Source organism: Sebastes fasciatus, chromosome 21 (genome assembly GCF_043250625.1).
Source record: "Sebastes fasciatus isolate fSebFas1 chromosome 21, fSebFas1.pri, whole genome shotgun sequence".
In the NCBI taxonomy this organism is placed as follows: domain Eukaryota; kingdom Metazoa; phylum Chordata; class Actinopteri; order Perciformes; family Sebastidae; genus Sebastes; species Sebastes fasciatus.
In genome coordinates, this window is record NC_133815.1 from 20,305,307 (window position 1) to 20,449,485 (window position 144,179).

General features: G+C 41.2%; 1 long non-coding RNA gene across 1 annotated transcript; it reads left to right on the forward strand.

Moving 5' to 3' along the window:
- The first annotated feature begins 26,456 nt into the window (after window positions 1–26,456).
- Window positions 26,457–106,938, forward strand: LOC141759916 (uncharacterized). The gene is made up of 4 exons (XR_012592229.1): window positions 26,457–26,653; window positions 26,872–27,066; window positions 103,745–103,830; window positions 106,088–106,938. It is a non-coding gene; the product is annotated as an uncharacterized LOC141759916 (long non-coding RNA).
- The last annotated feature ends 37,241 nt before the right edge of the window (window positions 106,939–144,179 follow it).

A 144,179-nucleotide genomic window follows, 5' to 3' on the forward strand; every position in this document is an offset into this window, starting at 1 on the left:
ACTGTTTTTCTTGCTGTTTATTCTCTTCCAGAGCCTTTGAAGCAGGACAGGAATGTGATTGGTTGCATTACATACTATAGGCAGCGCCATAGGGACGGCTTACGGGCCTTAAAAGGGGACATCATTAAAAACTCACTTTTTCAGTGCTTGTGCACATACATTTGGGCAATCTCAGAACCAACTGGCTATTGCTCTGATGACTGATAAGCCTCTGGGGGCAAGGGGCTATATTTCTGGGGTACCAGTGGTAGTCAGCGGATTTTCGAGCCAAGACTTCCTTTTCCGTGTACCGCTCATTGTTTATAGTCCGATTAGCAACTCGATGCCAAACCGGTAGAGCCAGAGCAACACGACTTCCTCTCCACGCCAACCAGATAGAGCCTGAGCAACACAACCTCCTCTCCACGCCTGATAGATAGAGCCAGAGCAACTCGACCTCCTGTCCACGCTGAATAGATAGAGCCAGAGCCTGAGCAACACAACCTCCTCTCAACCATGAACCTAGAGAGAGGACCATATTTTTGTTTTTAATTCACATTCCTGTATTCAGGGTGAATACATGTATATTCAGACAGACAGTATGAGAACAATAATGTATTTTTGAACATTAAAGCATGTCAAGATGTTCTTGCAGAAACCCAAAATACAGGTAGGGACCTGGAAATGAGCATGATAGGCCCCCTTTAAGTCCAGAATCTTTACTCATCACATATGGCATTGCTTCTTTTAAACCCAGATCATAGTTGCATAGGAGACAATGTGTTCTTAACAGAATGGTAGGAGCGAAACGCATACAGAACAGGAAATCAGAGCTCTGAGACTGGCATGTATTGATGGAGGCCGAAACAGGTGACACCATATTCGGGTAACTACCCTCCCTGACTGCAGGCTCCTGAAGGAGAAGACGAGTTAGTCACTGCAGGCAGAAAAAGGAGGAGTCGTAACATATGTTAGAAAACAAGTCCTGAATGTCCTTGCTAATGATGATAATTATGATACTGAAAAACAAGTTGTTTGTGCCTGATACAGCAAATATCATAAACACATTTGCACTTGTGGTGGTACACGTTCCTTCACTGCAATGAGCACAAATAGTTCTGTCTAACCTCTGTGGCTGTGCTATCGATCTCTTGAGGAGCAGTGTTTTGTGTGGACACAAGCTCAGCCATGCAGCGCCTTGTGTACGGAGCTGAGAGGAAAAACAACGACACTAGCAGTGCTAATTGCAGCAGTATGGCTCTTTCATGTGCTTCAATTGATGAAGGATGGCAGTTGAATTTCTACGGCAGAGCAGGGGTATTCAATTAAAATTCAAAGACACTAAAATTTCCTCCCAGCAAAGGCCTGAACCTATCCTATAGCCTATTCCTCCGTCTATCACATAAAGTATCTCACAGTTGTAAGTCGATCCAAACGCGGTCAAGGTTTGTAGTGCTACTTTGGTTCGACCAGGAGAACACAGACACAGTCTGTATAACTAGAAAGTAGCAGGTCGGTTGTGTCATGTTGACTCCCATCTCTCTTACACTGTTGTTCTCTCTGTCTATGCAACAAACAAGTGACCAGGAGAGCCACAGTATGGATGGACATCGTGTAGCCATTAGCATCTAGATAAACCTATGTGTCTTATATTCCTTTATCAATGTGATTTTACCTGGAAGGCAGGGTTCTTCTCACCTGAGAAACAACAAAATAAACAGAAGGGTGACTGCTCAAAGCTTCATACTTCTCTGCAACTTTTATGGAAAAGATTCCAGGACTGAGGAATGCTTTGTCTGTCATTGGGTTCAAAGGGGACACTTCAACCCAGAATTGAAAATGCCTCCCTGCCCAGCTCTCAGCCCCCCGCAAGAAGCTGCGGGGGGCTGAGAGCTGTTTTTGAGTTCCAAAAAGGGCAGATTACTTCAAACAGATAATGTTCCACAGCAGTTGCACTGTGGGTCCACTTTCAAACCACTGGCTGCTGTTCAGCTATCTGATTGAGTAACGTGTTGTCTTTAAGTGCTCCTCTTGGCACCCTGTGGGAGTACAGGAGATTTAAATACAACTGGTGGTATGTTTGCATATAGTATTTTTACTGACCACTTTCTAATAGAGACTATACAGTGTTTGAAGTATTTTTAATTCATACAGCAAGTGGTTTGCCAACTCTTTTCCAATTAAAGTAGCTAGCAGCACTTGCTCGAAAAGTCCTCAAATCTAGAGAGAAAGTCGCCAAGTCAGCAACACTGACAGTCCGTCCCTTCAGGACTCCCTCCAAAGCCACTCCCCCAAAATTATCATCATGATCATAAACAACAAACATTGCTTTTGTTAGTACTCACAGCTGTCATGCTAGCAGCTTGTGGAAGACTCCGGTGACACGCAATGAGTGCACGGCAGAGTGTACATAGGTAGACAGGCAGCAAGCCCGCCCATCCATTTAATTCGGGTCAAATTAAATGATTAGACGGGTTTATTCCAGTCCTGCGACAGCCACAGATACCAGATTTTTCAGTTTTTTTTGTCAGAGCATTTGATTTATTGATTGCTGTCAGGATGTAAATTTCATCAAATATAACAAAACAATATTTTAAAGAAGATTTATCAACCCTAGCTTTAAAGAAATGACTGAAAAATATTAAAAAGGTATGAAGTATAAACACATAAGACAGTATGGCAACTGGCCAGCATAAAAAAAAGAAACTGCCTCCTCTTTCACTGGACCGCAGAGGGCCAGCCCTACAAAAGTAAGTCTGTCACTGAGTGACTGACTGAGTGATAAAGTTATACAATTGGTCGGCCGAGTTTGGAGTTTCCTCATTGGCCGTTGCTCTTCCAAAATGAAAAGGAACAGTCCTTTATGCACTAGCGATTTAGACCATAAACTGTTTACAATGTTTACTGAGGTAATAAATCTTTGAGAAATAGGCTCATTTCCTCATAGACTTCTATACAATCACACTTCTTTTTGAATCAGAGGAGCTGACTATTAGATAGAAGGCAAGTTTGGGACATTTCCGCATTGGCCTCACTTCTCAGACCCGGGAGTTGTGAACTGACTTAATCGCTTTAGAGTAGCCTTGTATCCCTCGGAGTTATGTTAGTATTAGATGATTCTGCAGCGCACAATTTTTCATAAGTTTTGTAGGTATTTGGTAATAAAGTATTGGGGAGATTAAAATGTTGACTTGATGATGCGCTAGATGGAAAAGTCAGATCACCAGACTAATCACATTTCATTCTGAGGGAAGCATGAATATGTGTACCACATTTCATGGCAATCAATCAAATAATTGTGGAGACATTTCCACTAAAAACTAAAATGTCAACATCATGGAGGCGCTTAATGAAATGTCATGGGATCACTAAAGTCATTAGGATATATCATCTGGGAACCATGAATGTCTGTATCAAAGTTTTTGCCAATCCACGTCCGACAGACAAACCAACATTGCCATCCCTAGAACACACTGCTAGCATACCACCAATCTTTCCCTTACCTTAACCAAAAGTGTTTTCGAAGCCTTAATCTAGCCAGACACAAGATATAAACCCAGATGTGTGCTATTTAAGTCCTGCTGCAAAACCATTGCCAGTGAACATCATCCACACAGAAAGATATTGTAGAAAGAATACAAAAAATACTGTGACACTGAATTGTATCAATGTTCACTCAAAAAAAGTCTTAAACTGCCCTTTTTGCAATGTGCAGAATTCAGAGGAAAAAGAATATATTTTTGATTCTTTTCTCATGAATATTTCCACTAATTTCATTTTTTTTCTTACAGTTTTTGAATGGGGAAAACATCATCAAGTTTCTTGAATAATTTCACCATTTCAGACAAATACATAATTATGATTCCACACAGAACTAAATCATCACGCCATCCTGTTTCAGTGGACTCTTACCGACTCCTTACATGTAAATCAATTCAAGGAGAGCTTTTGTACTTTGTTTTCATTTGTCTTTGAGAAAAAAAAAAGCATCCGGCTGTCTCTTTTTTCGGCAAGCAGTCAGGTGCTCATCTGCCAAAATTAATTAATATGGATCTCACTTATCTGTCAGCTCAAATTACCTCTCCAATTTCTAAATAATTAACTGTGACAAAGCAAAATATATGCAGGGGTCTCGAAATGTGCAGAACAAAATAAAAAATGCCAATACTGTGTAATTGCTTTGAGAAAAAAGGAAGACATCTAATATAAAAAAAGATTTTGTTCTCGTCAACATTTTATAAATGTATAGGGATATTCAGGCATCAGTTTAGTGCTACATTACCTGGCAGATTTTAGCCAAACACTTAATGTTAATGTTGATCCAAGTTTTTGTTCAGGGAAGATGACTACGCCAAAGCCAATGCCTATATATGTATACATATATTTGATCCAGTTTACTGCTCAGCCCCCACGCTGGTGTGAATAATAAAGTAAGAAGCAGCACCTACCAGCCCTGCACACCATAATCCATCTGCTCTGAGCCCACTGCTGACTGTCCCATTGTTTATGTGTATGTCTGTGACTGTATACAACATTATTTCCCATTTGTACCATACAGAGGATATTAAACTATCTACACACCCTTTCAAATCTTAGTTGCCTTGAGGCCTGGCATGAAGTCCCATTAAATCACACTCTGTTTCATTTAAATATAGCGGCGTCGCAGCAAATCAAAGTGGAACAAAATGCTATTTCTGACTCTATAAAAATGGATTTTAAATAAGATTCACAGATTTCGGTGTCATAGTGTGTCTTTGTGTTTGAGTTGCTTTCAACTAACTGCATTGTTTCAGTCAGATGGCCAAGTTCAGTTAAATGTGAGCCATCCTCAATGGAAAAAAACATTATTTATAGGTTGTCTGTGCAACAGCTTATTAGCTTATAGTTAGGTGGCAACTCTAGTGGCTGTAGGGAGGAGGTCATGGCAGATGGATGGGTCAAACAAAAACAGGACTTTCACGCAGCAGACCATTGTTTGTGTCCCGCCTGAAACCACAAGTTAGCACGTTGAGTTATTTTAAGTTAAGTACGTAACTACGTTAGTATGTAACGTAACTGCGTTAGTACGTAACCACGTCAAGTATATTCTCTATGTACACCCATGAGTTTCTCTTTATACATTCATGATTTTAACCCAAACCATGATCTTTTCATAAACATAACCAAGTAGTTTTGTTGCCTAAACCTAAACTAAGTAGTTCCATTTCACAATGTTAACCATGTGTTTAAAACTGCGACCGTTTCACAACGTTAAATAGAACATTGATGGTCATTTATTATGGTCCCATTTAGAGTCAAATAGACCATAAAGCAGGGTATATGCTTTAGGGTAAATGGACTTGCATTTATATAGCGCTTTTCTAGTCTTCCGACCACTTTACACTACATGTCAGCATAGGTCGCTTAAAAATTGTCTTATTCAGCGTTTGGTTGTACTTAGCTCCACCCTCTCGTGTCACTTCTGGTTGCAAAAAAGCAAGATGGAGACTGCCAAAATGCCGAACTCGAGGCTTCTAAACCGTAGACCACAAACCAACGTGTGACAGTGACTACATTCACTTCTTATAGACGCAGTTTTTTTTCCCCCTATCCAAGATTACTAATTTTATCAAGCGGCATTTCCATCAGAAAGCAACTGCTCTTGATAGTTTGTTTGTGTTACAGCCTCCTGGTAAAGGACCTTTCAATCAGGTGTAAAGAAGCAGAATAATTAAGGTCTTAAAAATTCATTTTTGCTAGTTTGAAGGTCATATATATATATATATATTTTGTGCTTCAACAATTTTTATATTTTATACTAACAATTTCTTTAAATAACAGAATATTTTACTTTTTTTGAAAGAGGATGTTTTTTTTTCACACAGCATCCTTCTTTTCAGTCTGAGGAATTTGTCTGACTAATTCCTCCTTTTCACCGATGTATTATTATGGATGGGCTGTGCATAATGCTTTGGCATCAATACTCGCCTCGTGCATGTTTTTCAGTGAATACACATAGATTTCTGAGCCCGTTGAAAAGGTTCCTGTCGCAGGTAATCAATACAAAACCATGTTTGCTCTAACTCATGCCTGAGCCTCTGAATGCAGACGCTTTCTTTGTCTCTGGGAGAGGTGAGCATTGTGCATGATCCGCTGACTAAGCTCCATCTGTAACAAAGTAACGCGATAGGAAACCAATGGAGTGAAAGCTCTGAGAAACTTTATGCAAACTAGCACCTCGCTTTGTTGGATCTGAATTGAGCCTTTGATAAACAAAGGCTGTGGAGCATAATACAGTCAGTGTGTGGGTGTCCTTTCTGGTCAAAGTGAAACTTACAACTGGAGAACCGGAGGACTATAATCACTAGGCGTGTTCACTTAAGTCAATATTCGTATCTCTGTCTGGATTTGTTAAGATAGAAACATTACTTGTACTTGGATTGCGATACAACTTGCTGTTTTTTGTCAAGAACATTGCTGTAGTTGTGATATTGATGCATTGTCGTCACTGTTTTATAGTCTCCTATAATGACTTATAACAATGATTGGCTTCTGAACACAATATAATGTAAGGAGCTGTAACATTCACATGCTCCTTTTCACAATGGTGTGTCTTTGGGTTTGATTGCCTTATCACGGTTCTGCTGCCAACTATAATATTTTAGACTTTGGAGCTTGTCAAAAGCACATGAACACATCGGAATGCAGACTTTTCAAACAACTATGCTAACTTTAAATTAATCCCCAACCCAAGCAAGTTTCAAGTCTCCAATGGAAGCCAGTGGCAGCCTGGAAGAAAAGACAATTCTTCTACAATATCTAGAAAAAAAAAGAAAAAAAATGTTCAAATGCCTAAAACGACCTATGTTTGCAGTTGGCTGATAAGAAAAAGCTGTAGCTGTATTAATTATGACTTTAGAAGCAAAAGAGAAAGTAGCGAGTAGGCTTGGTCGTGTTGCTCTGGCTCTATCTATCTGGTGTGGAGAGGAGGTTGTGTTGCTCAGGCTCTACCTGTTTGGCGTGGAGAGGAGGTCGTGTTGCTCTGGCTCTATCTATCTGGCGTGGAGAGGAGGTTGTGTTGCTCAGGCTCTACCTGTTTGGCGTGGAGAGGAGGTCGTGTTGCTCTGGATCTATCTATCTGGCGTGGAGAGGAGGTCGTGTTGCTCTGGCTCTATCTATCTGGCGTGGAGAGGAGGTCGTGTTGCTCTGGCTCTTTCTGTTTGGCAACACCGGGAAGCTGCTTGACATCCTCCTGGATCCACCTTCTCACATATGTTCACATTACATGTATTTTTTTTTGTCATATGGATTGTCTATGTTGTATTTTCATTATGTTGGTACTCTGTACAGCCGACATCTGTTGCACGTCTGTCCATCCTGGAAGGGGGATCCCTCCTCTGTTGCCCTAAGCTTTCTTCCATTTTTTCCCTGTTAAAAGTTTTTTTTTCATGGGGAGTTTTTCCTTATCCGATGAGATGGTCATACTGTAAAGGACAGAGGGTGTCGTATCCTGTACAGATTGTAAAGCCCCCTGAGGCAAATTTGTGATTTGTGATTTTGGGCTATACAAATGAAATTGACCTGACTTGATTTGACTAGTGTATACCCCGATGAAATATCAGGAAGGTATGAGAAAACAGATATCACCCAAGCCTAGTAGCAAGACCTTGGAATAATGTCACAAAACATTTTAGGAAGCAGTTTTGGGATTGAGGTGGATGGATGGGTCAGTAGGCTAAACGATTATAGGCATAAGGGAATGCACTGACAAACAAATTCAGACTTGTTTCATTTGTATAGCCCAAAAAATAAAATGAATACAATATTAACAACTTAGATCAATGATTTAGACACTAAAAAAAAAAATTTCCACAATATCTGCATAGGCTGTGTAGTGAAAGGAGCATTTCAGTCGATCAGCAGCTCAGTGCTCCATCTGTCTACACAGGATACACACAGAGGTGTACAGCGATGTCCGTATCTGTATCTGTTCAATCAACAAAATGATCTGTGTCTCTCTCTGTATTCGGATACACCAGAAGTGGGATTAATTGATAAGTAAACCTAACTAATCTCACTCCTCATACCTAAACCTAACCAACCCAACCAACAAAGGCAACGAGTAATAATAGACTGAGTGGTGAGGTCATGCCTTCACCATGCAAAGAACACGGTCTTCCATCTCCAACACTACTAATATGTTTTGAGCATTCATGTCAAGTATGGTTAAAAAGTACAAAATCACCAGTTTGGTCAGGCAAGACTCAACTGTCACTTCCCATTACAAATACTATACAAACAGTATTTCAAAAAGAGCATTTCTTTAAAATGTGTTATTGCTTTGCCGAATATCACATTAAGATTCAGGGACATCCCTAATGATAAGTGTACAATAACAACTTCTTGACTTCAAATTTGATGCCGGTTGCAATACATTTCCACCACCTCTCTTCCCTCCTCCCTCCGCCCTCCCTGCCTCCCTCCTTCCTTACACAGCAGTTTGTTTGTTGTCTCCCTTCTATTCATTCCATGTAAAAAAAAATGGCACTACAGGAAGGACATGAGAAAACTAATGAGACTATTAATTTTTCTTTTTTTCCTGCCGCAATGCAGAGAAACGGCGTGATTATGGTGGGTGGAGGGGGGGATCAAGAAGTTTGGGGCAGCAGGGGGTGTGGGACGGAGGGTGGTTGGTGTGTCCAGCAGGGAACCTGGATGGAGCTCGTAATGATGCTGTAATTATATTTGGCATGAGAAGGTGGCCGAGGGGCTACCGTTAATGTAGCGTTGGGGGAACCTCATTAGGCTTTCACATGGCCTGACAGTTTCATTAAAGCCCAGTCGTCCCAGTCTGGCAGCGCAAGTCCAAAGTATTTATAAAATAAATCTTTAAGCCACCCCCCCCCCTCCCTCCCATTCTCATCCTCTCCCCTTTCCCTGACTGCTTCTTCTTATTCAGTTTGTCTATATGCATATAAGGCGGAACGTCGGTTCCGGCTAATCGATGGAGAAGGCAAAACAGCTCACTGTCTTGTCTCCGCCTATCTCTCTCATTAGTGTTAAGGTCTCTTTTAATTTCAGCCCCTTATCTATCAGTGTAATGGTTTGGCTGCTATCGATTGCCTCTTTATGTATTGCCCGCTGGGGGCTAGCAGAAATGCGATGGTCCAAACTTTTGGGGAGTGCTGTTCGGCGCCTCGTTTCTGCTCATTTTAAACAAGCGTCAGTGATGTATCAGGAATGTCTCGACATGCCACTGAGGACGCGAGGCAGAACCGAGACTTGTAGAGGATGTAAGCCAGGTGATCAAGTATTTAACACACACTACCCTACAGAGGAGCTGACGAAGAGTCACATCTTGGAGCAATTCGAGAGGAGGCAATCAGCTCCGGCACAGCTTTGCTCTCTCTCTCTCTCACTCTCTCTGTGGACACACTCACATCTGACTCGCTTTGAGCACCTGAATCGATCACACACACACACACACACACACACACACACACACACACACACACACACACACACACACACACCTACATCAGTACCTCTCCCCTCGCAGTTTGGCTCCTTGGATGTGAGAAGAGAGAATACACCAGTCATACCTGGCTCTGCAATATGAAATGTGTGGCCAACCTGAAAGGAACAGAGTCAGATGTTCAGCCAAGTAGATGTTCAAGTTTTTTTTTTTTTCTTTTTGTAAAATTACTTCATGCCCTGCTAGTGATGGGGCCAAAGGGCACTCCACACCAACAATAGCACTACAGCAAAGCAATGCAAGACGCTGCGTAGGTGTGAGCATGCTGCTATGGGGTAAACGATAAAGAAGATTTATCAAACACTAAGACACTCCACTGTGGATTACTCCTTTGAGGCTGGATTGTATTACTTTGGAAACTTCCGAAGCTGGTGAGAAGCTTTGGAGGATCTGTTTCTGCACCCCTGGTTCCCGGAAGTAAAAGTCCCATTCATTTTTTCCTCATAGACAATGTCAGTCCGCTGTTTGATGTCCGTGTCAAGGTCCTTGCGCCAGGTGTTCTTGGGCAGGTCATTCTTTCTTTTGTCTTTTGGGTTCCTTCTAAGGGCCTGTCTGGTGATGCTGGTACCGGGTTTCCGGAGTGTGTGGCCGATCCATCCCCATCTCCTTCTGCCGATCTCTTCTTCTACCGGTTTTTGACCTTGTTCTCTGCCAGAGATCGTTGTTGCTGATGATATCTGGCCAGTAGAAGTTTAAGATCCGCCTCAGGCAGTTGTTTATAATTGTTTGTACTTTTGTTATTGTGGTCTTGGTTGTTCTCCACATCTCTGAACCGTAGAGGAGTATTGGTTTGATGTTGGAATTGAAGAGTCTGAGCTTTGTCCGCCGGGTGATTTCTTTGGAGCTCCTGGTTGAATCATCAGTATGAAAGATGAACAACGGCGTGCTTTTTTAAAAATAAAAATTCAAACGATACAAGCCTGGGAAGTATCGTTTGAATTTTTGGGGGAAACTCTCGCAAGATTCTTAAGATTAGGCATTGACCTTGAATAATTAAGGTTAGGCATTGACCTTGAATAGTTAAGGTTAGGCATTGACTTCGAATAGTTAACGTTAGGCATTGACCTTGAATAGTTAACATTAGGCATTGACCTTGAATAGTTCAAGTTAGGCATTGACTTCGAATAGTTAAGGTTAGGCATTGATTTTGAATAGTCAAGCTTAGGCATGGACCTCGAATGGTTAAGATTAGGATAGGTCGTCGGGCAGCAAGTATCACGAGAAGTCTTTGCAGATCTTAGATCAGATTTCACAATTTGCCGGCTCCCTTCTGCCAAACTTATGTCCACAATCCTGTGGACATAAGTTTTTGGGGAAGAAGGTGCATTTCAGCACGAAACATTCAAGTAGGTAGCTTAAAAGCGTCTGACGTGCACCGTTAACGGCACATAAAAGCTAAACATTGGTTTTCGGAAAACAGACACTTTTGGATTTTGGGTTAGTTTTGGATAAATTCAGTGACTATAGTGACACGTAATGCAACGTTGATGGCTTTGAATTTGCCACAGCTCTGATCTGACTGGCCTCCTCCACAGCAACGGTGGCCGACACCAACACTTGTGTCTCATTAAAATGACTGAACTGTCTCTGTTCAAAGATGGTCTCTGGTGTCAAATGTGAATGTACCCCTTTTTGCTTTCTTCAGTCATTCACTGACTCCTGGTCAAGGGGTCCCAGATGATGTTGTGGGTGGTTTCGGTCTGGTTTTCACAGACAGCTGATGTTGTGTGTTTCGGGTGTTCACAGAGTCTCTTGTTCATGTTTCTTGTTGTTTCATGTGTCATTGAAAACTCTGGCAACAGCTGTGTTTAAGCTAAGTTGTGAACCTACCTTGAGGTCTTATTGATAACATTTTTATGTAGAGACATTTTTTTAAATTATAATACATCCACAGAACTACTTGGTTAAGGTTAGAAAAAAAGATCATGGTTTGTGTTAAAATAGCCTAATAACATAACAACGTAATGTAACAACCGTAACTACAACAAATAAGTAACAACCACCCTTAGCAGCCTTTCTTACGTTACGTTAATTCTCTCTAGGTTCATCACCAGAAAGTGGAATTGCGAGGTTCATCCACAAGAATAAATCATTTTCTCTCATAGACTGATAGAACTCTCTGTATCTCCAACAGAGTTCAATCTGGCTTTAGGGCCAATCCATCAGAGACTGAAGAGCTGTACGCCGCTAGAACTGATCCTGCGTCGTATCCTCTTCATCCTCAAACTATCTGCTGCCTTTGATACTGTCAACCAGCAGATGCTCCTCATCATCCATGCTGACCTGGGGATCTCTCAGGGATTTGCCTCCCACCTGTCGCACCACACTTATCAGATATAATTGAGGGGAGCTCTCCACGGTGCACCGTCTCCTCCGGGTTCCCTCCGGGCCCAGTCTGGATCCACCTCCCCCTCTTTCTCTAATCCGCACTGCTCGGCCCTGCGCTGAACTCTCTGAGTTCCTCTTCAAGACCATTTCCTGCCCAGACGGCTGAGAATCTTGGTGAAACTCAAAAGGCTCACTGTGTGACTTGGTCCTGCAGGTTTGCTCTGTACACATACATGTAACCAGGCGCAACCTCAGCATTGACTCAGAGAAGCTCTTTGTTCCTTCATGTGAGTATTGCAACCATATCTTTTTTCATTTGTTGTACTTTCTGTTGAAAAAGAAACCTTTTTGAGGATACCCTTTCTTTATGCAGGGTTCTAGGTAGCAGCCTGGTCTTTAGTGAGTTGTGAAAAGGAATGTTTTATATTTGCTGTAGTTGTAATTGGTAGGCTCACTGCAACATAACACTTAACAAAGCTGACATGTCAAGGTAACTTTGGGGGGAAAAAAAGGTCCTTCATCTCTGTTCATCAAACAAACAGCCTCTTTCACCATGACCGCCACAGCTGTGTGTCCTCGATTCACCTCAGACAATGCTTTTGTTCTGCTTTGTATCATCAATCACTCTGTAATTTGAATGCTATGTTTTTGGAGTGTTACAATACCTACCAGCATATTTGAAGGTCCCATATCGTAAAGTGAGATTTTCATGTCTTTTATATTATAAAGCCGATTTAAGTGATATATAAATACTGTGAAATATTCAAAACACTCAATCCATGGAGAAATACACACGGCCTGTATTCAGAAACTGTGTATTTGAAACAAGCCGATTTCTGTCCATTTGTGATGTCACAAATCTACAATATTTAGACCATTTCAAAGTATTAAACATAAACATACTAAATGTGTCCCAGTTTATTTCCTGTTGCAGTGTGAATGACATCAGCAGACAGGATGTAAACATGGATGCCAGCTGTTTCCTAGCAACGCAATTCCTTTGCCATTCCGTTGAAATGTGCTAAAACGGAGTGTTTCAGACAGAGGGTAAATACAGGCATATTCAGACAGACAGTATGAAAAGAAATAATGTGTTGTTTTAACATTAAAGCATGTAAACATGTTCTAGTAGAACCCAAAATTAAAACATGAACCTGAAAATGAGCATGATAGATCCCCTTTAAAACCAGTTTATTCAATTTTGATTGATCCATTTTAAAAACTCCAATAATTAAAAAAAAAAAATAATAAAAAAGTAGAAAAAAGTGTTGTATTGTGTTTGTGTAACAAATATGAACATAAACATTTTTTATTAGTTTTTTCTTTAGAGCATCAATGTTAACTGCCAGAAGTCCCTTTTTTAATGTGATATCATCATGCGTCATGTAATCCCATGAGGAGCATTTCAATGGAATGACAAAAAAAAGAATAAAAAGCATTCATTTATATAAAGATAGCATAGACCTGGCTAAACACAGAACAGTATTATTTGCCATATGGCAAATAATTTTGTCATCTTCCTTAACCACTTGAGGGATGAAGCTAATTTCAAAGAAAACAGTCGAAATATTGAGAAAAATAAAAACGTTTTACATTTTAGTTCAGTCAATATTTACGTTTAAGATGCAACATGCTGTATGTATCAGCCATAGGTTTCATGGGATTTAGGAATTAGACTAATATGTACACCAATAGTACTTACTGCAGGGAGATTATTATTATCTGATTGCTTGTGTTTCTTGCTCCGTCTGACTTTAGCAATGTTCCCAGATCTCAGCAATTCCTATCGTCAATAGAATATCATCATAACCATTAGAAATGATGGAAAAATGATCCAGTAGTAATAAAACTGAATTATTCTTGTTGTCAAGTTGTCAATGCTTTTGTTTTGAAACACGCAAGAACAAATGACCTATTTCAAGTAGAAACAGCTCACTCTGTTACCATGTGTTGATATTAATTACTGGTTGATGTGCAGTGTGCAGCAGAGCATCTCTCCAGTATGATCGCTGCTTTGTAGTGTATAGTGTTTATGTTGGACCGTGCATAGAGTTTTATCTCCTCATCGAGTTTCAATGAGGTGTCAAACTGACGGCTTTGAATGGAAAATGCAACATTAATTTAGCCATATCAGGGACTCGTTTTCCGCATTTGATTCAGTCTCAGCGTGAGGATGTGGTCAGTTTAATTAAATCTCACGTGTCTCTTTTCTCAGATGTGCCGACTTGGACGCATGTATTGCAACATGATCTTGATCAATGAAACAACATGTGTACAGAGTGAATCCCGTTAAGCGCCTCCGTCTGCAAAAACAAGTAAATTACATGCTGGAGAACGGCATTGCAGAGTCTTGCTGTAGTTCACCTCCTGCCTGCTTGCTGATAAATCTGATGGCTCAGACCGGTTTTGCACTGATTGCCGTAAAGTGAAAGGGGTCACGAAACCAGACTGTTTTCCTCTTCCTCGAGTTGAGGACTGCGTTGATCATGTTGGTGGTGCAGAGTATCTAACAAAACTTGACCTGTTAAAGGGATACTGGCAGGTGCCGCTAACTCCTGGTGCAAGAGAGATCTCTGCCTTCGTGACTCCTGATGCCTTCTTGCAATATACGTTGATGCCGTCTGGCGTGCGTAACGCCCCTGCTACATTTCAGCGTTTAGTAAACACCGTCTTGTCAGGCTGTGAAGCTTACTTGGATGACATTGTGGTGTATTCAAGTTTGTGGGGGGAACACTAATCAAAGACTTATGCGCTGGGCACTTTTCCTACAACCCTTCAACGTGGAGGTGAAGCACGTGAAGTGTAAGGAAAATGCCCCGGCCGACACGTTGACCCGTTGTTGATTTGCGATTAACGTTCATTGCACTTCCGTTATTCGCCATCTTAGGGTGGGGGTGTTACGCGTGGGCCTTAATGTGCCACAGGGCAAACTGTTGTGGGTGTGTTTTTTTGTTTCTCTGTCTCCCCTCCCTTCTGACATACTTTTTTTTCAGGAGGAGCACACCTGAGATGGTGCGCTGATTACGAGAGGGAAGAAAAAGGGCGGAGGGATGGTGCGTAGAGGCGCATATTAACTGCTCGGGAGACTCCCGTCTCAATTGTTTAGTTGTTTTGATCTTAGATGACCTTTTTTCCCAGCATTTAGTTTGTGACTTTGTTTTTGGGCTGAAGATCTCCGGTAGTTAAGTTTTCGTGCTTTTTGGTTTAAGTTAGATACTTTTGAGTTTAGAGGGATGAGCTTGGTGCGACGGACCTCTGTGTGGCTGGCCCAGCGACTTCCTCTTCTTTTGTTCATTTAACCGGGATCTTCAACCTTTTGTTTACTAAGCTACATTTTTGATAGTTACTTTTGTCCTGATTTAAAATAAATTGATTGTATTATTTTCACAGAACTGTCCCATTGCGTCCTTTCATATGCTTTGGTCTCTTCAGAGCCTTTGTTTGTTTGAGAGGCCGTAACAATAATCATTAGAAATGATGGAAAAAAATTATTCAATTGTAATAAAACTGAATTATTCTTGTTGTCAAGTTGTCAATGCTTTTGTTTTGAGACACACGCGAGAACAAATGACCTATTTCAAGTAGAGACAACTCACTCTGTTACCATGTGTTGATATTAATTACTGGTTGATGTGCAGTGTGCAGCAGAGCATCTCTACAGTATGATCGCTGCTTTAATGATCACAAAGTGTACAGTGTGTGTGTGTTGGACCAGTTTTATCTCCTCGTCGAGTTTCAATGAGGTGTCAAACTGATGGCTTTGAGTGGAAACATTAATTTAGCCATATCAGAGACAAAAACACAGGCAGACAAACGTGGTAGTGAGTGAAGCCATTTTCACACGACACGACTTTCAAAGTCGTCAGATCGCTGTACTGTTCACACTACACAACTCGCTGTCTTGTAATTGGGAGTCTTGAAGTTGTTGCGGTTTTCACACTACAGTACATGACTAACCAGCGACAGGGGAACACGCACTACAAGATCTTTCACCGGGATGAATCCTCGATGAGTGTGTCTGGTTTCCACAATACATTTTGTCACGAAAACTCAAGAAGTGACGTGAGTTATAGTCGTGCTGGTTGATGTTGCAGTTGGCACACATGTTCACAAAATAGCCTGTTTCCACATGCCTTTACTATTTATAGCCTGTCTCCTCTTCTAGGTGCAACAACAACTTTGGCCCATGTTGCAAATGCAACACATAGTAGACACAGTTACAAGCAACCCCTCCCCGAGGTTTTGCCTCAATCCGTGTCTTGTGCTCTCATTTGCTGTAGCTCCACGACAGATTCCCCAACAGGTGCAGCAGATGGGGCCAGGAAAACAGGAGACGGCTGAAGCTCAGCCACAAGAGACTGCTGAAACCCAGGAGAAACGGGTGCCGGCCGGACTGCCAACAGGGGACCACGACCGGATTGCAGACAGCCGACTCAGGAACTGACTTGACGTCAACTGGGATCCCCGACGCAGGAACTGGCTTGACGTCAGCTGGGATCCCCGACACAAGAACTGGTTTGACGTCGGTTGTGACCCAGACGCAGGAACTGGCTTAATGTCAGCTGGGACCCCTGACACAGGAACTGACAAGATGTCGATTGGGATCCCACCGACTCACAAGCTGGTTCAGGGTCCGGCTGGGCATTGAACGTGCTGCTGGGCTGCTGAGACTCTGGGTTGCCGGAAAGCTTAGTCTCTGGAGGCTAGCAAACTGATGGCTAGCCCGCTGGTGACTAGCAGACAGGGGGGCTAGCAGGCTGCAAGATCAGGATCCCAAGGTTAATTGACCGGAGTGGAGGCTGGCTGCTGACTAGCAGGTGGAGAAGCAGGCTAGAACCTAGTAGATTGGGAACCAGGGGTGTTTACAAAATCCTTAAGCCACCCAGGTAAGGAGCTCCTCAGCCATGGCTTAGTGGTTACTTTACAGCATGCCAAGTTCAGAGCTGCGTCTTGGATCTCCCTACAAGAGGCTCTCTTCTTTCCCCATACAGGCATGTCATGAGGTAATGAGTCAAATCATATAATACGTCTCGGAAGGTGTCTGCTGAGTCTATACTGGCCAGTTTGTACTGTATCATCTTTAACCAGTAGGCTATATGACTTTTGACCATCATGTTACTAACTTGTCCAGTCCTGTTTTTTTGTCCAGCTGAGAAATATTGCAAAAATCTGCTTGTTTGTGTGTCTGTGTGTGTTTCAGCTCGTCTCTCTCGTTCTCTGTTTAAATACGACTGAGGCGGTATGTTTTTTGTGAACAGCACAATTAACCCCTCAACCCTCTGGAATCATCTCCCCCAAACTATCAGAGCTGCTGAGTCTTTGGACTGTTTTAAACAGCTTCTAAAAACCCATTAGGCGTGCCTTTCTGTAGATCTCATCCCTGTCGTATGTTTACTCACTTACTTACTGCAACTTCAGGTGAAACCACAAGTAACCGGACTCAAACACATGACACAGAGAGAGGAGTGAGATCCAAAAAAAACACAGTCTTTACTCACCAGAAACAGGTACGGTACGGTACACATGAAGTCAGTCCAGAAACAGGTAAAGGTATCCAAAAAAATGCTAGGGCAAAGAAAGAGTCTAAAAATTAACTGAAGAAATGTCTAAATCCCACTAGGAATACTCGAGGAGAGGAGGCAGGAAAGCTAAGCTCAGATGAACTGGCACAGACAAAGGAGAGCACACAGACTAATAGTCAATGAAAGGAGGTCGATAACGAGGGACAGGTGACAGCAGGGCTAATGAGGGACAGGTGAAAACAATCAGGACGAAGGCAAACAATCACACGGGCGGGAAACACACGAGGACAGTGAGCGAAGTATCTGAAACGAGAGACAGAGGTGAGTATACCAATATAAAACAGGAAATAATAACTAAAAAGTGGGAAAAAGGAAAACATAACCTTAGAGGGGAGAGGGACATGACACAGTGTTACTTGAGTGCTGAAGTACTGTCGGGTATATAATTAAAAAAAAAAAGCAACAAGAGCGTATGTGCTGCTCGGGGTCTCACTTCAGGGGCTTGTTCCCCAGACGCTACATGCTTGTTTGTCGAAACTATCTCATCCAACACCTCACACTGCTCTTTCAATTTCTCTGCACTGTGCGCACTGTGTTTGTCTTTCATATGTTGCAGAAGCAAGCAGCTCACTTCAGGGAATAGCCCCTTCCCTCCCGCAGACTACCTCCTAATTTATGGGCAGCCTTAGGGGTAACAGAGAAGCTACTTTTGAGAGATTCTTTGCATTCGATTACATGAAAATAAAAGTATTAAGAAATTGTTTTCTTGTGGTTGTCTTTTTTTTTATTATAAGTAAATCAAATATTAAACGTGTAATCTTTAAAATTACTATGACAATCCTTTAACTGGCTATGAAACAGTCTCAATTTAATACTGATGCCTCTTTATGACCTATGTAAGATAAGAGACCATCAGCAAGAAGATTGACTATTTCTAGTTATTCTTAATGCTCGTCATCGGTGCCACCTGGTCGGATTCTGGCGAAATCAGACGATATCACGCAGGTTCATCAGAAACTCCTCCAGCTCCTCCAGCAGGGCCTCCGGCCCACTATGGACAGACCCAGATCTGGCTTCTCTGCCGCCTTTGACCTTCAGTTGGAGCTCCGGTGGGAGGTGGAGGGCTCTACACCCGGCTGCAGCGTATCCTCCTATGGCCAGGAGCAGAGCTTCAACTCGCTGCCCCGCTGGGAGCCAACACAGACACCACGCTGCCGGAGGCCGTATTGCTGGGCCCGCTGGAGGGAAGGGATGCACAGAAAAAAAACCAGAACCAGGACTGTGTGGAGCAGACTGTCAGACCCTTTTGTCCTAAGGGACCACCAAAATCAACACAAAATGAAAGTTCCTCGTAGGAATATTCAACGCATTCTCATCCCAACTCGATGATACTGACGCTTTGTCAGACCCTCTTGGCGTCACTCTTCTGCGTGTGCTTAATGTTGTGAAGTAAACAAAAACACTTGCTTAGGTTCAGGCAATGAAACCACTTTGGTTTAGGAAAAAACATACATGTTTGGGCTTAAAGCTGCTACGTTTTTACAGTGAAAATGAAACTGAACGTTGTGAACACGAGACACGAATGAACAGCTGATTGCAACATGACGCACGGGACACGGACAGCTGGATGAAAGCCTTGTGTTTTTTAAACCCATCTACCTCCCCTGTGTCTTTTCACTCTTAAAGCTATGTCACCACACTCCCGGCGCACTTTCCCTGAGTGTTTAATATTGACTTGGATGGGTTTACGCTGTAGTTAATGGAACGCCCGGTGCGTCTCATACTGGTGTTAAAGGGTGCTTTAAGTGTCGTATCTATTGACGATGGCCGTGACAAAGCGTCGGTATTTGACGCCCTGGTAATGAGCACAGGCTGAAATATTAAGCTTTCATTCCTGGTTGATTTAGCGACACACATGGTAACTGTTGCAAACAATAAGTGTGGTTTAACACTATGGCGAACACTCTTTGAGGAGCTGGTGTAACAGTCACAGCCACACAAACTATTTTCCCTCACTGCTGCACACGGCGTGAGAAGTTTTCCACTCAAATAGTAGGGCACAGTAAAACAATTTGCTGAGGTGTACACCCTGGTCCACTGTCCTTTTAAAACTGGTCTGCTGCCAAAAACTGCCCTAAATGACTGTTGTCTTGTTTCAGCCCTGTCTCCTAAAAATGATGCTCCCATACAACGAAACTGCATTGTGAATTAGGTGTTGAGGGAAAGGTATTTTGTCATGGATTACGTTTGTTTTTCACGTATTATTGTGGTGGATGGGTGGGTCAAAATACGCAGGACTTCCGCCCAGGAGATCGCTGCTCATCTCCCGTGTGAAAGTTTAATTTATGTCCGTAGCTTAATAACGTAACAAATAGAGTTTTAAGCCAAAGTTTTATTTTACTAAACCTAACCAAGTACTTTTGTTGCATTTTTTTTGTATGGCTTTCAATCGAGTAAAATATTTAATTGCGATTAATTGCATGATTGTCCATGCTTAATCACAATTAATCACAAATGAATCACACATTTTTTATGTGTTCAAAATGTACCTTAAAGGGAGATTTGTCAAGTATTTAATGCTCTTATCAACATGGGAGTGGGCAAATATGCTGCTTTATGCAAATGTATGGATATATGTATTATTGGAAATCAATTAACAAGACAAAACAATGACAAATGTTGTCCAGAAACCCTCACAGGTACTGCATTTAGCATAAAACAATATGCCCAAATCATAACATGGCAAACTGCAGCCCAATAGGCAACAACAGCTGTCAGTGTGTCAGTGTGCTGACTTGACTATGACTTGCCCCAAACTGCATGTGATTATCATAAAGTGGGCATGTCTGTAAAGGGGAGACTTGTGGGTACCCATAGAGCCCATTTACATTCACATTTCTTGAGGTCAAAGGTCAAGGGACCTCTTTGAAAATGGCCATGACAGTTTTTCCTCGCAAAAATTTAGCGTAAGTTTGGAGCGTTATTCAGCCTCCTTCAGGACGAGCTAGTATGACATGGTTGGTACCGATGGACCTTTAACAGCCCTAGTTTTTCTGTTTTGTTTCAATTTATAATGTTAACCACACGTTTAAAACTGAAATATGTTTCCGTTGAAACATAATTGAGATATTTGTAAGGTGAATGTAATTGTGTAGGTGACAGGGTTGCAAAATTGGGCTTTCGGCAGGATATTTGTTTTTCTTGTAAATCTTTTTTTTTTTTTTTTTATAATCTCAGTTCATGTGTCCTACTTTGGTTTTTTCCAATCCTGTGCCATGATGCTGTCTTGGATTTGAGGATACTAATATAGGCTTACAAAATAACCAACTCAAAGTTAGGGAGATAATCACATACATGTGTTGAGCTACAGTTAAATACTACTGTGCTCTTAAGCAACCCAGTGCTTTGGCGTTTGACGCTTATCACCCAGAGACAGGTCTGCTTGAGGCGCTATCATATCTGGGAGCGCAGCCCCTGCCTGCCTGCCTGCCTGCCTGCCTGCCTGGTCCTTTTTTCTCTTTTTTTTAATTTTTCTTTTCCCCTAACACCTAACATCTGAGGCACTGAACCCATCAGGCCCAAGTCAATACCCAGCTTCCTGTCTTCATGTAGCCTCGGTGCATGGCTTTGATTTGAATGTGAATCACACTGCGGGGAACAGGAACTTCTCCTCAAATGCCACTTTTACTGTCTGATTAAACAGCTGCTGTTTCTCTTTCGGCTTGCATAATGTTCTCTCGGCGTTGGACACACTTTTATTTTCTTCTCTGAGCAGGTAATTACAACACGTGGGAGGTCAGAGTAATGATATAGAGCGAGTCGATTACACCAGTTGCTAGGTAAACGTCCACTGATTAGACGATATATATATAGTCGCTGCAAAATGCAAGTAGTGCTGGTCACACAAATGTTTCTTTGTGTAAATAGTGCTACATTGCAAATACAACGTTATACAACACATTCTCGCTCCCAACTCAAATACTGCCACTTGGTTAGTGCCCCTCCAGGAACAGTTGGTAATGACATTTAATGCCAAACTCAGTAGATACACAGAACACAGAGCACAGAACAGTTCAACAATCCAGCAATGAATCTCCACAGTCTCCGACTACCCGGTTGGTTCGGCGGTCAGAACCGGACCGTGAAACAGATGACTGGGCGGTAACGTTTGCCCTATAACACACACGCACACACAGTACAGTTCAGGTAAAGGCAACGGTACCGTAGAAGAAAAAGGCAGGAGACGTAGTCGGGGAGGTAGAGGATCCGGAACACCAAACAGTCCAAGCAGACAAACCAGCATGGGACAGGCAGAAGGTAAGTCGAAGCCAGGCAGAGGACCGGGAAGCCAGCAGGTGGGCATACTCACAGAACACACCCATGATGACGAGTGCGGTGACACGGTGAGAGTTTCTGGACCACCGGAGACCAACAGGTAAGTAGACTGGAACACTCGCACTGTAGCGTCGTCGTCGGACGGAAACAACAAGTTACTGTTGTGTGAGAGTAACGTAGTCTGTTTATTTCTCTGAACTGGAAGTGTGCACACATAGTAGGGTTCTGTATAACATCCTCTGCTGTAACCTCACTTTAGTTCCACTTACAACTTTTAGTTGAACTTTTAATATATTCAACTCCGCTGTAATAACACCCCTTTTACAGGTATCTTAGCAATGAACTAAGACATTGACCTCTGAAACAACTTGAATGTCTTATCACGTTTTTCTACCATTCATAAACAGAGAAAATAGAAAACATTTATCTCCAACAATTTTCCCTTTTATTTTATTTTTTTTTTTCTCTTTCTCCCAGTAACTCACTTACAAGACCATACGCACAGGTGGGCGTGACACACGGCCTGAGTTAGTCACGTATGGTGTGTTTGTCACATCCGTATGTCTGTGGTTGTTTGTGTCTTGAGTGTGTGTCTCTGAGGGTGTGACAGGTGTATCAGGTGGTGTTGACTGCACTTGTGGATGGTTTACTGTGCGAACCTGTGAGCGGTTTCTCCTGACCTTCCTTCATCAATGTCAATAATGTAAGATATGGGTGTTGTGGCATGTTGAACAGCTGTCCCTGAATTTTTTCTCTTTTGCCAGCCACACATTTTGGCCAGCCTGCAGTGGTGGCAGAGGGCGGGCTCTGTGCCGCAGGTTGTAGTTGCGTCGTTGGTTCTCCTTTAGCCGCTTCTCTGACTTCCTGAACCCTCTGATATTCGGCCAGCGGGGATGAAGACTCGCTGGGAGCTGGGAGCTGGGACCTGTGTGCTGTAACCTCACTATAGTTCCGCTTTACAGAACAACAAGCAGCCAAACAGGAACCAAGAACGCACAAGCAGATCTCAGAGTCGGGAACAGAAGGCCGGTGGGTTTACCGGGAATCAGACGAGAGTAGATTTTAGTTTGTCTTAGGTTGATTATTTGTTAAGGGATATGCAGGTTTAGGGGGTGTGCTTTTGTTTTCTTTGTCTCACATTTTCGCGCCTCCCGAAGCCCTGGCTTTTTGTTATTTAAGTACCAATCATCAGTGATTGTAACGTTTATTTCATTTATTTTCAACAACAGCAATAAAACAAGTGGATGTCTGAGAACACCGACTGTTATGTTGCTTCCCTCACCCCTAGACCACCTCTGGGTTGTAACAATAAGTAATAATAAAAACAAAATATCTTAAAATGTAGTCTTGAATACTGAGTGAAAATGGATATTATATATTGAAAGTATTTAAAAGGATAATAAGTTGATTGGCAATGTGTTTCTGAGAAGTATCTCCTTCCTCAGGGCACACAAAGCATGAACAAACACAGCCTGTGCGACGGGGCAATCTTTAAAGGATATGTACAGATCTCACAATATTTCTCATATGCCCAAAAGGAGTTATTTTCTGTAAACGTTGCTCCTCTGAAAACCGACTGTGAAGAAACCCCTTCTTAACATGTCTCCAATTTAAGTGGGACAAAATCCACTGTCCCGTTTTCTTGCAAAAAGGTGTTCTATAGTTCAGCTGAAGCTAATATGAGGCTTCAGCAGTTTGAGTTCAAATGGATATCTTCCGAATTTGGAGCCTTTTAACACAAAACTCCCCCTTTATGTATCCCAGACAGTGTGTCCTTGCTGAAGTGCACAAGAGAGATACTGCCATAAAGAGGACATTTTGCACTAAAAAGACTAACTTTGGAAAATACTTTTCTTCTTTTGTCTGATTCAGACATGCTGAATATTAGATGACTATTGGAGGGTACTTTTGCACAGAATGAGGACTGTAGATTGTGACCTGCATCACTTACATTGGAGATGCATTATGAAGGGATATCTTTATGACCCGTGTGAATAACAGGAACATGGACATGTGCATTGTTTTAGGACAGACAATGTGTATGGAGGACGGAACCTGCCAACATCCAACATAAATAAATAAATTACTCGATAAATAAATAAATATGTTATTAAATATAGCAAAAATGTTAAAAATAAATGTAGCCATGAATTAATTGATTTAATGTGACATAAATAGATATGTGTGTTTGAATTTGCACATTTCATTTATTTATCCTTGTATTAATTCCCTTATTTATTCACTCTTCTGTTTAATGTTCCCTTTTATTTATTTATGTATTTATTTTTATTTACTTTTAAATGTATACATTTATTTTTGCATTTATTTGTATTTATTCATTTATTATTTTTCGTTTTTTTCACTTATTTTTTATAAGTTCCAGTGTTTATTTTATATTTATTTTTTAATTCCATTATGTATTTATTTATGCATTTATATTTATTTCTGCATGACTTTTCCTTTGTATTTCAACCCTTATTTATTTCTCCAAACTTATTTATATCTGTGTTCTTTCCTTTATTTTTCGTGATCAGGATTTTTTTTGGCGGGCCTGAAACGGCCTGAAATCATGGCACAATGACGCACTGGAGCGATTCTTAGTATAAACCCTCTCCTAACACTATATCAGCACAGAGCATCAGTGATTCTCCCACTTAATCGTGAGTTACAACACTTACTTACCACAGCCTACAGTTCGCTAGTAGTGGTGCAGTGACCATGTGGCATACCGGGACAAATCCCAGTGGGACGTCAAAAAATCCATTAAGTTAAGTTAAAATAAGTAATTTTGGAGAGGAAAAACTTGCATGGCCATTTTCAAAGGGGTCTCTTGACCTCTGACCTCAAGATATGTGAATGACAATGGGTTCTATGGGTACCCACGAGTCTCCCCTTTACAGACATGCCCACTTTATGATAATCACATGCAGTTTGGAGCAAGTCATAGTCATCCTCTTCAATTTGTTCTGTTGTTGTTGTTGTTATCAAGCTATATATATGAACCTAATTTGTGGATGAAATTATCACCCAAAGTTCTTTATTTGGCTAAATCTCAAACATCAGCCTTCATAAGCCCACGACACACAAAGAAGAACACCCTGGCACTACTAATTGAGCTGCTGGAGAGTTAACTTATTTGCCCAAATGAAATTCTCGTGTCAGTTAGGGTCGCTGGTGGAAAATCTCCACAGAGGAGGATAATTGAGTCTGAAGAGCCCGAATTCAGCAGTGTCTCCTAAACACCGGCCTAGAGGCAGCTCTTCATCCAGGGAAAACCACAATCAACCAACATTCAATCATTTCCCTCCCCCATCCCTTTGGTATCCTTTCGGCATAAAGCAATCACACAGCTGCCAAGGCTATGGCAGTGCACTTACATCACCTTTCAGGATTCTCCGGTATTAAAGTTCACATTTTTCAAACGGTGATCTCTTGCAGCCATTTGAAGTCACAGAGCTGAAAAATTAACCGGTCCAAGCTTCAGAATACATAACACGTGGTATTGGAATTTCAGTGTGAGTGCAACAGTGACCTAATTCAGCTGCAATGTTATGAATGAGTGCACTTTATTATCTGTGTTTCATGTTCTACTAGCACAAAAAAGAATAACGGGGGTTTAAAAGGTGAGTGTGATATAGAGTACATTGAAAAGAAAAAAAAAACAGGACATTATCACCTCCAGAATCTCTCCTGATAGATTGTTTGGACAGGTTCTGCACTTTCAGAGTTGTGTGTGTGTGTGTGTGTGTGTGTGTGTGTGCACGCGAGTGTGTGTCTGCCAACATGGACTCTATGGACTGTTTCTATTTTGAGAGTAATGGCTGCTGGATTCAGGAGGGCCTGTTTCCATCTAATCTCCTTGACTTCTAGACAGGCAATTTGGGACACAGAGATGTGTTATCAGAGGGCCACCTTGATGGCGTGCTCTGATACATGCTTACATCCTCGCTGCATTTCAGAGACGTCCCCACACACTCACCACCACTACTACAGTCACATAATCATTAGCAGAAGTGGTGAAAGAAAGATAAATGAAAGCAAATTTCAATACATTTATTCATGTAGCGGAAGGTATAAGCTACCACCAGTGGTGGAAAGTAACATTTACTCTATTATAACTTAGTACAATTCTGAGTAACTTGTACTTTTCTTCATAATTACTGATCATTTTATGGTACTTTATATTAGCTGCGTAGCTGTGGGTGGGCCTAGGTGGGCCTGGGTCCACCCACTTGGCACTCAGGCCCAGCCAATCAGAAGGCTTCCTTTTTTTTGCTGGATCATCCAGTGAATAGCAGTCAGCGCTGTTTCAATTATCTGACTACGACCATAAAGTGGTAGTGCATCTCACAGCAGCCCCTAGAATTTTACTTTATCCATGTTTAAATAAATACTCCTCTGTGTTTATTGTCTACGTCATCCAGTTACATAAAAGTTACTACGAGTATGCATATACATTTGGCTGAATGTCACCAGATAACGCTGTCACTTGTTAAACGGAAACACCTGTACACCGAGGAACAGAAGTCTGAGGAGCAAGAGGAAGTCGTTCTCAACCGTATATTGAAATGTGAGTGTCTGTCCGTCTTGTGAGGATCTTTGTGTGGCTGTGTTTTTGTGTGAGAGTGAGTGTCTTTTGTCTGGTGAGGATCTTTGTTTCCCCATCTAGGTGCTCTCTCTCTGATTGGCTGGAGGTGTGGGTTCGGTCTGGGGTGTGCCGGCTGCTGATTGGTCCATCCATCATCCCTGCAGTTTAAAAATGATCAGTCTGACAGCAGTCTTGTTCTGTCCTCGGCCTCCAAACCTTTGTGTTAAAGCTGTGGTCTACAGTTGAATTAGTAGCCTTGGTGCCCTAGTTGGCTTCGTAATTGTGTAACTTGTTGTAGGTTTTCTTTGTTGCTAGAGATAGCACTTCAGTGGACCTGGTAAACTAAAATCTTTTCTCCTGTTTATCTGCTGTATCCTAGGAAGCCAGGTTTAGTAACTGTCATTGTGTTTGCTTTTTTATTTTGTTCAGGGTTAGTCAGATAATTTGGCCTTTGTTCACCCTGAGTTATATTGTTTCATTTTATTATTTGTTAACTTGATTTTTAGTAATAAATCTTTTTTACTAAACTTAAAATTTAGTCCTGTGACTGTAATTTGGGGACAGGGGTGGGAACGTAATTTATACTTTTATTTTGTGCCCCCTAGCACTCTAGATGGGAGCGTAACAGGCCCTTGTCACCCTACTGTACTCATAACAAGGCCTACTGGTGAAAGACTCTGGCATCAGGGCATCACATCAGATTGAACTGTTTGTCCCTGCTCACCTTTGAAAGGGACTATGAAGTCATTTCAGTGTTCAACACCAAGAAGCTCCGTCGTCTCCCACTGGAATCATCAAAAGTAAGATCATTTACAATTATGGACTAATGGCCTATTTCATTATTATTATTGTTTATTGGGTATAGTTTATGTTCGGTGTACATAATTGGATTTTATGCTGATGTTGCTGCCAGCTGTGTGTGTGAATATGTGGCCACCGTGCCAGGCTATGTTAAATTGTATTTTGTAACGTTAATGCAGGTGATCTGTCTATACGCTTGATTAAACTGTGTGTGTGAATATGTGGCCGCCGTGCCAGGCTATGCTATTTCTGTTTGTCTCGTTGGATCAGAATCAGCTTGATTGTCCAGATATGAGTAGTAGACCTACACACATAGGCTACCAGGGATCTGACTCTGGTTATTTTGCTCTGATTGTAGGACGGAAATAGAAATGCAGCTAAAAACAAGGTCGACAAAGCTGAACAAGAGTGAAGAGAGAAGATAAATATACATGTCAGGTGCCTGTAAAATCACCTCTGATGATGATGTAGAAGGCTGGTAGGATTAAACTGCGGTGCACGGCTCCTATTTTGGTTCACGTATGCCTTTCAGAGTCTTATAAGTGGATGTTTGGTCTTGGACGGGACAGGCCCACCTGATTTTCTCTGTGCCCACCCTCACTGTGATTTATGCCCACGCCACTGCTCATTATACAGTATGTCCGCTTGATGTCAAGGCAGGCCGCTTCCAATAGAAGAAAGAGCAGAAGACAGAATAAGCAGGAATGCTCTGTTCCTACAGAAAAAGGCCTCATATTTTCATAGAATCCTTGTGAAAACTACTTAAAGGACCGATATCGTGCTCATTTTCAGGTTCATACTTGTATTTTGTGTTTCTACTAGAACATGTTTACATACTTTAATGTTTAAAAAAAACTTTATTTTCCTCATACTGTCTGCCTGAATATTCCTGTATATATCCTCTGTCTGAAACGCTCCGTTTCGGTGCATTTCAACGGAATTTTAATGGAATTTTAATGGAATTGCGTTGCTAGGCATTATTTTGGGTCCATGTTTACTTCCTGTCAGCTGATGTCATTCACATACACTGCAACCGGAAATAAACTGGGACACATTTAGAATATTTACGTTTAAAAGCGTGTAATAGTCTAAATATTGTATATATGTGACATCACAAATGGACAGAAATCCAAACAGCTTGTTTCAAACGCACAATTTCTGAATACGGGCTGTTTGTATTTCTCCATATATTATGCATTTTGATAATTTAATAGTATTTATAAAGCACTTAAACCTGCTTTATATTATAAAAGACATGAAAATCTCACTTTTTACAATATGGGAGCTTTTGAAGGTATAATATGCAGCATTTCCTTAAAAGTATAGACTCATACATAAATAGTCCTTTCCAATCATCACTTCTGCCCCACTAGCAGTGTGTTGTGGTGTCAGAGACCCTGTACCCCCTCTGTTTCTCTCTTTTCTTCTTATTTTGCTGTGTTTTTGACATTTCTGGGCGTCAGCAAATAGCATTTGGGCCCTGTGGGAGTGTGACCCCCAAAACAATAACAGTGAGCAGGGTGTGTCATTTAATATTTTGCTACTAATGTAATCCAGCAATTTGATTATTGAGTGAGCACATACAAATCCCTTCCATTTCTACTGAGTCCAAGGAGAATACTGGTGTCACCTTAATTTAACTATAGGCTCGGGCTTGAATGTTAAACCTTTAGCCAAAGAGAATATTGTCATGCAGCACTTAAAGTAAAACTTCCCGCTCATGAATGCAGAGGACATTTTTCCCAATCAGACGCTCACTTGTCTCACCTCTCTGTTGTTTCTCTCCCCGAGGAAACTTAATAAAGGTGATCAGTCTTAACTAATGGACCATTTGGAAGTGATGTGAGCAATTCTAGTAAAACGCAGTGGTTTTCCTCAGGCACATTTATAAAGCGAGGAGGGGCTGACAGCATTCGCAGCAGAAAATCAAGCTGCGGGAGACATGTTGTTGTAGACCAATTAATTGTGTCAAATTCAAGGAATGTCTGCACAACATCTCTGATGTTTCCCACTATCAGCCGTAGAATCCTGGCGGTAAACAGCAAAGAATAATACTTACGACTGGTTATCAACAGTTGGCCAGCGGTGGCGTAGAACTCAAATTTAGAAGATAACATTAAAATGCACAGGCATGCTCATAGAAACAGTGCATATGCCATTGCATCATTCGTCTCCACCAGATGCTGATTGAACTGAGAACACCCCTTGAAATGTATATTATGCAAAACAGAAAGCCTCAGCCGGGTGTGTATCCGCTTACTAAGTCTACAATGTCATTCTTCCCCACCATTTCCACTTCCTCCTCCCTGTGGATGGTACTCACGCTACTGCTTTCAAGCTAGTGTGCTTTTCTCCCCTCGCATATTGTCAAGAGCCATGTGGCAGACTGCAAAATGCATTGTAGAGGGCTGTTGTATAATATCAACCGCTATACAGTGACCAAACTTCCTACTGCATGAAAGAGAGTAATGGAAATGTAATGTTAATAGCTCATTATCCTAAACACCTGATGCAGCATGGGGGCATGGGGATGTGTTTTAAGTTTGAATATCTTAGTGGAACAGAATCCCTCAGGGGATTTTAAGAAAGAAACACCTCCCCGACGACTTGGAGACCGAGTGTTCCTTAATTATTATATAAACTGCACAGGGCCTTGGTAAATTCTACAGTAGAATAATTTCACCTCGCAATTGAACCAGTTGAATAATATCAGGTACATTTGCCAAATATGGACGACGCCTCAGGCCCTTCATGGTGAAATATTGGGATGGGTTTGATTTGCAAATTAGAACAGTTGGACAGTGAATTTAAACCGGTTAAGCTGGCACACTCATCTGGCAGTTTATTACCTACTTAAAACTAATGCAGTCTAATTCAACAGTTTTATCTGTAACACTTTATTTGGATAGTCCGCCTGCAAATAGTTTACAGAGAATTTGTAATATTTCAACAGCTTTTTAAATGACATTCAACAATTCAACTGTTTTGCTTTGTCTGTAGAGGATGAACAGATTATCTATAGAGTAAATATTACAATTCATGAACATGCCTACATATTCTCAGAATAATTGAGATCAATGGTTCCCAACCTGGGGTCCGGGCCTCCCTTATAGGGGGGCGTCAAAGATCACAGCGGGTGCACCAGGATTGGTCTGCTCTGAGTTTTTCTCAAAATTAGATTTGCCACATGTATAACTAAATCATGAAAATACACTTATTGGATAATTTATGCAGTCCATACATGAAATTTATACGAAACTTTATTTGTTTGCTACTAAGTAAGCCACATTCTGTTTAAATCCGGTATTTGTGCACAGTTGCAGATAAAGATTAGGCTACACTAATATTATTAGTCTTATAGGCTACTATTTGTACAATTGTTGATGCATAGGATTGTTTCAGACTTGTGTGATCCAAACATTTTCAATAACGCCTTGTAAAGTCCAAAAATCAAAAGTTGTTGAAAAAACTAGATATAATATGTTTTTTATCTGAGGACATATTTGTTGGCGTTTAGCCTTTCAAAAACTGATTTTTTTTTGTTTTACTGCGGTCAAAAAAATGCTTGCTCTCCCGCTTGCCACCCACAAATGGAGGCAAGCACTGATAAGTTATATTAATTAAAGAAAGTACTTGATTTGATAAAAAAAAATACTAACTCGGGTGATGATGTCAGAAAAGTTGGTGGGGCAGCTCAGCTTTTCTTAGCTGATTTTAGATGAACTACTGGTTCAAGATAATCTGTTAGTTCAAGATAATCTGTTAAAGGTGCTAAGTGTGTGATCTGTGGTTTAACAAAGTTCTAACCCCATCCCAATATACTTGTGTTTACATCAGAATAAACGCTAATATTAAAGCAAATATAACCGTGGGTTATCATACTAAAATATTCTAACATCAGGAGAATAAAACTTATTTTGAAAGCAATCTTATTTTATTGGTGTCAGGGGGTCGCCATCATGTTTTATAGTGTGCGGGTGTGGAATGTATCTGCGTAGGCAAACCCTGATTGCAGTATGAATAAAAGCAAGATTGGGGTGAAGGATGTTCTTGCCACTTTGATTCACCTAGACGAACAGTTAACTAATTGATAACTCTATATTTATATATAAAATAGCCAGTAATTAATTTTTCTTTGCTTTACAGCATACCAGTGTTACAGTGAGGTCGAATAGGCTGTTTTGAATGTATCTTGGCTGAAAGGCCTTTGTTGCTGGGCCTGTGCATATGGGGCAAATCAAGAGCATGCATTTGTTTGACTGTTGAAACTTTTTACGCTTGGGTGATTACACAAGTAACACAAGTCAGTCTTTAAAATCCACTAACACTCAACGAACAACTTTGAAGACTTCAAGAGTTGCAGAAGTGACTGCTAGTTACTGGAGCGTTCACAATGTATGAGCTCTAACAAGCAACACAGGCACAGCAGCATGCATTCGGAAAATAACTGTACATTACAAACAGGCCTACACTGATACATGGCCACATACAGCCCAATTGCTCTCAAGTAAAACCAGTGCATTATAACCATAGACTGTATATGACGTAGTCACCGTGACGTCACCCATTGGTTTGTGGATTACGGTGTTGAAGCCTTGAGTTCGGCATTTTGGCAGTTGCCATCTTTATTTGTGGCTGTCGCCATCTTGGTTTTTGGCCGTCACCATCTGTATTTTTTGGAACCAGAAGTGACACGAGAGGGTGGAGCTAAGTAAAACCGAATGCTAAATAAGACATTTTTAGGTAGTATCCTGTTAATCACAAGGTAGCCACGCCCTAAAGCATCCCCTGCTTTATGGTCTATTTGACTCTAAATTGGGACCATAATTTACTATATGAACATCATGCTGTATTGGAGAAGACTTGAATGTAGCGATTGAGACCGTAAACTCATGTTTACAATGTTTACCTCCATGCAACCAAAGGAATCGCCCCCTGCTGGCCATTAGAAAATAATGTAGGTTTAAGGCACTTCTGCATTGGCTTCACTTTTCAGAACAGGAAGTTGCCGCCTGATAATGACCTATGAATAACAACGCCTCCAAATGGTTCCCTTTCTTTTACTGTAAAGAAGTACAAGAACATTCTGAAAAATTTTCACCTTTTAATGAACAATCCATTTACAAAACAGATGAACAGCCTGAGATGTCTCATTGATGTCTTGGCTATGACTAAAAACAGAATCTATTGTCAGTTGTCCTTGCAAGTGCTTGTATTTTTCACCATGATGAGTCTGATAGTGACACCGAATATTATATTCTTTGAGCACTTACCTCTGTGAAAAAATACAAACTTGCCCATTTTTTATCTTGGAAAACCTGACGCTGTGTCCACTTTTCTCCTTTTCGACAAAGACATTTTCCAAGAGTGTCAGCAAATTCTTGTCAGCTTATGATTTCTATTTGGTTTAATGCATTTGAGATCTGATTTGTTGGCTTTCTCTGTGGCTTAACAAAGTTCTAACCCCATCCCCATATACTTGTGTTTACATCTGAATAAACACTAATACAAAAGCAAATATAACAGAGGGTTATCATACTAATATATTCTAACATAAGACTCACTTGTTCCTCATCCACATTCACCGCTGCTCTCTCTCTATCTTGCTTCACCACTCACTTCCCACATACGCACACACTCTACACGCTGGCCCTTCTATTCTCCAATGGACCTGCGCTTCTCTTACAACAACTGGCTCTAGATTGGGCCATTTGTGTTTTTGCGTCGTCCACAGTAGTTCTCCATACGCGCTCGGCACACAGGAGAAGTTTCCATTGGTTGCAATCTGCAACCACGCTGCTAGATGTCGCCAAATCCTGGATACTGGATACCAGTGATATGTGGAAATGTTAAACTACAGTCTACATCATAATCTACATATTATGCAAAGTTTTTTGTAGATGTATTTTTTTTGTTTGACCTCTCGAACAACTAACCTCTGCCCTCTTCCTATTAGAGGAAGAAGAGGTGAGCTAGAGGCCTGGTTTCAGTATCGATGTCTCTGGACTCGCTGCTCACAGTCCCAAGGGAACAACCCTACACTGCTGCTCCAGATGGCCAGTGCAGCTGCACCAAATATAATATTCTATTTTGCCCTTATATGGTCCATTTGCACAAGGACCTTCACTTTAATGTGATTAACTCTAATCCATGCAGGTAGAGGCGAGCTGCTGGTAGAACGGATGCTGCATCTATATTGCAAACAAAGCTGCTGTAAATCAGTTCTCTCTGCCTTACATCTGTGTGGTGCCAGTCACGTCTAATGTAGCTCTGGCTGAGCCTCGCAGTTTTGCTCCACGGTTGTTTATGGCTGTTGGTGTCAACGGAACTGTGGTCTGACTGTTTGTTAAATAAAACATACTGCTCAGGAGGGAACTCGTTAGTGCCAGCCTCTCTCTCTCTCTCTCACTCTCACTCTCTCACACACACACTCACACACAATCTAACTGTCAGATATATGTATGAACACAGACACATTCACACCAGATTAGTGCCATGGGAAATGTTGAGTTGACCATTAGCATGAAAACCGGGGTTGAGAGCTGAATAAAACTCCGCCTGAGGTTAAAGTTCTGAGTTTATTCATGTGTCATCTGCCACATTGAACACGGAGTGTGAACATAAACAGGACATTCCTATGTGCAAAGGCTTGGCCTGAGTCACTTCCTATGGGCCTGCATTAGCATAGGACATTGCATGAGAAACATTAAACTTATAGCATCCCTGCGAACGTCATTGAGGAAGCCCGAGATCGGCTCTTCTTCTGCTCTGATGGTTGACTTCCGTGCTCATTCTCTGACAAGTCAAAGAGCAGTGATTTAACCCCTTTAATCCCTTTAACGCCGGCTGCTATTCTGTCTTTCAGAGGCTGTAGCGGGCGTACACATGTATATGAAACTACAAAACCTAAGGAATCCATTTGTACCCATCATGTCATGCCAGCTTGTCCAGAAGAACACTAAATAATGCTATGAAGTTACGCTAAATTTTGGCGAGGAAATACAGGCTTGGCGATATTCAAGGTTGTCCCTTGACCTCTGACCTCAAGATGTGTGACTGAAAATGGGTTCTATGGGTACCCATAAGTCTGCCCTTTACAGACATGCCTGCAAAAACCATGCAGGTTTTTGAATGCAGTATAAATGTTTTATTTTCACCTATTCTAAAAGGGTGTGTTTGAATATTTCTGCATACTGGGTTTCCTAAACAATCTTGGATTACATAAATTGGGTATGACTGTAAAGCTAAGACTCTTGTGGATCCAGTGAGTCCATCTTCTCAATCAGAGCATTTAGAGCACTTTTTAGAAGCTCAAACTTATTTGTAAAAACCTCCAGGAGCTTCGAATTAAAGTCACCTCAGCTTCTGTGAGAGTACACATCTAAATATGACCACGCACATAACCACTTTGTCCAAGATGGACATGCCTTTTACATCACTTAAAGCTGCAGTGGGTAGAAATGACAGTAGTGCATGAGACAGGTAATCGTTAAAAAATAATTTGTCTTCTGTGAGGAAAACAACCAATCAGAGCTGATCTGGAGTCTGCCATCCAGCTGCCATCTATGAGTGCCGGCTCTCATTCACTTGCAAACTCGGATCAAACTAGTCAGCGCTGATCAAATATGAATCAATATACTGGTACTGTAATGCCTATTTCTCTCCTCAAATGTTTTCAGAAAGATCTTGTAGTGCACGGTTTAGCTGTAAAATGAGACATTTTGTGACTCTGCAGCCCTGTTGAGAACAGTTGTGGAAATACCAAGCACCGCCCACTAGCCGGAGCACAGCCAATAGGAACGCTCTCTCTCTCTGAAATGACCTGTGATTGGCCAAAGTCTCCTGTCACGGGCTAGATTTGTTAAAGCCTTAAAACAGAGCCATGAGGAGGTGCAGAAGTCTAGTTATCTCTCTCTCAAAGCACTTGAATTACAAAATGCTGAAAGGTTATTATGGAATGTTTACCCAATGATGCCACAAATAGACTGCCTACCCCCACTTTAAAGCTAGAGTTGTTCTTCAAAAACATTTTTTGTTATATTTATTGAAAAGCTATCTGTGGCTTCCGTGGCACTGTAATAAACTACCTAACTACCTACCTACCCTTGACAACTGCGAGTACTAACAATAGCCATGTTTGTTGTTTACGTTCATAATGGTAATTTTGGGGGAGTGGCTTTGGAGGGAACCTTGAAGGGACGGACCATCAGTGTACCAACTTTTGGAACTAGTGCTGCAGGCTACTTTCATTGGAAAAGAGTTGGCAACACTGGGCTGGCTTTTTAGGTTGGATAACTTTTAAAATCTAATGTACTCCTGTTAGTTTCTCAACATTACCAACCCTGGCTTTAAGCTCTGTCTACAAAATGCTGCATGAGGCTTGCCCCAAACTGAATCGTCAGCTTGCGTGTCAGGAACACAAAGTACCACATATCCCAACAGAATAACAAACATTGAATACAGACAAGCTGTGTGAAAGATGTGCTTGTCTAGCATGCCTGTATCCAAATGAAAAAGTTATTACTACATGCTGCTGACACTCAATTTAAGAAGTTTTTTCTGCCCATGCAGCCAGAGAGGTACTGTGCTCATAAATGTAATTCACAAACAGACCAAAAGATTGCATCTACATCTGGACAATACCTGACTTTTTCACAATGGTAAAAGCTAGAAGAAAAAAGTACAAGTACTGGAAGAGACTTCTTTATGGGAGCAGCGTTGGCTAGATACTGAGTCCAACAACTATTGAATATTACCACAGAACTAAGACATGCATAAAACAGCTCAGGGATATGTGTAGACAATGTAGACACTCTTCTTCTTGCCTCCCTTCTGCATGAACTGTGTATCATACTTTTCCTGAACTTTTAAAGTGCACTGGTGTAATGAAATTTTACAGTACAGGCAACCAAAGTTTCATACGAAAAAGGAGCAAGTGCAAGAACAATTTTGCTACACTAAGGTGTTATCGTCCTGCCCACAGTCAGCAAACTGCCACTGTCAAAACCCTTCTTAATTAAACTCAACAAAAACCTCAGCATTCAACTCACTAACAAAGGACTCAACTGCAAATGACAAGGGAAACGAAAGAATAAAAGAAAAGCCAAACTATACTAACAACTCCTTCTAACCCGCCTTCCAAACCAGCGCACTTGCTTGAGTCCCACGAGTCCAATTAGCCACAGCATTTTCATATGTTGCAGGATGATTACACTGCCACTCAGCCCGGCCTCAATCAGAAAAGTGAAGCTCAAAGGAAAAGACCTGGGTTGAAACAAGTACAACCGTACAAAAAGAGAAACCACAGTGCTGTCAATCTGAATAAGGCAATAATGTTGCTTAACTGAGCTCTGAAATGTGTCCAGCAGAGAATGACTTACATCCAAATGGTAGTATATTCATATTAACACGTTGTCATACCTAAATGGCAAATTCAAATTCAAACGAACAGATTCAAATGAGCATTTTTGGATCTGTCACCACTATGGTCGAGGCAACTAAAACTAGTTGGATAAGATAGGGGGAAATGAAGACATGCTGCAGAAGGTGGTTTCCCTCGTTAAAATGTTGACGTAGAGGTGGCTGATGCAAAAATACTCATATGAAATGTATTTGTAATGGTCATTTGGTGATGTTTTGGAGGGCAATGATAAAGGATGTCATCATGCCGATTGGCAACACATTCTCACTCCCAACTCGTCGAATACCGCCGCTTGGTCAGTGGCACTCAACATCAGAGACCGACGCATGTGGTACCCCTCTTGCGTTACTTTTGGACGGATCAGGGACAGCGTGTCAATATACATTTGTTACATGCATAGTGTGCTTTCAAAATAAACGTATGTTTTCACAGGAAGTTAGGTTTAGGCAACACAACTACATAGCGACTCACGGGACAGAGGATACCGACGAGTCACGCGACTGAAGACAAAATAAGTCAACGTTACTTTTAATTTCACACGGGACACGAACAGCGGAAATTCTTGTGTTTGTTTGACCCATCCACTGCAACCTCCCGCCCGAACCTTAGCAGACACTCACGCTATTAATACTACGTCACTTGCTCTGACCGTCGATTAACGTCGTGGGTGGGTTTACATTGGAGTTAGTTGCAAACTCGGTTCGTCACATACTGTCGCTGAAGGGTGCTTTTGTGCGTCGGTTTCCGATGCCGAGGGGCGCTTACCAAACGGCCGTATTTGACGAGTTGGGAGTGAGAACGGGTTGCGATAAGTGGATGCCCAAACATTCACTGTGACCTCCTGCAAAGGAATTTTTGCAATCCGTGGATTTGCTTGAGTAGAAGAAGAGAGCAAGCAGCGAAGCCAACTCTAGCCCTTTTGGTGCCCTAGGCAAAATCCGGGTTTGGAGCCCCAAATTAAAATAAAAAAATATCGTTATTATTATTTTAGAGGGTGACCAGCGCCCCACAGAAGGTGGCGCCATAGGCGGCCGCCTATATTCCCCTATGCCTTAAGCTGGCCCTGATGCAGTGTTAGACATTTAACAATATTGTGTACTTTTGTTTCTGATGATGAACCGTCCTTATTCCCACAACCACAGGGGGTCTCTTGTTAGAAAATCATTAACAAAACAACAACAAAAAAAACGCTGCATTGGTGTCTCATCTCTTCCTCTTCCTCAGAGTGATGTTGGAGACTTTTGATAAACATAATTTGAAAAGTTTCCACCATCAACAGTCCAGGCTGATGGAACTGCGTCACAGTTTGGCCAATTCCCCTAAAATCCTAAATGTCCTAGACTTCAGCGCCCATCCCGGGGAGGACGTTCGGGTAGTTCATAATCCTGCCAGTACATGAATGCGTAATGAGGCCGGCACTGTTTGGGCTTGGAGGTGTTGTGCGACAATACAACCGCACTCTTTGTTTGTAACAGGTGAAAGAAACACATACATAACACATACAGGGCAGCCTATAGCCCTGCGGAGTGAACGGCATCATGCTATTAGTCTTATTTACTTTTAATGTGACAGAGACAGAGAACACCGCGCAGCAGCCTTTTATTACAGAGCCTTGAGAAATTGGGAGTCATGCATCACTTTCCTTCCCCTTTCTCCTCTCTCTCTGTCTATCTCCTCCGTTGTTTTCTCCCTCGATCCATCTATCAATTTCGCTCCTTTCAGCGCTGAGAGGATACATTATCTTAAGTTCACACATGGCACACAGAAGCCTCCTCTCCCCTCATAACCCTACCCCTTTTATCCGTCTCCATTTTCTACCATAACTCACTTAGAGGTGGCATCTCCAAGTCGACAAATGGAAGAGATTTAATTGGAAAGTGTTACAGGGGAGGTGGGGCTGTTTATTGTCTGCTATGGCGGCTGGAGGAGAGACACCCACCCGTGATGGAGTTTGGAAGGACTGACTTTGCAGAACAGACTGCAGATGCTTTGCCTGGAGGTGAAGCTGCTGCTGCAGAAGACAAGTTACTGTGAAATGCAGCCGAGGAGGTGGGAAAGGCCACCGAGCGTGGCTAATGTCTCCAACACCACCCCCCAGCCTCCACTAAACCTCGACCGGACACCGTAATAAATGTTATAATATTTTGACTCTTATATTATTCATCATATTCTCTCGGCTAAATTATTTATCAACGCATTCCCAGCTAAAGTGAGAGGAAATTGATGATCCAAAGCTTTCACGCATGCTGGATTATGGAGCCAGCAGAGCTCGAGGCTGTTCAGGAACGGGTACCCAAAGTCTACTCACGCTTTCAGCATTTCAAATCTTTCTCACCGCAAGGCGAAGATGAAATCCATAACATTATGCTTTTTTTTTTTTCTCATGTAAATTTGACTTCTGTCTTCACCAAAATCAAGGTAAGACTGTAGCACACTGATGGGCTGCAGTCGTAGGCACAACACTGAATGATGAGTGCTGTTTATGATCACACCAGATGTAAACAACCTTGATTGTATTAGTGGTATATGTATACGGAAGCCCTGAAAGGCAAGCAAGGATTTTTTTTTTTTTTTCAGGTGATCCATTTTTTAAGTCCGATCTGAATTATTTTCTCTCCTGTGTTTATGACTGAAGAACAGGTGGGGAAATGTTATTTTTTTCTGTGAAACTGGTAAAAAAAAATATTTTTTTAGGCAGATTTTTCTACTTTTTTTTTTCCTGTCTGAAAACAAGTGAAATGTGCTTGTTTTTTTTAGGCAGATTTTTCTCTTAGAGGAAAACAGTTGAAAAAAATTCAGGCTGATTCTTCTAAGTTCCTTTTCTTCCTGTGTGAAAACAAATGAAAAAAAAAATCCAGCTGAGTTTTCAAAGTTATTTTTGTGCCTCTGTGTGAAAGCAGGTGAAACAATGTCTGGTTAAATGTCTGTTTACTTCCGAACACTGTAACAAGAAATAAACTGGGACACATTTGGAATGTATATGTTTACGACTGTGAATTGGTCTATTATTGTCTTGTTTGCAAGTTATGCAACATTACTGTCATGTCTTTCTTTTGGCTAGTAATGTATTGTAATCTGCACTCATCTCAATTTAAAAAAAAAAAAAAATGTGTCCACCTGTTTTCACAGGTGTGGTAAATATGCCAAATATTTTTTCACACAGGAAAAAAAGGAGCTTAGAATTTTTTTTACCACCTGTTTCATAGAAAAAGATTATCCTGGCAAAACATTTTTTTTTCCCCTGAGTCACAAACACAGGAGAGAAAATAATTTAGATCAGACTTAGAAAATGGATCGGAGGGGCTCTGCAAACATCAGAGCTCGCAAGAGATGATACCTCCACTCAGAGCCTCGACTCAGAGCCTCGACTCCCCCGGTTCTCACCTGCCTTCTGACGACACCGGTCCAACATCCTTGTCGATCCGACCACAACTCTGATTACTCCCTCCATCCCTTCATCCCTTCATCCCTCATCCGCCCTCCGCACCCTTAGACCATCCCTCCTACAGCATCATGGCTCCCCTCCATCTTTTATATGTAATAAACTATTCTTAACCTATATCATTATAGGCGTGGTCTTTGTTAGTGAATAGTCACTTAAAAAACTAGGGTCCAGGTTGAAAAATACCAAAGTTAACCTTTAAACAAAGTGCCAGTTATATAAAATTAGGTTTCAAAATAGTGAAAAAATAAGCAGTATTCTCTGGTCGTGTTTGGTCGCTGCCCAACGAACTATCCTTACCATAATCATTTGAGATTAATGTCAAACCATAAGCATCTCGCAAGAGTTTTGCAACTTAGGGGTTACCTTCTAGGCATGACCGTATTCTCTGCTCTGAAACGCTGGGGGCGTGTCTGCTGAAGGCTCTGCAACCACGCCCAATCGCAGGTGAGGGTTGATTACATATGTACATTTACAAGATATATATATATATACAACATTTATTGTTGGCCGCACTGCTGCGCGCTACTTTTGCAGAATGTTAACATGCATGCTCTATGTGCAGAGAATGCACACCAGAGCCGGCTAACTTCCGGTTAGCCGTAATAATTCAGTCGTACGGCTCTTCTAGAAATGTTATCTGACCGAATCGATCACGTTGTGATAGTGAAATGAGTAATTTTGCCGGGTTGTGATGCTCAAAACAATTCATCCAGCTTTTTACAGCTGCAACAGGAGCGACGGAGTAGGCTACAGCGGAGTGTATGACCTAGTTTAACTATCATAATGTGACTGTCAATAATCATCTATAATGTGTTTAGACACAAATCTCTGATTTTACCCAGACTTTAAAGAGGTGAAGAAGGACTGCAAAACAATACTTTAAAAGTGATTGTATATGCATGTAGTGTCCACTCACCATCCCGCCATCCAGGCCTGCAGTTGTTTTCAGGTCAGTGCTGACCTCAGAGCAGCTTCCTGATGAGCTTCTGTCATGGTCATCCATCTCAGCATGGTGGCCTGAAGGTTCCACTGCTGCCATATTTCTGTGAAAGCTCTTCAAAATATTTCTATATCCCTATCTGTAAACCACTCAGCAGTATCATATTGAAGGTTTTTAACTTGTTGACCATGTAAAGTTTATTTTTACAATACCACAGCCATCTTTTTTCAGTGTCTTTTATGAAATTTCTTTTTAAATTGTAATTTAGTATATATGTACATTTGTCACAGTGTTAGACACGGCTTGGTATGATGTGTCCACTAAATAGCAAAAAAAAGACTGATATAATGGACCAGACAAGCAAACAAACATTGATAAAAGAAAAAAGAGATGACAATTATTTCTGTCATTTAGGCTATTTTCCAGGCATGATTAGGGTACTAGCATTTAACATGTGGTGTTATCTAATTCATAAGAGAATGCGTTTAAGCATGATTAATTGACAATTATGTCAATTAGAGCGTGTAAATGAAGATTGCAGGCGATTTAAGCTGTCAGAGCATGTCAGCGCTGAGACACTGATTTTAATTTGTGCAAAGTGCCAAATCTGGTCTGACTTGAGTTATTAGCACTGCAGGATGTGCAATCACGTACACGGACATTGAGGTGTCTGTTGTGCTTGTGTTTGTTCTGCCCTTTAAGAGTATAAGGAACGCATTTACATTTTGTCACTTTATGCATCTCATCTTAAGCAGATCGGGCAGCTGACAAATAAAGTTGAAAAGTTACAAATGTCTCTCCAGACACATGAGCATCTGTGTCCTATAATAGCAGCTTAAAATACACTGTTCAGATGCATTACCACCTCCTCCTGGACTGGAGTAGAGCTTATACCCTTATTTGCAAGTAGAAAAGAGTAATTGAAAGTGTAATAAAACGGCCATTGTATATAATTTGGGGGATCTACTGGCAGAAATTGAATATATTATTAATTAATGGTGTTTTCAGTAGTGTATAATTACAGCCCAGTCGCACAGCTGTGAAATAGTCACATAATTAAATTAATTGATTCATGTACATAGTTTTTATGATGGTCAGCACAAAATCAATTTGGATGTAATCCACATGATTGTGAACTGGGAAGTATAGAGAGCGGCGAACGTCGTGTAGGGACAAGGTCGGGGTGGAATGATGGGTCAAAAAACACTTGTGTGCAAATGTTTTCAGCTTGATGATTGTTTTTATGGAATTGTTCTCCTCTCTGAGAAGGTGCCAGCATTGCACCTGCACACGGGGAAATATTTCTTTCTTCACTAAAACTCATCTGAAGCTTCCAGAAATATCTTCAAAATTGCTTCCACTTGTGACCAGAACTTCAACTAAAGTTCTTACAAAGCTTTTTTCCCCCTCTGACCTCTCGGACCCATAGACATTTCAGCTGTTAAACGGAGTTTGTGCCTTGTTTGCGTTTCTCCTGCAGGTGATTGGTAGGCGGGGCCGTCCACTTGGGCTGACTGGGAGCACCTGGGCCCAATGCTCCCAGTCACTACATACTGTAAGCTGCCACCTAAGTCCTCCCAGAGACTCTCTTCCATGCGCTTTGTTTGCCTCCTTTATCATTTTTCCCACCAACAGCCGCACACCACACTTCCTACTCATCTGCTCACTGACACCACTCACTTAACGACCATTCACATCTCTTTTGCAGTTGAATGTAAGTTTTTGTAAATAAATCAGTTAATTTAACTGCATTTTTTGTTATTTGCCATGGCCCTCTGAGCCGGTCACGTCAGACCTATAAATAGCTACTTAAGGAATATTCCTTCATGTAAATGAAACTGGTGCAGGAGCATGGAGGATTAGAACATGCACAATTAAAAATATATAAATAAACTTACATTTACACAAGTGGATTTAAGAGACTTTTCTATGCTTTCATTGGTTTAAATTTGTCTAAATTTAAGAACTTCACTTTAGTTCAGATAATGTTGAAAGCAAATTAGCTTTGGACACACTTTAGAATGTGATTAGTTAAACCTTAAATTCCAATACAAACAGAGAGCTCATTTTTTGAGAGGTATTAAGGTTTCCATTTTTATGATAGTTAGTGTTTGATTTTTTTTTTACATGACTTTAATTTTGAAAATACATTGATGTAATTGGTTTTCATTTCAGCCCCTGAGGTAATAAATGCTTGAACATTTGAACAAAGGGAAGTACAGATTTTCTGTCTTGCCGCCCTTGAGTGTACGTGGCGGAATGTGCTGATGCAGAAGTTGTCCAGGCAAAAAGCCGACGGAATGAAATGTGGGAAAGATTACAAAAACATTTCCATTCTACAACTGTAACCCGAGAGCTCTTCACAGTGCCGACTGTATTAACAGCTTTGATAAAGAACATAATAGACAGCTTTATTGTGTGGTAGGGGAGGAAGTTTCATCGGTTTTCCTCTAAGGCACAATTAAAAAGACATCATATTGTCAAACAGAAGATTTTTAGCAAAGCTCTGCCTGGTAGGTATACAGTATATACAGCTGAACAATGCTGATTATCAGTTTTCAGTGTCAGCACTTAGGCTCTTCACACTGCTTTTGAAATACTGTAACTCTGAGTGTGTGTGTGTGTGTGTGTGTGAGTGAGTGATTTTTCTTGTGCAACCCACTTTCAATTGCTCACATTTTCAGAAAAGGCATCTTCAAAAATTTGGTGAGACAAGTGTAGTGCCCGTTCAGAGCGGGGCCGATTGCTTGGCCCCCGACAGAGAAGTGAAGGGAAAAAAATCAGAGGGGGGATGTTATTGAAACATTTTTATTCATGAAAATAAATCACAAACCACAGTTGGCCTAATATTGATTTTTCTTGCAGCTGTTAAAGTAACATTTATAGAATAATTGTGAACTTTAATAAAACAACTTAACTGCTGTATTTTTAGGAACTAGTGCAGTGCCTGTTTGGAGAGTGTGCCCGTTCAGAACAGGCTGAATGCTTATGTTTTCGAGAACCGCGGTACGGCTGCTTTTACCTGCCAAGTATGAAGTTGATTGGATGAACGGTTCTCGAGATATGTGAAGGACACACGTACACACATACAGAGATTCTTTGCTATACAGTTAGATGTCATTAGCAACATAGTACACAAAAGGAAAATATGTGGAAAGTAGTTCTGTCTCCTATTCTGTTACACAATGTAGCTATAATGGACCATAAATTGAACACAGTCAAAAGTCACTTTAGCCATCTATCTATAACATAACATATCTATCTATAAACAGCTGAAAGTACATTCTTCTTCTAAAGAAACAAACACAAAGTGACACAAAGTTGTTTTTTGAGCTGCTAATTGAGCAAAAATCTAGGATCTAATCGAGGAGCTAGCTCGCACCGCAACATAGCCAACATGGGTTTACTTACACTGAATACAAAACATCAATATGTTTCATGTAAAAGTATTGTCCTACTTAATACCTATAGCTTGAAAATGGTTTTCTTCGCTTAAAGGGATAATTTGGGTGTTCTGAAGTGGGGTTGTATGAGGTGTATTACCTACAGTAGATGGTTGTCGGCACGCCCGCAGTTTGGAGAAACAGACAGGACTAACAGCACAGCAGCAAAGCGATGTACTGTTGTGGACGGGGGGCAGCAGCAAAATGTATTTTAGACACCTAAAAGAAAGGCTTGCCTAAATAAAATCAATATCAGATTAAGTGTATGCTGTATTTAGAATATTTTCTAATAGGGAACTGAACTGAAAGTGAAATTTATCTATGCTGTTTTTGTCAATGGAGTCTGGTGGCTTTGAAGAGAGCATAGATAAGTTTCACTTTCCACGTCGGAAAATATGCTAAACATAGCGTACACTTACACAGATTTTTTAGGTGAGCATTTCTTTTAGGTGACTTCAATACGTTTTTCTGCCGCGTCACCTGGGCCCGCCTCAGCTCCACCGATGATCTTTGCCCATTTTTAGATCAGTTGGGAGTTAGGCTGTATCCTCACTGCCAAGATGGCGACTGCTGCAGCCGCCCACTTTGAGCTTCACAAACTCCTCTTCAGAAACTTTTGGGGGATGTCACGGAGACTACGTCCATATTTTATACCATCTATGATTTCTCCAATCTGGGGGGTGTGCTGACCACCATCTACTGTAGGTAATACACAGACTATGGAGAAGTATCTCATACAACACAACTTCAAAAAAACAAAACTATGCCTTTTAATTTTCAGCACAGCTGAGCTGTTGATTTCACCAAAGCTCATTTACATATTTTGCTTTAAAATCAGTAACCTCAATTAGTGGTAACAGCTGTTGCAATCTTTTCATTGTATTTTAAGCCTCGATTGCATCATTTTTGTTTTCCTTTTGTGAAATATAATTGAACTGGCAGCGTAGTGACTGATCGAATGAGCAGATGGAAATAGAACCTGTGTTTAGTCGGTATGTGTGTGGGCCGTGCAGCGCCACCGCTTGGCACATGCGCATCTCGCGCTGTGCGTAGGGCACCAAGTGCCGGAGGGGACACAAAACAGAATGGCCATTAGACTGTTGTTTGCCACTGAGGTGTCACGGACCTCGCGGTAAAGACAGCTCATCTTTGGAGCGATATTTTGCCCCTTTCTCAGTAAGCTAGAATGACATGGTATCAACGGATTCCATCATTTTCAAAGGGTTAAAAGTAGGCCAAGTAAACCAAGAACTGATGTTGAGAATAATTCCAATTTTAAGATCACGGTGATCAATGAGACAGGCAGAGTCTATTAAAATGTAACATATGGTTCTATTTTTCACTTTTACAAAAAAGGCCTACCAGTAGGCTGTGGTTTAATTATTGGCCTCTTCAAACAAGACCATTTCATTTAAAACAGAGGTCTTCAACAGGGGGACCGCGACCCCTAGGGGGTCCGCAGAGGTACTGCAGGGGGGTCGCGAAATTTTCTTCGTCTTATTATTATTATTATTTTTTTTTAAATATAATTATTATTATTATTTATTAACAGGTATGTTTATGCATGGCAGTGGCACTAATAGGCCATCACTCATTTTCATTTCCACATTTGTTTAAAATAAAAATGTCAATTTGAATAGCTTGTATGCATGATTATCATGCAATTGACAGACATTGTTGATATTGGCATTGGTATCAGTTAACAAGGTATGTTTATAAATGGCAGTGGCATGGCCACCCTACGCACTGTACCTTGCACATGTTTAAAATAAAAAACATGAATATATGAACCAGTGTATTATTTGAATAGCTTAGTATTGGATGCACAATAACAAGGTACATTTATACACGGCACTAGGCCCAGTTTAATATAAAACACAATTTTATACACTATATGTATAGTAGGGGTTCCCTGCTCCATATCTCCATCAATTTGGGGGTCCTTGGCCTGAAAAACGTTGAAGACCCCTGATTTAAAAGATATATATGTCAGTTTTTTTCAATATGATACTGTTACTGGTGCATTCTGGTCAGATTTATTTTTTTAATTTTCAAGGTCAATATGGTAGCTATATTATAGGCAGGGTTAAGACGCTATGTCAATCCTGTATGCACAAAAACAACACTGAGAACCTCCCGGCAGGGAGCGCACAAAAAAAAAAGAGGTGGAGGGGCACCAGCTGAAATCTTGCCTCGGGCACCAAACTGGGATCGTGTCTAAGTGGCCCGGTACCGCTGCCACTCTCTTACCCCTGTTTGGCAGTGACGGGGCTGTCTTCCTTTTTAAACCCAAAGTATCTGCATACTGTAGATACCACTCAAGGTAAATGAGAAAATGTGTTGTTGTTTTTTTTAAATTGTGTAAACTTGAATTAGATTTTGTCAAGGGTATCGGTTAACTTTAAGTCCAAGGGGATCTGGGTTTTGGGTTAGAAAAAGGGTTATGCAATAAAGGTTCTAAAGGTTTCCCTCAACAATAGTATAACAAATGTGTGAGTGTAGCTCTCATTTGTATGGGTGTTTGGGAGTACACTTGCAGAGCTTCCTGTCTGTATGTCCTTGAAAACTGCCTCTAAAAGATGCTTTTCACGTTCAAGCAAACAGTCCCTCACATACATTTAAGTCTTCGGGTGACAAGAACACACACACACACACACACACAGCAGCCCCCTGCACCTCCTTTAAGGCTTCTTATCGAGACCGGCGGAAATATCTTTCCTCCCAATAAATCCCCATAAATAGATAAACCAATCTCTATTAAAAGGTCTTGTTCGATGGCGAGAGTCCAGGTGATAAGGCGTCGTCTCAAGGCGTTGTCTTACAGAGGCAGCCTGTTTTATGATCAGAGGTCATTCACGTCGTCCATGTGCGGTTGCCAGATCAGGGAAACGGTGCCGCGCATGTTAAGCAGCAGACTGTTTGCTTCCACAGATTATGGTGTTTACAAGCAGGACTGGGCACCAGCGACGCTTCCAAACTGGGATTCAAGGACAACTGCCAGTGGATATGATTTGTTTTTGCATCCCTGCTGTGACGGGAAGGACTGCCACCGCCAAAATTTGAGCCAGAGTGTCGAATCATGCTGCTCTAGTTTTTCTTTTTTACACGAAAACTTTTAATTTGACAATCAGCAAAAAGCTGAATTTACACATTCCTGCCAATTCATTCAATTTCCAAGGTCACAGAAAGGACCCTCCGACTTTGTGGGAGGATTAAACTGGCCACCATGAAGAAAGATGCAACTTTCCATGCATGAATCCATTGATCCAGAATGGGGCTTTTATTATGAAACACAGAGGAAGGACACAACAATATGAATACATGTATAATAAAAGCCGCTCTAGGGCAGTAGCTGCTCTAACACATGCTTTGTTTGTGGGGGGCTTTTTAGCTGACTGTGTTGGAGATGTGTCAGAAATAACAAACACTACATGTCAACAGGACATTCTGATCTCAACTTTAGTGGATCGTGTAGCCGTGGTGGAGATGTGGGTTCTTTGAGAACCTTGTAAAGGAAGACAATAATAGGAAATAAAATGACTTTACAGCTTAGAGTGAATGGAAATGTTTGTGTTAGTAAATGGAAGAAATGGATGATGTATGACAGCGGAAAAGGCTTATGGACTAACTGATGTATAAATTACAAGACACTGGATTTGCTAAAAAGTTAATGCTCGTTCTGATGGAAAGGTGTCAGAACACACAGTGCATCGCGTATGGGGCTGCGTAGCCGCAGACCGGTCAGGGTGCCCATGCTGACCTAATGTTACGGCTGATCGGTGTATGTGCTCACACTGTACGGTCCGATCATCAGCCATGTTGGCCCCTGCAAACCGTTCTGGCTGTTGACAGTTGTCATTAAAGATTTGTTTGAAAGCTCCGAGGGAGATAAAGTTTGTTTGTTAGCAGAGGTCAGTACGGGTCACAATGCTAACAAGGCAGGAACGTGCTGCCTTGTTCATCTGTGCCATCCTGTCTGCTGAAACGTCTAAAAAGAAAGAGGTGCCAGCGTATATAGACTCTGTGGTGAAGAAGATGTGGACAGTATGGCTTGTCCATTTAGCAGAGAGAATTGGAGGTAAGATGGCTATGTTTTCCTATATCTACTGTACATTGTTATCTTGATAGCTACGATTTGATTACTGTAAAAAAAAAAAAAAAAGTAGAAAAAAGACACTGACGTTGGGGAATTGGCTCGTGGCTCTGCTTCAACTGTGCGAGAGCCTGTGGACAGCCGACTACAATTTCTGACATGTCAGATATTCGTCCGACTTGTCCCCCCAAACTCTGCACGGCAAAAGACGAGGCTGAAATTTGGTCTGACTCTAAAGTGAGGCGTGCGTCTCAAAATTAGGGCCAGAAACGGGCTAAAATCATACAGTGTATGCTCAGTTTTAAACAATCTTACAAACAGGAACAGGGATAAAAAGATAACTTCTTCAGCAGAGATAAAAACTGATGCAATATTCAAAATTTAGTTTAATTCATTTGTAAGCTTTCTCTCTCCATGTCAGTCCTCCATCAAGACTAAAATGCATGGTGGGTTTTTTTTCACCCCAAATTAATCTGTACAAATATCTTAAAACAGCAGCTCAGTGTTTCAGTGTGTACGGGGAAAAAAGGAGCTTTTGCAGAACAATGACATAGACCAGCCTTAGTGAGGGTCGGGGGGATGAACATTTAGTCCGACTCTCTCTGTGGTCGATCATTTTAAATGAGCTGCTGTCATTAACTCGGATCGATGTTGATTTTGTAAGACGATGTTGCGATTATGAATTAATGATTTTTATCACCGCAGTGCAGTGGTTTGAGAACGACTGCTGGTTAACAGTAGTGTTTATGGGCTGCCATTAAATAACAATTCCAGACTCGTTCAGTTCTCTCACAACAGAAACTGAATGATGTCCAGATGAGAATTGTATTAAAGCTCAGTTTGGACGACCACAGAGAGCTGGAGGAGACTGAAGCGAGGTGCAACTGGCCGTCGCTCAGCGGAGGAACAGCTGTCTGCAGCTGCACAGTCACAGCCAACTGTGTGGCAGGGAAGTTACCGTCGTCTCTACTTCCTAACTCATTTTTAAACAGCGATGTAGCCGATCATACGGCACTGCTGACGCCGCAACCATAAAATAATGATTTGGTCATCCGGGCTGGCTGTCCCTCTCCAGATGTTTCTGTAATGCAGTTTGTTTTTATAAAATAACTGCCCAGTTGGAGCAGAGTATATGCCAGGGCTCTGGACCAACTTTTTTAAGTTAGTTGCACTGGTGCAAACTTTTTAATGTGCCTTTTGGCACAACAATAATACATTTTAAGTGTTACCTTTTTTTGTCAGTTCCATACACATTGATCATTTCCAAACTAGGGCTGTCAATAGATGAAAATATTTAATTGCGATTAATCACACATTTCTTTGTTCAAAATGGAACTTAAAGGGAGATTTTTCAAGTATTTAATACTTTTATCAACATGGAAGTGGGCAAATATGCTTGCTTTAGGCACACATTTATATATAATTATTATTGGAAATCAATTAACAACACAAAACAAAGAAACCCTCACAGGTACTGCATTTAGCATTAAAAATATGCTCTAATCATAACATGGCAAACTGCAGCCTAGCTATGGACAATCATGCGATTAATTGTGATTAAATATGTTCATTATATTCTTGAATATATTTATACAGGCAGTAAGAAAAAAGTTAATTTCAGAATCTGACTGCAAATACAGAAAACAAATAAATAAGCATTGCAACATACACGACAGATTGAATGAGAGTTACACAACAGAGGCTTCTGAAGGACATAGAAGCTGAGCACCGAGACGATCGCTCGTCAATGATGATGGAAAATGATGTTTATTTTAGTTTCTCATTAGTCTTCCATTTTTTTTCATTTGTTCATTATGAGTTGTCATAAATTAATGCAAGATATTATAGTGATGAGTACTGAGTCGTGATGGGGTCCATTTTTTTTAGAGCGTGTTGTACATAATTCGTGGGTGAAATGGCACTTGCCGAGAGAGAGAGAGAGAGAGAGAGAGAGAGACCCTGCTTATTCAGTTATTTATTTATTTGCAGCTGCCTGCAGCAGGTGTGTATTATTGAGCAGAGAGCAGCACAGACAGGAGCTTTATGCTTCAAGTGGTTTCTGTAGCGGCACCCGATGCCCTCTGAGAGGGGAGTGTTTCCTGCAGCACATTCTGACTCCTGTGCAGAGGGGAGTGATGTTCACTGCCAAAAAAAAAAAAAAAATCTACTGTCTCACAATCCGCCTTCAAGGCTTCCATCCATCCATCCATTTTTCTATACCAGCCTATCCTGTTGAGAGTTGCATCCCAGCGTGAACAAGTCGCCAGCTTACCACAGGGTATTCAAAACTTATTTAAACACTTAGAGACAGAATCAGCAAATAGAATTCCACACACACCTAGAAGACAGGTTTAATCCAGAGTCCCCGTCTCTGCAGTTTGCCACCGACTTCCTTTTTTTTTGCCGAATTTTACTGAATCATTCCGTGCACTTGACAATGATTCTCTTGGGCCAAAACAAAAAGGTATTGAAAAGTGTCATCCCCGACCACGCTGAGTTAATTTAAGGTTTTGTACAGTTGCTCGTGGCGATTCTGCTCCTCCCACACAAGGACATCAGTTTCCTCACGGGAGAGGCTTCAGTGGCAGATCTAGTCTGGACTGTTCACCGGCACAAAGTTTCCAAATCACCGTGGCATAATGCGCACTGCTCTAACAGTAAGGAGCGGGAAGGAAAGATGATTTAATGGGTCATGACCGCGTGCCCACTGCCACGGCTAACAGCTGAGCTCATGTGGAAGACACGCTATTATTAATGGCTGCTAGACACTGTGCTCCGAAAACATCAAAACTTTATGGGATTTCCTTCAGAAATATCGCAATTTAAACTGTATATAATCTCTTTTTTAACTATAATTTACTGTCACAAAGTATATTCGGCTTCTGAGTACGTTTCAAGGAGCTTTGAACACATAACAGCACACAGGGGCTCCAGAGTTCACAAATGCAATCGAAAATCTGTCAAGTGTGACAGATTTTTGGTTGCATGTGGCAGTAAACATTTTCACTGGTCGTCACCGGCGCGCCTGACATTTAGGAGGTCTGTTTGTGTGCATGTATGTGTGAAACCGGACCCTGTACTTCTCCTTCAGCAACATCACGACCATAAAACATACCGGTAATTCAAAATGAAGACAACTATTGATTGTTTTTTCCTCAAAAAAAATACTGGTGTGCCCATTTCACCTGTCCTGAGCAGCCCATCCCAGAACAGACATCATCAGCCGCCAGTGTTGTAGTTAAGATCAACTAAACTGAGATAAAGTCATGACCAAGACCAGAGTGTATCGAGACCAAGACAACACCAAGACTTTGAGGGGTTGAGACCAGTGCAAGTGCAAGTTCTTCATTTTAATCCTTGGTGTACCGTGATTTCTTCTTGCGTACCAGCACCTCTCACAAGCCCTCTCCATATCAGGTTCTCTGGGAGATTCATAACAGTGTTATGAACAAAAAAACTATGGGGGGGAGGGGAAGGTGAAAAGGGTGCTGTGATTTATCAAAACAATGTTCACGTCCCTTTTGTGAGATAATTACTGTTCTTCATAACTTTGCTTGTTTTGTGAACAAATAGAATTAATGAAACATTTAATGAAAATGCTCCTGAATTTGCTCTTTTGATTTACAAACTATGATTTTACAGGGCAAACATTTCCAAGAAGAATTAAATGTTCAGACGAAGGCTGCGATATGTGTAAATGATGAAAAAATTAATTCAACTTGTAATAATAATGGTCCAAAATGATGTAAAATGGCATAGTTTTAAGTCAAAAACCTTTAAATTTTCTTGGGGGAGGACTCCCAAACCCAATATCTCCTGGTATCTTTTATTCACTGTATAAATTCAGAATGTTTATCCTGCAGCATAATATGTATCCTGACTGGGACACTGCTCCTAAAATCTGAATCATACCCTACTATAGGCTACAAATAACACAATAACTATTAACACTAATCACACCACCCTATATTGTTCCAGTTGGAATGTTAAGATTATAAAGTGGGCATGTCTGTAAAGGGGAGACTCGTGGGTACCCACAAAACTCATTTTCATTCACATATCTTGAGGTCAGAGGTCAAGGGACCCCGTTGAAAATAGCCATGACAGTTTTTCCTCGCCAAAATTTTGAATAACTTATTGGCATTATTTAGCCTCCTTTGCGACAAGCTAGTATGACATGGTTGGTACCAATAGATTCCTTAGGATCTTTAGTTTCATATGATACCAGTATCTTTAACATTTTAACTTTAAAACTGAGCGCTGCGCTGAGCGGTGGGGAGCGGTAGTGTGGAGGTGGAGCAGGTGGAGCCATGGCCGTAGCCAGCTACGAGGTCACCGAGATCCGGACTTCAATAAACATTTCCTAAAAAGCACCACTGTCTCTCTACATCTGAATGACATGAAACCGCTTCAACTATCAATCAGACAGCTACCTGTGGTGGTGAAGATGTGCCGGTTGATGTGAGTGGAGAAGGCAGAGCGTGTATGGCGGTCACCGCGGCATCTCCAGTGCACCTTGTGCACCTGACAGCACAGTTGTGTTCACTGCATCGATTTTACACATAAAAAACATGAAAACTGAAATGGTACTTGGTGATATACTGTATGCACAGTATTAGAAGATATTAATGAAAACTATTGACACTCTGTTGTACAATTCTTCCATGCTGTTTAATGTTATCTTTGATTTCCACAACTGATTATGATAATTTTATCAACGGCTGTGCGCTCCAGGCAATGCCCTAAAGTTTACCGCAGCCCCAAACAGGGTTCTGTCAGACGGTTTTGAAAGTATCAGCAGATCGATTATGCACAGCAGAGTTTCTCGAAATATCATGACTTTATTCTCATTAAATTGGGACTTTGCTCTCGTAATATTACAACATTTTCCTCAAAATATTACAACTTTATTCTCCACTTCTCAGAGAAAACATGCAGATCTGGGATTTGTTCTGAATGTGCAGAGTTTTTTGAACATGAGCAGAAATCTTGCTGAAACACATATGAGCTATTAAAGTCCAGGAGTTCATAAAATGAATTAAACTGAATTGATATAGGCTTTTATTGCGGTGAATAAGTGTCACATGCACATTTAAAGAGGTTACTTCCCCAGACAAAAGACACAAAAGAGGATGGAAGAGTGAATCACGCCTACATGTGTGCTGACTCGGCAGAGATAACATTATATGAGAGAAGTTGATCTAAAGGAGGACAAATATTTGAAAGCAATAGAGAATGCCCGTGAACCTTACTGCATTCAATTTCATTATATTTTAAGATTTAGAATTGTCACCCGTCATCTGAATTGTCTTTTCCTTTACATAAATAAAGACATTTACACCAAAACTTGGTGCATAAAAATTCACCAGAATGCAGGAGATGAAGTGGTTGATGCTCAATATTTCCTGGGGGAGGACCCCGAGACCCCCCCACTTAATATTATCCATTAAAATAAATCATTCTGGACCTCACTAATTTCTGTGGAGCAGTGATTATGGAAGCTGAAGTGGTTCACTGGCTACCTGAAATCAGCTGTTCTTCTGTTCTTATCATCCTTGATGTGTATGAGAAAGTGTGCTTCCCACACAGAGAATATGTTACGGTTAATGATTATTATACAGTAGGCTACATCATATGATGATGATCAGCTCATGAAAATATTATGCTGAAAGTGTTTTGTATTTTTTAGGGCTGACAAAGTTAACACGATAACGCAAATTTGTTTTAACGCCATTAATTTATTTAATGCATTAACACAATCAAATTTTGGAGGTTGTAGCAGGCTCAGTTTTAAAGCTAGAGTGAAGATACTGGCATCATATGAAACTAGAAAAAAGGTATCCATTGGTACCAACCATGTCATACTAGATTGTCGCTAAGGAGGTAAAATAACGCTCCAAACTTGCGCTAAATTTTGATACGGAAAAACCTGTCATGGCCGTTTTCAAAGGGGTCCCTTGACCTCTGACCTCAAGATATGTAAATGAAAATGGGTTCTATGGGTACCCACGAGTCTCCCCTTTACAGAAATGCCCACTTTATGATAATCACATGCAGTTTGGGGCAAGTCATAGTCAAGTCAGCACACTGACACACTGACAGCTGTTGTTGCCTGTTGGGCTGCAGTCTTCACTAGCATTACAGGGCACCTATTTGTTCACACATAATGGGCCATCGGTGTGTCATCCACAGGTCCCCCTAACCCCCTCTGAGTGTAGTCGCTGTTTTATGACACCGACATGCGGCGGACCGCGGGGGTGGGGGGGGGGGGGGGGTGTAAAAAGCGCCGCAGGTATACAGATAAAAACAGAAAAGTAAAAATGTTTACAGGTCATAAATCTGTCATAGGAAAACCAGACAAAGCATGGACAGCTTCAGGACGGGAAGGAGAGATAGAGGGGGAGAGAGGCAGACTAATATATCCGTTTGTGTAGTCATAAAAACATGGAGCTATTTGGTTTGAATATTTCACTCAGTCATCATATAGCCTGACTTCAATGAAGAGCTGGAACAAGCTGATACACAATTTATATGAGATGCTGTCAGACAGAGTGTTAAGGTGAAATGTAAAATCAGCAGTGGTGGAAGAAGTATTCACATCTTTTACTTGAATAAAAGTAGGCCTAGCAATACAAAAAAATAACATTAATAATGACAAGAATAAATAAATACTCTGTTACAAGTAAAAGTCCTGCATTCAAAATCGTACTTAAGTAAAAGTAGAAAAGTATTAGCATCAAAATATACTTAAAGTACCACAAATAAAAGCATTCATAATGCAGAATGTCCCATTTAAGAATCATATATATGATATTATTGAATTATAATTATTGATGCATTCATGTGTTCATCACCTTAACTCTCATCCTACCAACATATTTAACATACAAGGACTACCGACCCAGAGAATAAACTGTAAATAAACAACCATCATAGCAAAATGTTAACTTATTTCTTTTAAAAACATTATTACTTATGTAATTAATGCCATCTGAAGAAAAGACAGATTATTATTATTATTATTATTATTATTATTATTATAATTATTATATAAAACTTGAAAACACAAGGAATCCATTGGACCGACTATGTTGTACTACCTTGTTGTAAAGGAGGCTAAATAATGCTCCAAACTTACGCATAATTTTGGGGAGGAAAACTCGCATGGCAATTTTCACAGGGGTCCCTTGACCTCTGACCTCAAGATATGTGAATGAAAATTAGTTCTATGGGTACCAACAGGTCTCCTCTTTAGAGACATGCCCACTTTATGATAATCACATGCAGTTCGTGGCAAGTCATAATCAAGTCAGCACACTGTGCAGTTTGCCATGTTATGATTTGAGCATATTTTTTATGCTAAATGCAGTACCTGTGAGGGTTTCTGGACAATATTTGTCATTGTTTTGTGTTGTTAATTGATTTCCAGCAATAAATATGTCATTTGTAAGAGTATTAACTACTTAGGGCAAATCTCCCTTTAAGGTACATTTTGAACAGATAAAAAACGTGCGATTCATTTTGCGATAAATTGCGATTAACTATTTTAAACGATTCACAGCCCTATAATTAAAATATACAAATCCTCTGGAATGGTTCTCTTAAAGAGTAACTTTATACTAAAACAATTCACCATCTACTTAATCCACTATCAGAATGGACTGAAACATGCCGCATGCATTCCAATTTTTAATCTTCCACAGAAGAAATGTATTAAACTGACTGAGCTGAGAGTGCGTGACTGAAGTCACGACAGCACATATTACAGGGCCAAAGTTTTAATCCACTGACTCAAACTGATTCTATGAACTGAATTCAATTCAGGATTGTTTTGTTCAAATTTCTTGGTGACCGGAACAAAAGGAAAAGCAGATTTAAGACACTCCTCCTCTCTCCTCATCAGCCCCAAAACCTGTCCTCCCCACTGCTTACTGTCCTGGATTTCTAAAAACCACACAGGAGGGACAGATAAGCTCCATGTAGACGCAAAATTACACCAAGCGAGTAGAGGATTATAATACTGCTACATTTCTCCTGCTCTGTTTCTACCCCCCGAGCAGCTGATTGTTTATAATATTTGTCAGTTTATTGTATTTATGTTTTCGGTGGGGAAGAAAAAGAAACCCCTTGTCTGTGGACAAATAGTCCTTCATCATGCACCCATCGCCAGCCAGATAGTATCTCACACCAGTTATTATGCCCTGAGAGTCAAACATCAGCTCAGTATTAATGACCTGTTTCCATCTGGTTGTGGCTCATTAGGCTCGATGCGTCTCACCGCGGAGTCGACTGTCGTCTGATGTGGCCTCGCCTGCAGCATGCAGCTCTAGGAAATGACAACTAGTCCAGTCTGACTCCCATAGTCCTCTTATCTCTGCTGCTGCTGCTGTCATCATGGGGTGAGGGGGTGAGGGGGGGGGAGGCAGCTGAGCTTAGAGTCCACGGAGGCAGGGTTAAACTCCCTGATGAGTCAGTCAGACAAAGCAGGCTCCAAAAAGTTGGACAGTAACTTAATTAGTGACTTATTAAATTATAGTCCAAGGCAATTGATATTCTGCCCCGAAGCTAATGCAATCATATTTTGCATTTCATTTTATTTTTTTTTTTCCCCCTCCTCCTCCTCCACCAGATTGACTTTTGCTTGGTTCAATTATTTTCACAGACCGGCCAGCTCTTCTTGTCTTTGGTGGTAATGAAGCTCTTCAGGGTTTTCTTGTAGTGCGGTTATATTTCCGTGTTTCATGTCTCGTCCAATTATTTGCCATCGTTCTGCTTGCCAAAACTTTTTCTGAAGATCGTTCATTACGTGTGACTCATTCACATGATGGCTTTCATGAATAATGTGCTTCGATCAGGTGCACGCGCATGTACACGCACACACACATAGATACACTGGATAAACAGGATCTAGACTGTGTTTTTCCATACAAAAACACAACTAATCAAATTAGCCTCTAAATGCATGGATCTTTTGCCAAACATTCCTATATATCAAAGGTCTCTAAAGACTCACACTGAGCAAAACATTGTAATTGTTAACATTGTATAATAACTGTCAATGCTGCCTATTATATTTTGTGTGTGTATAAATATTGTTATTACTACATTATTTTAATTCATTGTTATAACTTTTGCAGCCACTTAGACCCGTATTTGTCTTCTTTGGGGGAGGGGGGGGTCCTTTAGGGGAAAACTGAGCCTGCTACAGCGTCTGAAAAACAGACCACTTCTTTAGGGGTTTCCAATTCCCATTCAACTGTATGCAAGTTGCTTCAATTTTTTCCCTGAACAAAATCAATCTGTCATCCACACTTCATTTCACTTCGTGCATCTTGAGCAAACATTTTTAATAAAAGTAGCAAAGTGTAAATGCATTGGAGAAGCATTTGAGACAGATTGAAATCTGATTGCTGGTGTTGGTTTTGAAGGAGGAGTGTGCTGTTGCTACTTCACCAGCGAACTAGGTGCTCAAGTATCAAAGGAACAACTGTGAGAAAAAAACAAAACTTGGCAACACTAGCTGATTAACTGGGAGAATCTGGACTTGGTGATAGTTTGAGCCAGTATAGTTGAAAGGGTGTAAACGCATCTGTCTCTCCAATGACAGTCTACTATTACAGTCTGTCGCTGTCTTTGCAGCTAATGTTAATGTGAAGTTACTAAAATTAGCTGTCATTCTCCCTGTCTCATTGAAGTGAAAAAAGCAGCTCCAGCCCTATGTTCCCTCAGCCCTATGTTCCCTCAGCCCTATGTTCCCTCAGCCCTATGTTCCCTCAACCCTATGTTCCCTCAGCCCTATATTCCCTCAGCCCTATGTTCCATCAATCATATATGTTCCCTCAGCCTTATGTTCCCCCAACCCTGTTCCCTCAACCCTATGTTCCCTCAGCCCTATGTTCAGTCAATCATATATGTTCCCTTACCTCTATGTTCCCTCAGCCCTATGTTCCCTCAACCCTATGTTCCCTCAACCCTGTTCCCTCAACCCTATATTCCTTCAGCCCTATGTTCTGTCAATCATATATGTTCCCTTACCGCTATGTTCCCTCAGCCCTATGTTCCCTCAACCCCATGTTCCCTCAACCCCATATTCCCTCAACCCTATGTTTCCTCAGCTCTATGTTCCCTCAGCCCTGTGTTCCCTCAGCCCTGTGTTCCCTCAGCCCTGTGTTCCCTCAACCCTGTTCCCTCAACCCTATGTTCCCTCAGCCAATATGTTCTTTCATATCAATACCTCCGCAGTGCCATGCCATCGTTCAGACGGCCCATCATTCTTTATCCCCAATAGTCTGAAAACTGGACCGAGAGCCCAATTGTCCGACAGTCCGAAAACAAACCATAGTTCCGAAGGCCCGTTGCTCAGAAAATACAACAAACAGAAGCACATATCTAAATATTATGCTGAGTGATGTCATCGGACCTTCACAGTCGTGATATTATTTTTACATATGATGTGAATATGATATGAAATGACTTACATTGCTCTTAGCATGTTGTAAATGGACACTGTGCACCAGAGAAGAGGTTCAGGATATTATGTGTTCTGCAGTAAAACAAAACAAAGAGATATAGCCCTGACTTTATGTATTGATTATATGACATATTACATTTGCATTTCTAGCTGATGCTGCCTGACCTCCCCCGGCTATTAGCTTTGGACAGAGCTACAGCGAAGAAGCATCCAGTGCAGTTTGAATGTCTACATAATCAGTAAATGATGAATGGATCAGGGAACATGAATGTTCTCATAAGCTAAGTGGTGTAATCAACTACATGCATGGTTATGGTTATGGAAGATATGCACAACATACACTTTTTTATGTGACATGAGGTCAGACTGATGAATAACTTTCAGACGCATCAGGTCCAGAAGAAATGTGGTCTGCGAAAAGATGGAAAATAAATGTTCAAATCCATGAAGCAAGCAATGTGTCACTTTAAAGGATAGAAACCTTAGTTTACAAAATGAATCACTTTCAGAGAGCAGGATGTGCTCTCTTTAGAAAGTTTAGGGGAAGTTCTGAAGAAGACCTTTAGATGAAATTTAAATGTAACTTTTTTCTAATTGGGTCTATCAACCTACACAAAATTATAGGACACATTTTCACTGAGAAAACAATAATGCATATTCATACTACATACTTTCCAGTAGCATTATAACCTTTGTCAGTATGAAATTTTAAATCTACACATGGTAAAAGAAAACAACTAGCCAAATTATGAGTGATTATGATTAAGAGAAGTATTGTTGGAGAATTCCTCTCTGCTGTAATCTGTGGTTCTGCAGATACGTATGACAATAATGAAGCATTACAACCATGTAACAACAGATTGCTGCTGAAAAGCAGAAATATTGATTTATAAAGCTGTTACCATCTGCTTTTCACAGCGTCTGTCTTTGCCTTCTTATGTGTTTTTCTAGGTATGATTTTTCCACAATAAAACTCATCAATGCAACAAGATTGTTCAGCAGCCAACTCTCAGACTCAGAGCCTCTGACCAACACATTAATGCACTATTTAGGGCTAGCCACACAAGCATGTAAAACGGCAACATTTTACAACAAGTTCAGTTAATTCCAATGTAATTGCTATATGACTGGCGGATTTGATTGCAAGGGCAAAGTTAATCCACACAAACTGTTTGCATCAAGTTTAATTTTGATGAACTTTGACCCACATATCAGTACCATTGAGCAATAGCGAACCGTCTTGACTGTGCTGAGCTTTCAGGGAACAGAGAGTCCAAAATGGAGGAAGCTGTCGTATCTTTTTAGCTGTGTGTCACCATTCGAATATTATTATTCTGCTATAAACTGCTCCACAAAAGTAGTCTTGCGATACCAGACAATCGGAGATCTCTGCCTACTGAATATTTGGGGATTTCTAAATGAAAAGTTGTTGCTATAACAACGGCGAGAATGGCCGCTGACAAACCTATGCCTCTTACATGTCCTAGATTCAGGCCAATCACAACCGTTTACCTACATGCGTGGGGACGCACAGGGTGCCACGTGGGGATAACGCGCTGTTATTGGTGCAGAGCATCTTCAGCAACAACAGTTCTATGCATGTGTTTCTGCTGAAAGAACAAACTTTTGTTTAAAAGAAATGCCCATATATAGTGTTGGAATTGGATAATTTGTAAGTACTTCTTTTTTTTTTTTCTTCACAAAAAGCTAATATGTTGGGTTTGCTACAAAGGTGCACCTTTTTCCTACCTAACTGAAGTTATCCCACAACTCCAGGAGGGCCTCTAGCAGAGGAGTTTCAGTGCAGCCTCTGGTCCAAAGAGGAGCTGAAACCACTGCGCTGGCCTTGGGCTGCTTCATACCGCTAGGTTTTCAACCCACTAATGATTCATGCTACTTTCACAGCTCTGGATGGAAGAGGAAATTGCCTTGGTGTATGTCCACATTCATATTCTATTATGTTCTAATTTTAACGAGATGAGCTATAGACCTTATGGCCAGTGGCTAATCAGGTCGATGATTAACAGCAAACAGCCCTGCAACCATCCTGCAATGTGTCATCATTCATGTTTCAATGAGTTCACTCGCAATATGTCTGCTTCGGTTTGAACTGAGCACTCTGTGTTTTGATCAGCATCAGGGGTGTTTCAGCATTTTGCACGGACTCATGATCCAACATTGACTGATAACATGATAGCATTACTACACCTGAGAGGTTCCGCCATTGGATGCATTATCCCCAGGCTGGAACTGTAAACCTTACCCATGAAGGAAAATTCAGTTGCAATCTGGATCTTATTTTCATTCAGTTATAATAGAACCATTAGCTTCATTTTGCAGAGATAAGGCTCATTACATTCATTTAGCTGACGCTTGTATCCAAAGGGACTTAACAATACTTGCATGTGGGTACAACTCAAAAAGTGCATGAATCATGTAAGTACATCAACTTCATAAAATATCCTGAACTACTTCAAGTGATCCATTTAGAGACAACAGGAGGTAGAGAAATAGTTTTTTATTGTATGGGCCAAACAGATGAGTTCTCAGTCGGCGATGGAAGATGTGTAGAGTTTCTGCTGTCCTGATGTTGATGCAAAAGGTTGAGACTTTGTTGAGCATATAGCTGGGCCCTCTTCGTATTGAGGGAGCAGCAACCTGATTGGCGGTAGCAGAGCGTAGTGGACAGGCTGGGGTGTACGGGTTTATCATGTCTTGGATGTAGGAGGGGCCTGAGCCATTCACAGGACAATTAACAAATACCATTGTCTTGAAACAGATTTGAGCAATAGTGTGGGAGAACCTGGGTAGGTTGAAAACCAGCCGGGTACAGTAACACAGTAATCTAGACGTGAGATTACAAGAGCCTGGACCAGAAACTGTGCTGCATCCTGAATGAGGAATGGACATATCCTGATGTTTTCATCCAAAAAAACATATAATATTGTTATCATCCATTCTGTTGTAAAACTGCTTGCATGACGTCACTGCCAGGTGTAAAAGTTTAACTTGTTTCCTATACATAAAAGGCCTCAATGAAAGTAATTTTGTGCCAGTGTTTCCACTGTGCTCACACAAATTTTGAATACTGGCTAGTTTTATAGATCTCTGGTATTTAAAATGTATGGAGTTACTATTTTTTATTTTATGACAGCTGTCTTGACATCATAATTATGTGCCACAGATGGGAAACTGTATTGGCAATATTTTTTCCTCAACAACATAATCAAACTGCATGTGATTATCATAAAGTGTGCATGTCTGTAAAGGGGAGACTCGTGGGTACCCATAGAACCCATTTGCATTCACATATCTTGAGGTCAGAGGTCAAGGGACCCCTTTGAAAATGGCCATGCCAGTTTTTCCTCGCCAAGATTATGCGAAAGTTTGGAGCGTTATTTAGCCTCCTTTGCGACAGGCTAGTATGACATGGCAGATTCCTTAGGTTTTCTAGTTTCATATAATACCAGTATCTTCTCTCTAGATTTAAAACTTAGCCCGCGATAACCTAAAAAACACAAGTTGCGTTAATGCGTTAAAGAAATTAGTGACGTCAAAACAAATTTATGTTAACGTGTTATTATCACGTTCATCTTGACAGACTTAATTTATTTCTTTATTTCATTTATTTAAAGTGATGTTTTAATTTATGTCAGTATCTTTTGTTTCAGAATGTCTTTGGTTAGGGCAGGGTGGCAAGAGAAGAAAAGAAGGGATGGAGCCAGTCAACTGGGTAGACATAGAAAACATGTCGGTGTTCTGACATTTGAATGAAGGCCGCAAACCATGTAAACCAACCATCCAATCAAACCATCCATCAAGGAAGGAGAAAGTTTTATCTTCTGAAAGGGAGGATGAGATCTGGTAGGTACAGTTACAGGTTACATCTATTATGTGCACTTCATCTTAAGATAATTAATCCGCCATATCAAAGTTATGCATTGACAACATTTTTTGCTTTGCCGCTCTTTCGTGTTATTTATGATCAATAGATGGCTTCAAAGAATGTGACAGGTGGGACTTCAGGAGTTGTACAGTCACTGAAGGAGGTGTACTGGAAGGGAAAAGAAAAAGAAAAACTCAAGAAATTTGTAGATTGTTTGACAGGCATTCTTTTTTACTTTGCAGTTGTCAATCATTCACTGAGTTCTACTTCCTCCCCGCCCCCCTGAACACATTCCTCTTTTTACTCTCCCTGTCAGTTTTGTTAACTTAATAATATTTTCTCCACCTTCCACATCAAAGTCTGTGTCCTGCTACCTTTAAAATGCCACCCGCTCTTCCCTCACTACTTCCTGTACTTTGTGACCGAGAAACGGTTTTGGGACTTTTTGATTAAGCTAAAATGCTCAGACTGGATAGGCCACTTCATCTGTAGTGGGGTACGTGTAGACTTTGATTAATTATTAAAGCCACAACTGTTTGGATTTCTGTTTTCTTATCTTTCTCTCTTTAACTTTTCTACTTTCCCTTTCCCTGCTTCCTCCAACACACTTCCTGGTAGGAGAGTGAGGGAGGATGGGAAAGTAGCAGTAGAAAGAGGATGCATGCACAATTTCTCTTCTCCCACAACTTTTTTTATACACCACACCACCAGGGAAAAGTCATTGAAAACTGCACTTTTTCTTTTCTTTCTGGAACAGCATTAATATTTGTCTCTTGAATTAGGTGATGGTGAGGTAGAATTTGATGATGAAATTGTTAACATTTATGAGGGTTAGTCATTTTTTGGCTGGACCGCAGAGGGTCAGCCCTACAAACGCAAAAGTCTGTCACTAATTGACTGACTGAGTGATGAAGTTACACGATTGGTCAGCCACGTTTTGGAGATTCCTCATTGGCCGTTGCTCTTACAGAATGAAAAGTTCCGGCTCACGAAACTTGGACCAAGTTGTAAAACTAGGCGATTTAGTTCTCAAATGAAACGAGGTTCAGCAGTGGCATAGCGTATTTCTCGCTTAAAATGTTTTCAGAAGTAGATTTTGGTGGATTGTTTAGACGCAATAACAGAAAGTTTATGAGCAGGCCAATATGTTGTTTCCTGTTTGAAACGGCAAGCAGGAAACCAGGGACCAATCAGTTGCATTTATTCCACGATAGGGGACGTCATCGCTTGAACGTCCAGTTGAGTGGAGCAGCGCGTCCTATAGTGTCCTCGCCGGACCTGGTGTATATATACCGTTGGATTGACCATACACAGTCCAGCCATTAAACTCGTTTTTTACCCCCCATAATGAGTGCAGACGATATAAAAACAGCAACAAAAAAGGTGACAAATAACCTATGTATTTGTCATTGCTTTAAAAAAATGATCATATTACATCAATTAAGGAATAAGACATTTTGTGAACAAAGCTAGAACTTTCTGCTGGAAGCGTGGGACATCTTCAAGAGAGTCCCCAGTACGCTCTGAGAAAAAATGAAAGCTCACTATCATCTTCTTCATCCAGGCGATCAAGCTCTGGCGCTCCATTTCTACTCATTAGGAGGAGGCGGATTTCAAGAGCAAAGGGTTGGCGATCTCTTTCCTCCCCACATCAGACTACTCTTGGACCAAAAAAGAGTTCTTCAGGCTCTTATGAAGTCTTAAATTCAATTTTTTATAAATATGTGGCCTTAAAGTATTAGTTTGGGCAGGCTCACAAGATACAAACATGTAAAATAACATGTTTGAAGTTGCCTATACTCTATGCTGTATATTTGCCTGTTTCACAGAAATTGATATCAACCTTCTTATCTGACTTTGAGTTTGATAGCGAGCTCAAGCTAATTTCCCCAAATGTTCTACTGCTCCTTTGATGTTAATCCACACCGCAGCATTAATCAAATCCAACTAACTCTAAACCCGAGTCCTGAACCTCCCTTTGAAGAAGTGAGGCCTAGCCACAATGTCCTCACACTGAAAACGTAGCTTCCTTTCACAGAGTTGGCAAAACAACAGCACACGGCCACGTACAAACACACACTGTTCGCCTGCTTCTGTCGCCAGATTTGATACACTTTTCACTTCTGATTTAGTCCCAGCAGCTCTAATATGGCCTCCATTAGCACCTGTGCACCGCCTTTCCCTTTCAATATCTCAGCATCGGCAGAATGGCCGGATCACCCTCTCAAAGTGACCCTTCTCGCTGTGTTTTTTTCCTCCCCACCCTACCTATCAAATTGATGAGAATTAGATGCCACTCCTCCAGCCGTGCCTGTCTCCTCTTTAATTGGCGTTTGATATTCTGCGGTTGTCATTTCAAGAGGGAGAACAAGGGGTTGCCATTCATCGTGGCTCCTGTAAAGGGAGAGGGGGGGGGGTAAGTGTCACTCAGTCTGATGGCTCTGTAATGTGTTTTGGGTTACAGACACTCCTGAGCCGTCTGTCAGTTAGCTTAGCCCTCCATCTTTTCCCTTATTCAGGCGACTGAGATTTCATTTAGCCACCCCGTCCATCAGCGAAACGCTGTCCTCTTAAACCTTTCACTTATAAGCCGACTGGTTTTCCTGGACGTCCAAAGGTATAAGCGGAAATTTCTGAAATGTTCTCACCCCCGCCTCCTCCCCACCACCAGACACATCACTGCCAGCTACTCGGATATTAGATCAAAAATAAATTTGAAGTAAACTTTATATTTTCAAGAGCAAGTGAAAGTCCTCAGTGCAGGGTTCCATTTTAAGGAAGCCAGGAGGGGGGAGGGGGGGAATAAACGATTGGAAAATGAGATTTCTGCTGCACACAGTTTTTCATACCACAAGATGGTCAATCTGTGTTAATTGGGGGCAGACTCTACTACAGCACCGGTATGAACACACAGACTGGAGTATATTTGCCACTCCCTTTCAGGCATTCTTATGATCCTTATGCCTCCTCCTTTCTGGACTATATCAACAGTAACATCAACAGTGTCACCACTAGGGCTGGGTATTTTTAAACAATTACAATGCCAGTACCAATACCAGTACCCTTATAGCAATACCGATACCAATAGAGTACTTCATTCGATACCCATCATGTGAATGGAAGCTGTGTGTCCCACTGGCTAGCTAATCGCCGCCTCATTACACAGCGCTCATACAGCGGTTACCACTGATAATGCCGCTCCCCGACTCAGGGGTGCAGGACCGCGGTGTTGCGGAATTGTAACATCATCCTCTGGTTCCCCAGGCGTTAAGTGTTAGCTCTGTCAGCACTTGTTGCCGTTGTTAGCGCTGTAAGTACCGTTTGCATCATTAGCCGTTAGCCGTCGGCTTAGACGTCTCCATGTTCAGAGCCGTGTGCAGGCAGGCAATCTCGGCTATATGGGTTGTTAAACTCTCGGCATCGGAAACTGACGCAAGGGTTACACCTCTTGCGTAACTCTTGGACGGATCAGGGACGGCGTGTCAATATATACGCTTGTTACATGCTTAGTGTCCTTTTAAAATAATCTTCACAGAAAGTTAGGTTTAGGCGACACAACCACTTAGTTAGGATCAGGAAACAGTTGTGGTTGACGTTAACTTCTCGACTAGCGACTCACGTGACTAGTGACTCACGATACTCACGGGACTGACAATGCTAACGACTCACGTGATTCATCGGACTGATGATACAAACGAGTCGTGTGACTAACGACTGACGTGACAAAATAAGTTGTAACTTTTAGTTCCATCCGGGAAACAAACGGTGGTCTCCTGGTTGAAAGTCTTGTGTTTGACCCAATCACGACAGATATCATTTCAATAGAAAACTTTCGATACTGCTTGGTACTGGGTTGTTTTGGTTGATAAAGGTATCGAGCCCAGCCCTAGTCACCACCGTCAAACAGATTACAACGTTCCCAAATCAGAGGCCATGGATGAACACAGAGGTCACCCTACTGCTGAAGACACTGCTTTCAGATTCAAACATACTCAGGCCTGCAGTTCATCCAGGGATAACCTGAAGAGGGGCATCAAGAGGGCCAAGCACAGTCCCAAACTAAGGATTGAGGAGCACTACAACAACAACTCCGACCCCCCGATGCATGTGGCAAGGCATCCAAGCCATCCTGGATTACAAACCCACCAACCCCCAAACCAGCGATGCCTCTATTCAACCAACTGTATATAATAATACAGTCATAAAAACGTTAAAGATTAGAAACAATAAAAAGAAGCTAAAGATAAAAGCTAGAATAGAAGCTAAAATAGAGTATAACACAAAAGAGTAAAACTTATACTGCAGTATAAGATAATTATTTGGTTTAATAAAAGGCAGCAGCAAACAGGAGCGTTTTAAGCTTTGATTTAAAAGAACTAAGAGTTGGAGCGTTTCTGCATTTTTCTGGGAGCTTGTTCCAGATATTTGGTGCATAAAAACTGAACCCTGCTGCTTCTGCATGTTTAGTTCTGACTCTGGGGACACTAAGCAGACCTGATCCAGATGACCTGAGAGGTCTGGATGGTTCATAACATAGCAGAAGATCAGAAATGTATTTTGGCCCTAAACCATTTAGTGCTTTGTAAACCAGCAGGACTATTTTGAAATCAATTCTCTGAGAGACAGGGAGCCAGTGTAGAGACCTCAGAACTGGACTGATATGATCCACTTTCTTGGTCTTAGTGAGGACTCTAGCAATAGTGTTCTGAATCAGCTGCAGCTGTCTGATCGATACTACTGATACTACGTCACTTGCTCCGACTTGAATAACACAGCGGGTGGAGTTAGAGTTAGTTGAAAGCCGGGTTCATCACATACTGTTGCTAAAGGGTACCTCCGTGCGACGGTCTCTGATGCCGAGGGGCAATTACCAAACGGCGGTATTTGACGAGTTGGGAGTGAGAACGGGTTGTTCCAAGCATGTAGAAGAACTCACGGTGGCCTTCAGGTGCATTCGCACCACCAAATTCAAGCTGCCGCTTCAATGTAAAAACCATGAAAGGCCCTCTGTAGCGCCATTGTTTGTTTTGTCCATTTTGTAACAAAAATTATTCCAAGTTTCAGGTGATTATACACTAATGAAAACATAATAATTCATATTATATTCCATTTCTGCCAATAGATCCCACTAAATCATACACACTGGTCTTTTAAGTGAAGTATCTGAACACTTCCTGCACACTGGTGCAACCAAATTAAACAGCAAGTAAATGGGCCATCTTCTTCCTCTATCAAAGTCCAGAGTGATGCAGCCCACTCTTCAAGGCAGACTGTTAAACAGCCATCTGATCTCTGCTTGAGCTATCAAGCAATTTTTATGCAATAAAATGGCCCAGAGAAAGCTCCCACATGGCCATAGCTTGTCCATATCTGTATTATTTGTTCCTACATTATCTAAATTTATCTTGATATTAAAACGCAGCCTGGGCCAGTTCATCTACATAATGTTATTTATTGTCCTCCTCTTTCGCTTCAAGGACTTGCAGGGCCATCTAGCAGTACATCATATGCAAATAAATTACAGCACGGTCGCAAACAGCACAGAAAAATCTCTAAATATGCAAAAGGTAAGAGCTTTCACTTGAGTCTCAGCGAGAGCGGCTGTGTTGTTTCATCTCAATCGTTCCTTTCTCGCTGTAGCTGTTACAGAGCAAAGCTATATGGAGGGTGAAAGTTACAGATATTTCTTTAGGCTCATTATGTGGAGATCGCTACCTATTGATCTTGTTGTCATGTCAACAGTTATCGTGTGATCGCGGCTTAATTGTCTCAGTATCTGTAGATAACAATCCTTGCCTGTCATTTAATTTGGACATTATCTGAGTTCAGTCAGAGACACTTGACGTCAAGGAATTGACTATTTATAGCACATGATTATGCAGTTAGATTATGTGGAAAAGGCTCTGCGCTATGAGGGAAAATCTATGCAGCAATGAAAATTCTCTTTGGAGAACTAATACATATACATGGAAGAGTAATGGTGAGAAGTGTCCTCTCAAAAATGACAGCATCGGTTGTTTCAGAAAGTGCCCTGAAACGACATCTGTTTAAATTCAAGTGGTAGGCCCTCTAGCAGCTGTGGAAATCAAAAGAATGACGTTGCTATAGAGGAAGTCCACATAGGGAGGAGGTCAGGGTGGATGGATCAAAAAAACATCTGACTTTAACAACGGACGCCACTGTTTGTTTCACGTTTCCAACCCACAGTCAACATTTTATTTTATGACCACAATTGTGTGGGTTTTCAAGGTGGTGGATGGGCGTGTTAAAGCATCCAGCTGTCATCGGGGGAGACCGGAGGTCGTGTCCTGTCATGGGCATGCATTTAACTGTTAAAAAACCATAACCTTGATCTTTCCCTATCCTTTACAAAGTGTTTTAGTTGTCTAACCTTAACTATACCGTAACCATATTGTATTTGTCAACCACTTGGCAACCATTCCCTAACCTGAGCCATACTCAAGTTGCCATTTTAGACATTGTAGAAAGAAATAATTTTAAAAATGTTGGCAATGAATGTTAGAATTGTCTAAAACAAAAGGTCATGTCTGGTGATAGGATTGTTCAAAAGTGTATAAAGCTAGGCATACACTGTACGATTTGAGAAATGTTGTTGTGAACTTCCTACTCCTACTGTACGAGTAGATCGTTTGCGATGTAAAGCCAAAGTTCACGATTTATGTGCTCACACTGTACGTGTAAAATAGAGAAGAAAAAAAAACACGACCCATTGGCCCCTACAAACCGTTCTGGCTGTTGACAGTTGTCAATAAAGATTTGCCTGAAAGCTCTAAGGCAGGTAAAGTTTGTTTGCTAGCAGAGGTCTGTACGAGTCACAATACTAAGAGGGCAGAAATGTGCTGCTTTGATTATCTGTGCCATCCTGTCTGCTGAAACGTCTAAAAAAAAAAGAGGTGCTGGCGTATATGGACTCCGTGGTGGTGAGGAAGATGTGGATAGTACGTCTTGTCCATTTTGCAGAGAGAATTGTAGGTAAGATAGCTAAGTTTTACCATATGTATTGTACATTGTTTTCTTGGTAGCTACGCTCTGATTACTGTTAAAAAAAAAAAAAGGCGCTGATGTTGGGGAATCGGCTCGTGGCTCTGCTTCAGCTGTGAGAGAGCCTGTGGACAGCGGCCTACAATTTCTGGCATGTCAGACGTCCAAGACGAGTCAAATGGAGTTGATCGTTCCTTGTTCCCCTGTACACTGCTCGGCAAACAACGCCAAACAAAGCCGAAATTTGGTCCGACTCTAAAATGCTTCGTGCGGCTCAAAATTGGGGCCAGAAACGGGCTAAAATCGCAGAGTGTATGCCTGGCTTAAGACTTGAAAATACATTTCGCTCCATTATTCACAACTTCTTGATCTGGTTTTCAAAATCATTTAATGATCTTATGATTCTTGCCTGAGATATCAAACATTTTCTCTGGTGATGACAACTTAACTCATCCGTCCTTTATGGCTCATCTCGAGATATGTCGAGATCTATTGTCTTGAGTTGACACAATTATAGCACCCCAAAACATAGTCCGGTGTCTCCAGATATAATTATCTGTTGTTAAAAAAATTATGTTTTTAGCAACCAAAGTCACAGCTTCTGTTTAAAAGTTTATTTGAGCAGATTTCCAATGAATTTGTAATAGCTACCTACAGTGTGGTGCAGAATTCAATCCCTCTGTGGCAGCTGGGATCAATCAATCAGGATGGGGTGTGTTTGATAGGGGTGCACGTCGCTCTCTGGCCAGGAATAGGTACAGGTAGACTTGAAATCACATGGGGAGCTATATAGAACCTTTTTGTTTCGTTTCCACCATGTTCCTGTCAGCAGTCAGCACTGTAAAAGAGCCCAATGGGACCTGTCAACGTCTGTCAAAAAGTGCACACAGGAAAGAAGCCAATGCCTCACTCATTTTAGCAGAGAAATTGGAGAACTACACACACATTTGCACCATTAAACTCAAACTTTTCTGCAGGCCAGCATACACACAGCACTTTATCCCACTGACAATACTCAGCCAAGTGTTACACTGGTTTACCATGGGAGGCAACGCCGACAGTTTATAATCAAGTCGACTGTTTGACTTGTAAGAAAATACTAATCATGTTGGCTTCATTTCACTGCTATCCAATCTGTTATAAAATTAATTTTAAAATGATTTCAATTACCTACAAGGCATTGCACAGCAAAGCCCCAGAGTACCTTGCTGAGCCTTTAAGACCACAGTATCCTTCATGATGTCTGCAATCATCACAACACTACCTTCTAATTAAACAGCACAACACAGTATATGATTCCTCTACGTCCAGTGTCAATATTTAGTGCCAGCGCTGTAGGTAACGTTGCCCTTATTCAGCAACCTTTGTTTAGCTGCCTAAACTTAACAATACGATAGTTGCTATGTGGAGCTATTGTTAGCTTAATAGCAAGGTTCTTGACTGGCAGCAGGGTTGTGTTTATCAATGGCAGCCACGTAATTAATTCAGTTTTGGCTTTTATTGCAAATTTTTGCAACGAAGAGAATATTAAAATTCGGACTCAGCAAGGTTTCTGTGCGGATTAAAACAACACAAAAAATGCGGACTTGGTGTGCAAAGACCTTTACTGTATATAAACTGGTTTGTTCTTATTTATTTGCAATTTTACAATGGCAACTGACATGAGACAGACAACTAATAAATGACCTTTTTGGCCTCTTGAGGGCAGTGGAAATAAGTTGTGAAGACAATGTTGATATGTCATCACCTTTTAAGTTTTAATGGCAAACTTCCAATATTCAATCTCTTTTAGCTCTTTTTCCAGTCTCCACCAACTCCTGAAGGGAATATCTGTCTCTTTAGCTGCTAAGTACTCCACTATGCTGACTGTGTCTGTCTGCTGGTAGTTTTATTTTGTATTGTGAATTTCCGCAACAAAGAGAATAATTTAATGCATCAGACTCAGTGTGCAAGGTTTCTGTGCGTAACAATTTTAATGGATGACGGATTAAAAAAACATATACGAAAAATGCGGACTTGGTGCACAAAGACCTTTACTGTATATAAACTGTTAACTGGCTTGCAATATTACAATGACAACTGACATGAGTCACACAACCAATAAATTACATTTTCGTACACTTGGGGGCAGTGGAAACAAGTTGTGAACACAACAATGATGTGTCATCACCAAGCTATATGGCGAACTTCCAATATTCACTCTCTTTGAGCTCTGTTTTTGGTCTCTACCAACTCCTGAGAATCTGTCTCTTTAGCTCCTTGATACTCCACTATGTTCGCCAGGTAGAATACAGTTTTTGCGGAAAGCAGCTGTTGCTGCGGCCGAAAACGACAGCCAAACAAAGAGCTAAAATTCACAAAATTCAAAATCACCATTAAGCTGAATAAAGCCAAGGGGAGCTGCCGATTCAGCTGATAATTTTCTGTAGGTTCATCACTACGAGTGACCCCTGTTAGTCAAATTGTTTCCTTGATACACATTGTCCTTTGATACAAAATATTGATTATAGCTGCTTCAATGTTTGCTTTTACTTTGTCATAAATATCAAAATAAACATGTAATTTCAAGACTTTATTTTAGTTTTGTGCTTAAACCACAGGTGTGTTCTTGCATTGTGTTATAAAGACACCACAGGCCAGGATTCCCAGTTGAGTTGGTTGATTATAGCATAAGTACCTAATCATAGACAAACAGTGTCCAGGTCACTGGACTATTCTGGAACATACAGTATATCTTCAGTAATGATGTTATTAAAAATATAGAAACACTCATGTTACCACACAACACGCAGCTTGGTAGTTGGATAACTTTGCTAGCAACATTGCCTACATGTGGTTGTTCTTAGAACAGATATAATGAATTTGCAAATCCACAAAAGTCTTTGTCCATGTCTCAACTCCTCTAGGTACATATAGCATAGTATACATTTATATGACAAAATTATGAACCAAAAATGAACAATCTCTTAAAACAATCTGCACAGTGTTATAACTGTATAACGTAAGGTGCGTCATTCACTTAAAGGCAACCACACGTCTTTTAAATATATACAGCTCTGGGTCAATGGCAATGGAAGCATTATTAACCATGTTACACTTACAGTATATGCTGCATAGTTAATTTGTGCTTAAGCAAATTACCACACAGCAAACCTGAAGCAAGGAAGTACTGCATGTTACACAGCGGACGGGAGGAACGGGGGGTTAATGGAGGCCCACAAGCTAATTTTTGCCGTGGAGCCCCCTTGGCAGTTTCATATAACCATGTCTGGAACAATATATCATATCATGTTAGAATGTCTGATTTTGTTAATATTGAAACTCGTTAAAGACTCATTTATAAGATAAGACTAGATAAGATAAAGTTTATTAATCCCACACAGGGAAATTGAAGTGTCACAGCAGCAGATGTTCAAGAAACAGGTGCACAGTATAAAAGCAACCGCATAGTATAAAAGCAACAATCATCATGAAAATATAAGGCACTAAATATTATATACACCACCATATTAAATATCTATAAAGTATACCGAGACAAAAAAAAGAAAAGAAATTGCAATAAAAGAATTGGCCTCCTGGTTGTAATCCCCCCCCCCCCCCCCCCATACTTGCTGTCACCTTGATGCAGACTTTAGCAAGGTGACAGCTGAGGAGAAGAAGCTGTTCCTGAGCTCGCTGATCCTGGAACAGAGAGTCATGTAGCCCACCATAAGCAGTCTTTCTCACTTTTTTATTCTACGTCACTAGCTCTGAGCGTAGCATATTCACGTGGATGCGTTTGCATTGCAGTCATAAGACTACATTGTGCACACATGACACGCCAAAATCCTCAAAGGCGTTGTTATTGCGCGCAATATGACTTACAAATTACCGTGCCATTCATACGCCATTTGGTGAGACCGGGTTGGCTATAGTGACAGCCGCTCAGAGAGAACAAAATGTCTTTATTGAGCTTCTGCGAGGCTGAACTTCCCTGTGAACTCAAACTATATACAGTACACTTCTTCTGTCTTTGTCTGTCTGCCTTTGTCTCCAAACTCCCCGTCTCTCCATCAGATCAGAGTGATGAAATAGTGTACTGCCAAGCCGCAGGCATTTAACGACATCTGAATGGCTGCCAGCCATTTCATATGAGATTTTCACACAACAGAAGAAAAGGCCTGCGATTCCTCAGATTAGGGGGCGCTGGATGCTGCCAGTTTCCTCAACACTCCTGCCTATTAAACCTCGGCAGGAGGGATTCCTGAACCCACCGCTCGCTTCCAAACAAGACTCGTTTCTGTGCATACAGCCAGATACTGTAGCGCTAATTCTTCTTTCAACAGCCTTTTCAACAGCCAACTGGATTCCTTTAGGCTGTCTCTGTGAAGAACACTGTCTCGCACACGCCTGTGATGGTTCGACATCAGTTCAAACTCTCTCATCCTCTCCATCTAAACGATAGTGCCTTCACGTCAAGGCTACACTGTCCTAACTCCCTGCAGCAACAGTTACGTCGCTCCTTACATGATTTTTTTAGGCTCAAAACTTCAAAATCTTAAGCTGTTCATTTTTTGCTTATTTAAGCACTGAACTTCAGGGAGAATCTTAGATATATTATTCTGGTAAGGTACAATACTGTGGGTGAAGTTGCTATGGTAACACAGATCCTGCAGGTGAATCCAACCTTGATTGCAATCAAAGTTTTTTTTTATTGCGTAATTATTATAGTAACTACAATCTGATGGAAATCACAGGGAAAAGAAGCCAAACTGGACAGTGCCATTTATTAGTTGTACTGTGTATTTGTGGTGTACTGTGAATGCAATGTATATATCGTTTGTTGTCTGTATGAGTTGATTTGGTGGCAAATGAGTTTCCCCGTTGGGGTTTTATAAAGCTTTCTAATCTAATCTAATATAAAAGGAGAAACCAGCGCTGTGTTATTCATTCATTGTGTCAATTTAAAAAGAAATACTCTTTAGTCAGTCTAGGGCGCTGTTCAGAGTCTCTTCAGTGTTACCTCTTATTTGAATTGATTTCTAATGCACTACTGTGCAACAGAAATCAGACTTCTGCAGACATTCTTAGAGCCTCATTATAAAAGGATAAACATTAGTTATTCCTCAGGTTACTTGATGCAAATTACATTTTTGTGTCATTTCAAGAACAAGTCCGGTGATATTTTATAGTTTTCTTTTTAAAACCCATACAAAGACCCAAATGAACAAGTATTGTGCATGTATCAAAGCCTGATTTATCTTCTTCCTCTGTCCCATAGAGCTCCATTGTTTTCTAAAAACTATTAAAATCACAGCAATGAGCCACACGGTTGAACTGGGTGACATGTTCCCTCATTACCATGAACACACACTGTCGTTTATTATGACTCAATCCCACATACACCGTCCTGCTGCCCCACATACTCACTATAGCACCAAATGTGGATTAATCCACTGCTGAAAATAGTCCCTAACAAATGCACAATTTCCTCCTGTTTGAGTAATGTTTCATAAAAACTACAGTGACCAGCTGTTTTTTTTTTAAGGAAACATAAAATGAATCTATATTTTTGTGAGCTGTCAAGACAGACAGACAAAGTATGGAGAGACTTGCTAACACATTGTTGATTTTTGCTTTTGTCATGGGATTTGTTGACGGTATGAAAATTATAGAATAACACCAGCCTTAAGTGTCATAACCGGCAAGTGCCTTTGTTTTTGTCCTCATACTCTTTAAGTGCTCATTTCCGTGGTGTTTTTCTGGATGCAAAGCATTTTGGCGACTGATGTATTCACAGTCTTACTAACAATTTGCCTCGATCAATAAATCAGTAGTTGTTGTTATTATATCTTTTCTTTCCACTTGTGATGCATCGGTTATGCTGCTACATTGACATTTATTTGTCAGTGGATCGCTGGATGTTCTGTGTTTGGTTCTGCAGTCATGTTGTTGAACTTTGCAGATGTTAAATAAACAACTAAAGTAGAAAGTAGCTGTGAGCGCTGCTCCAAATGTTTAACAGTACCGGGTGCCCGGTTGTAAGAACAGAAGAAACAAATCACCGGCACTCACGGATGAAGGGTCTTTCTTAGTTTCCATGTTTCAGCTATAAGCCATCATCAGCGTAATCACTCAAGCAGTAATGCCAGTTTTAAAACATTCAGGTGAGGCACAGACACCAATCAGGAAAGAGAATACATGATGCCATAATAAGATTCATCTGTGAATGCACTGTCAGGACACAGCCTCTCACAACAAAGGAGGCGTGATCACAACAGTCAGAAACAACCAGCAATACAATATAAAACATTTTGAAAGCCCAAGATCGGAAAAATATGACAACAGCCACGCCATACGAATGAATGGAGACACACTCAAAATCTAACATATACAGTATACAATATATATTAAAGCTGCAGTAGGCGAGATTGGAGCAACAATGATTAAAAATAGTTATTTTTATAAAACGGTCACTATATCGTGACAGTAGTACATGAAACAGGTAATCTGGAAAAAAAAACATGTGCCTCTGTGTCCTCCGGTGCTCTTAACGGCATCTGCAAGATTTCACAGACCGGAGGAAAACAAGCAGTAAGAGCTGATCTGAGGTCTTCTGTCCATCTGCTGTCTATGAGAGCCGGCTGTCAATCACTCACGAACTCCGGTCAAACTAGGCAGCGCTGATCAAATATGAATCAATATTATGTTACGTTAATGCCTATTTCTCTCCTCAAATGTTTTCAGAATCATCTTGTAGTGCACGGTTTAGTTGTAAAATGAGAAAGTTTGTGATGCGGCAGCCATTGTGAAATCGGTCGAAGGAACGCCAAGTTCCAGTCACATGACCGGAGCACAGCCAATAGGAACGCTCTCTCTCTGAAATGACCTGTGATTGGTCAAAGTCTCCGGTCACGGGCTAGATTTGTTCAAGCCTGAAAACAGAGCCATGAGGAGGTGAAGAAGTCTAGTTTTCTCTCAGAACACTTGAATTGCAATATGCTGAAAGGTTATTATGGAATTTTTGCCCAATGATGCCAAAAATATACTGCCTACTGCCACTTAAATTATATACATTTTCCATAGCCTCTATTGAGGCAAGATATTAGTGAAGTTAATCTATGCTTACAAATTGTACAAAATACACTTGTAAATGCTCCGTGGCACAAGTGTTAAAAATGCCTAGCACTACCAAAAAGCACAGACAAAATCCAAATATAGAGAAGATAAATAGCATATAAACTTTAATTAAGAGCTATACCCCGTAAGATAGTAAAAACACTTTCAAGAGTGTACAGAAAAATATCATAGAAAAATATGTCGAAGATATATATGGTACCAAAAGTACCAAATCAACAACTAAAACACTTTTCTGGAAGTGATATCAGCTCGCCAGCACAAGAGAAAGAACAAAACATTGGTCAAGATAACTGTCAGGAGCTTACATAAGCCTGCCCTGTTAGGGGAATTTATTTGATTATTATTTGATTTTTCTTTCTTTCCACCTCAATATGCAAACATCATTTCAAACCAAATCAATAGACTCAAAAAGTTAAATTATTCTAATCAATAAAATTGCATTGGATTGCTTTCCAACCAGTGTATTAATGGACGTTGTGAAGAGAGCCTCCATCAAACAGACATACAAGGGCACAGAAATGGGATGTTGAGTCATTCATTATGAAGGACAAACCTCAAAGAAGTAATTCTCAAGAGAGCAGAGGAGGAAATCCCAATTCAATTTGGCCATTTCATAAATATGACTCTCTCTTAAAAGTTTTCATTAATACAGAAGGACGTCCAATGTATTTCAAAATATCTGTAATGTGTAAAAATCATAAGGAAAAATAACCAATGTTGCCTATATCTGCAACCCGGTCTCACGGGAAGGCATGTAAATACAAGGGCCTAACATGGACATTCTGGGTGTTATGAGTACGCATTTTGGCGTTTTCACGTGTCATTTGTACGCCGCTTTTCGTGTGTCCTTTGTACATTAGTTAGGTTTAGACAAGAAAACCACTTAGTTAGGGTAAGGGACAACGTCATGGTTGGGCTTAAAATAACTAAATAAACTAAGTAAAACATGTACGGAAACAACTACGGAAAACACGTCACAAACATCAACAAAAAATGTAACTTACGAAACAAAACACCAGTCAACACTGGTTTTGAACACGGATGTCCCGGTTAAAAGTCCTATGTTTGTTGGACCCATCCACCTCCACACACACTCAACATAAGTGTCCTTTCTCGCTTTTTATACGACGTCACTAACTCTTACCGTAGCATTTATACTCGGATACGTTTACATTGCGGTCAGTACAGGATACATGGCATATAAATGACACACGGAAATCAAGAAAGGCGTACTTATTGCAGGCTAAACGACTTGCATATTATCATGGCATTTATACGCCTTTTTGAACAAACGGGCTGATATCTGACAATTGACCGTTTGCATAGTTCAGGCCATATAAAATGCCTGATATGGGATTGAATAGGAACAGAGCGTTGACTCTACTGTCATTTATAACAGCTGCGTCGGATAAGAGTGATATTTTGAATGGAGTGGATGGGAACATTTACATTAAAAAAGACAAAGAAATTGTCTTTTAACTCATACATATGGACTCAATAAACACAATTCCACAATGGAAGAATTTGTCAGTTATCATTTAGTTTGGCTGGTTTTACATACAAAGGGCTCTCCTGCTTTAGAAACATGACCTGCCAGGGCTCGATGTCCATCCAGCTAATGAAAAACTAAGTGGACAGGTATTCAGACGAATCTGAGTACAAAGCACGCCCACGCATACTCACGTTAACTGCTCACCTCTGCCTTTATTTGTTCAAACCAAAGCAGAGACAGAAAGTACATTGCTGTTTGTGCCCCAGTCGATGTGCACATTATTACTTTTGAAATTAAAGCCATATACTTCTCTTTGGAAATGTTTGAACAGTCAATGTAAGTGAAGTTAAAAAGTCTATCTAAATAGTTTTAGGTCTGATTGTTTCTAATCCCCTGAGGGTGCTGTCTACTATCTGTAGCTGTGAAATTAAACTCAAACATATACAGTGTACCATCTGTTGGCTTTATTTGTGTTGCACATCATGGCACAATATAGCTGGAGGAGAAATCCACTTCTAGTAGTCTGTAAGGTATCAATCTGCGAGTTAAGGTTTTATTTACTTTGATTTCTTTGACCTGAGTTCATGATTTCCCAACTGAAGTTACTCTACAGTATCACATTAGAAAAGTTGTATGGAAACGGCAGACAAACAGAAAATTCTTCCTTTATGGTTAGATGATGCTGCTACAGCGCCACCCATTGGCCAAATAGCACCAAATTTGCTATGGTCACTCAGACATCATTTCTACACGCGTCCACCAAATGTGGTCCCAATAGCACAAAGTGTTCAGGAAATATTTAGTATTATAAGCCCTGCCCGCAGCATTTGAGCTAACTCTGAGGGCCAGCTATAGCAGAACTGTATGAAACATCAACAAACCAGTGAAGTAGATCAGATGAGCGGTTGTTGAGATATGTGAAGGAAACACACAGACAGACAGACAGACAGACAGACAGAGATTCTTCACTTTATAGTTAGATATTAGCAATTATCCATTTGGCAAAGTATAAATGCGCTTGAGGCCTATGCGTTGGTTGTGAGGGCTGAGAGTCAGCCTGAGCCAGAAGCCTGTCGGGATCTGACACACTGAGTCGATACAGGCCATTTTTTTAATAGACCTGGTTCGGGTCGGACTCGGGCTCATTTAACTTTTCTCCTTTTATTGTGCCCATATACGCCTCTGCGCCACAGAACACACATGTGTGGGTGGGTGAAATAATACATCATTATTATTTAGAGACATTTGAGACGCTTTTGAGTTTATTAAATACCTGCAGCCATCCCACAGCAGTAGAAATAAGAAGTGCATCTTCCCATTAAAAAAAGCTGTGCGCATTTATGCACGAGGCACAGCAAAAAATGACGTTCCCATGCAACTAAACTGCATTGTCAATATGTTTCAAGGTGATTTTCTCTCGGATTACAGTCGCAGTTTTAAACACATGATTATTATTCTAAATTGAAACAAGACAAAAGAGAAAATGCAACAAAACTACTTGGTTATGTTTGGTTTAAAATAAGTACATTTGTTATGCTAATTAAGTTAATCCTCATCGTCAAAAACAAAAGAAAATGTAAGATGCAGTTCTATGTAGTTTTTATGTATTCATGTATTTTTTGATCAGCCTTCCCAGTGGGTGCTCAACCTTTTCATTGGGTCCTCGAGCACCGGAGCACCCATGTGATCGGTGCGTATGACCCTGACCTCATCCCTACGCGGACTTCCACAGACTATGATCGGAAACATATTTGTGAAAAGCAAAAACAAACATGTATGTATGAACACAAATATGTTTCCCTCAATTGACAATGCCGTTTTGCTGTATTTAAACATACATTTTAGGAGACCAGGCTGGGGACTAGGGGACCCAGAGGACACAAATTCAACACAATCAGCACCAGTTGTCTTTCACATTATTCACTGCTCCACTGTAAATTATTTCACCTATTAATTTGTCCTCTGGGGACATTTTTCTCATTTACATTATCTATGATTTCTGTCTTTAATAACTGTTTTTATCACTGAGCTGTCTACAGTGGAGAAGTTAGAGAGGCTTGTTTCCTGTCCTCACTTCGTCCTGATGAAGATTTTATTGAGCCGAAATGAGTCTGGGACTGTTTACATCTCACCTTGTGAAATGAAGGCATTTTATTAAAGTCTCCAGGAAACAGCAGTCCCATTTTGTCATTGTTTATTAGCTACCCAGACAAAGTCATCTTTCATTTCATAGCGACCTTAATGTTTTCATTACAATTGCATTATAATGGAGTGATGTTTAATGTTTCCTTTAATTTTAATGAGTTAGGAGGAAATGTTTTATTTCTAAATCAGGTTTTTCCTGCGTCATGCATACTGATGTCATTGTGATAGACAAGAGGGTGACTTGTAATCAGATGTTACAAAAACACAACCCATAGCTGTGACAGAAGTAAAGAGAAATGTCTGTTTCAATATTGCAGCAGTCTTGCTTTGCTTGAGATCAAACCACTGTACATGTGTCCTCTGATATCCAATCTTCACTTTAATAACAGTTCCACTATAATAATAACCCTTGTGTAACAGCAGGTTGTGGAACAGATGTGAGCTCTGGCTGAATCATTTCCTGTGTGCAACCCCTTTTAGGGTCACATACACCAACCCAGGTACCAAAGAATATGTTGGCATAATATGTTTCTGCAAAACAACGAATATGTTGAATGTGGACATTTGTGAACCAAAAGTATATTTCATAAATAATTTTCATACCAGCCTTGCATCACACTTAAAGAACCTTGCAAAAAAAACGCATTGTTAACGTTATGAAATGATTGACTGGGTTTAGACAACAAAAGTACTTGGTTAAAGGGACAGTGTGTAGGATTTGGCATCATCTAGTGGTGTGTTTGCAGATTGCAACCAGCTGAGTACCCCTCCGCTCACTCCTCCCTTTCCAGGACTGCGGCAACGTGAACCGCCAAGTGCAAAACCGTAGTAACGCCGTTTCTTATGGTAACATTAAATAACAAGCGAAACAACGTCAACATTTACTTTTGGTTTCACACTGGATGGGTTGTTGAAAGCCTGTTTCGTTTGTTTTTTCCTGGCGACTGGGCTGCATACACCCTGCTGTATGTCTGGTTCCTGTACTACGTTGATACATTAAAAAGATATACTGTTTACATTATCTGTAAATGGTGGTATCTGGTACTGAAGGGAGTAGTTGGACAGAGTTTGCCATCTTACTGGGAGCTATATAAGAAGGTTTGTACCACTCTCATGTCTGTACGGTAAATACGTAGCAGGAGCTCACTGTAAAAGTTGTGTAAATGGTGATCGGAGAGGGGAGAGGACGGGAGATGGGGAGACAGTCAGCTGCAGCTGGACTCGGTGCCTGATCAGAGGGCTGTTACTGTACTGTTCTACGTTTTAACGACAGTTTATGAAAATTGGCTGTTTTGTCCTTGGCTTAAACATTGTAGAACTCATTTTACATCCAAGAATAATACAATAGTGGCCTCCCTTTTTGTCTTCTTCTGTCCCATGTTTCCTCAGTCTCCGTCTTTCACGGTCTCTACCGTTGTATCTGTGTAACTCAGCCGAGCCAACCATTCTCGTGATGACACAGGCTAAGTACTGCAACATAGCGGCACTCTTGCCACAAAAGTTAAAACAAAGCTTATTTTTTTCATTTTAAATGGTTAAATTTGTTATATAACTGTTCATTAGAGTGGAAATCCATTTAGTAAATCATCTTAACTTGGTTGACTGCTTCATGTCCACTTTAAAACAAATATTACAACTACATTTGGTTGACAGTAAAGTGACTGGTTTCCAATCTGTCTCCCAAACGAAGAGAAGTTTGGTGCACATGTAAAAATTCCAACTCTCCCTCACATCGACCCCAAACTGCATCTTACCAACACTTACCAACTCAAGAGGCTTTAATGCTGAGAGATGAATGCACCCTCCCCACTGCTGTAGGCTTGTATAGTCTCAAGGTCTCCATTAATCCGCCATGATGAGTCACCTGTAAAATACCCACAAATAACTGTCTCCAAAGTGAAGAAAGTAGGGTGCCAAGAACTTGTGCAAAAATTGGCAAAAAATGTCATAGATTATCTCTTCAGTCATTTCAGTAATCATGCTTTTGTCCCTTTTTGCTTTGGCACAACTGCACAGACTCTCACACACACATATACCCTTCACCAGCTCAGTGGAGCAGAATTGCCATAGCAACGCAGGGCTAAAGAGATTTCCAAGTAGCAGCGCTATGGCAGGAATTCAAAGAGATGTGTATAAATGCAAACATCTTTGGAGATGGTAAATGAGTTTGCCCAAGGTTCCAGTAAAACTCGAGGCAAAAGAGCAACTATTTGTTTAAAAAGACAAAAACACAGCGCGTGCCATTATACGTGAATTTGATTAAGTCTTTCTAATTTAAAGTTAACAGAAGTGAACAGCAGGCATGCCAATTACACCGCAAGTTTGCCTATTGTTTAGAACAAGATTATGTCACACATGATGAATGCTGTTTTTGTGCAGCCCATTGTATAGAGGAATGATCTGTTACACAATGCTCGATTATTTTCTACCACAGAGGACTGTCCTGCAGGTAAAGAGGTTGAGTCATCACCGCAATTCATACAGTACAGTCTGAGGTTGGAAATGGTAATTTGAGGGCAGCTGCTAACACATCCACAGTGCCCTCCAGTAGCATGTTACCACAGCCCACAGTCGCACGTTATTCCTGGCAGCATCGCTTCATGTTAGTCCAGGTAGCCTCACAGTGGGATGTGGTGTGTTCAAAATTGGCTTTTGGGATACTGTTTTTGGCTAGGGGGCTCATACATAGACTGTGGGTGTCATCAAAATCACACCCCCTGGTATGACCAAAACCAGGATAGCAATAGAAAAGGAAAAAAGTAAAGTTAACCACAGTAGATGGGAACGGAAAGAGAAAAATATGAGATAATGAATGGTTTTGTAGATTTTCATGTTCTTTATAATCATAATAGTACTGGTTTCCTAAAGGGATACTTAAATCTGTCTTTTACAGTGTGAAATACTCATTGGCGTTGCTAAGCAGTGGCTTTAAATAGCAACCTGGTCCCCTAACAATTACGTTCCCATACAACAAAACTGTATAGTATCAATTATGTTTCAAGGGAAACGCATTTTCTCCTGGATTACATTTGTTTTTGATGTATCACAAATACAGGTCTAGTCATAATCCATGGAAGTCTGCGTAAGGAGGAGGTCGGGGTGCATGGGCGGGTTAACACGGGACTTTCACCGAGGAGACCGCTGTTTATGTCCTACGTGAAACCAAAAGTCAACGTTGACTTGTTTTAATTCACGTCTGAAAAGCAAATAACTTAACAAAACATACTTATTTTAAGCCAAACCTTGATGGTTTTGCTTAGGCTACATCCACAGCAATACGTTTTCATTTTAAAACGCATAACTTTTGCTACGTTTATGCCTAGCGTCTACACTATTCCAGCGTTTTCCAGCCCCTAACACGGAGTGTTTGAAAACGCTGGCGACAACATTTTAGTTTAGTAAAGTCCAGCGTTGCTTTTTAGTCTGGACAGACAGAAACGGAAAACTTTGAAAACGATGACGCTGACACCCACATTCGCTTCTTCATTGGGTCTTATCAGTGTCCTTCCCTGACTCGTCACGCCCCATCATGTGAACCTTTTCCCAGAAAAAAAAAAACGGCATCAGCTTCGACCACCAGTGGTTAATTTTGACTAATTCAGTAAATTAAATATCTGACAAAACAAAGTACTTATTATATAAATATCATATTAATATTTAAGCCATAAAGAAGTCCTGCTGGTTGATTTCTATTACAGAAAGTATGGGAAAAATCTTATATAACCTTTTTTTATGATATACTCTAAAAAAAGTAATGAAAAAGATACAAAATAAAAATGACCGTATGTGACTGTACAATCATGCTTATCAACCTACTTTTGCTTCAGGAATGCTGCAGAAATTGAACATAAAGTACTGCTAGTGCTCATAAACCAAAGTAGTGGACCTCATGGTGTTTCACCAAAGTAATTACAATTCATCTTGAGGCGAACATGAATGTAACAAATTTCATGGCAATCCATCTGACATTGTCAGGACATTTCACTCCAAACCACAAACGTGAACCGGCTGCCACTAAATGAAAAGTCAGGTGATCTGCAAGGTTAGTACAATTCATCCTTTGGGGACAATGAATGTCTGTACCAAAGTGAATGTCAAATCCATCCCATATCTGCCGAGACAGTTCACTCTGAAGTAATGTGGTGGACTGACCAACAAACGGTGCCTTGATCTCAATTAGAGTGCAATCAAATGCATTCTTCCCATGTAAACACCCGCTCTGTGTTAATGCCATTGAGCTAATAGTTAGTACTTCAACTGCAGTTGAATTAGTTAAGGGCATTTAAGCTGTGTAAAACCCATTCATCCAATGATTAGTTCACACTGCAGTTTGTGGAAAGTAAAGGCAATACTGATGCTAGATGACACACACCAAAGATCATCCAATGGGACACTTTGCTGTGTTTATTTGTTTGACGCTCTCTAGGCTACAAATGTCCTGTGTTTAAACAGCACTAAGTGGTAATTTAGCAGATGGCGCACCTTTCGCCACAAAGTCTTTGTCCTTGCTACTGTGTTGAAACTACAACAATAAAAGCAAACAGCATTTATTGTCATTGTACAACAGTGACACCCATTTGATAATAGTTCGACTAGAATTCTATAGTTGTCAACTACAGTTGAGGAAATAACCGTGGAGAGCTGAAACCCATGATCAGATGATCAGATTTTCTGGGGACCACCTGGAACTCCCTCAAGGTCCCCTGGGGGTTGACAACCACTGAACACAGGGTTGCACAACGAAATTAACTTGTAGTCCCTCTATGCTACACACGAAAACAAAACCAGTAGTGTTTTTTTGGAAATTTGCAGTAAGAACCCTATCTTGCAATGTTAACGAAATTATTTGTGCATCCGCCACCCCATACACCCCACCCATCTTGATTCGGATCTGTGACAAAATTGAATGGGTTCTTCCTTGGTCTAGGCTACACCCTTCCACCAAGTTTCGTGGAAATTGGGCCAGTAACTTTTTCTGTTATCCTCCTGACAAACAAACAAACCAACCAATCCGAAAACATAACCTCCTTGGTGGAGATAATTAATCGTAGATGGTAAATGGACTTGCATTTATATCGCACCTTTCTAGTCTTCCGACCACTCGCGAGCGCATTACCCTACATGCCAAACATTCATACACTGATGGTCTGCCCATCAGGATCTAATCCAAATACTCAATCACACATCGATGGCACAGCCTTCGGGAGCAATTTGGGGTTCAGTATCTTGCCCAAGGACACACATGCGGACCGGAGGAGCCGGGGATCTAACCGGTGATCTTCCAATCTACCTCCCGAGACACAGTCAGTGCCACTATAAGGGCATTCGGAGAGCGCAGACCTCCGGAAACGTGAATCTTCTCTAAAATGTAACGGGTTCTTCCTTGGCCTATGCTACACCCTTCCACCAAGTTTTGTGGAAATTGGGCCATTAACTTTTTCTGTTATCCTCCTGACAAACAAACAAATCGAACCAAAACCATAATCTCCTTGGCGTAGAAAATTAATGCAACAGTCCTGTAGAAAACCTTAGATATATCTTAATTAGAGCAATGCTTTGGCAAATACTGTCACAACATGCAACCCAAAAACAGATTATGGTCCTGATAAATTGCCTCCACAAGAAAGTACACCGTTTTTTTCTGTTTTTTCTTACCGTAGGTGTGTGTTTGAATTTTCCAGACATTGTTTCAGGTGAGGGAACAGAACTAGTACCTTAGTAGTTCAACTGGTCATTTAATAAGAGGGAGACACAGTATTGTTCAGTCTGAAATTGGATTGAATTATTTTGCATGGAGCGATGCACAGGTACAAGTAATGATCTTCCCCTTCATTCTGCTACACCATTTCAACAACCTTCCTTGGATCCTTTCTATGCACACACACAGACATATAAACTCCAAAACATTAATAAACCAGGCTAAACATTTATATTTCTATATAGTCATGTTTCTGCAGAATCTGCCTGTGTCAGATGGGTAATTCTTAATCTCTTGAATATGAAAAAGGAACCATCCCAGGTTAAAATGGTGAGTAATGACATAACTTGAGTGCAGGAAACGCAAAATGCTGCAAAATCGGGTCTTACTTTGTTAAATCCAAAAATATCAAACTAACAGTGTTCTCAAAACCTTCCATAGGATGCCGGGACCATGAGCGTTAGATCTTTGGACACACTGGTCCTTTTCTATAAGCTGTACTTGCCGGCGTAGTGGCTGAGTTGCTGATGTTATCTTACATCCAACAGTGAGCATTGAATTTCAAACATTTTTTGAAGCTGTGAACTTCTGACTCAATTTGCAGTAACCAGTGTGTTAAGTAGCCTGGTTTAAAAGCTGAAAGGGAAATCATTAATTCAAGCACTGGTGGTGGTCTCATGTTTGATGTGAGAAGAAATTACACAGGACTACCCTTCCTACCAAAGACTGATTCTTGCAGTAATAGTGCAGCAAAATACAATGAATCAAGATTAAAGGCTCGGTTCCTGTCCCGTGAGGTCACGCAGAAAAAAGTTGGATGGATGAAAAATGTTCTTAGGTGGGTTGTGAAAAGGTTACTTTTCTCCCTTTTCACTAAGCCCTGCTTCCCACATTAACAGTGTTTTTTTATGTCTGCTTAATTTCAGTTCAGTGTTTCAGTTTATCTAACTATAAAGCGAGAAATCTCTGTCTGTCTGTCTTTCTGTGTGTCCTTCGCATATCTCGAGAACCACTCATTCGATCGACTTCACACTTGGCGGATGTATTTCTGGAGACCCAGGGGAGTGCAGTGTTGAATGTGGTGAAATTTGACCAGATGATAGCGCTATAGCAATGAACTTTACGTTTTGGCCTGTAACCTATGAACAGTGACTCTCAGAAACAAATGATTTTTCCTGGATTTTGTGGGTCCAGATGAATCTATCCACATAGATCCACATTTGTGATTAGATTGATTTTCCACCATTTTGAATTTGTGTCCAAATCTGATTTGTTGATACTACTCAAACTTAAATTTTGAGCAATCGTCACTAAATTTGTTACAGAACATCTCTGGACCAAGCTGCAAAAAGTTACTTTTTTGGATTGTTGATGTTTCGTACAGTTCTGGTATAGCTGGCCCTCAAAGTAAGCTCAAATGCTGTGGGCTGGGAACATATCAGCACATATTGGCTTATATTACAAATAATGCCATATCTCCTGAACGCTTTGTGCTGATGCAACCACATTTTTGAGGATATGTGTAGATATGACGACTGATTGACCATGACATATTCATTGCCATTTGGCCAATAGGTGGCGCTGTAGAAGCATCATATAACTAAGAAGGAAGGCATATCTGTCTGTGTATGTATGACTGCCCTTCTCCTATGTCGAGAACGGTTCATCCAACCAACTTAACACTTGGTGGGTACAAGCAGCCATAACGTCGTTCTCAACAACGCTGCAAGCAGCACTTCTTGGGGCCAAGCAATCGGCCCATTCCAGACGGGCACGTACTCCGTGCAAAAAGTCGATAACAATGAAGATCTGTACCGGATTTAATTTCATTGCAATCCATTCAATGGTAGTCAAGCTGCTCCACTCTGAGCCAAAGAGTTGGACAGAGAGACGAACAGACTTATCAAGAATGCCATCCTTCCAGTACTGCAAGCCCTAAACGTGGCTTAAAGGACCAGTGTGTAGCATTTAGGGGGATCTATTGGCAAAAATGGAATACAATTTTTATAAGTATGTTTTCTTTAGTGTATAATCACCTGAAAATAAGAATTGTTGTGTTACTGTTACCTTAGATTGAGCCATTTATATCTACAATTCCATAGACTATATATAAGAAGTGGACGTAGTCACCGTAACGTCATCCAACGCATTATGGACTGCCGTTTTGAAGACTCAAGTTCTGCATTTTCGCCGGCGACATCTTGGTTATTTGCAACTAGAAGTGAAACAAGAGGGTGAAGTTAATTACAACCAAACACATTTTTAGGCGACCAAAAAGGTTATAATTAATTTTCATGAACTGAAAACACACTGTGAAAGAGTTAAAGTTCAAAGAACAAAAAAAACACGGACAACGCTGTGGTAGCAACCTATCAATCAGAAAGTAGCCATGCCCTGAAGCACACGAGGAAGTTTCAGTCGGTTCCAACCTCGCCGCTAGATACCGCCGAATCCTACACACTGGACCATCAAAGTTTCAAAGTGCAAATTCAAATTTAACAACATGAACACAGTCGATGGGCTGTACTCTAATATCTGACCAGCATAATGAAGCCCACATCAGAAGGCTCTGGCTTTGTCTGTAGCCTCGCTAAACAGAATGCCCAACGATTTGATGAAAGAGATCATGTCTGAGCAATTTCACAAGGCAGAACATTCAATGAATCTTAAATGATAAGAAATTAAAAACAAAAAAAATAAAAATGTTATCACTTTTCACAATCAATTTATTCCCAAATTAATAAAAATGATAACATACAATTAAACTAACACTGCACCACTGCACCTGCTGGCTCCCCAGAGAACAGCGCTTAGAAAAACTGGCCCGTGGCCGAACCTAATTGCGACCCCTGCTCTCAAACATGGGGGAAAAAAACGAACGTTAACTGATTATTTTAATGTATATTCATTCATAAGTATTCATCTTTCCAAATGGAGCATTCAGTGAGGCCCAAGGGCCATTAATCCTAATCTTTTTAAAGGATTATAGTAGCTGGCATATTGACAGGCAACTGCATCAACAGACATCAACACACTGTAGTAATGGCACATAAGCTCCAACTCTCTCTCTCTCTCTCTCTCTCTCTCTCTCTCTCTCTCTCTCTCTCTCTCTCTCTCTCTCTCTCTCTCTCTCTCTCTCTCTCTCTCTCTCTCTCTCTCTCTCTCTCTCTCTTTCTTTCTTTCTCTCTCACACACACACCTTTACAGCACACTCTATAATTTTCCACTTTGGTCCAGAGGTGAAAAGTCAGACTTAACTCCGATGCAAATCCCCTGAACTCATTATGCAAAGAGAAGCAGAAGAATCACAAGATTTGCTGGGAGAAGAAGTGTTGCTGAGGAATAATGGACGACTTTGATCCTGAGACTAAATTAAGAATCATTGTGTCAAAACTTTGAATTGGCAGCATTTAACGCAGCCCATCCACCATGGATAACCCTTATAAAAAAGTCCCACATTAAACTTTAGTGTTTAAGTTCAATACTGATACCATTTTATTTTGCATTCGCCTCCCCTCCACACAGGCAGGTCAGGGTCTGGCGCTGGCAGGAATAAGTATGTTGCTTTAGGACTCTTCAGAAGGAGGGATGCTTGTTACTTAAAATGTGCATGAACTCTTTCCACTCTCAGTCTGATATCTGAATGTTGCCTATGAGTCATCCGAAGAATCCAAAGCAGGGTGTCCATTAGGAGTTCACGGCAGAATATTGTTTGTGTCGACACCACACACACACAGACACAGACACAGACACGCATACTGTACATTAAAGCAGGCAAGATAATTGAGATGTATTAAGTCCCACTGCTGTCTTCACAAAGAGGATCTCTCTGATTTCCCTGTCAAAGTGAGTTCTGCTGCAGGGCTTATTTAAATGAAGCCATCAGCAGGTGGCCATTCATGTATGTATTGCAGATATTTGGTCAGATAAATAAAAAAACATTATAATAGCATGATAAAACACACACACACTAGGTCTATCAATCGATTCAAATATTTGATCTTGATTAATTGCATTGATTGATTGTCCATAGTTAATCAGACATTTTTATCTGTTCAAAATGTACCTTAAAAGGTGTATATGCAGTATATATACACACCGATCAGCCATAACATTAAGACCACTGACAGGTGATGTGAATGACATTGACTATCTCGTTACAATGGCACCTGGCGGTGGGTGGGATATATTAGACAGCAAGTGAACATTTTGAACTTTGTGTTGGAAGCAGAAAAAATGGGCAAGCGTAAGGATGTGAGCGAGTCTGACAAGGGCCAAATGGTGACGGCTAGACGACTGGGTCAGAGCATCTCCAAAACTGCAGCTCTTGTGGGATGTTTCCGGTCTGCAGTGGTCAGGACCTACCAAAAGTGGTCCAAGGAAGGAAAACCGGTAATCCGGCGACGAAGGCTGGCCCATGTTGTCCGATCCAATAGAAGAGCTACTGTAGCTCAAATTGCCGAAAAAGTTAATGCTGGTTCCGATAGAAAGGTGTCAGAACACACAGTGCATTGCAGTTTGTTGCGTATGGGGCTGCGTAGCCGCAGACCGGTCAGGGTGTCAATGCTATCCTAATGTTATGGCTGATCAGTGTATATACTGTATGTATTATTGGAAATCCATTAACAACACAAAACAATAACAAATATTGTTCAGAAACCCTCACAGGTACTGCATTTAGCATAAAAAATATGCTCAAATCATAACATGGCAGCCCAACAGACAACAACAGCTGTCAGTGTGTCAGTGTGCTGACTTGACTATGACTTGCCCCAAACTGAATGTGATTATAATAAAGTGGGCATGTCTGTAAAGGGGAGACTCGTGGGTACCAAAGGAACCCATTTTCATTCACATATCTTGAGGTCAGAGGTCAAGTAATTCCTTTGAAAATGGCCATGACTGTACAGTTTGGAACGTTATTTAGCCTCCTTCGTGACAAGCTAGTATGAGATGGTTGATACCAATGGATTCCTTACTTCTACAACTGTGCTGTATTTTCCCTCTGTCTACTTAATAATTCTCACGTGCATCTGTGGAAACGGACTATTATCATTGACTTTTCCATTGTCTTTCATCCCTAAAAAGGTTGCACACAATAGAACAAGAGCCTTTTTTCATTACTAGCTTAAAGTTTTCTATATTGACATTGTTACATTTGTTTCTTCTTCTCTCCGACTTTAGCAGCAAGTTTATTATACATTTTGAAAGTGACTAACATTCACATCAGTGATGTATTTGCCTTTGTGAAGTTTTATCTCTTCTGTTCCACTGCTTTGTTGGTTTTGAGCATGTGTCGTCACAAGGGAAATACTGCAGAATCACTGCTGTCACAGCAAATAAGTGGGTGCCTGGTTTTGTGCAAATACAAATAGTACAGACTTGAGTCAACTGAAATAAAATGAACTGAGATTGGAATTTTAATACAATTAACTGCGGTGTTCTGCAAGTGTAGAAGATGGAAACTCCCATGTCTCTGAAGCCCATGAACGCAGAAAGTTCTACATGTTTCTTATTATTTCTCATATTTTTCTGTTCTGTTACTTGATCATTCTTTTAAGTTCCGTTTACTCACTGCGTCTCTATACGAGTATAGACTCGCGGTACCAGACAATCGAAGATCTCCGCCTGAATGTCTGGGGATTTCTAAATGTAAAGTTGTCGCCGGAGCGGCGGTGAGAACGGACGCTAACAAACCTACACCCCTTAAATGTTCCAGATTCAGACAGACCAATCACAACCGTTTATCTACATGCGTACGGGGCGCCACCTAAGGGATAATGTAAAGCGAGCTGGTCATTGTCGTGTAAGAATCCTCGACAGGGCGATGCTGCTGTCTCTCGTCGCCCTGAAGGGGTTTCTTTCACAATAATGACCGACTCGCTGTACCTTATCCCTCTTATTACACGGCTACTTACTTAAGAAATCAATATTTTGACACAAAAACGGTCAGCCAGAGTCCAACATCAGAGCTGCACTAATAGCAACGGTCTGTTATACAGAAGTTACAGACCGCAGAACGCCGTGATTGACCAATCAGAATCAAGTATTCAACAAAGCCATATAATAAGTGGGGATAACACGCTGTTATTGGTTGACATCATCGAGAGAGCCGGAGATTCTAGAGGAATAAAACCTGCCAGTCACATTCTGGAGCCGCTTAGCCGGGAGGAGAGCTCTGAGATTATTTTATAGCCATTAATTAATTGATTAAATGTGACATAAATTGATATTTCTGTTCTAATTTGCTTCTTCATTTTATTTATTAATTTTCCCTTTTATTTATATTTATTTGTATTAATTTTCAAATAAAGTAATTAATTTATTTATTTTTTATTTTTTCATTAGTTTTTTTATTTATCTATTTTTGCATTTATTTTTGATGTATTTTATTGTTATCGTACCTCTTTAAAGACAAAATTGTATGGCAGAGCCACTGAAATGCTGTGCGTGGTCAGATTGTAAGATATGGAATATTAGGAAAAATCGAATCAGCTACTTGCAGCTGCGTCAAACATTGTCATAGTCATTTCAAATTAAACTCAATGCCTTCACCTCCATTTTGTTCAACTTTATGCTTTAACAGCAGATCTATATACCTTGAGCTCAGACAATTAACCTCTTGGCCCTTGTCCAAGTCCAACCATGTGGTATGCAAAAGTGCAAATACGTGACATGTTTTTCTTTAAAAAGGAACTTTTCAAGCAGTAAATACAACATCCTAGCTACACTTTATTGCTCTGTTATTCATTTTTTGTTCGCTCTAATCTTAATAGCCTACTGTGTATTAAAAATGCTACGCTGTTACTAACAATTTTTCTTTCTTCTCCTGGGGACAAATTAATCATTCCCACTGATGTTTATTCAGTCCCTGCAAAGGAACATTGACGAATGTGCATTCTGCCCATCAAATATACATAATGAAGGTTGGTAAAAACCTATGTGAAAGCCGCACTGCACTGAGTTGGCCTTCATTTGCCTTTAACTACGCTTTTCCCCTCCATCTGTGCCAGCACAAGATGACATTTTATGGGAACAGGCAAAGCTTTCAATAAATTAGCTTCTAAATAACTAGATAGGAACACTGAAGAGTCTGCTCGGCTTTTTTTTTATTTTTTACTTTATTTCTTTTCCAGATCTGACTGAGGTGTGATATTTTTTTATATTAATAAAGGACATGGATAGCGACATGTCCATATTTGCTCAGACAGAGGATACAGACACCCATATTTAATCACAGAGCCACTGCGCTCTGTTTGCTCATCTTGTCGAAGCAGAAGCAATTTGTCATACTTTGCAGGAGATAGGTCTCAGTCCGAGCTTCAAACAGAGACAATGAGAAGTCTGACCTGGGTCTTTTACTATTTCACAGAACCATTTTTATGAAGCATTGAGTTCAAAGGTACAATCGCGTCTCCGAGGGAGGTTTCTCCTCTATGTGACAGTACAATCTATTCACTGAAGACTTTGAAGTTTGCAAAAGTCTTGATTCTGACCTCTCAAAACCTTCTACATATGTTTCTTGTGCTCAGGGAAAAAATAAAATAGAGCTTGTTACATATTATTGAAGCCCCGTCTTGCATTCCACCATTTCATAGCAGTGCTGTGAGTCATCCTTCTTTGTTCATGTCACTGAAAAGGACTGTTATGGATAATGTTAAGAAAGTAAAGGGAGGCCAATGAACTGTGTTCCTCCAAGGCACTGAGATGGACCAATAAACAAATAAAAAAAGATGTGCTAAAGAATACACTAAATAATGAACTAAATACAACTGGTCAATAATCCGACAATAATTTGTTTTAACAATACTAATTGCATTAACGCAACCAATCTTTCGGAAGTTGTAGTGGGCTCAGTTTTAAAGCAAGATACTGGGATCAAATAAAACTAGAAAACCTAAAGAATCCATTGGTAATGATCATGTTATACTAGCTTGTTGCAAAGCAAGCTATAGAGTGACTGAAGAGAGGGAGCGGCGTTAGTGAGAACAAAGCAGCAAATCTGAGAACTAAAACGTTATTTTCTCATCGTTTCTTGGCGGTCACGTTCTAAAACACACAGCTAACTCCACACAAGTCCGCATAATCCTGCCGGAAGGAGCCGAGTTGCCGTATTGTTAATGAATGCAGTCCGCTGGCTGTGGCTCAGCGCTGCTCTCGTTAAACTACAGACACACACCGATCATAGCTGCACTCACAGCACAGAGAAGAGCAGGGGATCAATGGAACACATGCACATAACACAACTCGTTCTCATCCGTGAAATACGGCCGCTTTGTACTTGTGAGTTGGTATCAAAGGCCGAGGGGCGTGACACGGCGGTCGTATTTGACTAACTGAACGGGCTGCACACCCTACATGCTGTTACTGGCTGGAGGTTACACCCCCACGTGGGGCCCAAAGGCTGTTCGCAGACGCCCAGAAGCATCCCAAGTAAAGCAAAATAAGAAGAAAAGAGAAAATAAAGGCATAGACAGACACTGCAACACACACCTAGTGGGTCACAAGTGATGATTGAGAGGGATTATTATGGTATCAGTCTATACATTGTTTTTCAGGTAATTCTTGCATATTATACCTTTAAGTTTGTCCCTCTTTCTCTTTGATGGATTGTGATTATTGTTGTGTTTTATGTGTTTGTTTTAAAGCACTTTGTAACGTGAGTTTTGATAAGTGCTATATAAATAAACTTTATTAGTGCTTTTTACTAAATTACCTGTGGATATGCTCCACTAATTGTCACTTTAACACACGGTAACACACGGTTAACACACGGCATTTTCTGAGCAACTGTATGCTCCCTTTTGAATTTAGTGATTCCATATACTGTTTTTTTTTTGTGCAGTTCTGAGGTCTAACTTCCCATTTTAGCCCTACAGCTTTGTTGGTGTCCTGTTCAAAGCTTCCATATTGTGAGGTGTGATATACATTGCGGGCGCTTTGGCCTAGAGACTTTTAATCTTGCCCCCTAATTTACTACTGCAGGTAATTTTACCCAATTCACACAGCTGGATTTCACTATATCCTGTCCTTGTGCTGTCGAGCCAAGTGGCAGATCCACTCGCTCCTGGAAGGTTTTGGAAGGGAAAGAGAAACAGGGTTTTGGAGCCCAGCTGTCAGCCAGACGAAGCCTCCTGCTCTCTGTGTGTTCTGTGAGCAGTGAGAATTCTGGGTCTGTCGACAGAGTAAATAACATGTTGTCTTTTTTTTTTTGTCAAAGTTTCGCCTCCCTGGCACTGTGCACTCTGTACACAAGCGCGGTGCACTGCCAAACTAAGCTTGGCTAATTGGTGATTCTAGAACTGGGATTATTGAGGAAGCAGAATTCATCACAGTAAACACATGGTAAACAGGGAATGTTTTCCAAGGCTTGGAGATGAAGCAAATATTGCCGTGTTTCTCAATCACCGTGGGCATTATCAAGCAATGTTGCTATTGTGAGAGTTTTGGGAATGGTTTTGCAAGTGCAGGAATGACAATTATTTTTTCTCGTTTGGCTTTGTAGTTTATCCGTTAGGAGTCTTTCTGTTGTCCCTGGAGATACAGCTCCAGCTCCAGCCTCTCTCTTACTCAGCTCAATTCTAAATGAGCTGGCCTAAGAGCTGACAATGATGTCTCTGCTTCCCTGGCCGTCTCAGGGCAGCGCTAACAACACAACTTCTGACTGGAGCAAGTTCGGCCAAACTCTGCTTGCTCTCTCCCTCTAGTCAACTTCATTTCAACTAAAGAAGTTTGTTTTTCAGCAGGCACCATGCAGAACAAAGCCCAACTTCAATTAGCTAAGCTCACTGGTTCCCAGTTGGTGTGCCTATAAGGCAAAAAAGCTCAACATTGCTTTTGAGTCCTTCTTCCTTTCCCGAATTCATTACAAGCCCCTGTGATTACAGAAACGTTACACAACCTAATGATTTGTGCTTTTATCTGATGATAAAGGGCACAATGCACAGAAGAGATGAGCATTTCACATTAGAGGAAAAGCAATATGCTTTTGCCTGCAGTAACGCGGGCGATCATTAAAAATATAGAGGCCAAAATTGCTCAGATGTTTGCAAGTATAAACTTCTCGAGATAATATACTTCCTCAACCTAGAGAGATGTCATTTGCAATTGCTTGACAAAACACCTCAGGTGTGTTTATCATACTGTCTTTGTCATATACTAGTCACATAGTGTATTGGCTAATAGTGAGGAAAAGGCAATACGGGGAAAGACTCATTAGATTGCCTGTTTTTTTCCCAGCATACAGATCTGCTTTGTAAATTACATGTTCTGAGAAAAAAATCAGTTCCCAAAAGGGAGAAATTTATACTTAATATTTTTATGGTTTCATGATGGCGTCCCCTATATGAGCACACACCAGTCAAACAGATGTTTATCTGTCTGCATAGACAAAGAAATTCTATGCAAATAATTTCATTTTAAATGTATTTGCATAAAGCAGTAGCTGTTAATCTGCTAAGTGCTAGTGTCGATGTTCTGATTCTCACTGAACATCGTCCTCTGACTGTCCAGCCACCAGATTTCAGATCAGAGAAAAGAGGAGGTGATAAAAATGAATAGACTAATTTGGGTCACCTTCAGTTAAAACAGCAGTGGGTAGAAATATGATTAAAACAAAGTTATTTTTATAAAACGGTCACTATATCCTGACAGTAATGCATGAGACAGATAATCTGAAAAAAAAAATCATGTGCCTCTGTGTCCCCCGGTGTCCTCTGGTGCTTCTAATGGCATCTGCAAGATTTCACAGACCAGAGCAAAACAACCAACCAGAGCCGAGCTGGAGCCTTGCCGTTTCTGAGCAGCTGTCAATCACTCGCGAACTCCGACCAAATGATCAAACTAGGCAGCGCTGATCAAATATGAATCAATATTCTGTTACTGTAATGCCTATTTCTCACATGTAATGTTTTCAGAAATAGCTTGTAGTTTACTGTTTAGCTGTAAAATGAGAAAGTTTGTGACCATGTTGGGATCAGTTGAGGAAATACCAAGCACCGCCCAACAGCCAGAGCAAACTTTTTAATTTTACAGCTAAACAGTACACTACAATATGTTTCTGACAACATTTTATGCAAGAAATAGGCATTTCAGTAACAAATGTTGATTCATATTTGATCAGCGCTGCCTAGTTTGACCGCTTGATCGGAGTCCGCGAGTGACTGATAGCTGCCTCCGTTGAATGAACAGCCAATAGGAACACTCTCTCTCTGAAATGACCTATGATTGGCCAAAGTCTCCCATCATGGGCTAGATTTTTTAAAGCCTGAAAACAGAGCCATGAAGAGGTGCAGAAGTCTAGTTATCTCTCAGGACACATGAATTACAATATACTGAAAGGTTATTATGGAATTTTTGCCCAATGATGCCAAACAAAATTCTGCCAACTGCAGGTTTAAGTGCACTCAGAGCAATAAGCTGGCTTTTGCCTCACATGCTACGTACAGACTGCCCTACGTTACTGCTGGAGGTTGTTGGGGCCTTATGGAGACTCAAGGGAAGACCTGAACACACTACTCAGGCCTGATAAAAGTACCAACTCTGCATGTTTTTCAAATGAAAAAAAAAAAGATTTGATGTTTTTTATTGGGTTTTTTTCTGAAACCAAATCTATCCCATAGCAACTATGCAGCACAACTCAAAAAGAGCCTCAAACCACATTTCTCCTTCTTATCTACAAACAAACACACTTACTAGCTAGTCAGTTGTAGCACTTTTTAAAGCTTAAAAACTTAGCTTCAAATGTCAATGTTGGGTCACTAGCCACAGCAATTCTACTCTTAAGGCCTTTACACACCAGGGCTGTTTTTTTGTGTGATCAATTTAGTTTTTTTCATGAATACTTAGTTTTTCACAGAACGTGAATACTACACAGGGTAACTGTTTTTCCAACCCGTTCTCACTCAAAACACGCTATTTGGTAAGCGCCCCCTCGGCATCGTGAACCGACGCACGGATGCACAATTCAGCGACAGTATGTGACGAACCGGGCTTTCAACTAACTCCAGTATAAACCCACTTGCGGCATTATTCGACGGTCGGAGCAAGTGACGTAGGGCAGGAGGGAGGGGTGGTGGATGGGTCAAACAAACACAAAACTTTCAACCAGGAGACAGCTGTCCGTGTCCCGTGTGAAACTAAAAGTAACGTTGACTTATTTTTTCCCCTCAATCGTCAATCACATGACTCGTTGGTATTGTCAACCCCGTGAATCACTAGTCACGTGAGTTGCTAGTCAATTAAGTTAACGTCAACCACAACTGTTTCTTGACCCTAACAAACTAACTAACTCAATGGTTATGCTGCCTAAACCTAACTTCCAGTGAAAACAAATGTTTATTTTGAAAAGACACTATGTATGTACCGAGCGTATATTGACACGCCGTCCCTTGTCCGTCCAACAGTAATGCCAGAGGGGATCCCCGTGCATCGGCCTGCGATGCCGAGGAGTACAGACCAAGCGGCAATATTTGACAAGTTGGGAGTGAGAATTTGTTGATTTTTCTGAGTTTTCGCATTGTGAATAAAGGCATCGACCAATCACGTTGTGTGGAATGGACACATTCAAAATGTACACTATAGTGTAGCGGAGGGTTGTGAGTCGAAGAACAACAGAGTCTCCATAGTCTGAACCAAGATGGCAAACTTTATTACTCCTTCCAACCGTGCCAAAGGCAGCGCCTCCCAGATCCATTCCTTCCGTTCTTACCTTTCACAATAAAAGCCCTTTAGACATAAACACTGCGTAACTAAAAGGAAACTCAATAAAATAGCTTACAGCAGTTTTTAAAGGCTATACAACAGTTAACCTCAGACAGACTGCCAGATGCTGCTCCGGGTCAATAGGATCCTGGTAGTTGCTCCTCTGCCTGCACAAGTAGAGGAAAAGTGTTGCAACTGTCACAAATTTTCATCGCTGCCGGTATGAATAGTTTTGATGCGAAATATTTGCCGGCGTATTTTAATATTTTTGTGTTGTTTATTCATCAAGTATTTCCTGAGCAACTTCATGCTCCCAGGAAGAAGGACCCTTTTGAATTGGAGGATATTATGTCTCTTTTTACAGGGAAATTCTTAGATCAAACTTAATGTTTTTAGCCCCACTACTGGTGAATAAGAATTGCAATATTTAAATTTTTTTTCTAAATGTTCTGCTAAAGAAGCTACCCACTTGTTTATATAAAATACGTTTGCCGGGCATATTTTTTTTTTCTAGTTGATTGAAATACAGTTTTTACCTAATCAATTTGTCAACCCAGCTTACATTTCTAAGTGTTTTTTTGCTAAAGACTCATACATGCATCCACATTGGCTCCTTTAAAGCTCTTTTTCCTGCTGGGGACAGTCACCTTGACTTGTGTGTAATTGTGGTCAGATCTTTTATGCAGGATGTCACAACAATATTACTGCTCAGCTGCTACTCAAGCCAAGCGTGATAATCTTGTTAACCACACTGACCTCACGGCTAAGGTCCCTCTCAGGACTTTAAAACATGTTAATTCTCTGGCCATTTCCATCTTAGCCAGGCAGAAAAAAATGCCCTTCTCTTTGGAATATATGCTCTATCGATTAAACACACTCAGAGACGCAAGGAAACCCTTCTGTTCTTTTAAACGTGTTAGCGTTTTTCTCAGAGTGCTGCTTCTGTGACCAACCACTATATACACTTTCATGCTTACATATTATTGTGAGTGTGTGTGTGGACTGGCTTGTCCAATTTGGGACAAAAGCCGTGGCTTGTTTGGGGAAAAGCAGATTTTTGGGTCATTGGTTGAGGTTACGGTAACGTCAAGGTTAGAGTTAGGGTTAGGCAAGTCGTGGTTAAGGGTAATAGCCCGAAAAAAAGGGGATGATCCACTTATAACTCCCAAACGGTAAGTGGTGGAGCCATGAAATGTGTTGTCTTTGATCGACTCTTCTCATTCCCTATATGTGCTGAGTTTGGCACTTTTAACACCTTCCTTTTGATATAGCTGTCATTGACTCCTATTGTCAAAAAAAGGGATGATCCTCTTATAACTCCCGAAAGGTAAGTAATAGAGCCACCAAATTTGGTGTGTGTGATTGTCTTTTCCCACTTTCCATGTATACCAAGTTTCTAGCTCTTTCCTTTCATATAGTCATTGACTCCCATTCAAAAATTGCCCGGAAATATATTTAAGTGCCACAAGTTAACCGAGTTAACCCTAAAATGCCCGTCCCTTTTTGAAATGTTCGAAAGGAACATGGATGAAAACCAGGCTGAGGAAGATAGGTTAGGGTTAGGGGGTTAGGTTTATTGTAGGGATTCACTGATCCGACTTTTTCAGTCCCACTACAGATACCGATATCTTGCATTTGGGTATCCGCCAATTCTGAGTACCGATCCGATACCAGTGATTCATTAATAAGCTGTATGCCTCACTGTGTGGAGGTGACTGCATCATTCTTTGATGTGTAAGGAAACATCAGACTTGACTTTGTAAAATAAAATGTGATGAATAAATACATAGATATAAATGTACTGAATTGATATTTATTATTAAAATAATTAATTGTAAACCAACAACTAGGAAAAAATCTTCAAAATAAAGAGGAATTATAATTCATTAATTTATTTAATTTTTTTTTTTAATGCAGCAACAATTTGGTAAAAACTTGAACAGGAATTAAAATCTCAGTATATAATGTAAATAATCATAGAACTTAGTTGAATAGATTGGCTCCATTGTCACCGATACCTAATCCAGTTATTTAAACTAGTATCAGCCCGATATCCGATCATGTATCGGTATCAATGCATCCCTAGTTTATTGTTTGGGTAAGTCTCCAGGAAATTAATGTAATGTCCCCAAATGCGACCCAAGTAGCGTAAATTACACCTGCGTGTTTGTGTGTAAAACCAAGGCATGGAGGGATGGTGCACGTGAATGAAAGTGCATGGTAACGGTTTTAAATTGTATAAATTATAAGCAATGAACAAACTGTACAGGGAGGTGCATCTGTGTTTGTTATTTGTAACATTTGTAACATACACTATCAGGGAGTATAAATGGAAAAAAGTGTTCCATTTCGAGCAGCAGGGAACTTGTAACAAGTGTTTTTTTAATTGGCTGCAAAGCAGATTCAAAGGTTTCATATAAATTATGATATGATATAAAAGCCAGATAGAAATATAATTACACTTTAATGATGCTGCCACAGCATAATTGTAGTCCATTCATCCATACACCTGTGAATGATCAGGCAATTTACCTGAACAGGGAGCACTTGATCAGTGTACCACAGCAGGCAGTTTTAAAAGCACGGCATCAAATCACATTTAACCTCCGGAGATATACTTTGTGATTCATTGAAAAGCCATTAATATGTGGTTGTATTCTGTTATATTTTTTATTTCAGTATATTGTCAGTTCAGAACTTAAAATATTTTTTTTCTTAATCAAATGTGATTTATTCATATCCATGGTATTTATGTATATTGGGGTTATTTCCCAGATAACATTTTGGGGATGAATATTTGAAGTACATAATGGTTTCCTAAGCTGAAATATGAAATCTTTCATGCTCAGTATCTCAGAACTGCACTTGACTGAGATAAACTCGTCTAATTTCAAGCTGACAGACCGTCAGTGTTTAGTGTTTGTATGCCTCGCAGTCTGTCTTGGTATCATGACATGTTAGCCAACACACTCCTGGAGTCGATGCAAATGAGGCACTTTGTGTTACGGCCACTTTAACCGAACATTACTGGACTGTGTGGGATTTTGTTTCCAAACGTTGCTTTACGAAGTTAACTTGTTGCAAGTTCACTGTGGGTCCCCTGTTTTCCATTAATTATAATCCTGTCAACGCCGTTCCATATGTGAGGAGCGAGGGTTGCTGCTGTCTCTGTGCACCTCGACAGTATATAGAGCCGCGGCTGGCACGGTACGACTGAGGGAAGTGTGGGCCGGATACGCTCCCCTTCACTGGCAGGCAAAGGCTGCATTATGCTAATGTAACAACCAGAGGAAAAGACAGAGCTGGGAGAGAGAGAGAGAGACAGAGACTGAGAGACTGAGAGGGAAGAAAAGTGAACAAAAAAGAGAGTGTGAAGAAGAGACGAGCGCGAGTAGGAAGAGAGGGAGGGAGCCGTGGTGTGAGCGAGAGCAGCCACATAGTCTATACGTGCGGGGGCGAACATGTTGTCATCTCTTGCATTTAAATGCCCCCCCGCTCGCTCTTCTCCACATGTCATTTAAATTGGGTCAGACAACTGTTGGAGAACCAGTTCAAATGCATTTGCAAAAAAACACCGAAACCCTCTGAGAGATGCGGAACAGCACGAGGAAGAGACATTTTGTAGCTAATATCTCAGGTTGCCAGGCTTACGCCTCGTTTCCACAGGGTTTTGTTAAGTGTCCGTAAATCTGTATGGTTTACGGATTACGACCCCTGGTGTCCAACGCAAGGAAATTTATCTTTTTACGGTTAGAAATACCATCGCATGTATGGGAGAGAAGTTACTGCATAGATATAAAACCGTTTTTATATCTATGAGTCTGTTTTTCGCCGTCCAGACTAATGTTTGACGAGTCACATTTATTCATTTTTCTACGTGAAAAGCTCAACGGCATATTTAGCGAACATTGGTAGCATGCCAGCTGTGTAACAGAGTGCATATAGTGGTTCATACGTCTTTTAACAAAATGGTTCACAAAACTGCTAAATATGCCGTCGAACTTTTCACTTAGAAAAACTGTATAAATAGAGCTGTATTACATTCACAAATCAAATAATTCTCGAATTCCACAGGAAGTTAGCATGTACGCTAGCATGTAGCATGTATGTTAGCATGTATGCTAACTTCCTGTGGAGTTAGCATACAGGAATAGCATACAGTGCATACTGTCTGTAATCTGCCGCAAAAGTAAATTTTTTCATCGTAGTCGAGGCAAATTACAGACCGATAAAAAAAAAAAAACAGAAGGAGGAGTTTCGCAAACACATAAGAGATCGTGGAGGTTCTCATAGGAATGAATGAACTTCCGGTTGAATGGCATACGAACGAAGCGTCAGTGTTGCATGGTTTTATAAAGGGATGCACCGATCCGATTTTTTCAGTCCCGATACCGATAACTTTGTTACCGGCCTTGTGTAATATAAATAATTACATAGATATACATTTACTGAATTGTTATTTATTATTAAAATAATAAATCGTACTCTAACAACTTGGTAAAAAAAATCATCAAAATTAACAGGAATTACAATTCAAGTGTAAACCTTTACAATGCAGCAACAAATTGGCCAAAACTTAAAGAGGAATTCAAATTTCAGTATATAATGTAGACAGTATATAAACTCAGAATTAAACTGAATAGATCGGCCTGATTGTCACCGATATCCAATCCAGTTATATGAGTCGGTATCGGCCCCGATAGCCGACCCGGTATCAGTATCGGTGCATCCCTAGTTTTATATCTAAACACTGGTCACTTTTCAGAATACACATAACATATACATTTTCCTTTTTTACATTCATGTTAACCTCTGCCCAGACATCCCACATGTTCTGATGAAGCCAGGAAGTGAATAGAATTCAATAATGGCCCCATCAGGCAACAGTGAGTCACAGATTGCTACAGTAAGTACCTTCATGAAAATACCTTTTATATTCCAGCCCCTTTTTTTCTGCGGGATTAAAGCATGGGAGCATTTTACGGCACTATCTAACGCTGGTTTAATGGCATAGAGAATGCAAAGTGAGCACAGTGTGAGAAATATGTCAATGCAGATTGTAAAGGCAAATGAGAACGCTGGTATGGTAAGCACATTCTCAGCAGAAAAGAAAAAAAAATGTGTTTCAAGCTGCAAACACAGAAAGACAGAACAGTGATTTCAAAGCTGCAGTGTTTTTCTGCTGCCTAAGGAAATGCCCACTTCGTACAAACTGCAGTTTGACTGCTTTCAAAACTTATTCCATCTCAAAGAGTCATTCGCAAAATTCAATTTTGTGATAGAGATCTGACCATTCAGTGTTTTAAATACGTTGGTGAAAATATTAGAGAATATTTTTGAAGGCAGCCTGAGGCATGGGAAGAGTAAGCTGCTTAGGACCCCATAGTGAGTAAATTACAGATGAGAAGTCCTTTGTTCATTGTCACAGTTTAATTGTTTAGTAAGTTATATGAAAGTTTGTGTACTGTTTTTTTTTTTTGTACTGCCTTCAACGGATACAAAGCAACTCATATTCTTTGTGTTATCTTAATTGAAGTTGTGCACATTTGCAAATCGCAAAAATTACTATCAGTCAAATTACTTTTTGTGTTCAAGAAAAAACTAACTTAAGTGTGAGCATGTTCATACATCATTCTTGCTTTCAACTATATCTTGTAGTCTTAATCGGTGGATGGAGTTTGCTAATTGACAACTGAGCAGAACAGAGAACTGAACTGAGCTTTTTCAACAAAATCTAATGTCTTCCCCACAGATTTCCTCAGTGGAGTTTTCTCTGTTGTTGATGAACTCACTATCAGCTGAAGAAGGCCGTGAGCAGGGAGTCCTAACGCCTCATCCACACTTGGAATGTCAGGAGCGCGTGGCGATTGCGTGGCGTGGCGGCTGCGTGGCGTGGCAGCTGCGTGATTCACTTTTCGGGTGTTCACACCAGCTGCGTTTCAGCTGCATTTCTGCTGCTGCTCATTATAAATGTAATTTATATTTATTTTAGACAGAGAAAGGTTAAGAGACATGTGGTAATTTGTAAATAATAGTAATAATCCACAATTAAAACCCGGAACCCGAAACTATATTCATTCATGGAGCTCTCCAAGTCACTGCATGTTCTACAACACTGTCAGGCAAATATTTCAGAATAAAAGCCTTGTGTTAACAAATGAAGGAATTATGTCCATAGAAAAAAATGCTTAAGGGCTTTTATTTTTAAATGAAAGCAGGAAGTGTTGATTTAAGAATAAGTCTTTACTTTTTTTCATCTCCGTAACATTTTCTACAGATAGGCATCGAAACTGTAGTAATGTGGCTGATATGATGTCAGTATACAGTCAATAGATCACTTTCACTCTTTGCTGCTGCTGTGAACCGCGCGCGTCAAATATAGGCAAGACCTCGAATCTCTAGAAGAGAGATGCAGTGGCTGCGCAAACCTGTTAACACGGACGCCAAAATAAAAAACAACAGGTAATGCAGCCGCCACGCTTCTGACGTTCCCAGTGTGGATGAGACTTTAATCTGACTTGAGGCCCCGGGGCAACGGACGTTTTGGAGGCCTTTCCATCCCTTCACAATATGCCACGGCAACATTAATTCAGAACCCCCTCCCCCGTCAATGGACAGCAACAAATATCGCCCTCCTGATCAGTAGACATAATATGAAAGTAATCATTATAAGACAATACGTCAACAATAAGTCAAGACAAAGCTAGCTTATTGAGCCAAGTAATCCTGTGTGCACAGCGGCAACATGAGAAGATCAGTCTTTTCAATTAAAAACCCACAAACATCAGAGGCGAAGAACTGGTATAAATTTGGGAAGGGGGGTTGGTGGTCCTATCTTGCTAACTCAAGTGTCTTCGTTCTGGCCGTAGGAAGCCAGGTACCTGCTCTTTGTTTGTCCAAATTGCTCATTCTTTCAACACGTGTGAGTGGGTGTGTTTTTTTTCCTTCTAGTGCACTTAAAATTCAAAATTAGCCTCAGAATTCAATTTGGACAGGAACAGTGGATCTGCAGTGTCACAGTCAGTGGGAACGAGGCACTCTGCCGTAGCTCCATTTAAACACATTAGTCAACTGCTGTTTTACATAAAACTTTTGCCGAACGTGTAGCTTTTTCCCTCGGATGTTTGCTTCTCATGTCTTATGAGTTTGTATTTGTCTTTCAGTACACCTGACACACTGCACTGTGCTGTTACTCGGCTTTGTTTACCATCATCGCAGGTTCGGTGCTGTCTGAGCTGATGGATGTGTCCTGCAGGAGGCCCGCTCTCCCTAACAGCCGACACATCGACAAACGCCACTGCATCTTAAAATGAGGACAGCTTGATTGATTCATTTCCGTGCTGTTGCCTCCATTTGTAATTACTGTTATATTTTTATGTCGTTACCACAACCGGCTCCCCCACAGGCTGATGGATAATACATCTCTATCCACTCTTGCACTGGGCTTAATTGTGTCTCTGTAATGCAAATTCACTGAGTTTATTAAAGGCTGAGTTTCCAGAGAGCGATAAAAGACTGCCTCCACTCTGTCTGTCAGTTTTATGAGTGTTAGGAATATGGGTTAGAGTACATCATCCCCATGTGGAGCTATTGTTCTTCTTTACTTTCACCGACGTTGTACTCAATGCTCTATCACAATTGGACATCTATAAACCAATTTAGTCACTGGATGACTGAGAAGCAACGTTTTTAAAGGTCTTACATACGGATGAAAAGGCAGTGTTGGCCGAGCTGTTTTAGGGACTCCTGGGAATTGACACAATAGTTGTAGTGAAAGTAATCATGAGTTTAATTTGACATGATTTCTAAACTAGTTTGGAGGCATAGTATGCATTGGTCATCATTCTTATGATAACATGTAAAACACTGCACAGATTAAGGAAAAGGGGGAAAACAAAGCTTTACAATACTTTTACAATATGTTTACTTATTTTACTGTTCACAAACAACTAAATGAAAATTAATAATGTTTACTAATTATTAGTAATGCTATAATTTATAATATAATTTATATATATATATATATATACATATATATATATATATATATATTTGTTAATGATTAAGATATTATTTGTAGACCTTGAATAAATTGTTTGTAAAACATCTATAAACATTACATAGATATATATTTGTAACACATTGTTAATGATTAATAACTGGTTTTTAAACCATCTATAAACATTATTTGGATGGCTCTTATAAAGTTGCAACTGATGATTATAATATCTTGTTAAATGGTTAATAAACCCTTTGTAAAGCATCCAGAAACATTGTTTAGATAGATAGTTAATACATTATCAATGGTTAATAATTGGTTTGTGATCCATCTATCTATGTAATGTTTGTAGATGTTTTACAAATGTTTTCTTAAATGCAAATGGAGTTGGCAAATTTACCACAAAGATGTGGTAATTTTTTTTCTTTTTGTCAACAAATCCAATAAAGAATGTATCTACTTATTGTGTGTATCAACGTCTGATATATCTTATTCTTCCGTGCCATAGAAGTCCATTTTTTTATTAAAAACACATCAATGAGTCATACTGTTGCACTAGGTGACATGTTCCTTCATTACCATGAACACACACACACACACACACACACACACACACACACACAGACACACAGACACACAGTAGTTTATTTGGACTCAATCCCATATTACACCGTCCTACTGTGACATAGTGGTTCATGGGAGATTTAAAATGGCTAGATTAAAACAGCATTAGCTTATCCTCCACCATACGCCAGCTAACTAACACTAATTAGCTGTCAACGCTTACCGAGAAGATTCCTGTAAGTGTCTGTTTGTACATCATCCCGCAGCACAATCCACCCCTTAAAAACTGCTGTCAGTCAATCACAAAATGAAACTAAAAGTACAGGAAATAGTTGTGTCCAACCAGCTGGCTCACCCACAGGAAACTGTTTCCGTCATGGTAGCCATCAGCTCATGTCAAGTTGTGATTGGACAGTTGTTTTTTTTTGTCATGTTGGCATTGACAACGCTTTTCCATTTAAAAAAGAAAAATGCTCCCTCCTCATGAAAACTAATGACAGTGCTTTGCATTTGGTATTGGCAGGTCTCTATGCTGCTCTCAACGCTGACAACCCGTCCTCACTCCCAACTCGTCAATTACCGCAGCTTGGTCAGCGCCCCTTGGCGTCTGATACCGATGCAGTGATGCACCGATGCACCCTTTACGAGAAGCACCGGGCTTTCAACTAACCCCAATGTAAACCCATCTGTGTCATTATTAGATGCTCAGAACAACTGATGTAGTATAAAGAGCGAGAAGGTCTATGTAGGGTGGAAGGGGAGGATGGATGCGTCAAACGAACACAGCGCCCACTGTTGGTGTCCCGTGTGAAACCAAGTCAACGTTTACTTATTTTACCATAGTTTTGTTACGTAACTTACTTAACGCCATTACGTAACAAGCTTACTTATTTCATGTAATAAGCATACTTATTCTAACCCAAACCACGATCTTTACCCGAGCCATCCAACCTTGGAACGTCACATGCTAGTATTGCAACATGGCGTCGTTCTTGCAACGAAAGATCAAATGGAACTTTTCTTTTAAGTGCTTATGTTTGTCATGTTTGTTATATAATTGTTCATTAGAGTGAAAATCCATTAAGTAAACCAGCTTAACTTTGTTGACTGCTTCATATCCACTTTAATATCTGCAGAATACCAGTGAATTTTCAAAGTCTGAAATCAGTGATTGCTGAGCTCATGTTATTGATCCCCTGCTGATGTATTATTGTCATTCTGTACTGTGGAAAAAGTAAAAATCTTGCCCCTTTAAACTTTTACTTTCTTAATCTTCTGGTTTAGTATTGCACCTTCTCCCATCCTCCATTTTTCCCCCTTTGTCAATTTCTCCCATTTAAAGTATTCTTGCGGACCGTCCACCTCATTCCCTCAGGATCCATGGCTTAGGAAGATGAATGAGCTGTATCTGATGTACGATCCTGCAGGTGAGAGCACAGCCAAGAAAACTCTGACTTTGCTGAATGAGAATCTAACAGATTGTAGGCCTCAGAACAGGGCATGCCAGGCCTCTCGCTGCACACTGTAGGCTTGAGAGGAAGGCTGGAAATCATCACTCCTAAATCTGCCATAGCCTCAAAGACTGATGTTCACCTTTCTGCCATTTATTCTACTCGACCTGTTAGTGCAGACAAGGTCAATCTGGCTTGTCGGCCCTTCCCCCCCACCTTCTGGCTCTGGATTGTTCTCCTGGCCACTTCAGGATCCAAGAGTGGCTGGATGATGCCGCGTGCCCCCGAATGCATCATGGCTCTTGACTCGCTCTGCACCTGCGACTGCACGGTGTTCGTCTTGTGTGTCTGGGTGATGAAGCAGGGGGGAAACTTTTGGTGTGTGTGTGCGTGCTGAAGTGCGTAATTGCCAGGCACAAAAGGCCACTAATTTCTGCACTTAGACAGCCACTTGCTCAGCCCAGCAGCTTCTTAAAATGCCCCGCTGTTTTCAGTTTGACCTACAACTCTCAAGTCAATGTTTCCGTGCCTTCCTCTCTTTCCTCCTCGTGAATAATTACAGACTTCATTCTCGCTTGTGTATTTAATCGCCGAATCCTTCCATTTATTTGAGGATCCGACGTGCAAAGACAGTGGAGAATTAAAGGCATTTTGTCAAAACACTGAGCCATGATTGCGATATTAGGCCCCAGCACTCTGGAGGAGATGATGTTGTTGGACAGACAATGGATTGGAGAGCCGGTCAGGCAGTGTGGGCTATCAGAGCAAGGATGTGCTCAGATGGCAATAAATCCCACCAAATCCTGTTGCCCTCTGTCAATTATGAGCCATAATCCTTTTCTTTTCTGTGAGTCAAATGGGCTCAGCACAGCTCACTCACTGGAGTGCCGGGCTCAGGCACTGGTTACCATTGCAAAGAGAGGTGGTGATAGAGAGAAAAGAGCAATTACCATAATTACCATTAGGTAGAATGCCTCAGACTGTCCAATGCCCTGGCAGCTTGACAGTCCCACAAAAGATTAAAAAAACAATGCTTATTCTTCATCAATTCAAATAAGATTTTCACACAAAACCTTAATTCAGTACACAGTAGTTATGAAAAAATTATGGACTGACTTCAGAGGACCTCAGCTTTGCCTAGGCCTCTTGCATTAAGAGACTGCCAGCACATTATATAGGAAACAGAATTTGGCATGTTCTCACAGGCAAAATGGTGGGTTTACAATCACAGAAAAACACAGTGACACATATTTGGCTTTGAATGTGTGTACAGGCTAGACAATTTTTGCATAGCTCTATTTATTTTGTTTTAATTACATTTTTTTTTACAAATATCATGTACAATCTTAATGGGATAAAAATGAAAACAAAATGCCTATCCTTTGTACAAATACATATGGACACACTGCCCACATAGTGTTCCTTTGGTCTGGGTCTGTTTTTCTTAGTTTGGTTGGTTGGCATTTTAGTCAAGGCTGGACTACCAAGCAGCCAAAGTGGGCAACTGTCCAGGGACCCAAACCCCTTAAGCCAAAATTATACTTTCCGCATCCGTGAGTACGCGAGGGGTCCATAAATTTCATCATCCGAGGGCGTACGCGTTGGCTCTATGCAGATGTCCGCGTACCTCCAATTTGTTGTAACCACGCAGATTTGTCCGGACTTGTCCGCACCTCCACTACGCTAAGTGGTAGCGTACTCCAGAAAGTAGTAAAAACAGAACTACTACTACCATGGTGTCCCCAACTGTCCACGTACGCGTCCACTTGGGAGTATAACCGAGGCTTTAGGGGGCCTGAAGGCTACACGTAACTTGATCAATTGTAAATTGGATTGGTAATACTGCAGTGGACGGTTTGAGGGAGGCCCTTGCCTGTTTTAACACAACAATGTCCCAGTGGAAAGCCAGGTCCATAGTGGGATTAGTGTTTATACTGTTTTTTCCAGTTTGGTGTGGAAGAACTTGACTGGCCTGCACATACCTCAACCCCATCCAACACCTTTGGGATGAACAGGAACACCGACTGTAAACTGGGCCTTATCACCCAACATCACTGTTGAACCTTACTAATGGTCTTGTGGCTGAATGGGAGCAAATCCCCGCAGCCAGGTTCAACAATAATCACATATATGTGGAACAATCAGGTGTCCTCATAATTCTGTCCAATTATTGTATCTGTATAATGTCTAATCATTTATAATCTGTGGCAACGACAGTATGTAGGCATGGTTAAGGTTAAGGAAAGTTGGTGACCATGGTTAAATGTTGAGGCAGGATGTGCACTTGGATTGCTGGTGCTGAAAACAAACAGGTTTTTTTGTTTTTTTTACTTTCTGCATTGGCAATATTGCCAATGAACATAAATCACTACAGGTGGATGCATGTAAATGTAATAAAAAGGAGACAGTGTTGGCCTTGGTTACTTCTTGCCATTACTCATGTTGCATGTAATGGCATGAAGTTGTGATAGGTTTAAGGCTGTGTGTTTTTGCTTTATTTACACTGGATTACGGGATTCTACTTTTAGGATGAATTTCTGTCTGGATGCCATTAGATGAGCACACCACTGAGTGCTGTCTTAATGGGTTGCAGCACTGAATTCGACAGAGTACAGAGTTAAAAGAACAGAGCTTGTCACGTCACAATCACAATATTTTCTATTGTATCTTTTGCAAATGTCCAATTCGAACAAGTCCTCCAAGTCAAATGGCAAAATCTATTGTTTGTAATTGCTCTCCATAAGGACACATATTAGCGTTTCCGACCTGATGCCCCTATCAGCAGGACGATGCATTTGTCTCGGCCAAGCAATGCTATTACAAATGCTGCATCCAATTTTACGGTTACCAAGCCATTGGATAGGCATCTGATTCATTTGACTATGCACCAAACACAGCACTGAAGTCTTTTTTTAGCTATTTTGTGATAATCCATTGCAAAAATAACATTGTTTTCTGATCAGACACTGATGTTTGGTTAGGTTAAGGCACCAAAACTGATAATTTTTTCAAATTGTATCACCCATTGTGTCTTGCTCAACATGACACATTGGTTGAAAGAAATGTGAATGCCAATTTCTAATTACAGCAATAAAATCTGAAAAGCCAGTCTTTTGCATATTCCTGATAGTTAGTTAGTTAGTGTTTGTATAATGTAGGTTATATCATACTGTAGAACATATATGGATAGTTGTTAAAAAACAGAAGACATGAGGATAAGGATTAAGTTGTGAGGTGAGAAGGTAGAGGAAGAAAGCCAGCAGCAGAGGTGAGACAGAAGTGAGATGAAGAGAAAAGCCAGTGGAGAGCATCCGAGCAGAGAATGGTAGAAGTGTGCAGTCCTCTATTGTGAATTCATTTCAAACACGAGCCAAATACCACTGTGTCACAACATGAGCCTTAAGAAATTAAATTCAATAATTCATGCAAACGGCTGCGACTCGCCATGATTTATTTGGTGTGCTCTACTCTGCCTGAATTAGCCATAAAGAGTGATATAACATTTGCAGGCGCTGCACAAATGATATGTAGGTTGTATGTTTTGTCATAACCGACGCAATTCATCTTCTGTGACTAAATGAGTCAGCCTTGACTTTAGGGGGCCAGTGTCTTTCTTTCTGTAGGGAATTAATTTCTTAATGTAGTACATAGTGTGTGCTCGTGTCATAAAATATGGGCCAAGTGTTTCAAGTTTTACAGCTATACGAGAGCCATACAATATTTATCCCCACAGTGTTTACACCCAGAGCCTCCCGGACTACTTGTCTACTTCCAAGCTGGACTCTTTATGCTTTTATAATATAATTTCATCATGCTGATCAACTCTGACCAAATTTCATACATTTTCTTGATTTAGAGCTTTTGGTATTATGCCTGCCTGCGGGGCACTGAAGTGTTTACAAGCCAATGGATATTCCAAAAATCCTCCCTAAAGATCTAAACAGTTAACTAAATTTGGTCACAATGGTATTGTAGGATATGTGAGCGCTGTAACGATTAGAGCCATCACTCAAGCAATGGAAACAGCTAGAGATATTCTATTGAGAGATAGCAACATTGGGACTCATTCATAAAACATTCGTACCCATAGTGTCACGTCTCTGGCCTTGACTCCAGGAGTTTTTCAGTGTTCTGCTTTCCCTGGGTCTCCCCCTCCCCTGCCTGTGGGTGTGGCAGGGGCGCGGCTTCCTCATCAGGCACCTGGTCTCACTCTCCACTCTGCACTCTGCACCTGTCAACAATCACCTAATCAACCCACAGTACAAGAACACCAGCTTTCCTGCCAGTCCTCGCCAGATTGTTCTGCCTACCAGTTGGTATTTTCTCGGCCGCTCTGTATTCTACTTACCAGAGTTATTCTTATGTTTCCTAGTGCTTCTGATATCTAACCTTGTGTTCTCCTGTCTTCTGGATTCCAGTGCCAGCCTCCCATCGAGCCATCCTCACGCCGCCGCAGCTCATTCCTCCAGCTGCTCCACCCTGCTCAACAGCCTGCCTGTCCCCTGCCTTCTCCAGCGCCCTCCCCACCTTTAATTATAATAAATCCACCTGACTTTCAACCACCATCCAGCTGTGTCTGTGTCTGCTTCTGGGTCCTAAACCAAAGCCCTCACAGAACAATCTGGCCACCATGGACCCAGCAGACACAGAGTCACTCCGCCATGCTTTAGCCTCCCAGGGTTCGCTGGTTGGACAACATGACAAGATCCTCCGTGAATTGGTGGAGAATCTGCGAGCTCTTTCCTCCAATGTCATCCAACTCGGCAGCCAAATGGACCAGGTCAACGCCCATCTCACAGCTTCATCTGCCACAGCAGCTTCACCAGCTGACCCCCCACCAGCGCTCCCAACGCCTCCACCAGGGCATGCCACCCCAGCCCCACTAGCTCGGGAGCCTTTCATTCCGACTCCAGAACGCTACTCTGGGGATTTGGGGGCTTGTGGGCGGTTCCTTCTCCAGTGTTCTCTCGTGTTCCAGCAGCAACCTACCACCTACGTTTCAGATAAGTCACGCATAGCATTTATGTTGGCAAAGCTTCTCAGTGGGCTACAGCTTTGTGGGAGAGGCAGTCTCCTATTTGTAATTCTTACCCGGTATTTGTAGCTGAATTGCGAAAAGTTTTTGATCATCCTGTTCAGGGTAAAGAGGCTGCTAACCGTCTCCTCTCCCTCCGTCAGGGCTCTGGATCAGTTGCAGAGTATGCAGTTGAGTTTAGGATCCGGGCAGCAGAGAGTGGGTGGGATGAAGTGTCTTTACAAGGAGTGTTTGTTCATGGGTTAGCTGAGAATATTAAGGATGAGTTGGCTGCAAGGGATGAGACTGATAGTTTAGACTCCCTCATTTCCCTGTCCATACGCTTAGACAACCGTCTTCGTGAACGCCGTAGGGAGAGAGTCAGCCGCCCGCATGCCCCCACTTCTCCTTTCCAGTCCAAACCTGCCCCCCGGGTGATCCCTGACAGCCAGTTCTTCACCAGCCAGCCCCTCAGTTCCTCAGTATCACCCTCAATGGAGGAGCCCGTGCAGTTGGGACGAGCTCGCCTCTCACCCTCAGAGCGCCAACGGCGAGTCAAGGCTGGTGTGTGTATCTATTGTGGCACGGCTGGCCACTTCCTCGCTTCTTGTCCTCACCGGCCAAAAGATTAGGCTCATCCGGAACTGGAGAGGCCCTGATGAGCCACACCTCCACCTCTCCATCAGCCCCTCACCCCCGAATGCAATTTAATGCATCCCTTGTGTGCCAGGGTGACTCTATCCCCCTTCTTGCTCTGGTTGATTCTGGGGCTGATGATAATTTCATTGACTCCACCCTCGTTACCCAAGCTGGGATCCCTGTTGAAGCCCTTCCTGCTCCTAAGGATGTCAATGCGCTGGATGGAAGGCTCCTGGCCTGCATTACTCATCACACTGTTCCCCTGAGTCTCATCCTGTCAGGTAATCATCACGAATCTATAAAACTGCTAGTTATTCCCTCACCTCATGCTCCTGTGGTCCTAGGTCAGCCCTGGCTTAAACTCCATAACCCCCATATTGATTGGTCCACCGCATCTATTGCTAGTTGGAGCACCTTTTGCCACTCCCACTGTCTCCAGTCAGCCCTAGCTCCCTCTCATTTAACTGCTGCTCCTACTTTTGAGCCCCCTGACCTCTCTTTAGTCCCTCCTGTGTACCATGGCTTAGGTGAGGTGTTTAGTAAGCAGCGGGCCCAAACCTTGCCCCCACATAGGCCCTATGATTGTGCTATAGACCTGCACCAGGGTGCCCCCCTTCCCTCGAGCCGTCTCTATAAACTCTCCCGTCCCGAAAGGGAGGCTATGGAGAAGTACATCAATGACTCACTAGTTGCTGGCTTTATTCGACCCTCCTCTTCTCCTGTTGGTGCCGGCTTCTTCTTTGTTGCAAAGAAAGATCACACTCTACGCCCCTGTATTGATTTCCGTGGCCTCAACGACATAACTGTTAAAAACAAGTATCCACTACCCCTCATCGACCCCTCTTTCGAGCCCCTGCACAAGGCCACTGTTTTTTCAAAGCTGGACCTCCGGAATGCCTACCATCTGATCCGAGTCAGAGGGAGATGAGTGGAAAACTGCATTTAACACTCCCCTGGGCCATTTTGAGTATCAAGTCATGCCCTTTGGCCTCACCAACGCCCCTGCAGTTTTCCAGGCCTTGGTTAATGACATCCTCCGTGACATGCTGAACCACTTCATTTTTGTTTATCTTGATGATATACTCATCTTCTCCCGGAACATGGAAGAACATGTCCAACATGTGAAGTTAGTGCTCCGTCGTCTTCTGGAGAACAAACTGTTTGTAAAAGCTGAAAAGTGTGACTTCTGTGAGTTTTCTGGGCTTCATCATCGAGCAGGGGCAGGTGAAGACGGACCCAGCAAAGGTTCAGGCGGTGGCTGAGTGGCCCAAACCCACTACACGGAAACAGTTGCAGCGGTTCTTAGGATTCGCCAACTTCTACAGACGGTTCATTCGAGACTACAGTAGAGTGGCAGCCCCTCTCACACAACTCACCTCCCCAGCCATCCCCTTTACTTGGACGCGGGAGGTTGACATAGCATTTGACACTCTGAAACAGTTATTCACTAGTGCTCCAATTCTAACTCACTCTGATCCCTCTTTGCAGTTTGTCGTGGAGGTGGATGCCTCTGATTCAGGTGTGGGGGCCGTCCTCTCTCAGCGGTCTCCTAAGGATCACAAGCTGCACCCCTGTGCCTTCTTCTCCCGGCGCCTTTCTCCGGCGGAGCGCAACTACGATGTGGGAAACCGTGAGCTGTTGGCGGTGGTTCTGGCACTTGAGGAATGGAGGCACATGCTGGAAGGGGCTGAGCAGCCATTTGTAGTTTGGACAGACCACAAAAACCTCTCTTACCTCCGCTCTGCTAAACGGCTAAATTCCCGCCAGGCCCGGTGGGCTCTGTTCCTGGGAAGGTTTAACTTCATTCTCACTTACAGTCCTGGCTCACGCAACACCAAACCTGATGCCCTCTCCCGCCAGTCTGTCCCAGAGAAATCCTGCTCTGAGCCAGAAACCATTCTACCTCATTCCTGTGTGGTGGCCGCAGCTACATGGGAGATTGAGACCTGCATACGGGAGGCACAGCGCTCTCATCCAGACCCAGGTAATGGCCCTCCTAACTGTCTGTTTGTGCCTGATTCACCCAGATCTCAAGTTCTACAATGGGGCCATTCATCTAAGCTCACCTGCCATCCTGGCTTCCACCGCACCCTCTCCTTCATCAAACGGCGGTTCTGGTGGCCATCCATGACCCGCGACACCCGTGCCTTTGTGTCCGCCTGCTCCGTCTGTGCCCGCAGCAAGGCCTCCCATCAACCCCCAGCTGGTCTCCTGCGGCCTCTGCCCGTCCCCAGCCGACCCTGGTCCCACATAGCTGTGGACTTTGTCACCGGTTTACCCCCGTCAGAAGGTAACACAATCATATTGACTGTGGTAGACCGTTTTTCCAAGGCTGTGCATTTTGTCCCTCTCCCTAAATTACCTTCAGCCACAGAGACTGCGGACCTCCTGGTCCTCCATGTGTTTCGTCTTCATGGCATCCCCCAGGACATCGTCTCTGACCGGGGACCACAGTTCTCCTCCCAGGTCTGGAAGGCTTTTTGCCAGGCTCTGGGTGCCACAGCTAGTCTCTCCTCTGGGTACCACCCTCAAACAAATGGGCAGACGGAGCGGGCAAACCAAGATCTCGGGGCAGCCCTGCGTTGTGTCACTGCTCACCACCCGTCCTCCTGGAGTAGACAGTTACCCTGGGTTGAGTATGCCCATAACTCACTCACCAGCGCCGCCACAGGTATGTCCCCCTTCATGGCCTCTCTAGGCTATCAACCTCCCCTCTTCTCAGTCCAGGAGGAGGCTGTGGCGGTGCCATCGGTCCAAGCCAACATCCAAAGGTGTCGGCGGATTTGGAGAGAGGTCCGGTCTGCCCTTCTCCGTTCAGCTGTCCGGAATCAACGCCTTGCTGACCGCCATCGATCCCCTGCACCCACTTACCAACCCGGTCAAAAGGTATGGCTTTCCTCCCGTGACTTGCCCCTTCAGGTGGAGTCCCATAAATTGGCTCCCCGATACATTGGACCTTTTGAAGTTGACAAGATCATTAATCCCACTGCTATCAAGTTAAAGTTGCCTTCATCTCTGAGAGTCCACCCCACGTTCCATGTTTTGCTGCTTAAGCCTGTGTCTTCCAGCCCCTTGTGCCCTCCAGCCGAACCCCCTCCACCCCCCCGGATCATCGACAATCACCCTGCCTTCACTGTTCGGCGGATTCTGGACGTCCGTCGCCGAGGTCGGGGGTTCCGGTTCTTGGTTGACTGGGAGGGTTATGGCCCAGAGGAACGCTCATGGGTCCCGCGCAGCTTCTTTCTGGATGCCTCCCTCATTCGGGACTTTTATCGGGAGCATCCAGACAAGCCTGGGGCGCCCGGAGGCGCCCGTTGAGGGGGGGGTCCTGTCACGTCTCTGGCCTTGACTCCAGGAGTTTTTCAGTGTTCTGCTTTCCCTGGGTCTCCCCCTCCCCTGCCTGTGGGTGTGGCAGGGGCGCGGCTTCCTCATCAGGCACCTGGTCTCACTCTCCACTCTGCACTCTGCACCTGTCAACAATCACCTAATCAACCCACAGTACAAGAACACCAGCTTTCCTGCCAGTCCTCGCCAGATTGTTCTGCCTACCAGTTGGTATTTTCTCGGCCGCTCTGTATTCTACTTACCAGAGTTATTCTTATGTTTCCTAGTGCTTCTGATATCTAACCTTGTGTTCTCCTGTCTTCTGGATTCCAGTGCCAGCCTCCCATCGAGCCATCCTCACGCCGCCGCAGCTCATTCCTCCAGCTGCTCCACCCTGCTCAACGGCCTGCCTGTCCCCTGCCTTCTCCAGCGCCCTCCCCACCTTTAATTATAATAAATCCACCTGACTTTCAACCACCATCCAGCTGTGTCTGTGTCTGCTTCTGGGTCCTAAACCAAAGCCCTCACACATAGAGGATGGAAACTCACATTACTTCACTTTTGTTTGCTGATTTTATGGAAATTTGGTTAAAATTTGCACTAAATTTGAATGAAAACTTGTCAACCATGCTTTCCTGTCTTTATTACATTTATTGGGCTGGAACACGTATCAACTCCATGAGGTGGCAGCCTACCTAAACTTTTGACCCAGAGAGAAATGTTTAGATTGACCAACTGAATACAATGCAACCACTTTTTTTGTCTAGCCCTTAGAGACCCACTGGATACGGACAAACCAGACCGACTTTACTGTCTTTTAGAGGCTGTAGCAGGAATCCATTGGTACCAACCATGTCATGGTAGCTTGTCGGGAAGGAGGTTAAATAACGCTCCAAAGTTGGGCTAAATTTTGGCGAGGAAAAACTGGCATGGTCTATTTTCAAAGGGGTCCCGTGACCTTTGATCTCAAGATATGTGAATGAAAATGGGTTCTATGGGTACCCACAAGTCTCCCCTTTACAGACATGCCCATTTTATGATAATCACATGCAATTTTTTGAATGCAGTAGAAATGTGTTATTTTCGCCTGTTCTAAAATGGTGGGTTTGAATATTTCTGCATACTGGGGTCCCTAAACAGTCTTGGAATTACATAAATATGGTATCACTGTAAAGCTGAGACTCTTGTGGATCCAAGGAGCCCAACTGTTTTCAAGTGTGACGATGTCAGTCCCCATAGTGGCTATTTCATTGTAATGAGACTATTTTTTTAAACTTGACCTCACTGTATAAAATGACCTGTGGTGAAGTCTAGGATAATCACAGCCTCATGAAACTTTACAGCCACAAACTAGAGACCTAGAGCATTCAGAGGATGGATGTCAAGGTAGATTGACAAATCACAGCATGGCTTTTTCTATTCTGCTATAAAGAAATAGCAGACCGTAGAACGCAGTGATTGACCAATCAGAATTGAGTATCCAACAACGTCGTGTAATAAGTTAAGTAAAATACCTACGTAAAAAACGTAGCATAAGAACACCGGTCTCCTGGTTGAAAGTCCTGTGTTTGTTGGACCCATCCACCTCCCCTCCCACCCACCATAAACAGTCTTTCTCACTTTTTATTCTACATCACTAGCTCGAGCGTAGCATATTCACACGTATGCATTTACATTTCTGTCAGTACAGAGTACATGGCGTTAAATGACACACCAAATTTGCGCATTATTGTACACACAATGACTAACAAATTTACGTGTCATTTATACGCCATTTGGTGAGACCGGGCTGATTCTTTTGATGAAAAATGTTTATTGCTCATTGTGGTAACATAAATTACTATACCCAACCTTTGTATCCCCCTACCCACCTGTGAATGATTACTTATTGTCAATATAAGATGGAGGATACCACTCTTGGTGCTCTGATGAAGGCTTGTTTGAAGAAACGTATCAACATAAGAAATAAAATGGTAAAGTGAAGCCAAAGTAGTATGTAGTTTTAGTATTGTTTGATTGATGCGGTGTGTTTTTGAAGGGCTGCAATCCCAATTCATCACAAATAGTAGGAGCAGCTGTGGCTCAGAGGTAGAGTGGGTCGCCCACCAATCGGAAGGTTGGCGGTTTAGATTAGCTTTAGATTAGATCCAGATGGGCAGGTTGGCACCTTGCACGGTGTATGAATGTGTTTGAATGCGTGAATGCTGACAAGTAGTATAAAGCGCTTTGAGTGGTTGGAATACTAGAAAGGTGCTATAGAAATGCAAGTCAATTTACCATAATAGTATGATAATGGTCTATTGGAAAATGATGGGAACAAGAAAGACATGGACATGTCTTGCGAGCTAAAGTGATCCGCTTTCATTTCAGTCAGCTGTTGTATCTTTCCTCAGTGTAACATCCACTTAGTTGTCACTTCATTAGTAACACCTGCCTAGTAAAGCATGCTCCTCCAAATATCACATTATGTGGCTGCAGCTCAATACACCCATCACGCAGACACAGTCAAGGGGTTGAGTTACCGTTTCTCAAAATGAGCCAGATGTGTCAGCTATGTGACTCTGAATGTGGTGTGATTGCTGTTGCCCAGACACAAAGGCTCCAATGTCACGGAACTGCAGAAACTCCTGGGGGTTTGCGTTCCCTGGAGTGTCTGCACTTTACAGGAAAAGATGTGATAAACAAACAAAAAGATGCAATTAGTGGCAGTTTATGTGGCTAAAACCCTTTGTCACCAGAAAAGGTCAGAGGAGACTGGCTATAGATAACGTGAAGGGCGTGCAAGTAGCAGCCAGTACAACACTTGTTTCAAAAGTTCATTGCTCTACAATGTGCGTACATTAAGAAACACTCCTGAACAGGCTTACCAAGAACTGCAAAGTGGTACACTGGTATTATTGAAAAAAAATAGATTAAAAAAAATCCTGAATTGTAGATGCACAAACCAACTCTACTGTCAACATGTAATAATGGCTAGACGTGGAATTCTGTTTTCATTTAGAAAACAAAGTAATCATTCTTTCACAGTAAATGATGCCATTAATGCCTCCATTTCATCTTGTTTCTCTAGTCCTGCATCACTGAGCACCTTTGAGTAAATATAAGAGATCCACAGGATGCGTTAACGATATTCAGTTGTTATCAATCTGCACTAATAATTGCCTGTTACATTTCAGTTTCATTAATTGACGTAAGCACGCCATGAATATTTATTGTTGTGCTGTTAAAAAGTGCAACAAAAAACACATTAAAACATTTGTAATCTATGAATTGCATTGAGGTTTTGTTTTACTCATCAGACGGCTTGGGGCCTTTCTGTGTGTAGTTTTAATGTTCTCCCCGTCTCAGCTTGGGATTTCTCCGGGTGCTCCAGTTTCCTCGTCCAGAGAGATGTGGTTGACCATGCATATTACTATGGATAACATCGACGGTGCTGGAACTTCGACCAAATGATTGCATCAGTCATTTCACTGAGTAGCCCAAAATGACACGTTTATGTTCAAGTGACAAAGCCATCTAGCAGCTGTACTAATTTTGACGACAGCATAGAACATGGTGGAAGTCAGATGACATAGTAGAAGGACGAAGTCCGTGTAGGGAGGAGTTTATGGTGAATTGATGGGTCAAAAAAAGCATTGGTCGTTAACACTGTTCATTTCCTGTTTCCAACCGAAAGTCAACGGTGGTTTCTTTTAACCATGACAGAGGTCATTCCCTAACCTAGTGTTTTATTATCGTAACCATGATATTGAAAGTCCCAAACCTTAACAAAGTAGTCATTTCAACCCAGTCTGACTCATTTTTCAGCGATGTTTCCAGCTTTCTGGAATTAGCTCAGTGAATACACTATTATCTTAAGATAGAAGGTAGAAATGATGGTCAACATTGAAACAGACTCCTGCTGTTGTGTGATAAAGGATCATGGGGAAAAAAATCCTACAATTTGACAGATATGCACAATTATTGCTATGTAGGGGCACAAACTTAATGACAGAAGTAGACTCTTGTCGTGTCATTTGAGGAGGTTAAGCCAATCAGCCTTCAGTCCTCTGAGCTGAGAGCCACACTTTACTTGAGTGTAACCTTTATCATGGGACACAGCTAATATGTAGCAGAATAAAAGCTTGATTGAGCATTCGGTATCAGATATCAGAATTTGTGTCTGCTATAAGATCACGTAAAATTCTGAAAACACGAGTGGTAACATTTTGTACTTAAATAGAGCATCTTTGACTGCAAAATCTACCTCAAGACCAGACGTCTTGTTTTTTCATGTCCGAGCTCCAGCAGTCATTTCACCCTGAGATGTGAAAACACCTCTTGGAGTATAACTGATTGTTCTCTCCTCTTTTTGTGCCTGCTGGCTCTCCAGAACAGCAGAGGGTCCTACTCCTCCCCCCATCTGCTCTCTGGGGTAACCTCAAACAGTGGAACCAACAGAAAGGCCCAGGGCCTGTTCTCTGTGCTGTCACCAGACACCCACACTAGAAACCATATCCTCTTCCCTAGAGAGTTATCTGCACATGTGAGGTCACTCTCGGCGCAAAGTAAATGACGAGCCGAGGAGCTCAAACACTTCCCCTCTCTTCCTCCACACACACACACACACACACATATATGTATACAGTATATATGTGACCATATGTACACAGCACATATATTTTATTTAACAATTCCAGCTTCTGCTGTGCATAAAGTAGTTAAAAGAGTACTACAGGGGGTGCTGCTGAGTGTACAGGACGTAGGACGTGTTTTGCAGTAGCTCCTCTGAAATGTGACTTTTTAATATCCTTTAACAATATTTTGTAATTGTCGGTGGTTCTCGGCTTCATAACCACTAATATTAGCTTTTAGTCACTTTTACTAGCCAACTTCTCGGATGGCTGGCTGAACAAAACCCGACCGCTGGTGCAGACAGCTGCATTGATTAAAATTAGAGAGTTACCGTTATCCAAACCAAAGAAAAAAATCCATACGATTTCTTTGTATGCTGATGATGTTCTTTTATTTTTTAGTAATCCCATGTTGTCAGTCCCACCTATTATCAAGATAATAAATGAGTTTGGGGTGTTTTCTGGATATAAGGTCAATTATGTAAAATCCTTGGCATTACTACTTGAAAATTTAACATAACATGGCAAACACAAGCCCAACAGGCAGCAACAGCTGTCAGTGTGTCAGTGTGCTGACTTGACTATGACCTGTCATTGAAAATGGCTATGCCAGTTTTTCCTCGCCAAAATTTAGCACAAGTTTGGAACGTTATTTGGCCTCCTTTGAGAAAAGCTAGTAAGACATGGTTACTACCATTTGATTCCTTAGATTCTAGTTTCATTAGATATCAGCATCTTCACTCTAGCTTTAAAACTGAGCCCGCTACAACCTGAAACCCGCAAGTTGTGTTAATGCATTAAAGAAATTAGTGCCCTTAAAACAAATTTGCGTCAACGCGTTGTTATCACGTTAGCTTTGACAGCCCCTAGTTAAGAATAATAAGTATTGGGGTAACAAGCATAACAGAATAAGTATATATAAACCACATTTTGTAAACTGCTGTTGCTCTGTTATTTTAATTATTTATTTTTTTGTGTCTGCATTTGTTCTTGTTTTGTGGTTTTCGGTATGTCTTGTCTTAATTGTATAGTGCTTTGTATTGTATCATTTGATTATTGATGAAAATGAACAAATATTGAAAATGAGAGGAAAAATATAATATAATCACTTGGTGAAAAGAAAAAAAAGTCTAGACACGGGACCAGTCTTGTATGTACTAAAAACTCCGGGGAAAATAGCGTTGATACTATGGGGATTATCCAGAAGAAGAAATAAAGCCAATAGAATAGCTTATGTTTGCTTAGAAAATGTGTGTGCATGTTTCAAAAGACTATATATTTGCATTTCACATGGGAAACCATTGTAAAGAAAAAACATGCAAGTTTAAAGTATAGCTAACTAATGACACATAATGTGGGCCACGAAGCCCTGTAGTAACCATGATATATGTTTAGCTTTGTTCCGTTTGCATCTAGTTTAATGCTAATTCTGCTGTGCCAAGCCATCCTTTTAGTAGTAGAGTATAGCCAAACAGGCATTAGGCTGTGTCATATGTAAATTATATGTAAATAAGTGACTGGTGTAATGCATTAACGTTACTCAGCTGAATCAAATTTGTCAATCTGGATCCCAATCACCACTCATTTTGATGCTGTGTGACAGTTTCATGGGTCAGATGCAGAGAGGTTCATTCTCCTCATCTCCCCATCAGAGTTTGATGAATGAGCGCCTAACAAACAGAGCTGGATCACTGGAGCGGACATCAGGACGCCAAAAAACAATTCCCTGTGTCATCTAAGACCTATGCGTTCAAGACGCATGTCCAATTCTTGTGACATATTATATTTACAACCTGCTGACCCATTGAAATTATACTGGAACTGTCCATTGCAATTTATATGGTGTAAATACACAATCTTTTACATTTTATCAGACATTCTCAGATGGTTAAACACACATGCATGAGCACAGTTTGTGCTCATTTATATCACAAAATAGAATATATGTATATAAGTGTGTTTCTGCAACTACGGTCACTTTTGACTCTCCCAAATTTAAAAAAGAAATCAACCTCTATGAATTTTAACCATCAGAGTATGTAATACATATAAACAGGGACATAAAATTAGATATAGTCATTAAGATTTGAATCTGTAACATGTTTATTTTTTTATGGTTTTCATCACTTACGTTCTTACTAAAGGTTCTTACCGCAACATTACAATAATGTTAATTTTATACATTCTCCTTTTTTTAATTCCATAATATTTTAAGACATTTAAATCAATTTTCATCAAGCTTTGTGCACCATTGTAAATATGCATATAAAAGCATTTTCTAAAAATAGGGAACTTTGACTAAAAGTTAGGACTCAGAAGCGTGGGACAGGCTCATTTAGATGAAAAAAAAATAATCTAAATGATTTGTAAATGAACAAAAAAATAAATAAAGTATAAAGTTATATGTATATGAAACAATTTCATTTGAAATAATGTCATATTATAATTGAATTAGCTCATTTTACGTGTCTCAACATTGAGACCACAATTGTGGGACATGAAGAAAAGTGATGTTTGGATCCTTAAAATGCTTCATTAATTTTAATTAAATTACATTATTTACAAATGATTTTCTATGCCCAGATGGGTAATAACACTGTATCAAGTCACATTATCAAGCATTGCCCTGCAAAATTTTAACAAAAATCCAAAATGTCATTGCCGGGGCTTAAAAATGCCTGTAGTTGCAGAAACACCCATAAATAGCATTGTGGTTCCTGAACAGCACCTGAACCTGCACACTCTCCACATCTCAACCAAAGAGAGGTGAAACAGAATGTGAGGTTCAGAGCAAGATTATGTGACCAAAAGAAAAAAATGGGTCCAAGTTCAAGCTCCACCTTTATCTGGGGAATATTCACCTCCAGATAACATTCAGAGCACATCCGTGACATGCACACCGAGAGAACTCCGGCTGTTCTGCAGACAATAGGGCTCCTTCGTGGTACTAGGGGAGGTGCATGTAAATAAAAAGGCCTGATGAGTGTGCTCCTCACAGTGGCTTTGTTATAATTACATTTCTAGGGTTACACATGCTGGCTCGCTGGGAGGTGAGGGGTGTAGCGGTTGCCTGTGTTATCTCTTTTTAATTGAATTTTCAGTTTACTTGACACAAAACAATTTTCAATCACGCCTTGTTGTTAATTAATTAGGCTATGTTAAATTACAGCAGTAGCAGAGGGGAAGGGTGTGCTTGGCGTCGACACTCCAATAACACAGTATGAGCTTTTATCACTGTAGAACTTGTACATTAAGCATCACTGTAATACGGCCCCATCCACGACTATTCCCAGACCGCCTCTGAACGTATATAGTGTTGTAATATTTTCACTGTCACACAAGGAAATAGTTGGTCCATCTGGAATGAATCTCCAGTCATCCAAGTGAATAACTTTTGTGGATTTATTTCAGAGATACATTACAAAATATAGCCAGATATAAAATGACTGCTGTCTTTCCATAAGTATTTCCATAGCAAGCGTGAAGAGTCTGAGAGTGGCCGGTGAGAGTGATGGTTTGGTTCACGCAAAGGTTATTAGCTTCCAGTGTGCTTACAGAGAAGTAACCACTTCACTCTCTGGCTCGTCCTCTTCTAGCAGCTTCATTACTGATCCTGTGAAACGTTTTTTTACTGTTTGGAAAGAACACATTGACAGTCAGACAGAGAGCTGATGAACCAAAGCCCCAGTCACCCTTAAAGATCCAATGAAATTTAAAAATACAGTTTTGATACCGTGTCCCTGTGTTCATTGTTCATTTATCTTGTTATATGCCAAATAAAATGTATATGTAAAAAAAAAAGAAAAAATGGTAACACTTTATAATAATAGTTAATTAAACTTAGTTAAAAATGATTTTACTGTTAACAATCAATGGAATGATAACTAATATGTTTTACTAATTATTAATAATGCTATAATTTGTTATTTTAATAGTATATTGTTGCACAAATTATAACATTTTATTTCACGGCTTTGTTGAATACTCGATTCTGATTGGTCAATCACAGCGTTCTACGGTCTGTTATTTCTTTATAGCAGACCGTTGCTATGGTAGCAGTTCTGATCTTGGATTTAATCATTTAATTGTTTGTCAACAATAAAATAACTATTTACTTAGCAAGGGACACTATACATTATCCAGTTTATTACATGGCTACTTACTTAAGAAATTAATAATTTCACACAAAAACGGTCCGACATCAGATCTGCGCCCATAGCAACAGTCTGTTATACATAGCAACGGTCTGCTATAAAGAAATAACAGACCGTAGAATGCCGTGATTGACCAATCAGAATAGAGTATTCAACAAAGCTGTGTAATAAGTTTAATTAACTATCTCTTTATCATTTGTAAATGATGGCTATTATAAAGTTCTACCAATAAAAAATCCACCCGATTCAACTGTTATCAGGCCGTTAAATAGGTGTTATCAGTTGCTACCATAGCACCATAAACACCATAGATGTGGGTCATTAGGGGCCTACTACGCCTACTATGTTGTGAGAGTGAAGGTGAAAAGCAACAAGTTCGAAACATGTTGTAAAACTGAATGAAATGTCACGTTTTAAACACTAACAAAAAATGATTTTTTTAGGTTTATAAAAAACTACAACTTCTTTAGGTTTAGGCACAAAAAACTGTTTTTTCGAATTAAAATTACTACAAACACAGAGACAACTACACATTGTTGGTTTCACACGGAATGCAAACTCTGGTCTCTCGGTGAAAACCCTGTGTTTTGTGTCCTATGAATACCTGACTTCCACTTCTGCTCCTGTCACAATCACTACGGTCACTGTCGTATTCTTTTATACCTTCTCTCGTGATCTACCATGTGAATAGATGATAAAAACCTACTAGTGGGCGTAGCAGGCCCCTATTGACCCATATCTATGGGGGTTATAGCGACTGATAACACCTATTTAATAGCCTAACAACAGTCTAATCGTTGTCAGAGTATTTTTAGATAAAAATCACTGACTTTTCTCTTTTTTGAAAGGGTTTCAAAGTGTTTGATGACTTATCCTGCACTCAGGGGCGTTTACAGAAATTCATCTAATCAAAGACTTTGGGGCGACTAGCTTGCCAAACCGGTCATTAAAAACCGCACATAAGGAACACCACTGGGAAGCTACAGAATGATATACAAACCTCAAAAGAAAGAAAAAATAATGGACCTGGCCTTTAAATATAGTCATGGAAATGCTGGTGAAACAACACCTACAGTAGAAAGCTGAAAAATGTTCACTTTTTGAATAAATTTAACCAGGTTTCAATCTAGATTTCTTTTGACCTGCAAATGATGAAAACCTTACTGGGCTGTCAAATTCCTGTCCATGCATCTGAATCCCTCACTCGTCTGTCAGCCTGCCTGTCTGTGTTTGCCCACTCTCCCTAAGTGTCTGTCTGTCTATCAACCTCCTGCAAATTACTGTGGATAACAGCTTCGGCCGAATGCCTAAAATGCTAATGTATCTTTTTGTCTATTTAAGTGACCTGTACGATCGCACATTCTGCCCCCCCCCACCCCCCACCCTCCACACGCATTCACTATTGCTGACTCATGTTGATAAGAGGCCCAGCTGACATTGCTTGTTTGGCTCCTGCCTCTAATTAAAAAACATCCGGGTGTCTGATTCCCTCCCCACCCCCCACCCCCCAGCCCCCACACCCCAGCCCCCACACTTCTTCCCCAACTGGCTGATCCATACTGAACTCCTGCAAGATTAAAAATGTTAAGTGGTTGGCTTGAGGCAACCGCAGAGCCCTCATCACTTCTAGTGGTGTGGTTTCATAAAAGTAATTCAGTTATTGATTCACCAGTCAAAAGTGATATGTGTCGGAGACTCCAGGGCTCCGGCAAGGTTGATCTATAGACGAGGTGAAGCTAAAAGAGACACAAGTGGGCGATGCAAAAAGAAAGAGATGGGAAACAGGAGGCAAGGGAAGTTCAAATAATTAAGTCACGGATGTCACGTTGACGACTCGGCACGGAGGTGACATGACAGCTGCTTCGCTTTTCAGAAAAAAAAAGATGTTTTCATCTCCTTTAACATTAATATCTAAAAGCATTCTTACCGATACAGACAGAACAGACACAACTGAACAATCTTATCCCCCAGATCTGAGATCTGACAGTTGTTTTGAGGTGAAATAAATTCCTTTTGTCTTGAACCAACTGCCAAATATGAACTTATAACCTGTAACAAGTGATTAAAATCAAGAGAAACTAGTTTCTGAATTCAAAGCTTCTATTGATCAAACGTTCATCAAACTCTGATGTAGTCTCCATTTGATACAGATGCCCAGTTACGAGCGAGGATGCTACGATCGGCCCATAACTGTAAACACCCGTGGGTATACAAACAGAGCCTTGATGCGAGTGGTGTAGGTCAGAGGTGACGTGATGCAAATCAGCAACTGGGGTGAAGATAGAGGAACACTGATTGAGGTGATAAAGAGTGCATTGAAGTGTGATTGGTTGACATAGAAACATTTAAAGAGTAGGGGAGAATGAGAGATTGCAATGAGTTACAGAGGCTAGAGTGGAACAGAGGCTTGAGTGGAGTTAAACTTTTTTTTTTTCACCTGTCATGTTGTCCAGTTGCATCACACTAATGTGTAAAGATCACAACACTGAACAAAACCCGAGATTTAGTTATACATTTTCAGAAAAGGAGTTTCTTCACTTTCTTTATGTTTGCAGTCAGAAGCAGAGGGATAATCCAATACAAGGGGCGCACTGGGAAATTTAACGTCAGTCATATGCAAGCACTACCCACATTACAACGACGGAAATAAAGTTAAAGTTGGCCTTTTAAATGAGAGTTAGTACGTAACCACGGTTCTATGAATTCTGAATGACGGCAGATGTAATAGGCATTAACAGGGCTGAAATGTGTCCAGTGGAGACAGCCGTAGATGCTGGAGCAACAATTTCGCAGAGCTCTGGCGAGTTGTGAATGCAAATTTTTGAAATGTGAGGATGGGGGGTGGTGTGGTGGGAGAGGATGTTTAAGCTAAAACCATAGACTGTGTATAAGAAGTGGACGTAGTCAACGTGACGTCACCCATTGGTCTGTGGACTGCCGTTTCGAGGCCTCGAGTTCGGCATTTTGGCCGTCGCCATCTTGGTATTTGGCTGTTGCCATCTTGGTTTTTGGCTGACGCCATCTTGGTATTTGGCCGTCGCCATCTTGGTATTTGCCCATCGCCATCTTGGTATTTGCCCGTCGCCATCTTGGTATTTGGCCGTCTCCATCTTGGTATTTAAAGGGTTAAAGTTGTAAAAAAAAAACACAGACAAGTCCCAGACCGGACAATGCCGTGGTAGAGACCTGTCAATTACAAGGTAGCCACGCCCTAAAGCATCCCCTGCTTTATGGTCTATTTGACTCTAAATGGGACCATTATTTACTAAATGAACATCATGCTGTATTGAAGAAGACTTGAAACTAGCGATTGAGACCATAAACTCATGTTTACAATGTTTACTGAGGTAATAAATCAAGTGAGAAGTAGGCTCATTTTCTCATAGACTTCTATACAATCGGACTTCTTTTTGCAACCAGAGGAGTCGCCCCCTGCTGGCTGTTAGAAAGAATACGCATTTAAAGCACTTCCTCATTGGCTTCACTTTTCAGACCCGTGGTGTTCAGTTACTCTTAAATCTAGTTGGTTGAATGATGCAAACTCAAAGGGATGGATGGAAGTTGAAGGAGCGTAAGCAGCAATATTTTCTGATCAAAAAAAGGCTCCAAACGGCGACACCGGCTGCATCCATCGATCCATCTTCTCAGAGTATGAGTCGGTTCGTTTGCAGCTCCACTTCCTGATAAGATTGATCATGTGCTGTGCGTGACTGACATCCAAACGTGAGTCAGGTTTCTGTGTTGGGATTATTGATCATGTTCGGCTGATAAGGAATTGCCAGGGTTTGGATCTATAGCTCAGGTTCTGCAAAATTGCTCAGCATTTCAGCTTGCCCTGGATATTGTAATATATAATGCCCAAGAAGTTTTGAAATATTTTAGACAAGTGGAAAATGATAATAAAAAAAATGCACTGAATGTGAAAAGTGTATGTAACATTTATTCTTGTCAGGGTCTAAAAGCCTTTGAAAGAGTATTTTGTCTATGATAGCACAATGAAACTGCTTCTATTCTATCTAAAGAAAAAGCTGTAATGCAATAAAACATGCTGGACAATAAAGAGAATTAATATAAATCTCCTGTCAGTGTTTAAAAGCTCTTTTGTTCATCTTCATGTTGCGGGGAAAACAATATGGAGGGCCAACACTGCTGCTGTCTCATGCTGTGTTCTATTCATGTGGTGCTGAATGTGAAAAAATAAATAATGCATTACACTATTAACCCAAAATTTCCTCCATCCCGTCTCCATCATTTCCCATCTATTTTTCCAGATATGAAACCGCATGGTGCTGACATTTAGAGATTGCATAAAGGAGGTAAACCAGCAAAGCACCTTTGAACTGAATTGATAAAATAATCTCAGGGATCAAACATGGAGACCTTTTCTTGGGTTGAAGATAGAGGAATGGTGGGATAGGAAACCAAAAGAATTATACTTTTCATAGAACATTTTCATTCTTTTTTTTGGCAGGGAAGGTGTGCTATGTGCAGCTAGTGTATAAAATACAGATTATTTATGGTTAGTTTTGATGATTCATTTTTATATCTGATGAAACTACAGTAGTTATAGAAGCAATATATTTAAATTTAATGAACCAAAATTGGCCGGTCCAGGCAATGATGAGCCCTTACTGGAGAGAGGGCTCGAAAAAGCACATCATTAAGCCTCCCTTCATAATTGATCTCCTGCTTACCTGACACAGCAAACAGCTTCTCCGTTCTGTATCTTGTTACATTAATCAGCAAACGTACAATTATAACACACTCTGCCACTCCTTCCTGTTTGAATATCAGCTCAGGAGTCACACTGGACATCTTATTATCTGTTGTACAGATTCATTGGAGTGCACCGTGCAAAACACAAACTGTTGCCTCCCAGCAGCCAATATCTGCTTTAAATGTGGCATCTGGTGCTCTTTTTCTTTGGTGCACACAGGCAGCAAACTGCTGTGTCAAGCTCCACCTGACACAGTGTAGCCATGTGAAAAAGGGGTTAGCTTTTGCAATTGTTTAGACATTGAAAGGGATAGTTTGGATTTTTTTGAAGTGGGGTTGTATAAGGTGCTTATCCATAGTCAGTGTATTACCTATAGTAGAACTTTATTCATATATAGTACATTTAAAAACAACCGCAGTCGACCAAAGTAATGAACATCTACATAATACAAATGAATGTAAAGCAAACAACATAATGTGCACATAATAGCATTAAAAGAGTTGCAGCACAACAGAAGATAAACTCAATCAAACACCAGCGAGAAGAGGTGAGTCTTCAGCAGCGACTTAAATGATTCTGTGTTCTGAGTTGTTTTAATATGAAGAGGTAAGCTGTTCCAGAGACTATATAGGGACGGCAACCGCAAAGGCTCGGTCACCTCTGTTTTTGAGTCTTGTTCTGGGGACATCCAGTAGCATCTGATTGGTCAACCTCAGTGCTCTAACTGGAGTATGAAGATACTATAGTTCTGCTATAGATAAGGTGGTGCCAGCCCATTTCAAATCTTAAAAATAAGCAATACAATATTTCCTTTATCCTAACTGGAAAAAAGGTTGGTTGTAAGAAGCCAAAGGGCCAAGAATACCAACAGTTTCTCATTAAGTTTCTCATTAAGACTGAGAAAGTTTAGATCCATCCCAAGTTCTGATATTATTTAAACAGTTCAACAAAGGCTGCACCAAATCCTCGCCATTTGTTTTTATAGGCAAAACAATGAAAAGAATATTATGTTTCTTAAAAATGGACTCCAAGGGCAGCATATACAATGAAAAAGGATAGGGCCCAACATGGAGCCTTGTGGAACCCCATAGGTAAGTGTGGCTGCAGCTGAGGAATATTCGCCTATAGGTGAACTGAAAAACTCCTATCTGACAGGTATGACTGGAACCATTTGAGGGCAGTACGCCCTAGTAGAACCAGAGTTGCTACCGCTGCCTTGATCGGTTAGTTTGTTTGTGTTATTGTAGGATTTTAGTGTTTTAAAGGGTTAGTTCAGATTCCCCAAAGTCATACAATAACACAAACAAACTAACTGACAACCCATGTTCTGCAAGGTCAAATTACTGGTTTTGTCAATGGAGTCTGGTGGTTTTGAATAGAGCATAGATGGATATAACGGCTTCAGCTCCTCGTTGGAAAGGGCTGTCTGACGGCAATGTAAAGCAGTTAAAATATTCTAAATATACTGTAGTGTACACTTAAACTGATGTAGTAGGTCTTTCTTTTAGGTGTCCAAAATACATTTTGAAGGTTCCATCTAGTTTATTTTTAACCCAAACAGAAAACTGTGTTATTCTTGCAACAGAGATTTGTAATGGTTTAAGAATGCACTGACAAATGATGTCCTGTCGATAGGGTCATAGATTGGCATTTCAATGGTTTTATCACAAAATAAAAATAAAAAAGTAAACACAGGAGATACATTTGTTGTTTCCTGCTGGTGGTCCCCTTCCTCCCACTCAATAACGTTGAGATGTTCTTTGAGCTTTGTGATATTAAAGCAACTGAATCAAGAGAATCTGGGGAAATTAAGGGGGAATTCAACGTGCGATCTCGCCTTTGTCTTGTTGCCACGGTGTTGTTGCTCATTGATGACAGCAGAGAAGTGATTTGGTACCTTTGACCATCATATGGCGTGCTCTGCAGGGTCGTGAAATGAGGACACTGCGAATAAGAGAAACAGATGCTGGCTCATAAGAGGTGTGATGTGTTCCTCCTCTGGCTGGTATTACAGAATAAAAAAAAAGAAGAGAGAATTCATCTAGTATTTTATCTGAAGCTGATATCACAGCAGACAGGGGTTTGAAGAGTTGACAATTAAAAGCATCCCTTTCAAAGTACAGCTCGCTGAGCGCTAATCAGAGCTGCCGAGAGCCCCTTCATGTCGCTGGAATCCTGCTGCCTGCAGTGCAGCAGGACTCTACACGGGAGATTGATCACTGTAAGCCGGCGCCTGCCTTACAATATCTTTGGACAAATCACAGACTAATTGCTACAGCAAAGCACATGATAATGAACGAAGATGAGAACTCGGGGAACGAGCGGTAGAGAAGAGACGGAGAAATGTCAGATTATTAATGATCAGAGCGTGGCTTTGGGACAGTCAGACAGTGGCTGCTTATTAATTGTACACCCACAACCCCAGATACACCCCCACCCAGAGAGCTAATCTGATCCACCCATCCCTCCACGTGTGATATCCAGTGGTTCCTGACTCTATTTCAAGCTGCCCTTGCCAAGTCTCACCATCATTGTGTGAGTGTCGATCTGCATGTTTCTGTGTCGAAGTTTGACTTGACAAGACGTGGGTCCCATGCAAATAGGGGCTCAAGATTTGCTAGGGCAGGTTGAACAGATGTCACAATAGACGGCGGTTCAATCCCGGCTCCTCCAGTCCACAACACTTAACCCCAAATGTCTCCCGAAGGCTGAGCCATCGGTGTGTGAATGAGTATTTAGATTTAGATCCTGGTGGGCAGGTTGGCACCTTGCATGGCAGCCTATGCCATCAGTGTATGAATGTGTGTGTCAATGTTGACACGCAGTGCAAAGAGCTTTGAGTGGTCGGAAGACTAGAAAGGAGCTATATAAAAATGCAAGTCCATTTACCATGATAAAAGCACAGAGAACCCCACCTTCACCTGCAGACTTAGAGTTATTATTGTCACTCCCTGCGGGGGTTTAGCTGTGAAGTGACGAGGTCAGAACCTAGACACTGAATATCAACGCTGTGCATATTCCTCGTGAGTTGGTTGTCTGAAATGTCCTTGTTTCATATATTTTTTTCAGTGCTCCGGTATCTTCATACACAAATGTTCCACTTGTGTAACAGCGGCGATGCCTCCTAAATTAATTAATGCAGCTCCGTCCTAACTGTCCTAACCTTCCCTGTCCAAACAAGCTGGTAACCCACCTACAAGAATTTCATTAGTGTTGGCTCTTAAGACTTATAGGCTCCAGCCACACTGCAGCTGAACGTGTCCCAGTTCCCAGTTCCCCTCACATGTGACACAGATCTGATGCTATTTAATCAGCGTGAGCAGCAAAAAAGCTTCACGGAGTTGTATTTTTTTTATTTTTTTTTATTCCATCTGGACCACACGGATATGTAACACACGGTTGCCAAATCTGATCCCCGAGGCAAGTGACCTACATGCGACTTGCATTTGAACGCTCCCAATTATAATTTGTCAGTGTTACCATGACAATAAGTCATTCTTACATCACTCACTTGAGACACCTGGCTTACTTTTGGCAGCTCGGCTGAGCTGGCGTTAAAGGACAAGGAGACAAATCGGTAAAAAGGCAAATGCGCACGAGAAGCTGTCACTTTGGAAAACATTGCAAATATAGAACACAAGTTTCGCCAAATTCAAATTCAACACCTGCCTTCACACTGTAAGCACTTTAACATTCAGTGTGAGTTCCATCATAACACTTTTTCAGAGCTTTTTTACACCCTGACAGGAATAGGAAATATTGGGGAAATACTAGTGTGTGCAGCAGTGAATACATCTGTGAGCAGGAGAATTTGTGTGTATGACCATATGTGTCTACAACACAGCCAGTGTAAGGCAGTCAGCCAAGCTAAGGCAGTGCTCAGCCCACAGCAGCTGTTTGGCAAACAAGCAAAATGCCACCGCGAAGCAAATAAATAATCCATGCCTTTAATTAGCACCCCCTACTACAAGCACCACCTCCTCCTCTTGATCTCTCGCCTTTTTTTGATGTCAAGGGCCGGAGACAGGATTTAGTTTTCAAAGGGAATACGAGAGCCGCCACCTCTGTAGTTCGAGGGTGATCATAACCCAAAGGCCTTAGCCTCTTCTGTTCGAGCGTGTTTGGATCCAAATGGAAGGAAAAATGGGGGTCGGCAGTTGTCGAGTGCAGCAGAGGCGAGGCGAGGCGAGGCGAGGCGAGGCGGGAGGCGACAACAGCCCTGGGAAAAAGACTTTGTAAATAATTTCAGTTGACAGCCTTTGTGAGGGACAAGTGATGGTTCGACGTTTTTATTCTGACAATGACACTGCGATTCTGATGCTGCTGTGCGTTTGTAACTGAAAAGCCAAGCCAGTGTCAGGGTTATTAATGACTGCAACAATGAGACAAGGTGAAATATGACAGGTCTTGAGGGGAGTTGTTGCAGCCGTGGGAAGTTTTAAACTGAAACATATGTGTCTGGCAGCTCAACACATTAAGAAGACAATCAGAGGAAAGTGAGCTAAACTTCTCAGCTAACCTTTTTAAAATAATTTTGATTTAGTAAATATGAATGTATCACATTCCACAGGGGTTGTGCCTTCTGCGTTTAAAACTGCAAATATAACACTCTGCCTCAAAAGGCCAACTCTACATCCACATATTCATTATAACTTCAATTCCTCATCCATTTTTTCTCTTTGAAATGTTTCGTAGCACAACGTATATTAGCCAACCAACTGCTACGTGACCTTTTTTGACCTTTCACTTCGCAGCTCTCTTAAACCTCTTCTACCAAAGTGCTAATCAATCTAGTTTTTGCCGTCGACAATTGTGCATTTCTTTTCAGTCAAAACGCACTCAGCTTTAAAGGAGTACTCCACAGATTTAGCATTACACTCCTGGAACATTGTCAGACTCACAATGGACAGTTTAACCTCTTCCACTCCTTGAGGGCGCCGGCGCACTCGGCAGACTTTACTTTTTTCAGAGGCTGTAACAGGCTCAGTTTCAGAGCTAGAGTGGTATCATGTGAAACTAGAAAAAACCTGAGGAATTCATTGGTACCAACCGTGTCATGCTAGCTTGACGGGAAGAACGCTAAATAACGCTCCAAAGTTACGCTAAGACTGGCCATTTTCAAAGTGGTCCCTTGACTTCAAGGAATGAAAATTAGTTCCATAGGTACCCACAAGTCTCCCCTTTACAGACATGCCCACTTTATGATGATCACATGCAGTTTGGGGCAAAAAAACATGACAATATTTGAATGCAGTATAAATGTGTTATTTTCACCTGTTCTAAAATGGTGTATTTGAATATTTCTGCATACTGGGGTCCCTAAACAGTCTTGGAATTATATAAATTGGGTATCACTGTAAAGCTGAGACTGTTGTGGATCCCATGAGCCCAACTGTATTCATGTGTGACAATGTCAGTCCCCATAGTAGCCATTTAATTTTTTTAAACTAGACCTCACTGTATAAAATGACCTGTTGTGACATCTAGGATAATCACAGCCCCATGAAACCTTACAGCCACAAACTATACTACTAAGCCACTAAAATGCAACTTGACCGCTGACAGTTCGATCAGAGATTCGGGTGTGTTGCAGTATGCTAGTAACAGCTAATGTAGCCTAATGTAGTTGTAGATGAGAAGCAGGCGACCGAGTTCTCACCCCCAGATTATTTCCAATTTAAAAAAATGTAGTCTTCAGGCTCAACTGACCCTGACTCAAGTGACATCACTTGAGGACATTTATCAGACTCCACACAGCTCCCTCTGGAGACACTAAATGCTTTATGCTACTTCAAGAGGGACCACGTGTGCGCACATCGAGGCAAAGAAACTTAAATGCAAGGAGAGAAGATCTGGATGTATAGATCGAAACGTTACCTTGATAAGAGAAACAAAATCAATAAACTATTTATTTGGGGCCTAACGGTGTGCAGACCTCCTTTGTGCCCTGCAGCTTTACTACTTTTTTTTTCACATATGTAGTAGAACTCCCCAACCCCTGGAAACACACCTCGGTTTTAACTTGACTGCCTCTAAAGCTATCTGGGTATCCATAAACTTGCATTCTCATGGTCTCTCCCTAAGTAATAGGTCACAGTGAAATTATTAGCGTCTTCAGAGAGTTGGTGGAGCGTATTTAAAAGGGCTGTCACGCCCAGGCTTTCCAGTGATCATGGCATATTAAATCCCAAATACGGTTTCTCTCTGTCACATTTAAATTCCTTATCTGAAGTTTTGAGGAATGCCTCTGCACCTCATCGGTCAGGACCTTTAGCTCGCTGTCTGAGCATTTCATTTTTCTTTTTCTGCAATTGTTCTGTGTTCTTGGCGCAAAGGCAACATTCATACTTTGCCACATGGGTAATTGCAATCAGACGCAAAAAAGGGCAAATTGCACTGCAAAACCTTATGGCCGTGTAAGCACTGTAATATCAATAGCGCTATATCTTTTGTGAATCGAACCTTGAGACGGGGCAGATAGTGGTTGCAAGTGATGCCCAATTCACAGTGGCCGCAATCCATTCTTTGTGAATTCGCTCATCAGTGTGGTCTATTAATCGTCTAACAACATAAAAACCCCACTAAGAGTCTACAGCCATACTAGCAGTTCAGTGAGGCTATGCGTATGCACAGTTAACGTCAGCATGCTAACATGCTCACAATGACTATGTTAATATGCTGATGATAAGCAGGTATGTTGACTATCTTAGTTTAACATGTTAGCGTGCTAACATTTGATACCACAAAAGTCAAGTACAGCTGAGGCTGATGGGAATGTCATTGGTTCTGCAGGTATTTGTTCATAAACCAAAGTGTTGGATCATTTTAAATTTTGACAACAAACACAAGGCTTTCATCGAGGAGACCGCTCGTGTCCCGTGTATTAAGTTTTACTTTCACGTTACAATCAGCTGTTCATTCATGACCCGCATTCACAATGTTCAGTTTCATTTTCACTTTACAAGCATAGTAGTTTCAAGCCCAACCATGTAGTTATTTCCTAAACCTAACTATGGTGGTTTTGTTGCGGCAGTATGTGACAACTTGGGATCAGAACGTGTTGAAATAAATGGTGCTCCTCAATGGGGTTTTGACTGATTTATATTTTAAGTTGGCCTTGTTGTCAACTGTCTTTTTACCTCTGAGACAAACTGGGTCTTCTCTGCTATACCAGCCTCCTCGTTTATCAAGCTACCCCTCCCCCTACTCCAGGGGATTCCCAACCTGACTTTCAAGATGCCCCATCCACTGACCCTTCCCTTTATTCCTACCCCACTAGGGATTAGAACCCTGTGAGGACCTGACATTGTATTCATTCATGGTTTGTTTCACTTGAGTTCTTATATTGCGTTATTTATTATTAATAATATTGTCAGATTTGCATTTCTACAAATTCTTACAACTTTCTGTTAATGTTATTGTGATTTGCATTTACCCTTGAATCTCCTCTAACAAGGTTTCTCCCATTATGTTTTTTTCTTTTCTTGTCTATTTATAAAGCTTGGCCAGGTTCCCGTTATGGGCATGTAAAATAAAAGCCTATTGCGACATGGCATATTGTGTTATGGGTTATACAAATAGCCTTGATTTGAAAGAGAAGGATGTTCTTGCATTTATGGATTTTTTTTCCCACACATTTGTTACCTTTCTGTATACACAATATATATGTTAATATCTGATACATATGTATGTAAATGTGTGTATACACATATTGTAATGCAAATAAAAAGATGTGTCTATATGAATCCGGTGGAGGCAAATATGGGAACATGAAAAAGATCACAACAATGTATATGCTTGCACAACATGATGAAACTGTGCTGACTGTAAACGGCAAACCAACGGCAGATATGGTTAATGAGGAAAGCACACAGTTATAAAAATGTAAAGATAAACATTGAATCTGAAATGAACAAATCAATATAAAGACTATTTAATCAAGATTGTTAGTTTTGAATCATTAAGTTAGTTTTTTGTGTCGATATTTCACACTGAACTCTTGATTGGCAGCTTTTCATAAGAGAGGCAAATTCTTCCATCAGGCACGGCTGCCGAATCCAAATTGACACACTGTCTGAAACGCCTCCAGACTGTAAGTTCATCATTTAATCATCTGAATTTTGGCACACGGCTCCTGTCTGCACTTGTGTGAGATTTTATTCTTCAAAACCATTCACGAGTCACCCTATTAGCCGCAATTTATTTGAAAAGGACATTAAAGAGATATATATTTCCCGAGACATAGTACATTTGTAAGTATATCTTTGGAAAAAAAATAGAAATACAACCCCTTTTAAGAAAAAGTAGGGCAAAGTCAAGTCTGTGTCGCGTATCTCAGAGAGAGATCACTGTCTACATAAGAAATGACAAGGTCTTTTATAGAGCGTTACACAGCCTTCTTCGTCTCTAAAATCCCCCCGTGCTATAGAGATTTGGCTCATTCCAGTTCTACCGCGGGCCCCGAACACATCCACCGTCCCTATCATGGCCCATTTCTCCAGGTCTCTCCATCTGACTGAGCCCTGTTTGCTGATTTATTATTCCAACTCGCCGGTGTCAACCTGTGGTCTGCTGCTCCGTAGGGGCCATTTGATGATCGATGGGAGCCCGGAGGTCACACAAGGCTGAGGTGCCAAAGAGATGCTTGGTATTCAACAGACTTCCTGAAAGCAGCTTGATACTTCTGAAATTGTGTTTAACTCAGAAGAGAGGGGTCGTGAAAGAACATGAAACGGCCTGCCTTCGCTGATCGTCAGATGTTACAGAGAGGTGGTGTTCTCAAGCATCATCAGAGTTCACATCGCATTAAGTTTACGGCTCAGATCTCACAAAAAGAGATGACTCATCTCAAGAGGTTTAACTTAAAGTGAAATATCTACTGCTTTAGAGACACATTATAGCAGTTTAGGGCCACACTGAACACCAAAATCACCTGTACCGTAATGGCTCACATCAAGTTCTACTTTGCCATTTTTTGGGTCACTAATAAGCTACTGCAAATGAAACTCAACACTTCTGGGCAGATGTTTAGGTAGGGGGTGTGCGCTTTGAGCTACTGGAAGACTTTTAATTTGAAATATTTGTGAGGAAGTGTAGAGTGTCATTAACTCTGGTAGCTCTGAGTAACTGGAGTTGTTTCCACCTGACAGCCTATAGGCCTACAGGTCTTTATTTTCAATATCATCTCCATGCATACACATCTCTTGCTTTCCTACAGAGCTTGGTTACGTATTGCAATTTATATATTTTTCAAACATAGAATCAACTCAGGAAAGGCAGTCGTGATGTTATGACGTGCCGCTAACCACTTTGCTGCAGGGCTTTTCTCCATTTAATACGCTCCCTCTCTCCTGTCCAGTTTTTCTCCACTCTGCTCAGCCACATGCGCTTCCCATGCTGTGAAAGAGAATGAACATTGTGTTGATGTGTACATGTGTGCGGCCAGTCACGTGCGATGGTAATTCGTGGGCAATAACAACGCCATTGCTGCTTTTGGCGTGCCATTTGAAATCATGTAGTCTGTACTGACGATGTAAATGTGAATGCATCCGTGTGAATGTGCTACTCTCAGAGCTAGTGATGTTGTCACAGTCTGCTCCACCTCATGCCTCAACTCCTCCCTGACCTCACCAAACCAGTCAGCCCCTCCCCCCTCATCAGCTCACCTGAGCTCACAAATCATCAGTAATCAAGCCAGTATTTAACCCTCCCCGTTTCACTCACTCATTGTCAGATTGGTTTTCGCCGCCATGCGAGACACTCCAGCACTCGTTCTTGGACTGATCTCCCGTTGCCGACCTCGCCGTAATCCCAGATATAACCTCAGCCTTCTGTCCCCGACCACAAGTTCTGCCTCAGTGTTCCTGGTTTCTGTCTGCTCCTCTGGGCTGTGTGGTGCTTTTCCGACGACGTTACCGCAGTGTGAGTTTCCCTGCCTATTACCCTGTGGATCACAGTGGACTAATGACTTTGTTTGTGCTGCCTCACTCACCATCGTGTGTGTCAATTCCCTGCTGACGCTTGCTGAATTGTTTGGTGGACACACGTGGCTCACGCTATAGCTACGGACTCACCGGTACTCCGGTTCGGCCCAACCCGGAGATCAGTGTTTGTGTCCCAAAGTGTTGTTGAGTTATTTGTTGTACAGTTACGTGAGTGATGTTTGTGATGTTTTTGTGACGTTAAATTTATTTATATTTATGTTTTTTTTGTTAAAACCAACTATGTGGTTTTGTTGCCTAAACCAACACATTCTCACTCCCAACTCATCAAATACCGCCGCTTGGTCAGAGTCCTTCGGCATCAGAGACTGACGATACCAACAAGTCATGTGACTAAAGACTGACGTGACAAAATAAGTCAATGTTACTTTTAGTTTCACATCGGACACGAATACTGGTCTCCTGGTTGAAAGTCTTGTGTTAGTTTGGCCCACCTGCCCTGAACGGACTCGCACGCTATTAATACATCACTTGGTCCAAACTTCGATTAACGCCACGGTTGGGTTTACATTGGACTTAGTTGAAAGCCCGGTTCACCACATACTCTCGATAAAGGGTGTATCCATGCTTCGGTTTTTGATGCCGAGGGTCACTTACTAAACGGTGGTATTTATCGAGTTGGGAGTGACAACGGCATGCCTAATCATAACTACGTCCGTTACTGTAGTTTTGTTGCCTAAACATAAACGTGACCGTTTCACGATAACGACGTGGCGTGAATGCGTTATCGTGACGCATGATATGATGGTGCCATTTATACGCCTTCCCGTGATATCAGGTTGGGGGAACACAACACAGTGTGGAGCCCTGCAGTCACAGCAGCTTTGAGGATCAGACTGATATATGAGGCCAATATAGTATTGGCTTCCCGTCCAAAGTTTTTATGGCTCCATTGTATATCATCTTAAGAGGTTCGGTTGCAGCAGGATTTCATCGAGACCAAGAGGTTACACAATCACCTAATTGTGGAAAGATCACCGAGTGCAAAATATTCACAGCAGTGCACTGTAGTAAGCAATTTCTCAAAATCAATCAAAATTTAGGGAACAATATCGACACAAGTCTCCACTTTAAATCCAGCGTTAAACCGATGTGTGTCACCTGTGATGCTCGCGTAATGATCGGCCATTGATTTTTAGATTAAAGTGATGCACTGTTAATATGTTGCTCTACATTAAGACCGTTGTCATGATTTTATTGCTGCTACACATTGTACTTTATGCTTCTGACTTGTTGAAACCTGGCGAGCACTGCCAGCTGGCTGAGCTGTGTGTGTTGCACAAAGACTATTTTGTGTGGTTGTCCACCCCACCTCCCCACTACAGTTAATATATCAATCAGTCATGTTGTCCATTTTCATTCAGAGAGCTTCCTCTCTGATCACACCCACTTCACTACCCTTCCGTTGAAGAGGTGTGGTCGTCCTTGGTTTTGGCAACAAGAGCCATATCATTTGAATATCAACAGAAAATATGGAATAATGTTGTGTCTGTGTCTTTCAACTTCTATTAGCTGTAGTGTTTGTTCTCCCAGTGGTTGCCATAGGAGCTGGTATAGCTAAAGAAAGTGAACAAGACAAGAGGCATTTGAGCTGCCCACTTCATCACAACAATGAACTGAATAATAACGATATCATTCAAAAACTACGATAATATTATGGCAAGATTAATCCTAACGCATTGAGAAATAGAGTAGCGGTTTCATCCAAATCTGTTCTTCATTAGTATGCGGATTTATGCAGCCAGGGCTCTTAAATCTAATTAAATAATCCTCTCCATAGGAGGGTCCTGTGGTGCAGCTTCTATCATGTTGTTGAGTTATGTTCACAAGAATGTGTTGAAACAGACAGACGCCATCGTGATGACATTATGGACCACCGCGGAGGGACATAAAAATAAAATAACTAGCTGTCAGCGACTCCTGATTACCATCTGAATTTAAATGGGTTTAGAAAATGGTCTTGTCTTTGAATAATAATTGTCTTTGCAGAAAGAATGTAATTCTGTCTGTTATTTCCTCACCCCAACATAGATAAGTTTTATTTGGTCAATGTCTATAAATGTATGTCTGATAAAAGAAACTACTTGTAGATAAAAGAAAACAAGTTCCCCAGTCTTTTATCCTCTAATAAAACAGTCAGTTCTTATTTGATAGAGGAAAAGTACACAGTTCAACAGCCCCTATTACATATGAGGACATTACAATACATTTCAGTTAAGTGTTAATTGACATAATTTTGTCTGCTTTACTGATGGAGATGGCTGATGGGGGAACTGGAGTGGAGTGGCTGTAATATTTCCTAATTTTCCAGATAAAAACAGCGTAGACACAATTTATGAGCAATACGACTTTTAATCTTTATGGCCACTGGATAAAACAGTAATCATCATGTTTCACAGAAGTAAACTCATTGATCTTCATACAACAGTTCATATGATATCTTACGGAAAGTTAATGTAGTTTTTTTTTTCGTACGTTCTACTAATGTCTAGCAACACGTGTCAATTTCCGCTCATTGCATGCAATATCGTAAATTTGTTTTAACGCAACTAATTTCTTTAATGCATTAATGCAGCTTGTGATTTTAAGGTTGTAGCGGACTCAGTTTTAAAACTAAAGTGAAGATACCGTTATCATATGAAACTAGAAAAACCTAAGGAATCAGTAGGTACCCTTCAGATAACGCTCCAAACTTACGCTAAATTTTGGCGAGGAAAAACTGGCATGGCCATTTTCAAAGAGGTCCCTTGACCTCCGACCTCAAGATATGTGAATAAAA